Source organism: Acomys russatus, chromosome 31 (genome assembly GCF_903995435.1).
Source record: "Acomys russatus chromosome 31, mAcoRus1.1, whole genome shotgun sequence".
Classification (NCBI taxonomy): Eukaryota; Metazoa; Chordata; class Mammalia; order Rodentia; family Muridae; genus Acomys; species Acomys russatus.
The window spans coordinates 20,898,676-21,042,854 of record NC_067167.1 but is presented as its reverse complement, the minus strand read 5'-3'; the positions used below and the strand labels follow the sequence as shown (position 1 = coordinate 21,042,854).

At 38.9% G+C, this 144,179-nt stretch overlaps 1 pseudogene; it reads right to left on the bottom strand.

The window, feature by feature from the left end:
- Positions 1–10,905: 10,905 nt before the first annotated feature.
- On the bottom strand, positions 10,906–11,716 carry LOC127183599 (60S ribosomal protein L7a-like; annotated as a pseudogene).
- Positions 11,717–144,179: the final 132,463 nt, after the last annotated feature.

Below are 144,179 nucleotides of genomic sequence, written 5' to 3'. Positions count from 1 at the left end.
GGACAACATTGAAAAGTTTCAGGTGATTTATTTGATCTCAGCCCTGCACTAAATCTCTTGAGCTGGCAGCTGTAAAAGTGGGTTTGGCAGATTATATAGGAAGTTGACTGCCTCTACTCTGATGTATAGCTTTGTAGTGTGTCACTGTGGGAAAAGAAATCAGTGTTACTCCAAGGGATCATCTATGCTGGAACAGTATAAAGTGTGGCTTCACCGAAGCTTACACGAAGGAAGTCAAGCTCCTAAAGGTAGCTGCACTCTTGTGCCTTTAGTTCAGCGATTGTATGGCGCGAGAATCAGACCACGACTTGTACTACAAAGGCTGAAAACATCACACTGACCCGTAGGATAGCTTCATTCATGAGCATGCTGGTGTGATCCTCTGCCCTGTGCCATGATTTTTCTCTGTGAAATGACTGGCTGCAGAGAGCATGGGGTATAGTCAGGAAAGATTGGACCTGCAGTCTTTTTGCTAGGAACCCACTTAAAGATTCAAATCCTAAGTCATGTCCTAGTCACTTGAGATTTCTCCAGGGACCAGCACGTTGCTGTATGAATCAAGGATATAAACATAAGGAAAACATGTTATGTTTTTATTGATTTTTTAAAAACTTGTGCGCACCACTACAGCTCAGAGTATGGGCAGGGTGGGTAGAGCCAATCATAACGATATATCCCAAAAAATCTCTTTAGTCTCTATTCCTTACCTCAGTTTGACTTCTCACATCAACAGCTTTGGCAAGCACTCTGAGATGTATTCCCTTTCTTTTCAGGGATGTATTGCACAACTGGGTAGCATCCAGTGCGTTTCCAAGGTGGTTCCATGGATTGGCTTGATAAGGCTCAGTCCACTATGTCAAGATCTTAGGTAACTGGTCTTGGGTCCTGATTCTAGCTCCTGCCTGCTGCTAATGAGGACACCAAGTGTAAAGATAAGAACTAATGGAGATTGGGAATGGCTGTACCTTAGATGAAGCCTCTTTTCTCTTATATAGGGGAGAAAAAACAAACAACAGAAACATCATCTATATTGCTGTTAATGGACAAGTTAAGTGGATATGGCACAGCACTGGCCAGAGATCTTTCTTGTATTAACTGTGACCTTATATATCCTCGAATCTCATTGTGCCCCAAAAAAGTCCTTTTTGGAAGTGGAGTACTACAGGTTCCATAATAATTTACCCAAACTGGGTTGTTTATAGTAGAAATTTGTTCTCTTAAAGTTATAGAGACTGACATACGTCAACATGATGCAGGCAAACTTTGTTCCTTCTGCATCTGTTTCCTCCCTGTTAGCTTCTGTTGGTTGCTGGGGGTTGTTTGCACCCCTTGGTTTGTTACCTTCCAACCTCTGCCTTCATCCTCACTGGGTTTCCCTCTCGAGATCTCTGTGTTCTTGTGCCCACACGTGGCATAAGTCATCGAATTAAAGCCCATCCAATTCAGCTTTATTTTATCTTAACTTGATTGTACAAAGGCTTTATTTCCAAATTAGGTCCGATTCATAGGTACCAGGGATCAAGACTGCAGAGTATCATTTTGGAACAGCACAGTTCAGCCACAGCACGTTTATTTCCTATTGGTCTTATTCAATTAGTAGTAGATTTCCTCCAGAAACGCAGTTATAGGAAATAAATGTCTGTGTGCCGCCTGTGTTGTCAGCCTAGTAGTGTGAAGGTCCTCTAAAGCATATATGCATCAGGAGCCTGGCCTTTTCCTTAGTGCACAAGCAGAGGAAAGCACAAATAAGTATCTCAGAGATTTCTTTTTAGCCATTGAGATAGGATGGTGTTTTGAGCTATTAATCTACAGTGTCTTCAGTGCAGCTGTGGAGGTGTCTCCTCTTCCATCCAGCCACAATAGCGTATCGTTAGAGCTTGTGTCAGAGATTTCTTCCTCTGCTGTCTCCTTGTTACTCAATGAACATCTCCCCTCTCTTAGAGAAAGGGGTTTGCTGTTGCACTGACTTTATGCCATCTACAAGACACTCATGTATGGGTGAGTGAGGAGCAAGGAAGAATTGCATAGAACCAGGCGCCCTGTCATTTCTAAGATGAAATGTCTGCTAGGGCAGAGAAGGAAATTCAGAGAAAGAAAATAGAAATACAGGGGGTTGGAGGAGAGACCAAGATAGACTGAGGGGGAGAAACACAGACAGAGACAGAGAAACCAAGAGAAACTGAGACAAAGGGACAGAGACTGAGAGAGAGGTTTTAAAGGGATTGAGGGGAAGAAAAAGAAAGAGGGAGAGAAGGAGAGGGAGAGAGGGGGAGAGGGATAGCGAGAGGGAGAGAGAGAGAGAGAGAGAGAGAGAGAGAGAGAGAGAGAGAGAGAGAGAGAGAGAGAGAGAGAGAAACACAGGGATAGACAGAGACAGAGAGGAGTGAGAGGAGGAGTGAGAGGAGGAGGAGGTGGCAGTGGTGGTGCTGGTGGTGGTGGTGGAGGACGAGGAGGAGAGGAGGAGGAAGAGGAGGAGGAGGAGGAGGAGGAGGAGGAGGAGGAGGAGGAGGAGGAGGAGGAAATGTGACTTGAAATTGCTACTAATGCAGTAAAACATGTTCACTGATTAGGGAATCCAAGCAGAAAAGACTTTTGAGTCCAGATGGAGAGAGGTGAGGCTATTACATGTGCTGAAACACCGTCTGTACTTTTGAAAATACTGACGCCATATTCCAATATCCAAGGGAACCTGTGTGGATTTCTGCTTACTCTAATTGCTGCAGTACCTGCAATGTATTCACAGCCTCTCCATCTGCACAGCGTGGCTGATGCCTGCCACGCACCATTTGACAATCTGCAGCGCTACGCTCGCTCTTCCTCTGACCCCATTTTCCCCCCACTGCATCATTTAGCTCCAATACGTTCAGCCGCAGAGGCTTTCCAAATCATTCACTTAGTGACCGAGGGCAAAGCTACCCACCACCCACCAGAGAATGAGTCATCATATCACGAAGGCCGTGGGGGGGAAAAAGACATTTGTCAACAGATTCTCTGTGTTGTAGAAGATGAGTTCAAATGTAGGACACTACGCAGATTTAGTGGTGCGTGATAGATGAGTGAATTTTTGACAAGAAATGTCAGGCATCTTCAGAATCTTAAACAACAAGGAAAAGGGAAAGCTACGTGTTTGCTGTCAAATAGCCTCTGGGATCACTATTTAATCACCCCAGTTCTTTGCTCCGTGGTTGTTACTCTCAGAGCTCTAGCACCAGCTGGAGGCTTCTGACTCATCGAGAGGTACTCCGGAACAGCCTTGCAATCTCCAGCGTTTCTGTTTCTACTATCCAGACTGCCTTGGAAAGCTAGGATCCAGGCGAAGTTTATCTTCAGCATTTCCCGTCTGACTGGGGATTCATTTTCTCTTTGCCCTCCTAACTTTCAAGCTTTGTCAAATGAATTTGTAATTTGTGGAAGTTTTGCCGTATACACTTCTGTGCTTTTTATCTACGCAGAGGGACAAATATTTTACTTGTTGGTTTTGTGAACTCCCAGTTTCTTTAGTAGCTTCTGCATCGATGACTGTGGACGCCACTGGCCTTTGCAATTGCATTATTGAGTTATCTGAATAATGTAGTTAGGCCTCTGCACACTCGATTTTCCATATTTTTGCCATTTCAAATGAGGCAGGGGCCTATAATTCTTTCATTTCCCTTAGATAAATTCCAATTGTTGAGTTGTAAATTTCATGTGTTTTTAAAATGCTATAATAGACATTGTTTGATTTCCTTTAAAAAGTATAGTAATTTTCTTATGACACAGTGTCTGTTCGCACCATAGGGACAATTCCTGGATTCTCCTTTCTGTCTTTCTTTCATTGAACCCTAGCATGGTTGGCTAATATTCCACCCCCAACTGGATCTCCAGCACTAAAGATTAATATTTATGTAGATCTTATATAATCTGGGTGGGTGATACATAGTAAGATATTATTGTTTTAGACTGGATTTTTGTAACTCCTTATTCATATTTATTATTCTTTAGTTTTCTTTTATGAATCAGCCTTTCAGAGGCATTTTTTTTTTTGTGCCTTTGTTTTCTGCTATTATCCTTTTGAGCCATTTGTAAAAGGTTTTAGGAAATAGTAATATTCTCCTGTGATGCAGTATATGTAATTCGTATATTTTTTCTCAAAATAGTTTTTATGGTGGCCTAGAGAGGATGTTCTTGTATTTTTATGTAGCTGAATGTTTACCTTTAGGTTTTCTCAATTCACAAATAAATCTTTGCTTCTATTTCATTCTAGGTTCCCCACTCTCTCTTTCCTTCTTTTCCTTCTTCCCTCCTTTCCTGTCTCCTGTCTTTTTTTTCCTTTTTTATTTCTGTTTATTTCAATTTGTTTTATTTTTTTTGAGAAAGGGCTTCTCAGTCCTGGCTGTCTTGGAGCTCACTCTGTAGACTAGGCTGGCCTTGAACTCAAAGATCTGCTTGGCTCCTGTATCCCAAGCGCTGGGGTTAAAACCTTCACCGCCACTGCCCGGCCACAGTCTAGAATCTTTGCTTTCTCTTTTATTTGATTTGGCAAGGATACAAAGACTCTTCATTTGTATTACTCAGAGTGGTTAGTCATGCATCCTCTCTCAAATTCATTCTCACTAATATGAAAGACTGCATTTCCCAGGTTCTGTCCTCATCTGCCTTACAATCTATGCATTGCTTTGAGCGTGCTCTGTGTTTCTGTCTATTCTGGCACCATGGCCGTAACCCTTTGATCATTGTTGATTCATGAGACCTTTGGTTATCTGATTAAGTTATGCTGTTTCACTAGAGAAGGTGTGATCTCTGAAAACTCACTATTAAAAAGTTCTTCTCTGATAAAATATACTGTTAAAATATATAAAGAGCCACACACTGGACATAAGTGTTTATAAAATGAATATTTTATAAAAAGCATTATTTAAGTGTTCAAATGGCTGTTAAAATTCTGCAATAAGAAAACAACTCATTTTAAAATAAGAAAAGGATATTAAAGAGACACCTCCCCAAAGAAACTCTGTGTAAACATATGGACGGTAATTATATGTATAAAAACATGCTTAAAGCTGGGGATAATGGTACATGCATGTAATCCCAGTATGGTACATGCATGTAATACAGCATTTGAGAGGCTGAAGCAGGAACCTGTTGGTCTAAGGGTAGCATGTGCAGTCTAGGAGTACTAGAGAGGGTGAAACTTCATCAGAGCACACACTAAAACTACAACATAGAGCAAAAAAAAAAAAAAAACAAAAAACAAAAAACCCCTCTTCAGTCTACCCCTAGAGCTTTGTGTAAGACAAAGGAGCTAGTTTTGGCAAATCACCCAAGGAATGTTTGTTACATAGCATCATTGTAGTACAAACCGTTTGCATGATGCCTACAATACACCTGTAGAACCTGCAAACAGCACTCAATATCCTTTATCCATTTTATATTCTTAGAAATGTTATACATACAATGCACAGACTCCTCAAGTAACTTGTACCCTATACAAGTTTCAGTAGAGTATAGCTATTATAGTTAGAGGACAAACATTGAGAAGCTGTTATTTTTAATCATCTATTTGTTTATTTTATGTATGGGGGTGTTTTGCCTGCTTATATGTATGTCCAAGAATCATGCGTGTGTGTGCCTGTTGCCCAAGGAGGCAGGAAGAGGAAGTCAGATTCCTTAGCAGTGGAGTTAGCAGATGGTTGTGAGCCACCATGTGCATGCTTGGAACCAAAACCCTGGTCCTCTAGAAGAGCAGCCCATGCTCTTAATGTTGAGTCTTTTTTCAGCCCAACAAATCATTATTAATGGAAAGCTCACAGCTTACGTTTCTGTTTATGCTTTACATTACACTGTTTTCTGTGCATGGCGGGAATGAATGAAAGATGGGCTCTCTCACTGTCATATTATTATGTATACTCGGTGCACTATCCTGAAAATGTATCTCATGCCATAACCACCTGCCAGTCACTTGCCAGTTCACTATATGCATATTTAATTGTCCTTGGCCAATCAATAAATACACACATTGTTCTAAAATGTTACTGGTGATAGTAAATGCATCCTATCCTGAATCCTTGTTACTCTAACCGTGTCTTTGTTTTCTACCACTGCGCTTCTGCTTTTCTTCATGGATTTCTTTTGTGTTGAATCCCTGCTCAGTGCAGCAATGATTATGACGATGTAAACATCATTAACAACTTGCCAGTGTTGTAAATTGTGATTACGCTTTGTTTCTTGTATAGGTATTCTTTTTTTTTTTTGTTGTTGTTCTGTAGTTTTAATTACTTTCCACCTAGAAGTGAAAGACATAGCTAATTATAATCAAACACCTGTTTATTGGTTCACATTTTTTTAATCTGTATTTTTTGAGAGTTCCTTGTTCCTGGCTCTAATCTGAATTGAAGTGTTTTCCTTAGCTGTACATTTTTTTTTTGTCTTCACTATCTTACTTAGAACAGCTTGTTTCATCTTATTATTATTCACAAAAATTATTATATGAGATTATTCTATGAGTCCCTAATCTTTCCCTTTGTGGCAGATCTGGACTGTGTTCACTTGCATAAAGTAGAATTCTAGCCTCAGAGTGCCCCAGGACCCCTTGCTGGATCTTTGGTTAGCACTGGCTGCAGGAGACATTTGCTCCAGGTTTAGAGAATGGGAAGTGAAGCAGCCACATAGCCTGTGTACCATGCTCATGTTTTTGGTCAGATGGTGGTTCATCAACCCTGCAGTATGATGCCTGACTCTATCTCCTCTCAGATTCTTCATCAAGTTCTCAGTCAGGGCTTAGACATTGCTACAGGGCTCCTACTTTCTGCCTTCACCAAGTCTGGGCATGATCAGTAGAAAACAAACTGCAAGAAAACTTCTTGTGAGAGTTTATCTTGTGCGTTCCTGGCTACACTCTTGCCAGATGAAGATTCCAGCACATTCTCATTGGTTCTAGATGGTCCTTCTTCCTGTTCCTATCCAACTTTCCTTACCAATTCTTTTGATTAACTTCCAGTGACTTCAGACTTCTTACTAGTTGCACCAACAGATGTCCAAAGTTATTACTTGCGATATTTATTATGAATTTGTTATTCTTTACCACATGAACATTTCTGATTTTTTAGTCATATCCTAAACTATACAGTCATGCCGATCGACTACTCCTCAAGTGGCTTATAAAGAGATGACTCAAAGCAAGTGAACGTTTGTGAGCTTTTTTGGTATATGAAAATACATACTCACTATTTATCTTAATGTTGAATGGCAGCTAGACAGAATTTTAGAAGAATTTCTTCACAGAATTTGATGATGCCGCTGCATTACTGTCAGGGCCCTGGGATGCTGGTGGGACTCTGATGCCATTTTGATTTCATATTTGTTGTGGGTAATCTTTCTAGTTTATCAGCGTTTGGAAACTCTGTGGAGTTTTCTTGAATTTCTGAGCTTATCAGTGTGATGGTGGGATTGCATGTGCTCTGTCCTTACAGTAGTAGATACTCAGTGAGCTGTTCTGTGGGAACTCATGCTCTTCAGTTCTGTAAATGTTTCTTATATCATTGATTTATTTCTTTTCTTTTGTTTATTCTGTACCTTCAAATAGGAAGTCCCGGCTTTTAAATGGACAACAGTTCTCTGCTCTTTTGTTTTGCATCCTAATCGGTTTCTTCATGTACCTTTTTTTTTTTTTCTTCAGAGATTTCTCTGAAGTATTTGATGTACACAGGTAAATCTTTGATTTATGAGTGTTTTTCTTTATTCTTAGGCCTTCATTTTTTAAAATACAAATATGCATTATCTTCTATCATTTGTAATAAACACTGATTATTTAGATGTACATTAAAATTTTTGTTTTCCTAAAAGTCTGTCTCTCTCCTTTGCTTTTATTCTGCAAGTTTTTTTGTCTTTGTAATTCAGCACAGAGTTTCTTGACTGTCCATTTATATTTAAGAAGGCCATAATAAGACTGACGGGAGTGTTGACATATGTTGGGGTGTCCATCACTATATCATAGGATGGTCTCCCTTACCATCTGCAAGAGTCCACAAAACAAAACATGCAACTCCTAAGGTCTGTGTACTAATCTGGAGGTTGTGAGTATTAGGTGGGTGTTCTCATTTACCAGGGCTGCCCCGAAACAGCATAGGTTATGTTTAGCATCTTAAACCATGGGCATTCATTTTCATATTGTTCTGAAGCCTTGCAGAATTGCACCATTGCTATTGATACCATTTCCTGCTTTACAAATATCTGCTGCATTGTTGTTACCATGTGGTTTCTCCGCTGTATGAGGGTATTGTGGGCCAGGTTACTGAAGTCTCTTCCCCTTCTTAGTCTTATGAGCTCATGGAAGCTGACTTACCTCCCACAGGCCCCAGATACTAACCCAACGAGTGGCAGAGTTGCAGGATGGACCTGGGATTTAGAAGAAATACAGCCCAGTCCATAGATATGGGCACTCCAGTTGAACGTATGATCCTTAACTCCCACTCAAGTTCAACACAGTGTTTCATCCCTTTTCTCCACTCTGCTTGTTTACAGTTTCCGCTGAAGGATGTTATGTTGTTCTATAGCAACAGTGGAGTAGGTCCAGGGGTTCTGGGTAGGGCAAAAGGAGCCAAGGAATACCTTGAAATTCTGATCCCTCTGCCGTCTCCTGAGTCCTCAGATCACTTGCAGCGCTAAGGATCAAACCCAGGGTGACTAGTCATCATTCCTACACACCCTCCTTCTTGGGGTACACATTCTCCTAATGCGTCTTCAATCTCTGGATGATTCTTATCAGCTTCTTCTATCTGAGCTCTATATTTACTTAGATATCAAGGATTAGTTTACAATTCTCTGTACAGTTTTTACAACTAAATTTTTTTAAATGTGAGGCCCACAAAGGAGAACATTTGGAGTTTACTTTGAGGATCTTCTGGCTTCTCCACCCTTTGGTCTTACCCATTGTATCACTGCAGTTACATTAGGTTTAAATTCCAGTAGCAGCAGCCACCCAGTGGTTCACAATTTTCCCATGAAGTAAGTAAATTGTACTCTGTGAGCTCACAGGCCTTCTCCTTTCCCCGAACTTTAAATAAATTATGACACATTTATTTTGCAGCTGAATTAGGTGCCAGGAAAGATCAGAAAAATCTATCTTCCATTTCTCGGATCAGGGCTGATCATCCCACCAGTCTTTGTATAATGGCTCTCTCATTATTGATCAAGGGTCTAGGAAGTCTGGGGATTTTGCATTTTGAGAATGTAGGAATAATTTATGGTTAACAAGCAATACTGGGAAGACACTTATTCTGCATGTTTTGTTGCTAAATGCAGCTGTCAAAGCCAGATGCCAAGCGGTATAAATGTGAAGGATGCTGTCCTAACAGCAGTGTTTCCTGAAGTAAAACACAAAATAACTCAGTTGCACAGTGTTGTGTAGCCTAATGGCCCCGAGGCCTGTTTTCTTTTGGCATCTTACTGAAGAGCACCACTGGTTGTAAATTATGTATGTGAAAACTATAAAATCTTACGCATAAAAGACTGTGATTTCTTTCTGTTATGAGTGCGGAAGACAGATTCTTTTTATGCCCTCGGAGTCTCCCTCTCTCTCTCTCTCTCTCTCTCTCTCTCTCTCTCTCTCTCTCTCTCTCCAGTTTGCTAAGCATTTCATGAAGGAAGCAAGACTGCTACCTACCTGCCAAAAATTCAGTTTTATAAATTGGCATTCTTTGATGGGCTGCCCCCAATGACAGGAGGTGGTTTGAGTTTCTAGCCCCGTTTTTCTCTTTCACAAACAACAATGGTACTATTGCTCTAAAGAGAAATAAAAAACATGTTACTTTCATTCTAAATATAAGAATTTCCAGGGACTTCACTCAAATGTTTACTAAGGAGCGACATAATCTGGTGTGATAGAACGCACTTGTCAACAGAGTCCTACTGGAGGGTGAGGATAAAAATGCTAAATGATTAGATGGCACATACTGTTCAAACCTGGAACGATGACATCTCGTGGTATATCGGTTATGACCTATTTGTTTCTAAATGGAGAGACAGACTATTTGACTCTTGCGGGAGGGCAGAGGACACGCAGAGGATTCATGGTAAAAAGAAATACTTCAATATTGTAACAATTGCCATGGAGAAACTTCAACATTGTAACAATGACAACAGCCTGAGTCATACTACATTTGAATTTCTCTCATGGTGCATCCTTACTTGGGGATGGAAGGCACATTTTTTTTAACCTTCAGTCTTAGTTTCTTCGTCTGTTGTAAATGGTTGGACTATGGCTACTGTGTGCCATTTAGCCACTCCTGTTCAGATGTTCTAAGTATGTATTTTGCAGACAAATCTCTGGACCAGTCCTCTCTGAGATAGAGAACATCATCATTATTTTTTGATGATAATTTTGTAATTATACTTATGTACAGAAAACTTAGCAGTGTATGAAGGAGAGATAAGCCTGTTTTTGTTACGACCCCCAAGTGTGGGATTGGAATGGTCTTGTGAGAACAGGTGATGTTAATCCACTGAAGACAAACCACTTTGTGCAGGAACTTGATTGTTGGCCAGCTGAAAAGATCCTGTGAACAGACTCTGGGAGAAGATATATAAATGAGCCCAAAACTGGTGGTGGGGCTGTTGGAGACTTGGGATAGTTTTGGCTGTTCATCGCTCTACTTCAGGATGCTCCTAGAGAGAACCACTCGAGGGAAGGCTTTGGGGCTCCAGCTCCCAATGAGGTTCCGGGTTCTGGTTACTCCAGGTTCCAGCATAAGAAATCCTGCTGGCAACACCAGGAGAATCATTCCTTGGAGCTGATATCCTTACGGTTTTGTTATTCTTTAATCTTCTTTTCCTATTGTTTAGATTAGCTGGGTTATAAGGGACGTACACTCGGTTAATAAGTTCGTAATAACATATATTGGCTAAGAAAATTACCTTACAAGTGTACATTTAACCAAGTTTAGTGGTGAGTTCTTTAGCCTTTGCCTTTTCCAGTTTGGCAATACAAGCCACAGATTTAGGACCCAGGATGCTGCCTCCCCAGTGGCGATGGATCTCATCCTATCTGTTGTTGTAGTTGGTCCTAATAGCTTCCACTAGCTTAGCCACAGCACCCTTGTCTTCCTAGTTAACCTGTGTGAAGGCAACAGTGGTGCAAGTCTTCCTGTGGACCAGCCGCCCCAGCCTGGCCTTTTTCTTGATGATGCAGTAGGGGACCCCCATCTTTCTACACAGGACAGATAGGAAGACCAACCAGCTCAGTGGTGTCTATGTCATGGGCAATCACCACCAGCTGAGCCTTTTTGTTCTTGACCAAGGTGATTGATTGTATTGACCCCTGCTCGAAGGACAGGAGGTCTCTTAGTTGGTGCGTTCCCTTTCCTAGCAGCTTTCTTCTCAGCACGGGCCAGCAGCCTTTGCTTCTTCTCCGGCTTTGTCTCTGGCCTGTACTTGTGGGCAAGCTTAAGCAACTGGGTAGTTGTTTGCCGGTCCAGGGCCTGGGTGAGCTGGTTAATGGCAGGAGATGCTTGGAGCCGCTTATAGAGAATGGCCCTTTGCTCCTACAGCCTGATATAGCAGGGCCATTTAATGAAGCGAGTGAGATCTCTTTGGGGCTGGATATTCCTGCCTGATGCTGAAGTTCTTGGGCCTCTTCTCAGACAAAGGATTGATCGCCTTTTTGGCCTCCTGTTTCTTCATTGCGGCAGCGGGCAGGGGCCACCTTCTTCCTCTTGGCCTTCTTTCCCTTGGGCATCTTGTTGGGCTGGAGGAGAGAGAGAGAGAGAGAGAGAGAGAGAGAGAGAGAGAGAGAGAGAGAGAGAGAGAGAGAGAACATTATAAGAGGAGCTATAAACTACTGAAATGGACAATAAAAAGAGCTTGACACTCTGCTACTTACAGAAACTTGCTGCCTTTTTCAGTTAAAGAAATACTTTTTGCCAAAACTAGTAGCTGCTACTAAAGTTACCATGGGATGTTATTTTGCAGGCCATGTATAAACATGTATGACTTGCTTCTTGTCCCAACTAATTCAGTCTGAATTAAATTGGAATTTCCTACTAGTGCAGCTGATTTCAAGGGGCAAATTCCCTTTGAAATTCTATTTGTAAGTGAATTAGGAAAATATTTAGCTTTCTATCTCTGCAGTAAACAAAGACAACACTTAAGTGAGTTAAAAATATTTCACATGGTTTCACAGCTTGATATTTCTTTTCTGGAGAAAAGACTTACATCAACTATAAATTATCCTAAATGTCATTTGTACCTTAAAGTTTCTAAGATCAACTGCAGAGTATCTAAGTCAAATTCATATAATGTTTAGAGCAACCTTTACATGCACTAGAAAATTACTACTAGCACACTTATGCTGGCAATATGGAGATTTAGAGACATAGAGAGATAAAAATACAAAAATGTATATAATTATGAGAAAGTTTCCCCCAAATGGAAAGACCCAGATCTTTGCAAAAGATGTACTGTTTGGATTATATTATAATACCAAACTTTACAAATCCTCAATTAACCTGTCATTCCAAGAACAAAGTGATCTAGAATTAACTTTAGTTATTGAGACATGCTTTTAAAGGGTCCTGTCTGTGTTAGCCTTGATATCATTTGCTGGGCAATGTGTCCTTTAAAGATGAGAAGGCCTATTGCTAGATGTATGGCACCATCTGAATGGACCACATGTTCCCAGATATTACCCAGACACTGTTCTGACTGTGAGCATCTTTCTCAATGAGATGCTGTCAGAATTGCTGAGCCAAGTAAAGCACCTTCTCTCATCTATGCCTCATCTACACAATGGAAGGCCTGGGTGTAATAAGAAAGGAAAACTAAACTCCTGCCTGCCAGACACTGGTTTCCTTCTGCCTCTGAGCTCAAGAATGAGGCTGATACTTAAACCTCTAGTTTCTCTCCCTCTCAGACAGTTAGAGCCAGCAGATTCTGCTGGGGCTATGGTAGAACTTATCTTAGGGCTCCAGCTTGCTAATGGTGTGTCCCAGGGCTTCTTAGCTTCCTGCATATAAGCAAAAAAGGCTTTTCCAGTAACACTCATGTTTTTAAGTCACCTTCTTTAGTTTAAGATTAGTAAACTATATAAAACATTTAATACAAATAAATAGCCTCATTTAATACAAATAAGGAGCCAGTAAGTTTCTGCAAAGTAAAATTGATGACACTGTAGAAGTTAATATTAATTAGACCCTCATGTTGTCTAAGTGTTAGAATTTTACAGTCTCAGTTGCAGTCAGAACTTGCATTTGATTTAGGGACTCCGGTTGTCTCTGTATGTTGTACTATTTACTGATTTTAGTGTTTTAGCAAACACCAGAAATTTCATGACATTTAGGAATGCTCAAAGATGACATGACTAGGAAAGGAAGATTTGTTGTCTAGGAATATTATTCTCAAAAAGTAAAAAAAAAAAAAAAAAAAATGGCTTGGTGACATTGGTTATGTGCATTGGTTTGCTTAAGAAGGAAATCGCAGGAATTTGAAAGCACCTTGCCAATGTCAAAAGGCATATTCATCAGTTACACATTTCAAATTTAGCCTTCACCTCAGAGGCAAAATGGGTGTTGGTGGTACTTGGCTTGGGAGGGGTGTGGATGGAGCTGCTTGATGGAGTGGTTAGTTGTAAGAGAGTCTTCACAGGTTTTGTTGCATGTGAGAAAAAAATCATTAAACAAAAATGAAAACCAGTTTTAAAATCTTTTGCTTGTCTTCTGAGTCTATTAGTTGGTTGGCTGGTTGGCTGATTGGTTGGTTGGTTGGTTGGTTGGTTGGTTAGTTAGTTAGTTAATTTTTTATCTTTCCTGGATGCACATGCTTGCTGCAGCCAGTGTGGCACTTGCTCCTCAAATTCTCTTGCAGCTTGTTGAGCAAGTAGAAAACCATGTGTTGCTTTTATTTTCAAAGATTTTAGTGGTTGGCTTTATTTGCAAAAGTGAATCAAAGTTTAAATCAAGCGAGAGGTTACATATACCTTATGAACTGAGAAAATTGTTTTCAAACCTCCCGCATCATGAGAGGAATTCGAATGATGAGGTAAGAACCTCAGCTGGCACAGGCCCCGTTCTCCATGAAGCAAGTCCTCCTGTGTGTGTCTAAGCTATAAATTAGCAAGTGAACCCAGAAAGGGAATGATGGTGGTTGATTCCCCGGCAATTGGAACAAAAGGAAAAAGCCTAATCATAGATAAGCTGGGAAATCTTTCTTCCCCTTGTCAGCAGCATTGACAGCAACAATATTTTTTTTGTTGCTGATGTTAATTACAGGGAGCCGATAGTGGTCACAATGGAGGGCATTTTCTGTGCTGGACCTGATTGGAAACGAAATTATTTTCATACACTTGCCTTCCTGTTTTGATGCTTTGAAGGCCCAGTGTGTCTCAGATTGTTGATAATTGCTTCTTAATGAGAATTTGTTAAGGTGCACTCTCACGTTGTTCTTTGTAAGGAAATATTTGTCTTATCCTAAAGCCTGCCAGAATGCCAAATTCCTCCAATGAGTTTTTTTTTTTTCCAGCATCAGGACAACAGAGGAAATTTTCTTTTAAGTGTGTGACTTAAGAGAGACTAGCAAAAATATGGTCATGCTTTGTGTGAAGTTGGAGATGACTTCAGGGAAAATCACACTGTAAATAATCTGGTTTTCTATCCCATAAACCAGGACCACTTGTACCACTGACTCATATACTCTTCAACCATTTCATTCCCCATGACATATTAATAGTTTTCTTTTTTCAAATTTTCTTGCCTATGTGTTTGGTGTACACATGTGTAAACATGTTCATTTGTGTGTGTGTGTGTGTGTGTGTGTGTGTGTGTGTGTGTGTGTGTGTGTGTAGATCCAAGATTAGCACTTGGAATCATTCATCACTCTTCTACCTTGTTTATATCAGTGTGCACTGATATTGCTGGTCCTGCTAGAAGGCTTGCTCTGGGCATCTACTGTCTGTGCCTGCTGAAGCTGAAGTTACAGGCCACTGTCACACCTTCTCAGCACTTACAGGAGGGTTTGGAGACCCAAACTCCAGTCCTGATGCTTCTATGGCAAGTGCTTATATGGCACTGACTCATTTCTCAAGCCACTACTACCTTTGTTTCTCTAAACTGCATAGACTGCCCGGTCTATTAGCACTTCTAATAAGGTAGCTTTATAAGCACCACACAGATGACATAACTGTGGTTGGTGAGTCCCATTGTTTTTCAGTTTTTGATGCAATTAATATGCAAAGTTTCATGAGACATAAAAATATGGCTGCTGAGAACCTCTGTTAAGGGTTTTTCCACTGGTGGCTGAGAAGGTGTCTCAGTATTTAAGAGCACTTACAGCTTTTGCGGGGGACATTGGTTCAGTTTCTAGCACCCGCATTAAGTGTCTGACAATTGGTGATGATTCCAGTTCCAAGGGAGTTTATGCTTTCTGAACCTCTAAGGAATCTATTCCTACCTGCTGTACAGTACCCTGTGAAAGCACACATACACAGAAATAGTAAAACCTCTTTATCAAGAACGATTACTGTCACTTTTTACAAAGCCCTAATGTAAGGCATCACATAGGCCTTCAAAAAATTAAGGAGACAGAAATGGAAGCCCATCCTGGTAACAGGGATGCACATGTGTAAGGTTAGCAGTGGAGGGACGGTGTCAATACGACCACAAGTCCAGTGCTAGCTTGAGCTGCATAGTCAGATACTCTCTCAAAAAAACTAAATGAAAATAACAAAGAAAATTAAATTGTGTTCTTTGAACCTGAAACATTTTATTTTTCTTTAGAAGAGAGTTTTGATTAAAAGAAGCAAGTGCCTTTGAATATTAAACAAGCTTTACACATGTGCTTCTGAGATTCATTTTTATTATTTACCCAACCAAGAGCTCGTAAAGAGCCCACAATTGTCCTATGTTTGTGCAGTAGGGTCAAAGACATTCAACTGCCTGTGGTAGAGATACCAGTAGGAAAAAATTAATTGGAATCTAACTATCTTATGAAACAAGACATATCTCACATAACATCTTATTCAAAGTGCTTGAAGACTTAGGCTGCCCAATAAGCCAACATTGAGGAGTTTCTGATGAGTCTATTCAGAAAGCTCACTCATCACTCTTGCCTTCCTCCTTCATCTGATTTTATACATTATTCCCAACACATTCTAAATCTAACTCATGACGTAAATTCCAGCACCGTATGAGATTTTGAGTGTGTAATATTGTCCAGTGGGCACAATACTGTATACCAGATCTCTAGAACTTATTTAGCATATGCATATATCTATATATCTGTCTATATCTATATAAACTTTTATATCCACTCAACAGTGCCCTCCATTTATCCTTCATCCAGGTCTTAACAACAGCCATTATCATCTCTTTATGTGAGTGTGAATTAAATTAGTTTGTCTTGATACAGAGAGTCTCACCATGCTCAAGTAAATGACGGTTATAGATTCTTCATATAGTATAATTTGGATTTTTCTTGGATTGTTTTATCTCACTTAGCAGAGTGATATATCATTTCACACCTGCTTTTTTTTTTAAATTTCAAATGGAGTGATAATAAATGTTGGAAAGAGTGTAAAGAAATGGGAACTTCTGTGGAATTAAGACCTTAGGGAACATTATACCGAATGACTCCTTACTCTGCGGCGGACTTTGAAGGAAAGCCCCTCTTGTCAGCAGACGTCCAGCCTGTTTCATGGTCTCTATTCTTCTTCTAGTGTGATCATCCCTTATCACACACTCCATATAGCAGATAGCTTTGAAGCCCATTCCAGTGTGGAAGCTATTTCCATGAATAATTCTCTCTCCATGACTCCAAACATCTGGATTAATTTCTGGATGTATTACTTTTCTTCAAATCACAAAATCTATCATGTATAAGGAAGCATATTAATATTTCCTGTATTATCTCTGTGATAAACGGCTTTACTGTCTTCAAACTGTAGTAGTTATAGTTAACAATAATAGTCTGGTTCTTTAAGAAAATCAGTCGTTTATCTTAATTTAGAGGCACTTCTGTGGTGCTGGGAATAAGAGCAGTAAGGGAGAACTGGCAGAGCCTAGAAATAGCTACTGAGCTACATGAAGAAAATAAGATCTGAGGGGTTTGTTAGCAATGCAAGGTGAGAGACTGGTATGAAAAGCCTTCGGAAACCATAAGTGGCTAGGTAGAGTATGAGAGGAGGTAAATCAACACTTGCCATGCAGACATGTAAAAGCTAATTAACAATTTGTTTTTGTTTTTGGTTTTTCAAGACAGGGTTTCTCTGTGTAGCCTTGGCTGTCCTGGACTTGTCTTGTAGACCAGGATGGCCTCAAACTCACAGTGATCTGCCTGCCTCTGCTTCCCGAGTGCTGGGATTAAAGGCGTGTGCCACCACGCCGGGCTAACAATTTTATATCTGTGTCTGGAACCAAGATTTACAAACATTTGGTGAGATTCCTCTGAAAGAAACCGAATCATCAGGGGAGAGGCAGGGATACAACTTGAGGGAGCATGAACCAAGGAATGCGGCACACTGAGATCTTGAAAAATGGCAGAAACTCATCAGTGGCAGTTGGGATTCAGTGGTCATAGTCAGACCAAACTCATGCAGCCAACAGTTGGCTGCCCACAGGGCAAACAAGCTATATGATTTTGGTTTAGTACATTGCTTTCAAGAGAGGCCAAAATGGATTGGAATCTAAAGCAAAGGCTTCATGGTCCTAAGTCTGGAGAGAGGCCACCAGGCAGTGGAACTAGGGACCCATCCTTGGGACCCATCATGTGTTTACTGGGCATGTGCTGCTGTGGATGTGGGAGATCCCCCCTCATGTGATTATTTTTCTTTCATTGTCCTAATGAAAGATTATAAAAAGAGCAAGAAACGAAACAAAGGGCTTCTTATGACAACTTTCAAATACAATTTGGTTTTTAAAATAAGATTTCTGTTTCTCATTCTCATTTTGAGCATAAATTACATCCAATATGTCTTTAGCCCATTGCCATAAAAGTAAGTTTGGAGAGTTAAGAAAGAATTTCTTCAGTGGCTGGAGAATATGAGTTTAGAAAAACCAGAGACAAGTTACTCAAAATAGATAGTCTTGGGATTAAAAAGGAACTATTTTCCATCTTTTCAATGAACACCCATTGAAAACCTAAACATGTGCCATAGCGACTGGAAACATGGCGAAGGGCATTAAAGAGTTAGCTGCCTTAAGGAAAGGGTGGTGGGATGGAACGCTGTGCCTCTATTGTTGTTCCAGAAGACATCGGAACTGGTTGGTCTAAGTTTCCTGGATGAACACGGAGGATACAGGCACTCCTAACCACAACCCACAACAACAACAGCAACAACAACACAACACAACTTTATCGGCATAATTCAGCTTTCAAGATATTTTCAACATATCTCATTGTTATACAAAGTCTATACACACAGACATTCCCTAGTATACAGATGAGGAATTTAGGCCTCAATTGAAAAGTGACAGGCCCATGCTGCTGCAGAGGATAAGAGGATGAGCTGGTCTTTGCATCCAGGATAAAGGATTTCCAGTGGTGCTGTTTTTTTTTTTTTTTTTTTTTTTTTTTTTTGCCATTCAGTGAGTTCAAATCTCAGTGGTGTTCTGAGTAATTTTTTGTTGCATGTGTTTGTGTGTGTGTAGTATGCATGAGTGTGTGTGTGTGAGTGTGCATATGTGCATTTTCATGTGTATGGATGCATGGTGTATGCAGGTACACGTTCATGTATGTGTGCACATGGAGGTCAGAAGCAGAAGTTGAGTATTTTCTTGGATGCTCTCCAGCCCATCTATTGAGAGATTGTTTCTCATTTGAACTCAGAGCTCCCAGACTTGGCCAGTCTAGTTGGCTAGATTGCTCAGGGGTGCCCCTATCTCTGCCTTCTGAGTGCTAGGATGACAGGCGGGCCAAGATGGCTTTGGTGCTGCGTGTGTGAACTCTGCTCGTGCTGCTTGCATCAGCAGGAGCTTTATCCATTGATCTGCCTTTCCAGCTCCACGTTATGACTTTAAAGAACTCATCAAAGCAGGTGCAGTTTTGAGTCCCCTTCCTCTTCTCATCTAACCTCTCGTCCTTGCATTACTCCCCTGGCAGGAACGGACATATCCTAAAGACAGACGTGCATGCCCTTCCCTTCCTTATCAGACTACTGACTCACTGCTGAAACGGTAAGAAGTAAAATTTCTCTTTGAATCCCATGCTGGGCAAGGGGAAAGACTGCGGCTTGACACTCGCCAGAGGAGGAACTTGCCTCCAGGAAGAGATTTCACACCATTGTGACAACTTGACATATGCTTGTATCCTGGCCTTTGTTTCATCTTCTTTGTATAATGTGTAAAATGGTAATATTGCTGCAGAAAAGCCTGAGAGAAAGAAACAATCCTTTCCTGGTGATGGGAAAAGAACTCTCACCTAAATGTGGACAAGAGGCACTTTATTCTGGAGCCACATACAATCATGGCCCCAGAGCACACATTTATGTCACCCAAAATTCCATGTTCCAGTGTGATAACTGTTCATGATTTTTTTTTTTAACAGAACAAAGAGACTCACAAATTAATAAACTTCAAGTACACTGGTGGGCACCACAGGCAGGCAGGTTATAACAAAGTGTTAAACCCATGTTAGGTCTAGATGCTACCTGATAGCATTCATAGTATGGTAGGTATTGCAAGTCAGTGGTCTGTGGCATTCCAAAAGTTTTCATGTGACAGTCATAAGGATGTTCAGACACAGAGCTAGGCAGTGAATGCCTATTACAGAGGGTAAAGTTAGCCCAGGCTAGTTGTCTTTGGGCCTGCAACATTCTACCATCATGGAAGCTCTCCAGTCCTGTGGTTCTCAGCCTTCCTAAAGCTGCGACCCTTTAATATAATTCCTTATGCTATGCTGACCACCCCCCATGAGCCATAAAATTATTTTTGAGGCTACTTCATAACTGTAACTTTGTTACTGCTATGAGTCATACTGTAAATACTTTTGGAGATAGAAGTTGGCCAAAGGGGTCTTGATGCATAGGTTGAGAGCCACTGCTGTAAGCATTCAGGGGTGGTGCTTAGCTTTCTCCTGTTTGTGCAGACAAGGAGCCCAGTCCTCGGAATGAGGCTGCCCGCACTCACGGTAGGTCTTTCTGCCTCCATTAAACCAATATAGATGCTTCTTCACAGATGTACCCAAAGTTAACCCAATCCAGATAATCTGCCACAGGCAAGCCCAGAGGTGTAGGTTATTTAGACTCTGTCAGGTTGGCAATCACTGTTCAGCACCACAGCACTCAATGCGGTAGATGTAAATAGGGCTTTCCTCATGGTTTCAATGTTTCAACACATGTCAGAATGTGTGTGTGTGTGTGTGTGTGTGTGTGTGTGTGTTTTCTGTAACACTTGTATCTAAAATTGAAACTGTGCTTCCAAAGCAGACAAGACTGGATTGATAAACAGCAATTGTTATTATTCTCCCATGGAAACATATTCAGACATGTTAAGCTTCCTCCACATAAAAATGCTGTCTTCTGTTTTAAATTCAGATGCCCACTGCATGTCATATGATGCAATGTACATGAACGTCTGATACACGTTTGCTGATTCTACACTTTATGTGCCGCAGGTGAATTAACTAATTTTGCTTGTTATATTTCATATCGTAGCTATGAATTCATTTTGTTTTTACCATCCCTATAGGTTTGGAACCAGTATCTTAGTTAATTATTTTATATTAATTATGCTTTGTAAATTAGTAAACACAATCTCGATGTATTTCTTTTGGCTAATCCATTTAGTTGGCTTTGCTACTCAAACTAAAGACTGCACTCAGACCAGGAAAATCACCAGAATAAACACCAGAAGAAATGGTAACATCCTTTCATTCTGCTTCCAAATACTCAACCAGGACAGGAACATTCCCCTATTACCCATCATACAACAATAATATTTTTCTCTTTGCTCTCTTGCTTCTTAGATGTGGTTGTTTACCTATAGCAAGAAAAAAAGAAGGGGCGAAGAAATGGGGGTGGTGGTGACAAAAGAATCCATACCCAAGGTAGCTAATTGAACACAAAAGTCAGTTCACAATTTTCAAAATTCAATTTTAACCCTATATGTAATGAGAAGTTAAAAAAAAGAGTTATTTACTTCTTATGGCTGGATGCTTGTCTAATTTCTGTGGGGAATTGTATGAAAAATTGTGGACCTAGTGCCTGCCCTGAAGGAACTTCTAATCTAAATGTACATAGACTGTAACACAAACAAACAAACACACACAAAAAAGAAAGATACGTACAGGCAAACTCAATTTACACTTTCTGATTTTTATGGGCTCCAGGGAGAGTAGAAAATTCTATTGCATATTGTACTCATAACTTCTGATGAAAAAAAATCAATGCCTTTTTAAAAATATATTGCCAACCTAATGGGTTCTATGATTTGAAAAGCACAGGAAGAACAGCTAGGAAGTGAAAAACAAGCCAATCGGAAGCTGGGAGATTTGGGGTGAGAGTGCCAAAGGAAAAAAAAAGAGAGACACAAACACATCACAGGAGTACGCTTTTGAGAAGAGGGAAGAGCACAGCGATGGTTCCCCTGGCAACCTTTGCGTGGCGCCTGCGAGGCAGCACACAGCATCTCCTCCTGTTTTCATATTGCAATCAGGGGCTTGATTGTTTCCTTAATGTGATTATTTTGCATTTTCTTCTTCTTTGTCGCTTTCCCTAGTGCTTACTTTTCCAACTAGGCCTAAAATCTGGTGCTGGTTCTCAATTTGTCAGAAATGCAGATTCTTGGAAGCAAATGAGAAGAACCAAAGAGGCAAACGCTTAGAGGAATTTTGAGGATTTCAACTGTAGGAACTGTAAAGGAGGGTTGTAAAATAAAACTTTCCAAGGAAGCCCTGGGAGGAATTTCTGAACAATAACAAGGATGTTTTCCTAATCCTGTGGTTTAAAGACATAGTCTAAATTATAGGAAGTTTAATAATTGGCACGTGAACTATACTGCGAGCAGACAAAGCCCTATGTGCTTGTCCCTTGGGCTATCAGAAATGTTGACCAGTTAGTACGATGGACAGCTCATCTACTGGAACTAAGAGACAAGGCTACCCGCTGACCTCTTAGCCTCATCCATCTCCCTTCAGACTTCTGTATCTTTCCTGAGTGTGACCCTTTCTCTCCCTTTGAAAGTCAGGACTTAATTTCCTAACAGGCTCAATCCAGTTGAACTCCCATTCCTAGTTTGTTTTACTTTGCTTCATTTTCTTTTAACAATCCTCTTGATCTTCTTTTGCTAAGCCCTGCTAGAGAGGGAGTCAAGGGAGTTTGCCAATTGAGTTCTGTGCAATTAGGCCCTCCACGCTCTTCCAGGATCCTTTTATTTATCCTTAACAAACCTCCCAGAGCGCTTTCTTCACCACTTGTTCTAGTTCTTTCTCAATTTCCTCCAGCCTCCAACGAGACAATTGTCTTCCTTAGTCTAAACAAAACCCCTTTCTTCTTGCCTGATACATTCATCCTCACATTCTCTTCTCCTTTCCCAAAAAACGTCTCTATAGCCATTGAGCAGATAGTTTCAATGGTGGAAGGGGATATTCAAATTAGGATTATTCAAGAAGGAAGAGGTTAAAAGGTCAGAGGTAGGTAGTCACCTAAGGATTGGAAACTTACACCCAAATCGACAAGTGAAAAGTGTGGCCTCTTCTTGTTGAAAGAAAATCCTTAAAAGTGGATTACATTCAGAGAGCAATGAGCTTCATTTGATGGGTAACACAGGCCAATACGACTTTGAAAAGGTTAAAATTTGAACCTGATTTCTTGTCCTTTCCACTGACTGAAATGTCTGTTGATGAGATCCATAGATCAGTGGGCCAGCAGAGTACAGGTCTAGATGGACAAATAAAAATTATCTAGTATAGACTTCTATAGATATTTTTATTGTCTAGTACATAAAATATGGTATTCCATATTTTATAAAAGCTAAACAATTAGCCTTGTTCCCAACTTTTACAAAAATTCAGAGTGAAGAAATGAGGCCATGTTTGTGTGTGTGTGTGTGTGTGTGTGTGTGTGTGTGTGTGTGTGTGTGCGCGCATAACCTAAATTTTAGGGCACACCTATAGGCTTTAACAGTCTCACCAAGTTAGGCTTCACTCTTATGCTGATTAAAGCTGAGTGGCGCTCAGACGCAGGAAAAGATTTAATCAGTATATGCAAATAGAAACAAATAGCAGGGTCTAGTAACCCCAAGTTTATCATTAGGGCACTGAAATTAACTTGTAAATACAAAAAGAACTATGACAGGGCAACGGGTATGAAGAACGGAGTCGTTTTGGTCAAGGCAAGGCCTCATGTATCACTGTTTTAGCTCAGGTCTTGCAAGGGAGCCTAAGCAAAAGAGTCCAGTAACTTGTTAAATTGTGATGGTAACCACTGACAGGATCACCTAGGAGACAAGCCTCTGAGAATCCTCCTGAGAGATTATCTAGATTAAGTTAGCCTTTAGGCCTGCCTGTGAGGAAATATTTAAATTAGGTTCATTGATTTGGTAAGACTTGCCTTAATTATAGATGACACCATCCTATAGACTGAGGTCCTAGATTGAATAAAAGTAGAAAAATAGCTAGGTATTGGCCTTTATCTCTGTTTCCTAGATGCAGACGCAGCTGCCTCAAGCTCTTACCATTCACCATTTTCCCACCTTGATTGATCGACTTTACAATGTGATACAAAGTAATGCTTTCTCCCTTAAGTTGCTCTTGACAGCATTTTTTATCACAGCAAGGAAAAAAGTAACTGAATACGTCTGTAGTCATGGTCACCACCTCCCTCATCCCCTGGATGGGCAATCCAGGTCCTCCAAGATCATATAGCTCCATAAAGCTTCTCTACCATATTTGTTCAACTCTTGTGAGTGGTTTATCCTGTGTGGCTTCCTGGCTGCACACCATCTTCCTGGAATCCCAGTGACCTGCAGGCTTAGGGCAATGCCTTCTCTCTGTGCTTTCAGATGTGCAGGGGCATGAGATAAATTAAGTACACAAACATTTTTTAATTAATTAATTTTACATTCCAGTTGTAGCCCCCCCTCCCTCCTCTCCTCTGGGTCTCATCCTCCCATCCTCTTACTCCTCCCCCACCCTTTCCGTAGAAAAGGGAAGTCCCTCCCTGCCATGCCTAGCCACCCCTGCACATCAAGTCCCACCAGGACTAAGGTAACCCAGACCCAGAAAGACACACATGGTATGTACTCATTTATAAGTGGATATTAGCCATAAAATACAGGCTAACCATGATATAAACCACAGACACAAAGAAGCTAAGTAACAAAGGAGGGCCCAAGGAAGGATGCTTGAATCCTACCCAGAAGGGGAAATAGAATAGACATTGGATCAAGAGGGGGAACTGGGTGGCAGAGGGTGTGGGGAGAGGAACAAAAGTGTAGATCAGATGTGGGGAGAGTGGGGGTGGGAGACAAGAGGCCTGGAAGAGAGAAGGGAAACTGAGGAGGAGGCATCTCTGGGACAAACATTTTTTAAACATTATCAAGTCTATGCAGAATCAAGCAGGAGTTTGACCCTTAAGTAAAAGACACAGATACATAAATGAAGGTGGATGACAGTCTTTCTCTATGCTCATAGTCACATGGGCAGTGGGGGAGGGCATGTGAGAGTCAATGTGGTCTAGCCAAAGCAGCTTCCAAGTGCCTGCTGCATCGGTTATTAAACCCCACACAGAAGACATATATACAAATAGATCTACAAACAGAATTTCAGTTTTTAAAAAATGCTGCCAGATAGTTTCATATGGCAGATTGGCAGATGAGGAAGGTGACAGGTAACTATTGGATGGAAAAGAATCACAGGCTTTTTATGTGCTTGAGACTTGGAGGATTGAAGAGAATTTACATGTATGGAGATAGCAGGGAAGAGATTCTAATCAGGGAGGAGAAGGAGAGTGAGAGAGGGAGGGAGGGAGGGAGGGAGGGAGGGAGGGAGGGAGGGAGGGGGGAGGGAGGGAGGGAGGGAGGGAGAGGAGGGGAGGGAGGGAGGGAGAGAGGGGGGAGGGAGGGAGGGAGAGAACAAACAGCCTCAGTGCGTCCATATTCATCAAATAGCCCACTAAATTAAAATTAATTAAAAGTCTACCATTTCTGCAGTAATCTCAGTGGGAACACAGACTTATTTATGTGTCTCCAGATTCCACCACAATTACTGGCAATTAATAAGTGTTCAAGAGGCTGGAGCCGGTTCAGCAGTTAAAAAGGCTTTTTGCTCTTCCAGAGAGTGCGAATTCAGTTTCTAGCACCTGTGTCAGGTAGCTCCAGACTGCCTGCAACTACAGCACTAACAGAATTTATCATTCTTTTCTGGGATCTGTTGTGTCTCAATGTGTGTCTCACACACACACACACACACACACCCACCCACACACACACACCCACACACACACACACACACACACGAATCATGTATGCATGTAAATAAATACAAATCTTTCAAACAAAGAAAGTAAATACATGTTTATAATAACATCATAAAACATTGAAATTATCTTTGATTTTATATACTTACCATTCAGAAAGCTCTCAAGTAATGTTCTTATCAGCAATTTTATATTATCAATAAATATATTTAATTATTTTTCATCTGTCCTCTTTGTTTTTTGTTTGTTTGTTTGTTTGTTTTAAACATGAACTGTGCCTCAGGTAGCCGTATTTAGGTATGGATCTCAGGAACCACTCACTACTCACAGGCCACATGAAAATGTCAAACACAGAAGAGAAAACCCTCTGCATGTTAGGCCAGAATACACATTTTCTACATTGGGTTTTACATTTTTAAACAATTGAAAAATGATTTACTAGCATATTGAAGCTGGCAGTTAATATGCAAATCTGGACAAAGATTACCGACTAAATTATAAATGCAGGAACAGTTTAAGTTAATGACATATTTAGTGCTTATGATAATGTGAAATATAGAAGGGCAGCCACTGGCTCAGTAACGGCAAATGGTGGGCATTAAAGCAGATTGCCCCTGAAGACTTTTTCCCCTTTTCTTTAGCAATGAGGTCACCTGATGTCAAACTCATAATGTCCCAATTGACATAATTCAAAACAACCAGACTAATTCTATTTTGTTTTGTGAGTGTCCCATCAAGCAAGTCCATAGATACTTTAACAACTACCATAGTTGGAAAACTATGGAAATCTTGTCTGAATAAAAATAGTACTTTGTTTCTGTTTTGCTATTTAGTTTTCATAAAGTGAAAACACTTAAAATCTAGTCGGAATTTCTCTTATCTAACTCAAGCAGAACCTCCTGAAAAGGCAGTTCTCATCACCTCATCCAAGGGAGTTTCCTGCAAATTCCAAGAGAATGGAGATTATTCATCTCTCTGGCAGAGAACGGCAGAACCTTCTGCTCTTTCAACCTGGAACCCAGGCCATCTGATTTTGCTGCTTCTGACCTGGTGTGGTTAGTCAGTAAGTAGATAGCTTCGAGTGATTTGCATGCATGTGAAAAAAAAAAAAAGTTTGTCTTTTATTCACATTATCTCTTTAGTGGCATCCATTGGGTTGTAAGCATGCACTCATTTAGATCTAAGAGGGTACAGGATGACAAACTATTTCTGAACAGGTTTTATGATTTAGGGGGAATGGTGGGCAGTCTCTCTTCCCTGTGGGCACCAAAGCTTAAGAGCACGGATCCTCCGAATAATAACATAAAGATAAACATACTTGTTAGATGATTAGATCATTGCCTGGGGTGCATTTGAAGTAGTTATAAACCTTACATATATTTTTTTAAAGCTTTAGATTGCCAGGCTAAAACCTTTTTGCACCATGAATCTTGGTTAAGGATGTTGCCAGGGATAGCCACTGTGTCCTGTTCATTTTCCAATGTCTTTTGTTACTTTGTGATAAGAGAAGCATCATGGGATGGGAGAATCATGGGAGGAACACAGCACGTAGGGCTGTATTTGTCACTTTTCTGTTCTCCTAATGAAATAAAAACTAAGGTACAAAAATCAATTCAACGAAGAAAGGGTTTATTTTGGGTAGAGTCCAGGATTGTGAGGAGAACATCACAACCATCAGTGGATGCATGGCAGTAGGAATAAGAGGCTTGGGAACCACATTGTCATCCATACAAAGGGAGAAGAGAGAGAACAGGAAGTGGAGTAAATCCTCAAGGTCTGTCCTAGCATTGTGCTTCCTCCTACAAGGCTCTATCTCCTAAAACTCCCACAACCCTCCCAGACAGTACCACCAAGGACTGTGTCCAAATGCAAGAACCTATGATGGGCATCTCTCATTAACCCCCCCACCCCTGCTCCAAAGAGGCTTTTATTTGAGATGGCCCCATGAACTGGCCAGTTTCTGGACACTAAAGACCCTGCATGAGGTTTTCTTCCATTTTTATTTTGTGTCCTGGTTGCTTACTGTGGTAAGTATTGGGAGCATCTTTTGTTTTTCTACTCACAGATTCTTCTGGGCCTATCCTTACAAATATCCAGTCATCAGGAGAATTTGTAGTTGGCCAGGATGGATAAATGTCATTGTCAATTTGGCTGTATTTAGAAATACCTCGGGTATTAGTGAGAAACACACCCTTGATCATCACAGTGAGGACTTTCCCTGGAAAGGATGAACTGAAGCAGTAACATTTGCCCAGATCTGCACAGCACCATCCCATTGGCTGGGTCACTGCACTGGATCAAAGGGAAGAGAGGAAAGCCATCTGAACCACTGGAATTCATCCTTCTATTCCAGACTCATCTATAAATGAGCAAGAGGCTTCATATTACTGTCTCCATGCATTCCTCAACACAGTGGAGTGTACCTCTAAACTATAAGTCAAAATACACTTTTCCTCTGTCAAGTTGCTTCACAGCAAGTATTTGATGACAGAATTTACAAAAGTAATATAGCCAGGCTGAAATGCAAGAATCCTGGGCACCCTCTTTGCAGCTAGCATTCTATTGTACTTTATCGACTTCCAGGGCCTATATCTAAATTAAGTCTTTTTTTTTCTTTTTCTTTTATTTTATTAATTTATTTATATTACATCCCGATTGTTAGCCCTTCCCCTGTTTCCTCCCATTCTTCCCTCCCTCCCACTTCTCCCCTTCTCCACTCCCCTATGTCTGTGATTGAGGGAGACCTCCTCCCCCTATATATGCTCTTAGAATATCAAGTCTCTTCTTGGATCAAAGCACTAGTCCAAGGGATACGTACCATGAAAATCTTTACTTACCAAGAAAGTGGGTCAGAGGAGAGGACATCCTATTGAGACTTTAGGCAAGAGTAGCATGGAAGAATGGGGAAATAGTAGGACCCACAGGGTCCTGGAAACCTATAAGAAGAACTTTATGACAGGCAGATCTAGGTCCTGGAGTCCTCCTCAAACTAAGGCACCAGCCAAGGAGAATATAGGCAGTAAGCTTCGAACCCCTACCAAGACCTAGCCGACGAACAGGATATTCTCCACCGTTGAGTGGAGAGTGAGATCTGACTCTCACACGAACTCTGGTGCCCCTTTTCTGACCACGTCCCCTGGATGGGGAGGCCTGGTGGCACTCAGAGGAAGGATAGCAAGTTACTAAATTAAGTCTTACCAAATACCAAGAACCTTGCATCTTTCCTTTGCCTTTGCTGGCTGCCTGGCACACCATTCATCCTCGATTGCTTTCTCCTCATCTGTGTCTGAGAGTGGCAATGGATCATTGGGATGCATGCTCTGCATCTTTTTAGAAGATGTAGCTTGTGTCCATGGGGAAGCCATACAGAAGGATGCTGATTTGAACTTCACTTGATATGAGTGTAACCCCTGGAACTGGGAGAGAATCCATGTCTCTTTCTTTAGAAGGCACTTCTTATAATCTTTCCCCCTGGTCTCTTGTTTAAGACTCTCAGCTCTCCCCGCTTGATCTTACACTGTCATGGGAACTTCTTGGTAAGTTGGCCCTGTCCTCATTCTTTCCTTTTCAATGTCTGGGTTATGCTAAGCTCTGTCAGTGCTTGCAAATGTGGTCTCTTTCTTTTCTTGCTGGTTTGACTTTACTAAGGATAATTTAGAGCTTCAATTGAGACCTCCCAACCTGCTCTGATAACACTGTCTCTTCTGATTTCAGCCTGTTACTGGAAATTGTGGCTTTTGGGTCTCCCCTAGGTTTCAAGCCCATGAATGAGTTGGAAGGTGGGCGGGTGCAGTGCAGACCCAAAAAACTCAGAAGGCACAGAGATACTACCTAGGACCGAAGAGGCTGAGCATTGGCCAACCGTACCTGGGATTCTAAGACATCCAGTGCCTTTTACTGATCTCTCAGTTTTGTCACTCAAATTTAGTTGACAGTCCCTGCGGAAGTATACATAGGAACAAATGAAACCTTAAAAGTCTGTTTCATCTGTATTGGAGTGAAAAGTTTAGGCCCTATATTGAGCAAGTGACAATTTGTTCCATCTGCCTGAAATGTAATCTGGATAAAAATATGCAGAGAGAAAGAAAACACACACACACACACACACACACACACACACACACACACACACACACACACACTATGTATTCTTGCATTTATACTTGATGTAGTGGTAAAGTTCTGGAGAGAAAGTCATAGTAATTTGAAATTGAATCTATCCATATGTGCTCACATAGTGTGTGTGTGTGTGTGTGTGTGTGTGTGTTTGTGTGTGTGTGATATTCTCTGTCCTCTGAATGATTTTATCAAACTAATAAAGAAGCCCAACTCTAACTGACTTAAGGAGAAGCAAATGTTTATATAGATGATCTATTCTCAAAATTTCCAGAAACAGGGGCTGGAAGGATGGCTCAGTGGTTAAGAATTCTTGGTGCTCTATGGCAGGGATCAGAATCTGGATCCCATCACTCAAGTTGAGCTGTTCACAAACACCCGTAGCATCAGCTCTAAGAAAACCAATATGCTGTCTGATCGCCCATGCACATATATACCACAAATACAATAAAATTCATCTTTTAAATTTTTCAAAAATACAATTATGAACTCAGATACTTTCAAGTTCACATTATCTGCTTAGATATTTGGTAAGTTAGACTAGTTTATCGTGAGTGGTTTATAATAAAAGATATTGTGCCTTCTGAGGCATTAGAATTGAGCATGACATGAACATACATTTTTTATTTGGTTTGGATTTACAAGGCACATAAGCTTAGTTTATATCTACTAGAAAATAAATAATAAATAAAACAGTAAATAAAAATAAACAAATGAGTGCAACAGTTTGTCATGACTTCATATGTCAAGAACAGCAGTTAAACAGTCAACTGCAAGTTTAACTTCTTGCCTACTTGTTTTTGTGATTTTGTTGATACTTGTTTAATGTGTTACTGAGCAAAATAACACGTGACACTGTGTAGCTTTATTTAATGGCTTATGTCATTTTTACTGTTCAAGCACAGTTATTAGGAGCATGAGTTAAAACCTGGCTTGAATGTTTTATGATCATAACTTTCAAAAATAGTCATGCTTTAGTTTCGAGTTAGTCTCAGTTCTCTAGTGAGTCAGAGGCAGTTCCATGTGGTGCAGAAGGATCCAGGGTATAGTGCCAATGTAAAAGCTTTAAGACCCTTTAGACTGAGCCTTCTAATTCTAGGCCTCATGCAGGGAACAAACAGGGCTTGTATTTGTTTTGTGTTTTTTATTTAATTACTTTACATCCTGATCACAGCCCCTCCCTCTTCTCCTCCCAGTTCCACCCTCACACGCCCTTCACATCATTTCCCCGCCCCCCCTTCTCCTCAGAGAAGAGATATATCTATGGGAGGCCTCCTATGGGTACCAACCAGGCCTGGCACATCAAGTCTCAGCAGGACTCAGCACATCCTTAGCCACCAAGGCCAGATAAGGAAGCGCAGCTAGGGGAAAAGGATCCGAAGGCAGGCAACAGAGTCAAAGACTGCCCCCACTCCAATTGTTAGGGGACCCAGATGATAACCAAGCTTTACATCTGTGACATATGTGTAGGAGGTCTAGATCCAGCCCATGCATGTTCTTTGGTTGGATGTTCAGTCTCTGTAAACCCTAGTGGGCCCAGATTAATTTACTCTGTAGGTCTTTGTGGTATCCTGAACCCTCTGGCTTCCTCATTCCTTTCCCCTTCTCTTCCTCATGACTTTCTGAGTTCAGCTGCGAGTTTCTGTATGTTTCCATTAGCTCAGAAGACGGTTATGCTTGGGCCTGTCTGCAAGCATAGCAGAGTATTACTAATCATGTCAAGGGTTACTTGGCTCTCTCCCATAGAATGGGTCTCAAGTTGAGCCAGTCATTGGTCGGTCATTCCCTCAATCTCTGCTCCATCTTTATCCCTGCATATCTTGTAAGGCAGGACAAATTTTGGGTCAAAGATTTTGTGGGTGGGTTGGTGTCCCTCTTCCTCTACTGAAGTTCTGCCTGACACACACTGCCAGGAGTCTCAGGTAGCATCACTCTCAAAGACTCCCAGGGTCCTCCCCAGTCTTAGGACTCCTGTTCATCTTAAAGATGCCCCCTCCAATTTTTATTCTCTCTCCCAGCCACTCCACTTCTCTCATTATCCCCACACCCGATCCCCCTCCGCTCCCCTCCTCACCCCTTCCTCACCATCCAGTTTCCTCCTTCCATCTACTTCAGACATGTGTTATATTTCCCCTTCCGAGTGAGATTCAAATATCCTCACTTGGGCCCTTCTTCTTATTTAACTTCTTGGGGTCTGCAGATTGTAGCATACTATCCTGTACGTTATGGCTAATATCCTCTTATAAATGAGTACATACATTGTGTGTCTTTCTGGGTCTGGTTTACTCACTCAGGATGATCTTTTGTAGTTCCATCCATCTGCCTACGAATTTCATGATTTCCTTGTTTTGAAGAACCAGCCTGCCTCCATTTCAGGCTTAAAAACCATTTTATAGTAAATACAAAGTAGTTCATTCCTGTTTATGATTAAATCTGTTTCTCGAGGATTGGGTTATGTCTCACCTGTTACCCTACCTACAGATGGTTATGTACTGCATGGTCCAGAAATGGCAATTATGTCTTCCCCCCCAAAAGTTGTTTCTAAACATCTTACAATATTACCTTTGTTTCAGAAGGTCACACAACCACCTATGACTACCTTGTTATGATTACCTGTTTTTATGACTACCTTGTTACACAGCCCTTCCCACTTGCAACCATGTCTTTGTTTTAGGAGGCCATTAGGACTAACTTGCTGTGATGTTCTGCACCTGTAACTCTGCCTATTTTGCCTGTCAAATCCTCCATTTGGAAAGCCCCCTACCCTTGGCCAATAAAAACCTTGTCTTCCTTACATCAGTGCTGACCACTTGAAGCCTGCCTAGGAGGAGACACCTCCACGTACACATATAAAAAAGCATGCTTTAATTAATCTGGTCTTGATGATTTGCGTCAGTGGTATTTCTCCTCCAATCTTTGAGATTAACAAGTTGCTCCATTGTATATAAGATAAAAAATGCTGTCTCTTATCAGAATATTTTTGTGCTGTTTTGTCATGTATTTGTTTCTTAGGAAATTTTCTTTCAGTATTATTTAAGTATGTATAGTGATCCTCCCTCCACTAGCCTTTCTTCTCTTTCTTTGTCGCTTGATAAGATGCCCAGGCATTGCTTGCCAGTACTCTGTGATTTTATTAGTGTTCAAAATTTTGATTTTTTTTTTTTTTTTTGCAACATGGGAACTTTTTTTGCCTTCCCAGAATTAAATCCTGAACAAAATGCTGTTTTAGAACTTCCTGTGAGATTTCCAAGAGGACTCCTGGAAAATCTTGTGTTCTTTCTTTTCTCTTTATGAACAATAAGGATACTCAAATAATTAGGTTTATGCAAGAGCTTAAATTGAATGGAAAACATTGTTAAATAAGAAGAGACAAGTAACTTCCCAGCTGCATGGGAGCCTGTTACTGGGGTTTTATAAAGAGAGATGCGCCCTTGGAAATCAGTCTAAATTGTTGCATGTGTCCCATTTGGAGTGTCAATTATAATTCTGGTTATCTTTAAATACATGACATGGAAATAATTCAAATTCCTCATCAACTATGTGACTTCAATAAACTCTCATTCTAGCTATAGTTACAGTCATCTTAAATGTCGTGTTATTTACAAGTAGATATGTGTATACTTTCTTTGAGGCTCTGACAATCAGTTCAAAGCTAAGTGAATCATCTCCAATGAAAGAGACAATCTCAAAGATCTGCTCCTAAAAATACAGTTTTTACTTTGTGTGATCTAAAACTATGTAAACACAATCACACCACGCAACTCTATGCTGCTGTCTTTTTCTACAAACATTTTCCCCTAAATATTTACATTGCTTCGCGCTTCTTAAATTTATTTACTTCAATGCTGTTGGTAATGTTATCTTTTATTTTAAATATATTTTCAAACTATATTTTTTGAGATAGGGTTTCTCTGTGTAGCCTTGACTGTTTTAGACTCACTTTGTAGACCAGGCTGGCCTTGAACTCACAGAGATCCACCTGCCTCTGCCTCCCAAGTGCTGGGATTAAAGGAGTGCACCATCACACCCAGCTCAAATTATATCTTTAAAAAATCATCTTTATGTTGTTTTTGATCAACTAGAGTTCAGGTCACTTAGTTTTTTTTAATGATTTGCTTTCTTCAAGGAATGCATTAAGGAGATCGTTTGCCTGATATCATAAATCAGCTCTTCCATGCATGTCCTAAGAATTTACTCCTATGTTCTTCACAGGGCCATCTTTATTTACTAATTGAATTTTAGACATGAAGTGACATGATAGTAACGCCTCCTCAGGTATATTATTTACATTTCTTAATATCCTTCAGGTCACCTTGAGTTTTCCAGGCATGATTTATGTTATTACATAGGTTGTTCTATATTCTTCAAAAGTGATTTCTGAGCCTAGAGGCCCAATGACCTGAGTTTGACCCATGGAGCACAAGCTGTAGTGAACTGACTCTTCAGAAGTTGTTATCTGATTACCACATGTGTTCTGTGACACACTGACAGACACATGGATACAAAGAAAAATAAAGTAACATAAATGATTCATACAGTTTTTAAATAAAACTTTTGCAAATTGGTAAAATATATTTGTGGGCAGTCTTTTATGCTATTGAAATTATCTTTTGGAATATATTATAAGTATGAAACGTATACATATATGAAACACGCATACATATGTTTACAGTGTTTGAGATGTAATTAATATCAGTTAGTTTTGTATTTTCATATCAGCTAAACTCTGAACTGTATATTCATTTTTTTGGCAGAGAATAATAGCAATTTTAAAGAGTGACAGGTTCATTACATTCCATACACGGTTTGATTTTAATTTGATTTTGTTGCTTTATTGCACCGACTGTGATCAAACGCAATACTCAACTAACATGATAATAGAGGGCTACTTTTTTTCGAAACAAGTATCAAAGGAAAATATTTTTGGTTGTTCTGATTTTCAGGGATGGCAGTGGGGGAACACAGAATGCCATGAATCAGGTTAATAGCCAATTCTGTTTCTATTTTCCAAGAACACTTTTTCCCCTATGGTAACACTGATGATAGCAAACTTTATCAGCTATCGAGAGCATTGTTGTTGCTTCTGTAAAATTCACTAGGTGTGATGAATTATTTTAATTTATTTTCTAATGTTAACACTCTGTACTTTCCTGAGGTAAACTAGATATTATCCTTGCATCTGCTCTGGTACACATTGCTGGCATCAGTCCTGCAATATCGCATTGAGCACTTTTCTAATACTGTCAGTGTTGTATTTAATGTTTAATATCCTCATAAATAAAATAAAAATTTGCTCATCTCCAGAAATTCTCTTTAAAATAGGATTATGTGCCTCTTTTAAAAATTCATGTCTTTTTTGAGATTATAATATCGTCTCATCATTCTAACCCTTCCCTCTTTTCCCCTCTTCATGCCCTCCTATATACCTCTTCATGCCCTTGTTCAAATTCACGACCCCTTTTTATTAGTTATTATTGCATTTTTATAAGTGCATGTATATATACATATGCATAGATACATATATACACACTATAATATATATACTATATACTTATATATAAGTATACTATATATATGTAATATATATATAGTGTGTGTGTGTGTGTGTATATATATATATATTCCTGCTCAGTATAACGTTACTTGAATATATGTTTTCAGAGATTACCATTTGGTATTGAATAAACAATTGGTATGCTCTTCCCTGGGGAAGATTCTTTCTCTCACTCTCAGCATCTCCTGATTGCCTGTAGCATTTTTCATGGGGTTAAGGTGTTGCGAGCTTTCCTCCATCCACTTTGGCATGCCTATTGTTGTTAACCTTATTCAGCTCATGTTCAGGCTGTCCTGTGGGTGAGAGTTCAGGGCTATAGTGTCTGACATTACTATGAGACACAACCTCACTGTGGACTCTTTTATCCTCCGGGTCTTAGCAATTTTTCTGACCCTCCTGCAATGTCCCCTGAGCCTTAGGTGTGAGAGTTATTTCGCAGATTTATTCGTTAGAACTGGGAACCACAACTTTGCATTTTTGTTTGCTGAGTTTTTCTCGAATGGTCTCCTTTCTCTGCAAAGAGACCACATGTACCTGTGGGATAAAGACAAATATTTAGAACATAGGTAGGAATTATGCTGGTTTAGAAAAGTCATGGTTGCAGCTTCTGTTCCAAGATCCTAGTTCAGGCATGATCGCTTTCTTGATGAGAGAGTCTTTTTTTTTATTTTTTTTTTTATTAATTTATTCTTGTTACATCTCAATGTTTATCCCATCCCTTGTATCCTCCCATTCCTCCCCCCCCCCCATTTTCCCATTATTCCCCTCCCCTATGACTGTTCCTGAGGGGGATTACGTCCCCCTATATATTCTCATAGGGTATCAAGTCTCTTCTTGGCTACTTGCTGTTCTTCCTCTGAGTGCCACCAGGTCTCCCCCTCCAGGGGACATGATCAAATGTGAGGCACCAGAGTACGTGAGAAAGTCGTATCACACTCTCCACTCAACTGTGGAGAATATTCTGACCATTGGCTAGATCTGGGAAGGGGTTTAAAGTTTACCTCCTGTATTGTCCTTGGCTGGTGCCTTAGTTTGAACGGGACCCCTGGGCAAGATCAATTAGAGATCTGTTTGTTACCGCCTAATGTGTGAGTCCACCACTGTACCTGTAGTGTTATTGTGCCACACTGGTGGTTGTGGTTCATACGTTCCATAACAGGGTAGGACTGTTGGCTGCCTCCCCCTTCTTTGCAAGTGCTGACGAAGGTAACATTAAACAAACATATATCTTCTTTATGCTATAGTGGTATTGCTCTTGATGCTTTCCTATCAGTATATATGCATTACTGAAGCATTCTGGGTTTTGAAGGTTTTGTTGTTATTGTTGTCACTGCTACTTTTTTGGGTTTAGCATTATTTGTAGATGTACACTGAGCTCTGCCAGGGTAATGATGAATTTCTTCCTTTCCTTGTACCCCCTTCATTTTTAATGGTATATTGTTGATAAAAATCAGCTTTGGGTTGTTTATAATTTTATGATTAAAGGCTTTTTAATATTACAGTATAGGATGGAAATTGAATAAAGGGAGAACACAAATGTTTCTCTTGTATTTATAGAGCCTGCCATATTGAATTATACAAGTGGGGTGATCACATACTGTGTCTTCCTCAATGCCCTGAATGACAGAGTGATCAAATGACTGTTGAAGGCTGCAGAGCGATCTCTTCCAGTGAAGACAGCACTTCATACTCCAGAGGACAATTCACACCCAGGGCCAACCTTCTCGTGTGTGGTGTTGTATAAAATATACGCCATAGAAAAATAAGAGACAGAAATAAGAGCAGCCTTATGTTCATAACTTTCACATTTGGCTCACAGAACACAGCAGAAACCCTAGAGATAAACCTGAACAGAGACCAGAAGCAAAGCTTTGTCAAGAGCACCAAAAGGCTGCAGAAAGGAAGGGATAGTTTATTTAGTAAATAGTGTGAGGGAAATTAAATGTCCACATGCAAAAAAATGCATCTCTATTTTACACTTGAACAGAAACTAGCTCTAAGGAGATATGTTCCTTGATTGTCAGGCCTGGAACTATAAATCTCGTAGAAGAGAGCCCAGGGGGAAATGCACTTCAATGGTCCTAGTAATGATATTTTTAGATATTTCAATGATGACAGAGGCTACAAAGACGGCATTGCACCATACTAAAATTGTTCTACACAGCAAAAGAAAAAATTAACAAAATGAAACAGCAACTGGTATATTGAGTGGAACCGTTTGAAAATCATTTCTCTGCTGAAAGATTATACTTCATTCTACCACTCAGTAGTAAGCAAGCAAACTGCAAATAAAAACAGTCAAAGAGCTTGAATAGATATTTCTTCAAATGGGTGACAGGCATGTGAAAAGGTGCTTGTTATTGTTGGAGTCAGAGGCATTCTCCCCAAAAGCTCAGGGCTTGAAGGCCCTATCCCAGGTGGTTGGTGCCACTGAGAAGTGACAAGATCACGAGGGCTCTATTACATCATTTGGTCAACTGTTATGACCTCACAGGTGAGTGTTAGGAAACAAGGGCAAATCAGAAGGGGAAAACCACTGGAAATGTGACTTTAGAGCAGTGGTTCTCAACCACTGGGTCGAGACCCCTGGGGATTATATATCAGATATACATATTCTGATTCACAACAGTAACAGAATTATAGTTATGAAGCAAGAATACATGCATATATATGTATATATACATGTATATGTACATATATATATACACACATTTGTATACACTGAGTATTTTTATTAATAACAGCTGATTTGTATATAAAAAGTAATTTTTCAACACTGTGGCTGATAGAAAAATATGCACATACCTATATGACCTCATTTAATTCTGTGCATATAATGAAACAATTCTGGGGGGAAACCCCACAAAAACCTTGACATTAGTTGATGCCCCCAAACCTCTCTATGTTCCTGAGTAGAGAGCAATACAAATTATGGATGACTGGCATTAGTACAGTGATGGCAAAGCACCTTTGACACTGATGTTACAGCCTGACATCTAGTCAGCAAACACAGATGTTGAGATCTGTGTCTAGAGTGAGATAAACCTGAAAGATGTGGGAATCTGACATGGCATGTCTCTAGAGAGCAATGAAGTATGAAAAAGTAATTTTTTTTTTTTTTTTACAAACAAGACAGCAAGTTTCCTCTGCAGGTAAATGTTCTTGTCACAGAAGCCTTATGACCAGAGTTGTATTCCTAGAACTCTCAGGGGAGCTCTGACTTCACGTAGTTGCCCTCCAATCATGACACTTGTGACTGTATCACATGCACACACATATGAACACAACATATATATGTAAAAATAATCATAAATATAATTTATTTATAACTGGGCAAAGAACTATCAAGAGATGCTCTGGGGGAGTTGCTGGGTGGCTTCTACATCCTCACCACCAACGCTATGTAGCAAGGTCAATTCTCCCTACAACAGTAAGTCCTTTTTTTATTCTCTGATCTCTTATTGCATGAGTTCCCCCAAAATAGAGCAGGGGCAAACAGAGGAAGGGGATGCAGGCTATCCTGATCAGACCCGATAGGCTGTGGTCAGACAGTGGGGGAGGGGAGGCGCACCCTCCCACAACCTGTCAGAGATCTACATGAGGGGAATAGGGCAGAAAAGGGAGAGCGGGGAGGACCAGGAAGATTGATGGAGGGGATAACAATTGGGATGTAATGTGAATAAGTTATAATAAAAACTTTAAAAAAAGAAGTTACCCACAATCCTTAGCTCAAACTCTCTGTCTATCCTGTCATCACATAATTTGATCTTCACTAAAGTTGTCACATTTCTTTTCTTCCTTCGCTTCCCTCCTAATATCCCTTATTCTCTGTTGCAGAATCTCTTGCCTCTTTTCTTTGATTTTATATCAGGCTCATGTGTATAATGTAAGATGTTTAGGATATTTCAAGATTCCTACTCCTAATCTCCTTCTTACACACACACACACACACACACACACACACACCACAATCAGTAATATTTTACAGTCTCTGCTCTGAGGATAGGATGTGGAGGATATAAGGATACCCATCATGGTATAAACATGTAGAGAACAAACTTTAGAGAAATTACTAAGATACATAGAGACACTGATGTATAACATACATAGTTCATTTTGATTTTGGAGTGTGTGCGTGTGCATGTGTGTGTGCATGTGCACATGTGCTTGCTTGCTGGTAGAAGCCAAAGGTAATACCTGGGTGTCTTCCTTAGTCACTGTCCACCTTATTTTTTTGAGGCAGGATATCTCACTGGACTCCAAAATTATTAGTTGGCTGATGGCCCAGTAATATCCATGGATCTACCTGTTTCTGGGATTCCCTTCTCTGCAGCACTGCAATTTCAGCACATCTTCTGTGTCCAACTTTATACACAGCTGCTAGGCATCTGCGCTTAAGTCTCCATGCTTGAGTGGCAAACACTTTATTGACCAAGTTCTTTTCCCAACTATGATTTACTTACTTATTTATTTATTTTGGAGCTAGGTACAACACACATGTGATCACAACTTAAAAATCATACTTTTAAAAATATATAAATTCATACTTACCAGGAAAGTGGGACAGAGGGGAGGACAACCTATTGGGACTCTAGATGAGAGAAGCATGGGAGAATGGGGAAATAGAAGGATCCAGAGGGTCCTAGAAACCTACAAGAAGAACATTATGATGGGTGGTTCTGGGCCCAGGGGTCTTGCTCAAACTATGGCACCAGCCAAGGACAATATGTGCAGTAAACTTCAAACCCCTACCCAGATCTAGCCAATGGACAAGACATTCTCCACAGTTGAGTAGAAAGTGGGGTCTGACTTTCACATGAACTCTGATGCCCCATACTTGACCATGTTCCCTGGATGGAGAGGCCTGTTGGCACTCAGAGGAAGGATAGCAGGCTACCAAGAAGAGACTTGATACCCTATGAGCATACACAGGGGGAGGTGGTCCCTCTCAGTCACAGTCATAGGGGAGGGGAGTAAGGGGAAAATGGGAGGGAGGGAGTAATGGAAGAATACAAGGGATGGAATAACAATTGAGATGTAATATGAATAAATTAATAAAATATATTTTAAAAAACATAAATATAGGGCTTAAAAATCTTTTTCCATCTGACATAGCAATCAGTGAGGTTAGCCTTGAAATCTAGTGCCTTCGTTATCGTGCTTGATGACTAGACAGAACTCCAGTCTCAAAGTTCCCCATCATTTGAGTGGCAAGCTATTTTCTCTCCTAATTTTACCCCATGTGCTTGTTAATATTTATAACAGAAAATTATAGTTTCAGTCTCTCTGTGTTTTAAAAAAAATCTGGCATGGTGCACATTGAAAGGCTGTGAACATGCAATCTAAGCACTTTAATACTTACATATTTTCTCATCTCTCTTTTTCCTTTGAGACAGGACCTCAGTTGCCTAGGATAGCCTTAAGCTTATGCTAGAGTCCAGTCAGGCACTGAACTTGCTTCCCTTGTCTCCAAGCTTAGCTTTTTTTTTTCCCCTTTATTTTCTGATTGTCTTGAAAAACAAAGTGAAGGATAGTATTCTAGCATTTTTGAGCCATAAACAAATTACCTCCAGATCAGTGGTTCTCAACCTGTGGGTCATAACCCCTTTGTGGAGTGGGTGGGGGTGGTGGTCAAATGATCCTTTCATAGGAGTCACCATCTAAGACCATCATAAAACACAGATATAAACTGTCAGAAAAGAAACGGGGTATGAGGATGGTACTATTCAGTGTGACCATATCTGAGTAACAGAAGATTAGAGATTGCAGACCAAGCAAGTGACCTGGCTGCTGACTGCAGAACAGCAGCATCTATGATTTCCAGATAAGAGAAGGCACCTTGGGGGGTGGGGACATCTCCAGGTCTCCAACAGATGTCTCCTAGTTCCAAGAGTCACACCCAATCCTGTGGTCATGGCACCTGGCTCTTTCCAACTTCTGCCTCCTCTGGGCATGGCTCCCAGGTTCCAAAGATGCACAGCTCCAGTGTCTGGAACCCAGATTCTTTCTGCCTCCCAGAGGACAACTCCAGAATACCAGGGACAGGGTCCCAGACTCTGGTCCACAGCTTTACTGGTTCCCATGCAGAGACTGGCTGGACAACAGGAGCATACAGGGTTCCCATTGCAAGATGGCAGTGTCCAGTCAAGTCTGAGTACCAGTGTTTCCCATGCAAGCAAGTCCTGGAGCTGCTGATTCCAAAGTTCCAGGGTCCTTTTGTGTTCGCCAAGAAAGAGGAGGGATGCTGGCTCCAGACATTCATTGCTGCCCCCTGAGACTTACCAGCTACCCCTGCCATCTTGGGGATGACTCCCAGGCTCTGGATATGTGCAGATACAGACCGAGGTTCACAGATTTACTGATGGTATTGAGGAAACCTGCAGGACCTCATAGGATCACACTGTAATTCTTTGTCTTTAGGTCCAACTGGGACATAACCAGCAAAGCAGAGCTGTAGGCTATGGGAGGAGATTTAACCTCCAGGCCATGAACTAGGAAGGACTCTCCCACATACCCTAGAACCCCACCAGTTTCCAGGAACAACTAGCCAATGCCATGGACAACCAGAAGGTAAAGGCCAGTTTAAGAACACAATCAACAAAAACCAGGACACTATGTCTCCACCAGAGCCCCTAGCAAACACTGGGTATCCTAGTGCAACTGAAACACAGGAAAATTACTTTAAATCTATGCTTATGAAGGTGTTAGAGGGATTTAAAGAGGAAACAAATAAATAGTTCAAAGAAATATAGAAAAATACAATCAAACAAATACAGGCCCTTAAAGAGGAAATGAGTAAATCTCTCAAAGAAATACAGGAAAATAGAATCAAACAAGTAGAGTCCTTCAAAGACATACGAGAAAATACATTCAAACAGATGAAGAAAATGAAAAACATTCAAGACCTAAAAATGAATATAAAATCAATAAAGAAAACAAAAACTGAGTAAATCCTAGAGACAGAAAACTTAGAAAAGAGAACAGAATCACAGAGGTAAGCATCATCAACAGACTACAAGAGATGGAGGAAAGAATCTCAGACATAGAAGATACAATTGAAGAAATTTGTCAAAAAAAATATTAGATTAAAGAAATACCTGACACAAAACATCCAAGAAATCTAGGACACCATGAAAAGATAAAAGCCAAGAATAATAGGAATAGAAGAAAGAGAAGATTTCCAGCCCCCATGAACCAGAAAATATTTTCAAGAAAATCATAGAAGAAAATTTCTTCAACCTATAAAAAGATGCCATTAAATATAAAAAAGGGTTACAGAACACCACATGGATTAGACCAGAAAAGAAATTCCTCCAGCCATATAATAGTCAAAGCACTATACCTAGAGAATAACAAGAAAGTATTAAAAGCAGCAAGGGGAAAAGGCCAAGTGAAAAGCAGACCTATAAGCATTATACATGATTACTCTATAGAGACTCTAAAAGCCAGAGGATCTTGAAGTCCTTAAGAGACCACAGATTCCACCCAAGACTTCTATATCCAGCAAAACTTTCAATGATCATAGAGGGGAAAAAGATATTCCATGACAAATACCAAATGTAAGTAATATCTATGCACAAATCCACCCCTACAGAAGATACTAGAAAGAAAACTCCAACCCAGTGAGGTCAACTAAATCCAAGAAAAAAAAATATAAATATAAATAACTTTACAACAGAAAAAATAAAAAGTAAAAAATAAAAAGAAGACACGCACACAAACACACAACCACCACCAAGATCACAATGAAAGGAACTAACAATCATTGGTCATTAAAATCTGCCAATATCAATGGATTCAATTCTCCAGTAAAAAGACACAGGCTAACAAAATGTATGTGTAAACAAGGCCCAAAATTCTGCTACACACAAGAAGCATATCTCCGCAACAAAAACAGATTTTACCACATAGTAAAGGGCTAGCAAAGGGTTCCCTAAGCAAATGGACCCAAGACACAAACTGGGGTAGCCATGCTTAATATCTAATAAAATAGACTTTCAACAAAAATTATTTAAGAGAGATGGGAAAGGACACTTCATTCTCATCAAAGGACAATCCACCAAGAGGACATCTCAATCCTGAGCATCTAGTCCCCAAATACAAGGGCACCCATATTTGTTAAAGAAGCATTATTAAAGCTTAAATGACACATTGATCCTCATACATTAATAGTGGGGCACTTGAACACCTCATTCTCACCCACGAACAGATCATTGATGCTGAAGTCAAGTAGAGGAATAATTAAACTAACCAATATCATGGATCAAATGAACCTAATAGATGTCAACAGAACATTTCACCTAAACACAAAAGTATGTATTTTCTTCTCAGCACCTCACAGAACCTTCTCCAAAATCAACCATATAGTCGGTCACATGCAAACCTTAAATGGTAAGAGAAATTGGATTAACTCATTGTCCTTTGTCACATCACAATGATGAAAGCTAGACCTCAACAACAACAGAAATAGCAAAAAGCCTACACATCCATGGCAACTGAACAATTCCCTGCTCAATGATCACTGTGTCAGGGAAGAAATATAGAATTTAAAGACTTCCTAAAATTCAATAAAAATAAAGGCATAATATACACAAATTTATGGAACACCATGAAAGCAGTGCTAAGAGGAAAGTTCATAGCACTAAGTGTCTTCATCAAGAAATTGGAGAGATCCCATACTAGCAACTTAACAGCTCAACTGAAATCTCTAGAAAAAAAAGAACCAAACATACCCAAGAGGAGTAGATGGGAAGAAATAATCAAACTCAGGGTTGAAATTGATAAATGTAAAACAGAAACTCTTCAAACTATTCCACAAAATAGAAACAGAAAGAACATTACCAAACTCATTCTATGAAGCTACAATAACCCTGATACTTAAATCACACAAAAACCCAACACCAGAAGAAAAGGTTAGGAAGAGGCTGAACTCATTGGCACAGAAAACAACTTTCTGAACAGTGACAGCTCAGCCTGTAATACCAACAATTAATAAATTGGACATCTTGCAACTGAAAAGCTTCTGTAAGGTAAAAGACATTGTCAATAGAACAAAACAGAATCTACAGATTGGGAAAAGATCTTCAATAATATTATATCTGACAAAGGTCTAATATCAAAAACATATAAGCACTCATATAACTAAATAACAACAAACACAATTATCCAATTAAAATGGGGTACAGAGCTAAACAGAGAATTCACAACAAAGAAATCTTGGATAATCAAGAAACAAAGAAATGCTCAATGTCCTTAGTCATCAGGGAAATGCAAATCAAAACAACTCTGAGACTCAATCTTACACCTGTCAGAATGGTTAGGATCAAAGACTCAAGTGACAGCAAATACTGGAAGGATGTGACAGAAGGGGAATACTCCTCTATTGCTGGTGGGCATGCAATCTTGTACAACTACTTTGAAAATTAATCTGGTGCTTTTTCAGAAAATTAGGAACAGCTCTACCTCAAGACCCAGCTATACCACTCCCAGGCATATACTCAAAAGATGCTCCACCATACAAGAAGACTTGCTCAACTAGGTTCATAGCAGCCTTATTTGTAATAGCCAGAATCTAGAAACAACCTAGACATCCCTCAACTGAAGAATGGATAAATAAACTGTGGGACATTTATACAATGGAATATGACTCAGCTATTAAAAGCAAGGACATCATGAAATTTGCAGGCAAGTGGATTGTATTAGGAAAGATCATGAGTGAGGTAACCCAGGCCCAGAAAGACACACATGATACGCACTCACTCACAAGCAGATATTAGCCATGTAGTACAGGTAAATATACTACAATCCATAGACCCAAAGAAGGTAATTAACAGGGAGGACTCAAGGAAAGAAGCTTAAATCTTATGCAGAAGAAAAAAAATAGTATAGACAGCTGTAGTGGTTGAAGAGAGGGAAGAAGTTAGGAGGGGGAGTGCAGAGAGAAAAAAGGGTGAAGATCAGACCTGGTGAGAGCAGGGGTAGAATGAGAGAAAGCACGCAGAGAAAAGAGAAACTGTGGCAGGGGCATCTCTTTGACAAGCTGGAAACCTAAGTCATGTTAGGCTTCTGGAAAGATATGAGGGGAGCTATAAATAAGACTCCTAGTAGCAGGGGCCATGGAGAATGAAGAGGACACCCTCTAACTAGACAAGACTCCTAGTGGAGGGAGGGGAACACCAACTCACCCACAAAAACTTTGACCCAAAATTTACCTTGCCTATGAGATATGCAGGGATAAAGATAGAGCAGCTATAGCAGATAATGAGGGACTGTCTAACCAATACCTGGCCCAAACCAAGACCCATCCATTGGAAGAGGAAGAGAGCCAACCCCCAACACTATTAATGATACTCTGCTATGCTTGCGGACAGGAGCCTAACAGAGTTGTCTCTTGAGAGGTTACACCCAGCATCAGTTCAAAACAGGTGCAGAGACTCAGAGCCAAACATTAGGAAAAGTGTAGGGAGTCTTGTGGAAAAGTGGGGGAAAGAAGAAAAAGACCTGGAGGTGACAGGAATTCCACTAGAAGACCAACAGAGCTAGGCCCCCTATACAGATGTAGCCAATCAGTAGCTCAGGCTTTATGTGAGTGCTCTGGCAAGGGGATTGGGGCCTGTCCCTGACATGGATTCTGTTGCTTGCTTTTTCATCACTTTCCACTGGTGGGATTGCCATGGCAGGCCACAGGGCAAAGGACATACTCATTCCTGATGGCAATTGATGAGCTAGGGGTGGGTGGGCTCCCCTTTTCCAAGCAGAGGGGAGGGAGGAGATAGGAGGGGAGGAGGAATGAGGTTTGGAAATGGAGGAGATGTTAGGAGGAGGCTATGGCCAGGATGTAAAGTGAATAAATAAAAACATTTTTTTAAAACCTGGATATTTATATTTAGAATCATAACAGTAGCAAAGTTACAGTCATGAAAGAACAAAGATCATCTTATGGTTGAGGCTCACCACAATGTGAAGAGCTGTATTAAATGGCAGCTGCAGTGGGAAGGCTGAGAACCACTGCTCTAGACAGTTATGTGTATCAACCAGCTCAGTTTTTAAAACACTAATTCATATGTGTCTGGGAAGACATCTCTAGATGTTAGTTAAGATCATAATCAGCTGGTTTCGAGAAGAAGTCCCTTAGAGAACACAAGTGGTCCTGATGCAGTCAGATGAAAGGTCCTCCATGCACAGCGGAGGCTTCTCTGGAGAAGAGATGTGACCAGCAAACTCAGCTGCAGTACGTGCACGGAGGGCCAGGCTGGCCTGTAGACTTTTGGCTTGCCTCGCCTGCCTTCAGAATTATTTTCTTCACAGAACACCCTTTTACATCTCTCTCTCATTGGCTCTGTTTTTCTGGTTGTACTCCTTTAATAATGCCACTTGATTAAAAAAAAAAAAAAGAATCAGCATATTTGAGGTATTGCTTAGTGGTATATATTGAGATTAATTTCCCACATATACAACACTGACAGAGTATGGCCATCATCATCCCACCAAAGCTAGACTTCTTGACAGGGTCTTAAGAATTGTAAACTTACTTCTCTAATCAAAGCTGATGTTAGGATTATATTTGTATCGACTATGAGTTCCTGTTTTAAATCCAGAGACAACAGTTTTACTTTATCCATAGCTCCTGTGATTGAAGGAGTTGCTATGGTCAGTGCAGGGCCTTATCTACGCACTTACCCATCCATCCTGCAAACAGGTCTTATTGTCTATGCTTCAAATCCATGAAACTGCAAGAGACAGTAAGAGCTTCTGCTCCATCAGTGCCTGTAGCAGCCGGAAGACAGAAACAGACAGCTGTTTAGCGAGTAACCCGCACCCCCATCCCAGGCGCTAGCTGGAATCAGTGTTTCTTGCTAAATACAGGCTTTCCTTTTAAAAAAAATCATATTTGAACACTAAAAAAGCCTCCCACCTTAAAATTTATTGTTCTCTTTTGATGGTAGGGGATTCAGAAGATGATAAAAGCAGCTTTCCCCTTTCCACGTCAACTAAGGAGAAATGCTCTCTGTCTTGGCCAAGTAAAGTCAAAGGAAGATGGAAACACTTTGAGTGGGTCAGGAAATTTCTGGAATGCCAGGCTGTGGCCACTAACAGCAAGTTAAGGATTGTATGGCCCTGTAATGCTGAAATGCAGTAAATTTTGATTATACCACAAGTACAATGTGGGTGATGACCATAAATCTTGAGAGGAATGTGAGCCACAGAACACACATGGTCCATTCATTGACTTTGAACTTTGCTTCTGATTGAACGGAAAGGCTTTAGCGTCAAGAACCCTGTCCTTGGGTGAGTGGTCCCTTGGTCTCTGCCTGCTTCGTGTCTCACCACAGCCATTCTATCAACTACCTTTGTTCTTCTCCTCACTTGTACAGGAGCTCACAACTTCATTTTCTCAATAACAGTACAACACTCTCAGAATAACTATGTGCCTGCAATGATTTTTATCTTATGAACTATTTTATTTGCGTTAGGACTTCCATGTTTGACCAAGTTAAACATTCATAATTTCTGTATGAAAAGCAATAGATATTCAGAGAAATCAACTTCTTGAAGGCTCCAGGAAAAGTGGGACTTGATTTTGAAAAGATTTCTACATGAGATTTTCAAATAGATTTTTTCCCATCATTATTTTTTCTTTAATTTTTACTGAGTGACTCAGAATTAGACTATTTTCAACATACATAATTACCATGTTATCTGTGGCAATTTGCAATAAAAAAAAATCAGCAGAAATGTTCATATTCCCAAAATGGTATCACTGAGTGAGTGGCTTTTCATACTGTATTTCTTAAAAAGTTGATGTTCATAAAAAAAAATTCTTCCAGTCTTTTGAAACTTCATTTGGAGCGCTCGTGTCCTTGGGAGTCAGCATTTCCATGGTTAATGGTTGCAAGCTACACAGGCATCCTTCTCAGCCTAAGTGCAAGAGGTTGAAATTTGAGCACAGTTTCTAAGCCCATGAACTGAACTATTTGCTACCTTAATCAGCTGTGCTGGAACAAAATAGAAGAAGAGGCCAGATTCACCTACCAGTTAACACCTTTCCACTTAAAAAAAGAAACAAACAAACAAACAAAAAAACAAAATGGAGAAATCTAAATAGCCTTTTGTTTAAAGCAGCGGCTGACAGACTTGGTGAGGTACCTGGTTTTGGTGCAGGAAAGGCTTTCAATACATCAAACACATTTATTAAAATCTTATTAGTTTAAAAAAAAAAAAAAAGAAGTGGACTCTCTCAGTTCCAGTACTGATCTCTAATCCCTGTCTTGAAGAAGCAGCCTTTGCTCCTCTGTAGAAGGATTCGAGACCTAACTTTCAAGGGTTTCTTTATATGAACTCTTTGGATAGATAGAGGAAACAGAAATCAACAAGTTCAAATTGGAACACAAATGCTCTACTTTTGGTGATGGCCTCGGAGTAGTTTCTGTCAAACTGACAATCCTGAGTGAGGGCAATGGGCTCAAGGCAAGAGCAGAGTTTTAAATGCAATCATAAAAATGGCCATCGCTCCATGAGCAGGTTGAGATCCCTTTTAGACGTCATCCCTTTTGGAGCTTGTAGTCTGAACAGAAGCGGATTGCTAACAAGAAAGTATAAAGATGCCAAGAAAGGTTAGTAAAAACTTCAATTGTCAAAGTCATTTATGCTTACGATAGAAAAAAAAATGTTGCTTGTTCTTCCTGTTAATAACCACTGTCAATCATTACTGTTGCATCTTGTCACTCATTTTCTCTGAATCCATAACACAGACTCCATATTCTTTTTGCCTGAATGATTGTGTAAATAGGTAATATATTATGAGTGTACTTTTCAGATGACAGTATTTCTGTAACATCTTTGCAAGTAAGTAGGCATCGTTTCTCAGTTTTTAACAACTCTACATTGTAACACCCATTCCTCATCATTCATGAGCATCTTACCCAACAGCATTAGCAACAACTTCCATTTGTGTGTGAAGTAACCACAAGAGATCTAGAATACATTTGAGAAGAAAAAAAAAAAAATTACTCCAGCCGAAAGAAGCCTAAGATAGTCTGTGATAAAAAAAAAAAAAAATGAAATTGAGACACATTGGTATATTTTACACTTGAAGGCAGGGAATTTGAAAGAAGCCTTAGAAAGGAGGTATTATTTGAGACAACTTTTGAAGAATGAGCAAAATGTTGCTATAAAAAAATGAGGGAAATAAACCTTGCCATGAGCAAAGGCCCCAAGGATAAATAATGATGACAGCTTTGACATAGCACATACCACTTGATATGTGGTCCTTGATGAAGGGCTGGGACTGCGGCACATCAGCGAGCAAAGATATAGAAGACAAAGTTAGAGAAATAGATCTTCGATGGCCCAATTAAATGTATAGTCTGCATGTAGACGGTTAAAGAAGTCAATTCTGGTTTTAACAGTTTCCATTTTTTAAAATTGGGACTAGTGACTTTCGGTGGCCCTTGCCTGTCTCCCATGCTTAGGAGGTAACCTGTGTGTACTTACATTGTAGCAGTGTGGTTGACTGTGCCTGGAACCTAGTGGTGTACATTCCATCAGGCTTTCTGCGACAGAGACTTAACGATTCCCGAAAGGGTCAGTACTGCCAGGACTATGAAATGCAAATGAGGAACAAACTTATTAAATTTCGTACACCACCCATAAAACAAGCAAAAAGTTTAATATGAAACTATTTACGTAATTATGTAAAATGAATCCAGCAATTCATATAATTTGATGTGATATTTCATTTTACTTATTAATCATATATGATTCATATTTCTCCCCCAATATGTGGTTAATATTTCATCACATGATTAAATATTAACTATATTATTGAGAGTGAGGAAACATTTCAGGACTGATGAAATCTCACTTTAACTCGCTGAGAGTTTGCTTCAGTTTTGCTCTGCTCACTGATGCAGCTGATAGAGAGCTTGTTCAAGGAATGTGGGTGCAAACGGAACATGTCCGTTTAGTCATGATATCCATTTTACAGTCATACTGCTAATCTTCCAGGGCAGTTAGCACTTCTCTCCTCATCTGTAGTGAGGATTCTGAAATTTTTTTTTTCTTAAGCACAAACATATTATGGGAATATGTTTCTGTTTTAATATCAGGTATGTTGGATATGATGCTGCCTTACATCAGGTGACTATGTTTGCCTTGCACTCTACCAGGGATGTGGTTTTGCCAGCTGCATGGAATTCTGGGAACTTTTCAAAAGATGCACATAAATGTTAGGGCCCTGAGAAGCAGTGTGGCTCTTGTTGCGCAGTTGGTGGTTGGATGTTATTAGTTGCAGTTTGACAAGTAGTCACGCGCAAAGAAACAAGATAAGTAAATTAGATATCCTGATGGCAAAGACGAAACTCTACACAAGGAACTTGTTCCCTAATGAGCTGGAAGTAGTCTGACAACAAGTTTGGCCCCTTGCCTCGCTGTCCCCTTTTCTCTCCCATCTAGTGTTAGGGAATTAAAAGATGGAAAAAAATAAGAAACCTACAATGTGGCAAACGCCATCTACAAAAGTCTATGTTGGAGTTCGAGAAGCAAATATTCATCTTTAGAAATATCAGCTATTTATTCTTTTTACTAGGTGTTATATTTTATTAGACTCACAAATAGCTTCTAAATCTAATAATATTGTGAGCTTAGAAGCCATTTCAACATATGAGAAAGTCTTCCCAATTAAAAAAAATTACAAATAAGAATTTTTTCAGTGGTAAAATTATACACATATATTTCCAAATATCACATTTAAATATCACCTTCTATATAACATGGGTTTTTTCAAACATGTACTGCATTTTCTCCCTTTGAAAACTCATAATCTTTGCTTTGGGGTATAGATTTTATGTATTTACTTTAAAAAATATCCATGGGTAGAATACTTCCAGAAGGGGAGTCATACTTGAAAATTAGTCCTCTTATAAAAGATAGTACCCACTTCTTTAAATATCATTCTATATTTTAAAAATCCTGAGCTATGAAATAGCCAATAAAATTTTATATTGCATGGGAAAATACTAACAATATTCTTGGTCTGATCACATAGTGTTTTAAGAGATTTTATGTTCTAGGTCATTTTAAAGAAACAATGAGTGCCTACTGCATGCATTTTCATATTCTCCAGTGGTAAAATACTTGAAGGGCTGCAGGTGTGTGTGGATGTACCACTGACGCTATATGGGTAGATGTTTCAATATCACTGCCTTTTCTATCTGGAAGTCAGCGAACCTGATCATGGACCACCCTGGGATGTTGTTTAAAATGCTTGCTATTTCTAAATGTTTTCAGATAAACCTAAATGAATAGGCGTTTGAATAATTTCTTTTGGAATTCCAATGAATCCCTTTGTACCCTTTTTGGAGACTTTTGCGTTAGAAAACTGAAGGTCACATAAGATTTTGGCCATGGCAAGGTATGTGATTAGCATGGTGTTTTTAGGAGTTAACGTGTGAGTGGTGGCCTGCTCTCAAGGCCAGTTATAATATGGCTATTATGGAAGACTGAGTAAGGTTAGGAGAATAAGATAACAACAATGTAAAGAGATTAAGTGATAAAACCAAGAGAGGTGTCTGTTTTAATTTGTCAAGCTTCATGCATATTGACTCCACAATTATTAAACAGTGGGAGTTAAATTAATGAGAGGAACTGGAAAGGGTTTGGGAGGAGGGAGAGGGAGAGAAAGAAGAGTAAGAGAGAGAAAAGGGGAGAGAGAGAGAGAGAGAGAGAGAGAGAGAGAGAGAGAGAGAGAGAGAGAGAGAGAGAGGAGAGACATGATTAAGACACATACACAAAGAAACAGCTCAAAGGGAAATAACACATAAAACAACAGGGAAAGTAAAACAAAGACCAGGGTTTTGCTGTGTAGAGTATATAAACAGCTAGTCCTGCTAATGTTATAGAGTTTTTTTCTTGATTCCTATGATACCAAAGATCTTTTCAATTTTCCTCTGGATTTCAAATCAGAGTCGTTGAAATGATCTTTCCTAGGAAAACATCTCAGTCACAGAATGGTTACCAGTTCATGACAGGGTCTCTCCACTAGTCATTGCACAACGCTATAATCGATAGTGTAAATTATTACTGTGGAAGAGTGTGGAGGGATTTTTCACTCAAACAGAAAAATGTTTTACAAGAAAAAAAGAGTACTCGGTTTTTCACAATTGTATTCTTCATATCTGAAAAGCTGAATAGTAACTTCAACTTTCACCCTGATCATGGATATTGTAAATTTGTTCCCCATAGTTGGTGATGTACACGGTTATTTATTCACAGCTCAGTCAATGATAGTTCTTGACTCATGGCCCCTTATAGGGTTTCCTACTACTCAACCGGGATATAATACAATTTTTAAAAATGTTGTCGACCCAATTTTGAGGCTTTGGGCAGAGGGCAGCCAATTCTTCTTTTGGAATAGCTCATCCACACTATGGTTTAAATTTCTGTTCTTATTAAAAACCATCAAATCAATGCCTGTAATTTCCCAAGATCAGGAAGCAGTGAATCCAGGCATTAATAGTTAATTTCAGGTTTCATTTGACTGAGTTAAAGGGAGAGCTGCTGAACATAATTTCTGGGTATTCTACGAGGGCCTCTCCAGAAGAAGTTGTAGCGCTTAAATTGGCAGGCCTAGAACAGCTGTGTTTGCCAGTGTGGGCGGCATCATCCAATTTGCTTCTCTCTAAAGCTGTTGTCAAAGGAGGAAATGGCATTTCTTCTGTAACCCTGGAATAGGAAGTTCCCTTGCCCTTGGATGCTAGAACACCAGGTAGCCGGGCTTTTAGACAGGGGAATTAAACCACTAGGACCCTCCCCCGCTTGAATTCCAGGTCTTTGTCATCAACCCTACAGTTACCTCATCAGCTTACCATGTTCTTAGGCTTTCTAACCGGGCATGAATGATGTGCCCATGGGTACAAGATAGAAACTGGTGAGGGTTCTTGGTCTCTATGGGTACATAACCGATTCTCATATTTGAACATCTTAAATCTCCGTTTGTATATATGACCCATTGGTTCTTTTTCTCTGGAAACCATAAAACATAGGGCTGCTCCAGTTTTGTAGAACCCATTAAAAGTATGAACATTTTACACCAATTCAACCTGCCTCCTCTTTACTTCCTGCACAACACACAATGAAGGTGTTTGCATTCCATTTCCCTTTCTTTTACTTTGCCTTCCTGGCAACACTAGTCCTTGTCTTCAGTTTTCCTCTCTTCCCTTGCGTTTGGGTTAACACTGGCCCTCCACTAACAGGAATTGTTTCTTTTAGTGATATTCTGGGATGCTTTTAAAGAACTGTGGTCATAGCTATCCTAACTCTTTCCAGTTTGTATTACTGGGTTGCAGAACATTGAAAAAGGTGAATTGAAAAGGCTTTAGGTATTACAGCATAGCAAAAACTACAAATCCCTCTACTGATGACATTGGACATTAATCTGGGTGAAACTACAGGAAAATTCAACTTATTAAATTATTTTCTTTTTTTTTACTGAATTTGTAAAATTTAATTAATTTATTCAGATTACATCTCAATTATTATCTCCTCACCTGTATCCTCCCGTTTGTTCCTCCCTCTCTCTTTCACCCTATTCTTCTTCCCTAGGTCTGTGACGGAAGGGGACCTCCTCTGCCACCATATGGCCACAGCCTATCAAGTCTCATCCTTGTAGTCTGTTTATCCTTTCTGTGAGTGCTACCAGGCCTCCCCACCAAGGGAGAGTGGTCAAATATGGGGCACCAGAGTTGATGTCAGAGTCAGTCCCTGCTCTCCACACAATTGTGGGAAATGTCTGGTCCATTGGCTAGATCTAAATAGGGGTTCAATGTTTAATTCATGTATTGTCCCTGGTTGGTACACTAGTTTGAACAGACCCCCCTGGGTCCAGAGCAGCCCATCATGATGTGCTTCTTGTAGGTTTCTAGGACCCTCTAGATCTTTGTGTGTGTGTGTGTGTGTGTGTGTGTGTGTGTGTGTGTGTATTTAAGACAGGGCCTATCTGTGTAGCCTTGGCTAGCCTGGACTTGCTTTGTGTAGACCAGGTTGGCCCCAAACTCACAGCCTGCCTCTGCCTCTGCCTCTGCCTCCTGACCAGTTCTTTCTAAAACCTGTAAAACAAACAAACAAACAAACAAAAAACCTGTCTTTTGTTCAGCATAGTTGAGCCCTAATACACACCTTTAACTCAAGAACTTTCTGTTTCTTGTAAACAGATAATTAAAGTGTGCCATACCTAGCACACACTTTTAATCCAAGAGCTTTCTGTACACAGAATTTAATAAAGTTAACCCTAGGACAAGAGGCAGAGCAAGAAACCAGCTGACAGAGATTAAAGAGTAGGAGGGATTTTGAGCTGAGAAGTATTTAAGACAGCCTGTAGAAGTGGAATGAGCTCTTGAGGTTTTAGCTTGTTAGCTCTTCAGAAACTTGGCCTTTGACTTTTTGAGCTTCGAGCTAGCAAGCCTTTGGCCTTGGGGTTTTTGGCCTGTTCCTGCTGGGCTGTCAGCTGAGCTAGTGAGTCTTTGGGGGCCTTTTCCTTCTTGGACACCAGCTAAGTAGGAAGGTCAGCTGGGAGCTTTCTGTGCCTCACTGAACTAGCAGGTTTTCACCCCAGCATCTGGCTCCTGAGTCTTTATTGGTAAATTTGGGGGGAATATTTGGGGTTTTCCTTTAAAACAACATCTCTCCTAGTCCTCAGACAGGGCGAGCCCTTCTCCGCTACCAACTGACCCCAGCCTGTCAAGTCATCAGGACTGCCTGCATCCTCTTCTTCTGTGGCATGATAAGGCACCATGTACAATTATCTTTTATTCTCCTGGCTCAGTTGTTGTCTGGGAGGCATACTGCCTCTTTCTGCTAACCTAGGCTTAGTTCTGGAAGCTCCTTGACTCCATAAAATCTAACCTAGGCCTAGAATATTTTCAGCCTCTGAGACTTACTGTTGAATAAGATCACCCTTTCTTGTTCTTTCTGAGCTCTGGGCTGGCTGGTTTAATTCAGCTATTTTGCCTCAAACTCTTCTCCCAGTTGATCTATTTAATCTGGCGTCTCTCTAGGTTTGGAATTGCTCTGCTTGGAGTCAAAGTAACTCAGCAATGTGATCTAGTCTTCTGGATTCTTCTCATTTTCTGTCTTATTCTGCCTTCATCTGCATTCTCTCTCTGAAACCCATCTCTCTATTACTGTCCTGATAAATCTGCCTCTTCTCTCCATAAAACTTCCTTTCCTCTCTTTTCTCCTGAGAGTTGGGCATATCCTATTCTCTCAAATCTTCTCTGATTCCTCAGTCACCTTTTCTCCCACTCAATTAGACATTACATTCAAACTTGGGTGCTTTCTTCTACAAACTAAGTTTACCTTCCTTTAAGATAAAAGGCATGTACCACCATGCCTGGACCTAAGCTTTCCTTTACCTGATGCCGGCTCTATACCAAGCTAGCCTTGAACTTAGATCTGTTTACTTCTGTCTCCCGGATTAAAGGTGTGTTTGTATTGCAGCTAGATCACACACACCTAGAATATCTTCGGATGTCATCTCTTGCCAGCCAGATCACATAGACCTAGAAGGTCTTTGGATGTGATCTCTTGTCAGAAAAGCCATGTTCTGAATCAACATTCCTCAATAGCAGCCTGCCATAGTGAAGTGATCAAAGTGCAGGCAACAGAGTTCATGCAGGGACAGGTCCTATTCCCCTTAATAGGGAACCCATATGGAGACTGAGTTTCCTATCAGCTACATCTGAGGAGGGGGCATGGTCCTTTCCATGAATTGTCCTTGTTTGTTGCATCATTCTCTATTGACCCCCTTGGGTCCAGATTTGTTGGTCTTCTGGTGGATCTCCCATCCCTTTCAGGTCCTTCTATCCCTCCAACTCTTCCACAGGATTCCTTGCACTCTGCCCAAAATTTAGCTGTGAGACTCAGCTTTTGCTTTGATCCCCTGCTGGTCGAGTTTTTCAGAGGTCATCTACGGTAGGCGCCTGTCCTGTTTCCTCTTTTTAACCACTCTTGGGCAGATACCCACAAGATGCTCTACCATACAGTAAGGGCATTTACTCAACTATGTTCATAGCAGCATTATTTGTAATCACCAGAAATTGAAAACAACCAAGATGTCTCTCAACTGAAGAATGGATAAAGAAACTGTGGTATATCTACATAACGGAATACTATTCAGCTGCCAAAAACAAGGACACCATGAAATTTGCAGACAAATGGATGGAACTGGAAAAGATCATCCTGAGTGAAGTAACCCAGACTCAGAAGGACAGGCACAGTGTATACTCACTTATAAATATATATTAGCCATATAATACAGAATAACTGTACTACAATCCCCAGACCTAAAGAAACTAAGTAACAGGGAGGACCCTAGGGAGGATGCTTAATTCTTGTTCAGAAGGGCAAAGAGATTTAGTTGCTTTAAAAGTGTGTAATCCATTTGAGAACTAGTGACATAGGACCTTGATCATTATAGTCAAGATGGTTTTTAAGAGTGGTATCCATAAATCAAAGAAATTTACCTTTTTTTTTTATCCCACCCCTACTTTTCAGTGTAGTGGAGGCTGTGGATGATGTAGACATGTTTGTTCACTTTTCAGTGGCCATATAGCTATTCTCTCAGCAGCTTCACTTGTCAGATGCTTACGTCACTTCTTAGCTGACGCCCTCTCTGGTAACTGGTCTTACTCAGAGAAACAGTGTCATCTAAAGTTGTGCCTGTGTATGTGGACAGTTTGCCTGCTATGACTGTTCAGTTACAGGATCAGGTGTTACAGCAACAAATTTCTCCTTATGAAACATCTCTGAGGCATTTTCCTTGCTCCAGAACTCCCAGTAAGATAGATCAAAGTTTCAGTGTCAGTGTCAGTGGCAAGTCTTCCCTCCTTGGCAGTCCTGTTTGCCTGACACCCTCCCAGGCATGGTTTATCAGTCCTCCCAAGTGAACTCTTATGCTTGGGTGTCTACATCAGAGACCGAGTGTCTTTGCTCCCCAGGAAAACAAGTTTAAGACACTCAAGATCTGAAGAGAAGCACATTTAATTGCAAATGTGAAATTAACAATGAAAAATTGCTTGCTTGGAAGCACTGACTAATTTTACCTTTTTTTGGAATATTGTATTTTACAAAGTTTATAAATAAACAATAGACATTATAGCACATACTTTATATGTATTTTCCCAATTCTGTTGGTATTTAATGGAAAACATATTTACAACAATCAAAAATATCCTCAAGAGAAGAATAATTTTTGCTGTTACTGCAGAGACAAGGTCCTGCTATGTAAACTGGCCTTGAACATGAGTCTCCTGTTTCAGTCTCCTGAATACTGGAATTACAAGCCTTTGCTACCATACCTATTTTAAGAAAAACATTTCAGTTCCCCTTTACAGTAAAATAGCATATAAAAAAGTATCTATATCTTGCATTTAAAACACAAAATGCAGGATGTTAACCTACATGAATTTTTAAAATAAATAATGAAATTTATGTATTTTAAGCAAATCAAGTACAATGTTTACAAAGAGTTTATCAAGAATGCTGAATAGAAAAAAACATAGAAATATATTTAGCTCTTCACAAAGTCATATATTACTGTATGGTTATTTTTCACAGTAAAATTTAATACTGTGCTAGCTTCCTTATGGCTATTTTAATTATCACAAGCACATATTATTTCCTAGTGGCTATCACACTTGCATGCGAGCACGCACGCGCGCGTGCGCGCGCGCGCGCACACACACACACACACACACACACACACAGAGAGAGAGAGAGAGAGAGAGAGAGAGAGAGAGAGAGAGAGAGAGAGATTCTTTTATTTGCAAAGTTTCTCTTTTCTGCTAAAGTGTTCGATATTTATGTGATTCTGATCAAACGAACTTATAGGAAAAAAATTCCTCCTCATCCTGAACAATTTAGAAAGTGATAATTTTGGGTACTTTGAGGCCCAATAGTCACCTGTTTTCCTTTTACTTATCTTTCCTCTTAATAAGAGAATCATAGCATTTTTGAGATATGAACAAGAAAACGTGATGAAGAGGAGTTGGGGAGTGCTTGTTTTTGTTTCTGTGTTTTTCTAATAGAAGATGATTAATCAGATAAAATACTTTCCAGAGTTTCTGTTATAAAATAAGTAGATAATGACAAACACAATGACTTCAGTTTTTTTTTTAATTTTACCTTAATTTGAGAAGTAAAATGGTTCAGGTTAATTACTCTGTGCCTGGAATGCTGTTTGCTTAATTTGAAGTAGCCTTGGTAATCGTTTGGTCTTTTTGTTTTAAGATTTATTTATTATTATGTATACATTTCTCTGGATGCACGTACACCTGCAGGCCAGAAGAGGACATCAGATCACATTACAGATGCTTGTGAGCCACCATGTGGTTTCTGGGAATTGAACTAAGGCCCTCTGGTGAAGCAGTCAGTGCCCTTAACCTCTGAGTCATCTTTCCAGCTCAATGTTTTGGTCTTTTGGTAGAGAATAGAGCATTGTGGGTTTAAGGCTATCTTAAGATTAGATGTCCTCATGATTAGAACATTGTATGTAAAAATTAAATAAGCAAAGGAAGCTACTGAGTCAGTGATGTCAGCCACTGGGCAGAAAAGTATGGCAAATAATCTTATTTCTACCTTATACCTACACTTTAATTTAGGGCGTTTGATACAGGTGAAATTTTGATTTTTTTTTAAAATTTGGGGGTGGGGGGAAGCAGCCAGATGTCTGACTTTTGAAATAGAGGTAGGATAAATTATCAACCATTATAATCAAGTTTGTTCTAAGACTTCCATTATGATCTCTGCTTTCTCAGGATGAGGTATCTTCACTAAAGTCTTCTGCTACTTTGGAAGATGACTTCTAGATGGACAATTTCCCCCTTGACTTTTATCTATAATTTCAATCTTGTGAGATTATATTCAGAAGATGCATATAGCATGTTCGTTAAGATTTATGCTTCTAGATTTGATCTCAGTTTACGCTTCAATCCTGTCACCACAACCTTGGGCAAGTGTGTTAAGTTAGCTGTATCCACATTTTAAAAATCCATTTTATTTCAGTTTCTTATATCCCTTTCTTCCTTCTCCACCCCAATCCCTTCCAAGACCTAAATACCAGGTAGGTGAGAAAGAAGATTATTGGGGAAAAGGGGCAGAGGTCTCTTTGGCTACTTCCTGCTGTTTAGGGGTTCTTGGGTTTTTGGGAAAATACCAACCTCCACTGTCATGATATTCACCAGCAATAGTTTTGTCTTCCTCTTCTGACCATCTCTTCTTCCAAGCATTCCCTCAGCTTTCCTTCCCTTTTCTTTCTGGGATCTTATATTTATACCTTGTCAGAGTCTTCACAAGATATTTTTCAGCTGGCAAACCCACTCCTCTGCACAAGGCAGTTTCCTGTAGATGATCAGGTGCCCTCTTAAAAGGCTGTTAGCAGCTGTGGACAAACTGAAGTAGCCCCCATATCCCACACCTGGGATTATAACAAAAACATGTTTATATAACACATAACTGAGTTTTTAAAGAACCCAAAACTTCTACAACAGTTAGCTAAAATTGAGTTTCTACTAAACCCCCCACCATCCCCAGCCCAAATGGAATACTTATTGCATATTACTCACAGTGCTGTTGGGAAGAAGGAATGAGGGTTATGTAAAAAACATGCTTGCTCACTGTTAAATATGGTGATTTGAATATGAAATGTCCCCACCCATAGGCTCTTGTGTTTGAATACTTTGTCTCCAACTGGTCAAACTGTTTGAGAAGAATATGGTACCTTCCAGGAGGTGGGGTCTGACTGGAGGATATACCATTGGGGTGGGGTTTGAGGTTCTGAAGCCTGGTTTCATTTGTTGTTTTTTCTCTACTTCCTAAATGTGGATACAACATGATCATCTAGTTTCTTGCTCATGTCTCTATGATTCCCAACTTGTTGTTGCTATGCATTGGTTACTATGATGGATCTTAACCCCCTGAAATTGCAATGCAAGATAAAGCCATTTTCCCTTAAGGAATTTATGGTTAGGAAAAAATTTAAACCACAGCAATAGAAAATAAATTAAGATGCCGACCATGGGTTACTTAATCTGCCTTGCATTCAGTGGAGGAGTGTCATTTGGCAATGAGCTCAGCATCCTTCTTACGTCTTCACTGAGAAAATCAGGTGAGTAAAGAGAGATCAAGAGAGAACCCATGTTGATTACAAAGGACAGACTGGAAGGAATGTATGCAGTGAAGTAAACTCTGTTGTCAGACTCAAACAACAGACAAACAAAACCAGACTTATTCTCACAGCTTCAGCTGCGCTTCTATAGTCACATGGTCTCGTCAAAGCCGCTGTATGTTGTCCCACGAGATCCATACCCCAGAGAAAGAGGATACCTTAGCTCTTCTCAATTTATAACTCAAAATGAATTTTGTTTCCTAAGGATAGAGTGACAATAAGAAAAAAAATCACAAAATCCCTTTGTAAGAAGGAAACACCACATGTTCAAAGAAGCAATGCTGGAAAAGGTTAGTAAATAAATATTTATATGAACAGGCAGTGATTTTTTTCTTTAAGTAATCCAGAACATAAAAAATATGTAGGAATTATTTGTTCTCCCATCTTTTTATACTGAATTGAGTATTAATTTTACTGCATATCTGGAGAAATTATATATGTATGTAATAAACACACACACACATATTTTTTCCATACAGAGAGTGAAAAAACAGAAAAATTAAACTGTGAAATAAGGCACCTCTCAACATACTGAGAGAATAGGTGATATAGGATTATAAAATACTTGCAATATTTTGACTGGAGTAATGATTTATAGGAACAAAAATGAGAGAGTGTGGCTAAATTATCATGTGTCCTTAATTTCCAGTGCTTGATTTTGATAGAGAAATTATAATATGATTTGAACTACAGAAGAGAAATGTACTATGTATTCATTTGCAAAATATAAATTATAGTCATGAGTGTGATATAGCTAGGTGCTGCAAATCCACTTGATTCCCAGCATATAAATGAGGAGATGAAGTGTATGTTTATTAGTGTGTGACATTCATGGATGTGCCTTTCTAGTGCGTCTCCATTTCCCATAAATCATGTTAATGTTTCTGTATTTCTCACAGTCTGTCCTCCCAGATAAGGAATATATAAGAAATAGCAATGGTATTTTAAGATGTTCTAACATTTTACTTCTGCAGAAATAATAGTCTTTAAGAGACAAAGATGCACATGAAAACAAAAAGGCTATTTACAAAACCATTTGGTGAACACCATAGCTGTCTGTGCAAGACATGAACAATGCCAGTGAATGTGCCAAAGTGGCTGGGGGAACTCTCACAAGGTCCCGCCCCTAGCTGAACAGCTCGATTTAGTTAATGGCTGTTGAGGGAAGAAGAATGGGTTTCCTCCAAGGACAAATGCCCTCACAGGTTAGCCAATCCCACGAGTTATTTTAAACATATGTGAATGTGTACAACATTAAATAGATTTGGGTGTATCTCCTATGCAGTGTGTGTGTGTGTGTGTGTGTGTGTGTGTGTGTGTGTGTGTGTAGGTGTGTGTGTATGTGTGTGTATGTGTGTGTGTATGTGTGTGTGTATGTGTGTGTGTATGTGTGTGTATGTGTGTGTATGTGTGTGTGTATGTATGTGTGTGTAGGTGTGTGTGTATGTGTGTGTATGTGTGTGTATGTGTGTGTGTATGTGTGTGTAGGTGTGTGTGTATGTGTGTGTGTATGTGTGTGTAGGTGTGTGTGTATGTGTGTGTGTATGTGTGTGTATGTGTGTGTGTAGGTGTGTGTGTAGGTGTGTGTGTATGTGTGTGTGTGTGTGTGTGTATGTGTGTGTATGTGTGTGTATGTGTGTGTGTATGTGTGTGTGTATGTGTGTGTATGTGTGTGTATGTGTGTGTGTATGTGTGTGTGTGTGTATGTGTGTGTGTGTGTGTATGTGTGTGTATGTGTGTGATGAATTTGGGAGAGAGGGGTAGAAATGTTGTAAATACAGTACCTCATGTATGAAATTCCCAAAAACTGCAGTCCTCGTGTCTGGGAGCAGTCACCCAACACAATCTCAAGGAGGAGGGAGGGAAAAGAAAGGATGAGAAACATCAAGTTGGGTTTAAGAAGATGTGTGGAAGATCTGAGCAGAGTTGAGGAAAGAGATGAATATAATCAAAATACATTGTACAAATTATCAAGGAATTTATAAAAACTTCTTCTTGTTGTTATTATTATTATTATTATTACTATTATTATTTTGAGACAGGGTTCATCTATTTAGGCTTGGCTGTCCTAGATTCACTTTTGTAAACCATGTTGGCCTCGAACTTATAGAGACCCACCTGTCTCTGCTTTCCTGAGTGCTGGGATGACAGACATATGGCACCACGCCTGGAAAATATATTATTTTTTAAACAATGAATCTTTAAACATAAAATGTTAAAATAACAAACAAATATAACCTCTATAAAAGATCAGCTGATGATGAATTAATGATTTCCTTAGATGTTTATTCAATTTAATTTAGTAGAGACAGAGGAAGAAAGAGGTCACATGTTAATGATTAACTTTGAGAATTATGTAAAAAGCACTATGGTTTATGTTACAAATATTTCTAAAACTTTGATGAACAATATCTATGACACAATTATACTGATTTCTTTTTGATTAATCTGAATTAACTATATACATTAATGGACTATATCATTATATTCTATACATACACAAAGTATGTACAAATCGAATCTAATGTCTATTTATTCTCCCTTCCCCTCATCTGAACCCTTTGTAAAGACTATTCTATATCAACTTCCTTTTTGCCTTTTTCCCTATGGAAGTGGAAATGCAGTTCATATATTTCTGTGCTGACTTATAGTGAGAGTTCTGGTTTCTTTACAAAGCCAGTTATATTATGTAGGTATATGTTTGTTTTAATCCCAGGTGTGAGATATGGGTTGCTTCAGTTGGTCCACAGCCCTTAACTATGATTCTCTTGCGTTCTAGCAGGGGTGTGATTTGTGCCAGCTGCAGATAGTTTAATTCTGAGAACTCTTTTTTTTTTTTTTCCCTTTTATTTTTTTTTTATTTTTTATTAATTTATTCTTGTTACATCTCAATGTTTATCCCATCCCTTGTATCCTCCCATTCCTCCCCCCCCCCCCATTTTCCCATTATTCCCCTCCCCTATGACTGTTCCTGAGGGGGATTACGTCCCCCTATATATTCAATTCTGAGAACTCTTGAGAGGACATTCCTAACAACCCCGAGAGGGCCTGTGGCATCTCTCCCTGCTGCTGCATTTGTAGTTGCTGGTTTGCTGTACTGCTTGGCTACTGGGTATTCTGACTATGAAGATTGGACTTTCCCCAAGGAACTATGTCACTAAACAGCAGGAAATAGTCTAAAGAAACGCACACTACACCTTTCTCCTCTAACCTGTGTTTTTTTTCTACCTAGTGTTGGGGGTGGGGATGGGGTTGGAAGGGAGGTAGAGGTACAAGAGCTCAAATAAAATAGCATATTTCTCCATGATCCCTTCCCTCTCCTTCCTTCCTTCCTTCCTTCCTTCCTTCCTTCCTTCCTTCCTTTTTTCCTCTTTATTTGATTTTCCCTTTATTTAAAATAAATTCTTTTCTCATATGATGTATCTTCATTATATTTCCCCCTCCCTCTATTACTCCCTTCTGATCTACACCCTCTTTCTGTCTCTAGAAAAGAACAGACTTCCGGGAACTATCAACTCAATATGACAAAATAAGAAAATAATAAAGTAAAGCAAAAACATCACATCAATCCAAAAGAAGAAAAATAGCCCCAAGAGCAGGCACAAGAATACACGACCCACTCATTCCCACACCCAGGAGTACCATCTGCTAAACTGAAAGATATAATCTACACACAGAGGTGCAGACCCCTTTGGACCCAGAGCTTGTTAATTCAATCTCTGTGACTTTCTATGAGCCTTGCTCAGTTGATTCAGTGGGCCCTGTGCTCCTGGTGTCCTTCAGCCTCTCTGGTTCTTAAATCCTCTCTGCTTGAACTCCTTCTCCCTGAGCTCTGAGTGGGGAAAGATTTGATGGCGATATCCCCTTTAGACCCTCACCCCCCTTCTCCATAATGTCCATCTGTGGGTCTCTGAATCTGTTCCCATCTGCTGCTGAAAGAAATTTCTCTTATGATGACATAATAATGCACTGATTTTGACTCATTAAAGTTGCATACCCATTAGACATCAATGCCCATGTATGAAGACGTATACTTTTGAAGAGAAGTGCTTCAAACTGTTTTCTTTTGGCACTTTGAAAGCTTATCTGTGTCCTAATGCTTCTTACAAATCAGGCTTGGTACATTTCTATTTTTGTTCATAAGTTTTCAAGATAGCTTTCTGCTCTGGCTCTCATGCATTCAGGTCATTTGGAAGAGAGGGAAGTTCTAGGGGGAAAAACCCCCTAACCAAAAACTCATGACGTGTAACTGTGAAAAGCAACAGTCCTCCCAGCAAAAAGAAGGCTTCAGAGGGAGTCTGTGCAGCACACATGTGCTAACACACAGTGCCTGGATGATTTAAGTCCTTCAATATCCTTGTTTTCTACACACATGAAGGAAAATGTTCCTTTTACATCTCACATCCGACCAGTACAAAGGTATTGTTGACAAGCCAGTAAATGGGGCGGGGGCTCCAATTATTTTCCAAAGACACGCTATGTACATTTGAGAGACTGGTCTGACCCACTCCCCACCAATTGTTTTTGCAAGCTCTCCTTGAAGAAAAGGGCTGCTGTTAGAGCCAAGACTTACCAACTCCTTTGCAAGCAGGAGAAAGCTTTGGTTGCAAACTGTGATTATTTCATGATGTGCTCGCTAATGTCTCAGTGTCATATGATGATGATTTCATAATGTTATATCATTATTTCCAGTTCCAGTGTGTTTATTGTCTGACTTGGAGTTCCAGGACAAGCCATAACTCTAATGGCTTTTGCAATAACAACATAGTGTGCAAAATAGTCTATATTGGAAAAGATTACATATTTGGAAGTCAGCTTTGTGTTTTTTCCTTTCTGAAATTTTTTCATTTTCTCCTGTTTCCTCTCTTTGTTATTTCCCCATTATGTTTATTTTTCAGAGGTTAAGTTCATAGGTTAAAGGCAGCTTGTCTCTGGATGGGATCACGATCGCTTCACCAAATGGAGAAACTTACTAATATAAGACTTTTAAGACCCAGGAGTTTAATTGTTTTTTCCCTATGAAAGCTTCTTTGCATTGGTCATTATCTTCATATGACTTTCTTCCCACACTTGGAAGTGGTTTGGTAAGTTTGGCACAGTTCACGCCTTTCAGCTAGTGTGAACAGGCATGGCTATAGATGGCTGCTTTCTAAAAACCTAATAACATTTGAAAAATTTTAAACAAGTTTACCTGGACAGATATGTTTCTAGAATCCAGAGATCATGAGAGTGAATTATTAAATCACTTTTAAAACAAATGCGGTAGAATACTGTATTTGTGTGTATGTGTGTGTGTGTGTTTGTATGTGTGTATGTGTCTCATTGAGGTTTAGGTATCCTGTAGAAGCATTAAAAGGGGGAAGTGTCTTACGGAGGCTATGCTTCTTTCTGGAGGAGAAAGCACCAAGGCTGCATTCAATTGCTCCTGGCTCCTCACATCATAATCCAGCAGGAGGCAGCTGAGCTTCTGGAACCACAGGCCACACCTACTTCAGTTTGCTGGGATCTACGTACCAAAGCCTCCATAATCTACCAAAACAGAATCATAGACTGGAAACCACAGACTCAGAAACACAGCCTGTTGTAGACGTTTCTGTTGCAAGTCAGAAAAGATTTAGCTTTGTTTTATATCTGATGCTGCTTTTGAGTCTTTATACCCGAAGAGAAAAGGTGCCAAGTTCCAGGGGAATTCAAGCTCAGCCGTTGTAAGTTGGTGTTGGTGATTTACTTCAAAGGATGACTAACATTTTGCACTGGGGCAATAGTTTGTAGCATTGAGAGTTGATTATCTCAACTGCAACAAAGCATCCCTGATTGAGAAGCACTCTGCAATTTATCATGATACTGGAGTTTTCTACATTGCTGGGTCCTTGGGCTTAAAGCACTGATAATTTCTGATAAAGCACAAAAAGTCAGGGAAAGGATATGTATCAAATAATTACCTGCCACTAACACCATGTTCTTTTATTCATTTATCAAATTTGCTAGACAGACAGATCCTCTTAGAAACTGTAAAGAAAATTGGCAATGTTCCTTGAAGAGAAAAGAAGTTCTTAGGACTGAGCATTCACGTATTGACCTCTGCACTGTAACATACTTGGTGGTCAACTTCCAAAAGCCAGCCAGCTCTGTGTGTGTAAGCAGGAGCATGTACACTTCCATGTGTACAACAGCAGTTCCCTGCTTTCTTCAAAACTGCAGTTCAGTGTGGGGTTTCGGATCCAGGCTCCGGGAGTAGAGGGTCAGGCTCAAATCCCAGCTCTGCTGTTTACTAGCTTTGAGTCATTGGGTAAATCACTTAAACTCTTTAGGTTGCAGATTCCTTATTGGTAAAGTAGGCATAGTAATTGTGGCTTCCTCATACAGTTGCTGAGAGAATGAAATGAGTTAATCCTTGTAAAACACATAGCACAGTTCACTAAGCCATTTAACAGGAGTCGCTGTTATTACCATCACCATACTGCACGGAAGCATGCAAATTAGAAAGTAGGTCAGAGAGATTAATATTATGTTCACTTCATATAAGCCTAATGTGGAGTCAGCTATAAAACGCAATTACTTTGTAAGTAGTAAACAGGATGCCAGTGTTCAGTGGAGGCAAAGTCTAGTGTAAAATGCTGTCATTGCCCTGAGTACAACAGGGTTTTGTGTAGGAATTTTCTGAATGAGTTCTTTTTTCTTTTTCTTTTTTCTGCTTCTGAAACTCTCATGATTTTTTTTTTTTTTTTACTGCAGGGTATAATATGCATATATGTCTCTTGGGAAAATGGCACAAAGCAAGAAGAATATGAGCCTGCTTTCCATGTAGGCTTATCTTTGTTATTGAGTGTATAAGATTTTCTTTTTTTAGGGGTGGGAGTAATTGTTTTTGCATTTACCAATTTGATGGTGCCCTTGTAAACAAGAGGTTAACCTTTAACCTATACTGCTACTAGTCCCTCATCTTGCACATCTACCAACATTTGCTTTACAGTCTTCCAAAATAATAACAATTTAAAACAAGGAGACTGTTCACAGACACCAAATTATCTGTTTGATGGAGCCAAGTTACACCAGCTGTACTGGCTAAGTTCTTACATCTGGGCTTTGAGGCGGGTAACAGAAAAAAAAAAATCTCCATGAACAACAGTATTTTAAGAATTTTGGCAACACATGGAACAGGGGAATTAAAAGGAATTCTATGCTGAAAACAGAACTGGTGGAAGCAATTCTGTGTGCTTGCCACAGTTCAGCCAGCAGTCCGATAGATGGGTCTTTAGGCTGGCCCTTAGATACAATCAGGCTTGCCTAGAGTTCTGTCCAAAGCCACCGTGTCACCATAATCAAGGCCACTGTACTTGCTGGCAGAGGCCCAGGAGCTGGGAATGGCAATGTGTTCTATAAAAACATGAAGCATAAAATGGAGTACCAGATTACTAGTTTGTTGCCTAAAGGTAACAGTCCTCAGCAGTGAGCTGAAAAGAATGTATCTGTTGGGAAGCTATAGTTGCTTCCTCCCTTCCTCCTCCTTTTTTTGTTCTTGTTTTTCTTGCTCTCCTCATCCCCCTCCTCCTCTTCCTTCTTCTGTCCTGGATAATTTGGCATCATTGATTGCTTTCTTTCATTACTTCTCTCCGAGTTTGGTGTATTCCCACATGCTGCATTCCTTTTATGAAAATAGAGAAAGGGTAATAAGCTAAAAAGAGCTTTGTAAAAAATGCTATCTTCAGGAACAGACTAAGAATTATAGGACTGAAGATTAACCACTGCGTACTGAAGAAAAGGAAGACTGTGAACAGTACGGGGTGGGGGACTTCAGTATAGAGGGCGACAGAAAGAATAAAGAAGAGTGACTATTTCTAAATGACTGTGCTGAAATTCCATTTTGATGAGGTGATGGGTCCCTGTTTCTCGAAGCGTTCAGCAGGCCCTTGTCTTATGATCAAGAACTTTATAAGCTAGAAGACATCAAATGACAGAAAACAGACACGTTGAGACGACACACTAGATCATTGTTTGATATCTTAAGATGGAAAACATGGTACAATGTCAGCTGGGTGTTGGGGTACAAATCAGACAGAGTGGTAGCCATTTGGATTCTTAGAATTTGGAGCAGATTTGTGGGAGAAAAGAACAAGGTCTTTCTGGCTTCAAAGGTAAACTGTGAGGAAAGGCCTGGGAGAAGAGGTGAACTGCTTTCCTGCTGACAGGGTTGTTGGGGCCTGATCCAGCAGAGCCTGCGGACAGGCACATGAAGACAGACGGAGCACGTGATACCCTTGTTCAAACCTCTCTAGTTTGTAACCATGCCTGAGTTCCCCAAATCACAACTTTGAGGCTATATTATTTATGAATAAATGCCTAGGCCATAAGCTTTGGCTTGTTCTTGAATAGCTCATAACTTATTTTTATTTATTCTCGTCTATGTGTGCCACATGGCGTGTTACTTCTCTTTGGTTTCATGTGTCTGTCTTCCTCAGAGTCCTGGGGGAGATCTCTCCTTGTACTCTATCCCAGAGTTCATCTCTCCCTGCCAGAGCTCCCACTTCCTATTTCCTGCCTCAGCTAACGGGACAACAGATATTTTTTTTATTGACAGGTTGTGCTTCCATACAGTACACAGAGATTTTTCTCTACTCAAGTCAACTCTATGGTACCAGGGAGAAAGAAAGAGCATTGGATGGTTTACAAGTCTTAGAAAATATAATCAGATCAAGTGACTGGCAAAACCATAGATGATAGAATCCACGGCTGGTGCCAGGTGGCACAACTTAAGTGAAAGAGAGCTAGGACAACGATGGCGATGCACAGACATTAGCATGTGGTCCCTAGACTGGCAGTCCACGAAAAGAGGCACAGCTAAATTCCTAGACTCCAGTGACCTGAAAAGCCACCTGGACTGGTGAAACAAGAGTAAGGAGGGAAGAAAAGAAGAGAAATGGCACCTTCTATACCACCATGTTGTTCTCATTAAATGCTATATACCGCCACTGTTTTGTTTGCTCTCTCTGGTTGCGAGAACTCTTCCTCTGCTCCGAAGTCTTATTCCCAGCAGCCATCACACTCAGAGGGGTCTTCTTTGGATTCAGGTCTATGTCACAATATTATAATGCCTTCTAAATCAAGCAATTATTCTCTTTTCTCACAAAAAGAAATGGGCCTTGTAAGTAGCTCTACCATTCTCTTCTCCATATACATTTCTTAAGTCTGTCAAAATTAGCTTTGCTCTTTGAACTCGCTTACTTACTAAAAGAACACACTAGTGTCTATTCTATTATTCATTTCTGTATCATGAGCCTGCTTAACCTTAACAGCATTGCATACCAATTATTCTATTAGTTATTTATACTTCGATGGTTTGACTTGGTCTCCCCACATGGCTGTGTGATGGTGATAAATGCTGAACTCTTTCCTCTGGTTCTCACTTGGGCTTGGAAGACCTGAGATTCCGTGACTATGTCTCTTCAAGAGCTTTCCATGTGCTATCTCCATCAGGGTAGGTAAAGGTGAGCCACAACTGTCACGGTCCTAGGTGTGTGTTGAGAGAAAGTGCGAGGTGGAAACCACATGTCCTTTTATGATTTAATGTTGGGAGTCAAACAGTGACACTTCCTCTCCCATATTCATTCCTTGCTGGAAGCAAATATCTAGTGTCAACCTGTATTTAAAGCAGAGTGAAAGTCAACTCTACCTTTGAGCAAAGAGGGCCTAAGAATTTGTGACCAGTTTTGAAGTCTTTCACAGTCTCCATCAGCCTACTCTTCTCATGAAGTTTTGATATAATGAGGAGGTATATATTACTTTATTAAAACACATTTCTCAAAATGCTAACAGTGACATCTTCCCAAATCCAACAGTGCATAATAGTTATATTTACTTTACAGCAATCAGCATTTGTCATAGTTAATATTTTTGATACATTTCAATCCAGCTGATTCTTTTTTTAGGATTCTGCCTTCTTGGTTGTCAATTTGCTGACAACCTCTACTTTCTTTCTCTACTTTGTTGCCTCTGTTTTCTCCCCCAACTGTAAAAGATGTTTCAGAGCGCAGTTCTGGATCCTCTGCTCATCTCAGCTTCTACTTGAATGATCTTATTCTAGATTACTTATTTTAATTTCACTTATAAGCAAATGACTCCTGAATTTATCTTTTTAATGCTGCTTGATCTTTTACCAAATTGCCTAGTGACATAAAGGCCTACCTACTTAACAGAAAAACACAGCAGGTATAAAAAGAACTCTTTATTCCTCCAAGCACTCAAGCCCGCCTTTGTCATATTTCACATCTGAGTGAATACAGAGTATCATTTATTCTTATGCAATGTGCCTACAGGTCAGTTTCAATAATCGCTATAACTTGGAAGTATCTCCCAAAGTTTATGTATTGAAGGCTTGATCTCCAACCTGTGACAGTATTAGGAAGTAGTGTGCCTTTAGGAAGTGGGGCCTGGTGGAGGGAAGTTTGGTCATCTGAGGCATGCCCTTAAGGGGGATACTGGGACCTCAGCTCCTCCTCTCTCCTTAGTGCCTAGAAGTCATCCAGTTTTCCTAAAACATGCCCTTACCATGATGCATTGTGCATCCGCAAGCACATGGCGTCAACACACCATGAACTGGAATCTTTGAAACTTGAGGCAAAATGGCCTTCCCTCCTTGGGTAATTTGAAACCAAGACTAAAACTGACTTAATATAACACATCTTTCTCTTAGTTACTCTCTGAAGTCCGATAAACAACCCTGCTAGTATTTCCATCAAGATAAGCAGTAACCAGTTCACTGTCTTTGTATATCCATAGCTGCAGTGATTATCTGTTTACATACAGTATATAGCTTCTGGATTGTAGGAGGTACTCAATGAGACTGGCAGAGTAAAATGTGAAATAAAAAGGGTGGCAATTCTTACTAGTCATTGTGTTAAAGAGTGGTTGAGTAGAATGAATGGCACAGATAATAGGGGGACTGGGAAGAACACCAACACCCTTGGGACACTAAGTCTCATAAATGACCCCCGAAGAGAATGACCTCCATCTTAAAGAGCAGAAAGGAAACATTCTACTACAAAATTGGCCTTTTCAAAAGTTTCAGGAAGTTTGATGTTAATAGCTCAAGATATTTTTTCTTGTCCTACCCTGTCTGACAATTTCTAAATGAAAAGAACATTGTTCTATGTTTTTTCACATTTAAGATTTCTTTCTCTCTGTTAAGGTAAAACTTATTTTCCTTCCTCCTTGGGTGTTTTGGAAGAACATTACTTTTACTTACTTGCCAGAGAAAATACATTTTCCTCCCTAAAAGTAAGTGTGGTTTTTAACTTTAAAATATCTTTTCAGAAAATTTCCCTGGAAGCACAGTACACTGATATTGAAAAAAAGAAAATATCTTTATGTATCTTGACACTTTCATAGGAAATAATAAAACTCCCCCATTTCTCAGAAGAATATGACTCAGTGTCCAATAGGCAAAATTTTATTTTGACGGAAATTGTTCATCTAGGTTATGCCCACTTCCTCCACAATACTGCAATCAATCTTCAAGCTGAACCAAGAAGGACTTTTTTTGTTTTCTTATTTTTACTTTATTATTTTTATTTCTATTTTTTCTGAGTTATCTCAAGTTATTTCAGCTAAGATTATCAGGTTGAACCTTTCCAGAGCACTTTAAAGGTGTTAAAACAAGCTGGACCTCAGGGTTTAACTTAGGTAGAGATCTTAGTTTAATTTATCTCCATCAATGGACCTCATCAAAATGAGTTAAAACACAAATAGAAGAAAAACAATAGGGAATGAAAACAAAAAGCAACTGAAAGGGACAAGGTTCTGAGTATCCCTGGCAACTATCTGGCTAGAAACACTCCTTCCTCGGGAGCATCAGTCAGATCACAGGATGCTCAATTTTCCCAGTGGGAATAGATCCTTGACTTCTTAACTGCAGATGCCAAATGATCCAAGGAGACTAGGTACTTCATAAGACAAACTACCTCACTTAAGCCTCCCTCAAAACTTAGTATTTTATTCCCTTTCTCCCTTCCATAGATGGCATTAAACAAGTCATAATAAGTGTTTACTATTCATACGACCTTCTGCCGCTAAAGAATTAGAGGTGTGTTATACTCTTAGTAACAATAGCTGTGGCAACTTATGTACACACATAGACACACACACAACTATTAGTAGGAAAAGGACCATTTGAGAAGAAGGCATCAGCAGGAGTAGGAGAGGACATAAGAGGGTAATGGGTAGTGGCGAATATAAACACAATACATTGTATAAAAGTATAAAATGGTCAAAAATAAAGACAAATGTGTAAACAAAATATACTCTACTCTTACCCAAAGAAAGAAAGAAAGAAAGAAAGAAGGAAAGAAAGAAAGAAAGACAGAAAGAAAGAAAGAAAGAAAATAATTGCTGGAGATTAGAAATGTAAGCTAGCTTAAAGTAGAGATTCAATTCTTCTATGCTTGCCTCCCAAGGTGACAGACACAGATCTAGGACTCTCATCCTCCATCTTGCCCATCCTCCCCATCTGCTACCTCCCTCTCACTCCTCAGTGGCTTTTCTCTCATAAATCTTCAGAGGCACAGGGTAAAAATATATTGCTAATGGGCTTGGGCAAGCCTTCTAAATACAGAATGTGCTAAGTTCAGGCCAGGCAACCAATTATAGTAGCTTCAACTGGAGAGAAATCCCCAGAGCAAGTGTTAAACTTGGTCACCCACACAACTTCCTCTCTTGGCTGAAGGTCAGAGAAAATGAATTCTGGATCCAGCATAATGTCTTATTCAGGAAATAATAACTGCCATAGCCCAAATGCTTGGGATCTCATCTTTGAAAACTGATTTCATGGTCATTTCCCAACTATTATTGGTTTTGATAGGGTGTGGACTTGGCTTGTAAAAAAAACCCACCCATTCCTCCCTATAATTTATGAAGTATCACCTTTTTAATTATAACATATATCCTACAAATTAGTAGCCTTTTGAAGAAAATTTTTCTCAATGTTGAATCCCCTCTCACAAATATTTAATGCATCTAGAGTAAAGAAATTTACCACTCATAGGGTACACTTCTACCATTAGTCATATCTACATGGTGACTATTTTTGAAAAGAAAAATATGTAGAATACGATTTGAATAAGTGTTTTTATTCTTTTCTTGGTCTGTTTTGTGTGCTTTTGTCCCCTTCTGGTATCTTCTTGAGTGCATGAAATTAATGTTTATCTAAAGAGCTTTTGACTCTTTGCATTGATGCTTCTGAAGTAGCACATATAGTTTGTAATCTACTGAATGGTTCTAAAAATAAAAGTCCATGGAATATGAATGTATATATTCATTGAAAATCAATGAACCCAGAAGATAAGAAGATAGGTGTGCTTAAAATGTGGAAATCTAACATGCATGGATTCGAAAGCAAAATACTTTGGGAAATACAATATTAAATGTAGTTTTGAGGACTTGTTTACCCTGTCTTGGCAGAGTTTGACCATCAACTCTGTCTGCATCCAAGCTTGCCCTTTTTCTGGGTAGAATTCTGTCTGTGGTAGAAACATGGTAGACATTAGGACATTTTGCCCAGTGGATTGCTTGCTACATTTGAAGTTATCTCTATAAAGAGGTTCTTTGATGCTCATCATCCTCTTTGAGGTAGGCTGGGTGTTGCCAGGAGTTAATCTGTCTCATTGTCTGTGAATCTTTAAAATAATAAAAACATTTTAAATGCCCTATTCTACATGTCTCTGATGTTTTTGAAGACCTTATCTAACTATCCTACCTTATCTTTCTATAAAATCATATCTATTGGTTGCACCTAAGATGTATATTCTTGTGATAAAAATAGACTTGTAATTGGTATGACCATGATTTGATCAACTAACAATTAACTTGTATAATTTATTTATCCTAAACTGCTTGCAATAGTACTTTCAAAGTATTGGAAGTAAACCTTGCATTATAATTTAATTATATGGGTATAATACCTCATATTAGAGTAGAAATATATATATATATATATATATATATATCGTGTGTGTGAAGAATAATCTTACATTTGAATTCTATACCACTGTTACTAGAATTAAACTTATTTTGCATCTATAAACAAAATTCTATACTAGTGAATTAAAAATAACATTGTGAGTGACAATTGAAGCATTATGGAAGGAAATAATGACTGTAATTATGCCTCTTGTGTTTCAATAAATTAAATTGGTCGTTTGAGTTTATTTGCAAAAAAATACAGTTTTCGTATTAACTTCAAACATCTTTGGGAAGACAGAAAGAATTAATGTTCATTGTTGCATCTACTTTTCACAAAAATTCTAGAAAACAGATTTTATTTTCTGGCAGTTGGCTTTAAATCATAATTTCCTTAGATATTTACGTTTCCTTTCCCCTAAAGGTTGGTCAAACCTGCATTACCACTTTCACTCTTTAATACTATCACATTTTGAAATTATGTGTTTACATATTATATTTTTTCATGTGTATGTATGTCTTGTGTGTGCATGTGTGCATGCCTGCTCATATGTGTGTAGGCATGTCGTACTGCTTTCAGTGAGAGTCTGGGCCTTGTATGGTACTCTCTCAGGAAGCTTTGGCCCATTTGAGCGCCGAACCTGAAGTGCGCGCTCTTCCACCAGAAGGTCATGGCTTTGTCAGTTTCTGGGCAGAAAAGAGTGAAGTGAGTGGTCAAAGGAACACTGGTGTCTAGGCAGAGAAAGGTGGAATATGGAACTGAGATCTATGCTAGGAGCTCTCCAGTTCAGCCAGAGGTGTGGGGAGGGTGTGTCTATGGGGAGATTGCTCTGCAATAAGTGTTACTGCTCTTTTAACTGGGCTGACAGCACCAAGCCAGGTGGCAGCTGGGAGCTCAGGGTTCCATAACCTGAACCAGCTGGCAGCAGGGTTTCAGTCAGACTCAGGCTAGTCAGTGGCTGGACTGAGAGTTGAGGTTCAGAGCTTTGAAACTGAGAGGCAGTGCAGGAGCCCGGTTTGGTTCAGGTGGACTGAATGGCTACTTCAAGAACAGCCAGCCACTCACCTCCACAGATAGGCACTGTGGTGCATAGAGTGCCACAAGAAAGATGACAACAGCAATCTGTGTTGACACACTGGCGAATGGCAAAAGCTCGTGGTGGCCGGCCGCATGTGGCTGCCTGATTGGTAGTCAATGCTGGGAATCCAACAATGGGGATCCAACAGTGGGGATCCAACAATGGGGATCCAACAATGGGGATCCAACAGTGGGGATCCAACAGTGGGGATCCAACAATGGGGATCCAACAGTGGGGATCCAACAGTGGGAATCCAACAATGGGGATCCAACAGTGGGGATCCAACAGTGGGGATCCAACAATGGGGATCCAACAGTGGTGAATTCTTTGGAATAAATGATGAAATGATGAGTCTCAGACAATCATGGTGGAAGAGGGGGAGAGAGAGAGAGAGAGAGAGAGAGAGAGAGAGAGAGAGAGAGAGAGAGAGAGAGAGAGAGAGAGAGATTATTTCATGAGTCAGGGACGTTATAAATCTTGGGTAGTGGGAGGGGCTTTGTGGGGTGAATGTGTTTGACTCTCTGTGGCCATGACTACCAGGAATGCTTCATTTACATACAGCAGCACAGTCCTATCATAAGAAGGGGAACACAGTACTTAATTATCTTATGTGCAGTGGTGGTGGGGGAGGGGGAGGGGTTTAAATGGGTTCTGCAGATTCAAACTCTGTCCTTACACTTTGCAACAAATGCATTACTCACTGAAAAGTCTACCCAGTCATGATGATATATTTTCACAACTCAGTGACTGCATCCTGGCATCCTACAGCATGTGACAGAAACTATATACATTTTAACGACATCCAATCTATGAGACGCTATTTATGTAACACAGAGGCCCCTCATGAAATTTAGGATTTTGTTTTGTTTAATTTATAATCTTTACATCTTGTGTAAACAATTGGGAGATGCTCAGTGGTTAAGAACACTGGTTGCTCTTTCAAAGGTCCTGAGTTCAATTCCAGCAACCACATGGTGTCTCACAACCATCTACAATATGATCTGATGCCCTCTTCTGACATGCAGGTGTACATGTGCAATCATACATTAAATAAATCTTTAAAAAAAGAATTACAAGAGGAATAAAATAAAAGAAATAGTAAATAAGTTATTAAATAAATATTAAAATAAAAGAATAAAATAAAAATAAAAATAAAATAAATAAAAGAAAGATCTTTGTCTTTCTTCAAAATGACAAATTGAATGTGTAACATACAGTAGTGGCTCATTATATTCTTAGTAATTGGAAATAGATTCTGCTCAAATTATTAGAAACTTAAAAAACAGAAGCTAGAGAAATTTCTACTCCCAAGCATTGTTAGGAATAGAAATTTATTGCTAATCTAGTTCATGAATGGTAATTTTAAGACCCCAATCTCATGGGAGCCCGGGATAACTTCACTAGTTGTGTTCCAAGCCTGGACGTGATTGGTGGTCTACATGAGCTGTACTGTCTGTAATTAATGTCCATCAAATTTTAAAAGTAGTTACTTTCCTCTTCAAGTTAATGTAATTTAAGCAAATTCTGAGATATAGAGTCAGCTATGGTGTACTCATTGGAAGATCCATAATTCAGGTCATGGCTAATATAAAGAACTGAAAATTATCATTTATTCTATTTTTTTCCTTATCTGATGTGTCCTCTATTCAGCTAGACACGTAACCATGGGGCTTGTCTATTACTAGACTGGCAAATAGGAGAGCAGAGGAGAAGAGTTGATGCCTAGGCGAGAGATACAAGTAGGAAAATAAGGGGCAGACTTACCCATGCAGAAATAGAATTGATGTTTTCATTCCACTCTCTTGAGGGAAAGAAAATATTCCCCTAATAGTTCAGTTCAGTTATTTCCTAGATTTAGTTTTCCCAGGATGGATAGCTTTTAAATAGTAAGACAGGAGTGTGATGCCTGAAATTCTTCACTAAATCCTTTTGCTCTATGCTTAGAAATAAAAAATTAGCACTTAACTAGCTTACCTATAAAGTTCGTATCTTTTTAATTTTCTACTTGAGCATGTATATCTATATAGATATAGATATATAGATGTAGATATAGATGATAGGGAGATTTAGAAAGATTGCTATAGTTATGTGGCGTACTTACCACGGCACATGTGCGGGTGTTGGAGGACAGTGCTGTTGTGCTTCCTTCTCCCTTCATGTGTGTCTCAGGTTCAGACCCTGAGGTTTGCATTGCTGGGGAAAATTTCTTTATGTACTGAGCCTTATCACCAGATCTAATTTATTATTTTTTCCTGTAGAAGAATTTAGATGGATAGTAATATATAATGTTATTGCTTATATATATGATAATGCAGATGTTAGAACACCCTTTATTGTTAATATATAAATTATTGTTAATGTGTATTACCATATTACAAGAAAGTGACTTCCTGAGTGACCTGCACAATATAAAGTTGCAGAGGGAGGGATTTCCATCCATAAGTGTGGGAATAGATGTCAGTAATTCCAGTCAGGCTTCTGAATCCAGATGACCTAGTTCATTTTATTTCAGGGCAATGAGCAGATGGTGAGTGTTCTCAGTCTATCTGGCATTAGCGTGCACTCTGTCACCATAAGACTTAACGGTGGCAGATGGCAGTTATGTTAGCCAACATTTAGTCCTCTGTGTTCTTCCTTTAGGACTGAGGAAGGCCCAGCCATGGCTCACAGCTGAGTCACACACAGCACAGCTACCTCTCAGTAAGCCTGAGCAGAGAATGCCAAACCACCACCGGAAGACCTCAGTCCTGTGGCTTTCCGGGGAAGCAGGTACAGCTGGGTCCTCTTCAAAGGCTTGCTCAGATGTCATCACCTCAGTGTGAAATCCTTTCAAAAGTCCAGTGACATCCCATGGCCTGGCTGAGCAGGTTTGTGGCATGGGTGGAGCTTTCTCACCCTCTTGTGGAAAACTGCCTGGACATCTAAGGACAGCCTTTATTGGCCTCTGTGGACTTCTCTGGCTAGAAATGCGATGGACCATCCTTAGCAGACTGTTTTTCAACAGCATGAATCACTGGATGGTATTGGTTACTGAATGAGAACATTAAGAAAGTACTGTCTCTCTCTCTCTCTCTCTCTCTCTCTCTCTCTCTCTGTGTGTGTGTGTGTGTGTGTGTGTGTGTGTGTGTGTGTTTAAAGGATACTCTCTGCTTTCTGCAGTCTAGATGGGGTTTTGTCAGATATTGCCCTTGGGTTTCTGCATAGTTGTTAGTGACATCCTAATTACAGCATACCTGGGATAAAATGACAGCAGCACTTATTGTTTTTAAAATAACTCTAAATTACTACATCAATCAACTTAGACTGTGAAGACACAATCTTGGAAGATGTTTGAAGTCTGACAGAATCTTTAATATAATGTCCATTTATTTTGGAATTGTGCTAGGTAAGTCCTATTTACAATGCATATAGGAAACAATGCATTCAAAGAGTATGACCGAGAGATTATCAAATCATTTGCCCCTGGTTTATGGGCCCATGCATAAGATTTTAAATTCTTAATTGTTTAAACACCTTCTAGTTCTGATAGTTCTCAATGCTGAGCAGATCAGATATACAAAGCCTAATCGAGACGAAAACAACTGATAATTTAGATCACACATGTTCAACACTGCAGATTTCCTATCAACAGATCTGTGATTAATATATATCTCACATCTCTGGGTTAGGAATTGGAGATAAAGGGCAATGCTGCAGGCCTATTATTCATTGCCACTCTAAATATGTGTAAGCATAAAGCCTTTTAATCCTGATCATAGAGATTACTCGCCAGCTTGCATATGATGTCGATCCAATAAGCTGCGATCTGTTTCTGGACTCAGGTCCTGCATTACTGAAGAGCTGTGTGCAAGCGTTTCAAGAGCTCGCATGGCTCTCAGCACTGGTTGTGCTGCTCTGGGTACCGGATAATCGGTGTGCTAGCTTTCAGGAAGTGAAAAACAGCTGCAGCAAACGTGCTGGCAACCTATCAAGATGGCCTAGGACATAGCAATGCCGTCTTTGAGCTAAAAATTGGGGCTGTATTAGATACACGTGTAGGAATGCGTAGTCCTTTCCTAGAGTTTCTGATTGTTAAATGTATTGTTTAAAACGAGGTGCACTTAGAGAAGTGTTAGGGGAAAAGTAACCTGATGGGCTTTTTCTTGATTTTACTGGCACATCCATAGATGCATCCTAGTTGCGTATATGTGTGTATGCATACATACATGCATACAGATTCAAATATACGTACATACATACATACATACATTTGATTTGCTAATATCTCAAATACTTCCTTAAGCAGTATTTTTATCTCTACAATGCTTTGCATTTTATGAGAAATGCAACTTTGATTTCTTAAATGTGAGTGCAGACTAACACTCTACAGTGTGGTTTTTGAGTAGGTCTATAAATGGAATGGATTCAGACTCCTGTAGAATTACATTTTGATTTCTCTTCTTTACATCTTCAGAATTATTTATACAGTTGTCTGAATACTCTGATTTGATTTGCCTTAGGGGCCTTTCCAAATTTATTTATGTTAATCTCACAAGAATAATGACAAATGCATTTTTCTTCCGGCTTTGAAGGTGAATTGGGAGCTTTTTAAATATTTTAAAAGGTAAAAAAAGGGTTTTAGAGAAGTTATGAACTGAATTCACTCTAATGTGATAAAACTTGGAGAACTTGGCACTTAATAAGGCCATGAAAGCAGAATAGAGCTGCCACTGTATCCTAGCAGTCAACTAGGGGAGCTGTTCTGGGTGTCCCTGTAATAAAATACTAAGATGAAGCATCTATAGGATTCTAGTAAATAAAAGCTGACAGCGGAGGCTAAGACTTAATTACCTACTCAAGTGGCTATTTTTAAAGTAGTTATAAAACCAAGACAAAATGTCATGCCAAGAAACATACATTCCAAGTCTTGAAGTGTTGTCTTTTTATTCAAGAAACTATATGACAAAGTACAAGTTAATGTCTATGCACGTATTTGTTTTAAAGATATTTTCTTATTTCTTAAAATTAATAATTATGTTATCCCCTAATCTCTCATGTGCTTGATATCTCTCAAACTTATGGCCTCCTTTTTTGTTATTGTTACCTATATACATGCATGCATACATGTACACATACATGCATATTACATATTATCTATCTACATATATTTTACAACTCATCTATTCATTATTTTAATTCTCATAATAAAATTAGGACAAAGAGAGACTTCCCTTAACTGTTAATTAGTTTCTTTTACATTTTTAAATAGAACTTAATTACAATTAAAATTTAAAAACATAAAAATGTACTTATATTTTTCAATTTGTTAACTTTTGACAACTTCATATCGCATTCAGTGTACTATGATATTCTCTTCTTGGTACTTGCTCTTACCCCCCTCAGCTCTATTTCTGAAGCCCACATTCTTCTTTCCAATGAGTTTCCCTGAAACCCTCACATTCCTTAATTCCTCCCTTTCCTTCTCCCTCCCTTTCCTTTCCCTCCCCTCCCCTCCTTTCCCTCCCCTCCCCTCCTCTCCCTCCTTTCCCCTCCTTTTCACTTCCCTCCCTTCCCCTCCCCTCCCCTCCCTTCCCCTTCCTTTGTGCAAGCCTGTTCAGGTTATACCAGCCAGTGTTCATTTTCTATCTCATCAGCAGTGTCATCCCTAGAAGACAGTGTTTCAACTTACAGCCACCATCCCCAGCTCCCACAGACCTCCCAGTCTGTCCTCCCTGCCTTCAACCATCTTTATTTGAACTCATAGGGGTGACACCAATGTCCAGTTAAGGCCTTAAACCTTTTTGTGGCTTCTTGTCAGCACTCCCATTCTGAGCATGACCCATTGCCAGAAGGTGCTTCTTTGAATGGAGTCTGAAAACTTCACTACTCTGTGAATATAGGTTAAATATTTAGAAAGGAATATCACTATAGGTGCAGTTAGCAAAACATCACATTGAAATTTCCCAGCAGAGTCTGTGATTTCCCAAATAATAGCCTTTCATTAGACCTGCAGTAAGAGGTATACAGTTCTTCTTGGGCAGCAGACCTGAAAATGCAATAGAAAAGCAGTCAATAACCCCTGTAACATTCATGCTATCCTTGTGCTCCTGGGCATGTCTCGTTAGCCTCCTTAGTACTGAGGTTTGCAGCATTTTCAGCTGGGTGTGATTACTCATGACTCTTCTTCCGCAGTAGCCTACGCACAACCATGGAGTACTGTGAAAACTAGTCATCAGAGAGGAAATTTCCAGCATGAGTTCTCTGTGTCGTATGTGGTATGTCCATCAATATGGACTTACTATCAAGTTCCACTGGGCATCCAAGAGCATGGGCAATAGTCTGTGCTGTGTTGGGAACTTCTGGGGACTCTTTAACCAACAATTAATAGGAGGCATCCTACACTTGGAACTGGGATTTTGAATTGAAAACCTACAACTTTTGAAATTAATGTTATCTACCCATATGAAGTACCTCCATTAAAGCTCAATGCCTGATTTCTAGTTATACAGAGCCATAGTAATAAACACATCAAGGTACAGGCAAATAACAAATACATATGTCAATGGAATAAACTTACATATAAGTCATCATAATTATAGTCATTGTTTAGAGTGATGGCCCCCATCCTCCCCAAAATACACTGGACACATTACAGCATATTTAGCAAATGGTACCAGGAAAACTGGATATCTGTACATGGAAGAAATGAAACCCATCCTTCACACTTCACAAAAGTCAAGTCCAAAGGCATCAAGGAGTCTCAGTGCAACATTTGAAGTTAAGCTGCTAGAGGAAAAAGGACAGCATGAACTACAGGATGCAGGCTGGGTAAGGACTTCTTTTCTTTTCTTTCCTCTACTGTTCTTTCTTTTTATGGGGGATGGGTGGGCTTTATTATGTCACCAGTTTGACCTTGAACTCAAAGGTGTTCCTGCATCAGTGTCCAAAGATCTGTGTTCACAGATGTGAGCCACTTTGCTTGGCCTCTTTATTTACTTTTATATAATATTTAGAATATATCTAATAAAATTCAACCATGCTTTTATGACATGAAAGAAATTATTACTTTGTGAATACTGGAAGGTGACATACAGAAAGGAGAATCTGATAGAGTTCCAAATCTTTTTTTTTAATATTTGTTTTTAGGATTTTTTTTTTGAGACAGGGTTTTCTCTGTGTAGCCTTGGCTGTTCTAGACTCAGTCTGTAGACCAGGCTGACCCCTCTGCCTCCCAGAGTGTTGGGACTATAGAAGTGCATCACCACATCTGGCTAGAATTCCAACTCTTAAAAAAGGGCTAACAAAAGGTAAAACTGATGAACTTCATAGCTTCTCCTAGTTTCTATCCAGGACAATAGGAGGTGACAAGATAAATAATACTGACTTTTTATAGATAATATTTCAAACACTCTCTTAATCATTGCTGCTGTATTGTTTCCTTGGAGTCTTTTTACAGTACCCTGAGATAGAGAATATTAACATTTCCTTATTGTAAATGTCATACCAATGATGTACGCAAGCTAAGGATGTTTCCTATGATCATGTGGATGACCGTAGTGCTATTTTACTTTTAAATTTAATTTAAACAAAACATAATTACATCATTCTCCCCTCCTCCTACCTACCTCCTCTCATGTACCACCTCTCCCTTTTTGCTCCTCCTCAAATCCATGGTCTCTTTTTCATTAATTGCTACTGTTCACAGCTCTCAAGTATGGCAAAGAGAATATAGAAGGGTATGCCATTGTGTCATGTGTTTCAAAATGCCAAGATATTAGAACTGAAGTGTGGTAAGATTGGTTCTGGAGCTGACTATTAGTACTCAGAAATTACAGTCCAGTTGTTAAACTTTTGAGACCTTACTCCATTGATGGTGAAAGTATTTACACCAAAGAAAATGGCAGCTGCTCCAACCAAGTCTTGGCTTCTACAGAGCTGGTGCTTAGCACAGCAATATGTCCTAGAACATTGGAGCTAGACACAATGTTCGTGAAAGCCATGCAGTTAGACATCTAGGAACATGGATTAAAATCAATTTTAAAGATACAAGGTAAAAGTGAGATGCCGACTACTTTGTGGAAACATAATTAGACTTCGAATTGTTTTCAACTTACAACTTATAGTGTAGTGGTTCTCAGCCTGTGGGGTACGACCCCTTTGGTGGGCCACTGACTCTTTCCCAAGGGTTTTCTAAGACCATAGGAAAACACAGATATTTATGTTACTATTCACAACAGCACAAGATTAGAGCTAAGAAGTAGCAGTAAAAATAATTTTATGGTTGTAGGTCACTATAATGTAAAGAATTGTATTAATGGGTCCCAGCACAAGAGAGGTTAAGAAGCACTGTCATAGGGGCTTCTAGTCCAAACTCTCTAACTTACATTCCATAACAACCTTGAATGTACCCTGTGGTCTCCTGTAAAAACAGCCATGTTTGTATTATCTCCCTTCTAGCCACAGCCATGGTGTCTAGATCTCAAAGCACACTTTGAAAAAAAGTGGACAGCCTTCATAACTTTTCCCAGCTCCTAACCAGAGGGAATAATGGCAGGCAAAGAGATAAATAATATAACATTCTTACACACAATACAATACTTCAAATGCTGAGATATAAATATATATATATATGTGTGTGTGTGTGTGTGTGTGTGTGTGTGTGTGCGCGCGCGTGCATGCGTCATAGCCTGGAGAGAATACATCCCTAACAGGAAGAAGTCTTAGGACCTTACCAAGTGAAGCTCATTGCTCCTCTAGTCATTCATGTCAGTTGTCTGTTTTCCTAGTGTCTGCTTCTACTAATTTGGTGTACTCTCGTCCCTTGCATATCAGCGTGTCACCCCCTGCAATATTTACTCCCCTCCAAGCCAAGAAATACGGACTCTTTGAGCAAATATGATCAATGTTTTAAGAACCAGTTGAAAGACTCATGAACAAATGCAGCACATTCCCTGGAATGGCCTCTGGGATTTTAGTGATGAGCCCAGTTTCTCTGCTTGCTGTCTGACATCTTTCAACAACACAGCTGATGACCACACCAGGCAGCTGCTGCTTTTTTTCTGAGTAGAGTACTTTCATTTTTATAGCTATTCTTTGTACCTTCAACTCGTTACATATATTTGTGCTATGTGCCATCTCTCTTCTGCCTCTCATCCCTTGGCTTTAATGGGTTATAAGCCAAGAGCTTACTATGGCTCCCTGTATAGTTGGGGGGGAGCATATGTGAGAAGATGAGGATGAGGAAGATGGGCAGGCCAGATCCTTTGTTTAAAAGTTATTGTTGAGGAAAGTGGCTTTCCCTTCCTGTTCACTCTCACCTTCACGTCCCATTACTCCTGCTCTAACGTAGCCTTGATCTAATCACAGCCTTAAATAAAGGTTTTTTTTTTTTTTTTTTTTTTTTTTTAAAGGCTTTTTGAGGATTACTAAAGCTAGCAGTACATTCCTTGCCTTTTTGGGAACATCTGGCTAGGGAGAACAGATTAATCAAAATGAGGTCTCTGGTGTTTTCATTTTTATGGTCTCTGTCCTATTTTATCACTTATAAGTCAGTTGATAAAAGAGTCATGTACTGCCATGTATGAATATTTATTCATTATTTATGTGCAACCCTGTGTCCTTGTGTATTATATGCATTTAAAGGACACATAAATTGGATTTTATAACAATGAAATCATTTTCCGGTCTGTCAGGGACCACCAAGCATGCTTCTTGTGTACATAGTCTTATGCACAGACACAATGGCCTCTCTGAGGAGAGGGCTGAAGTGCAGCCAGTGGGGAGCTGTCCTGTCCTCATCTTTTAGTCAGTCATGCACTGGAGTGTTTTCTAGGATGGTCACACACAGGCCTGAGGCAATCTTCCTGCTCCTTCCACAGCACAACTGCAGGGAACCTCGAGATACCTCTTGGGGGTAGTGACCTAGTCTTTTCTGAAACCCATAGACCTATGGTTCTTTCCATAGTATGATGTTTTTCTCCTTGTATGAGAGTCTACATCATCAAGGAAACATATTAAAAAGATAGGACTTGCATATAACTCTCACTGTTGCTAGAAAGTCTGTCAATCCCTGTGTATAAAGTCTGTTTACATAGGAGAAGTCGAAGGCTCAAATATGCTCACAGGTCATCTAACCATAGTACCTTGTCCCAGAATTCTTATCCTTTGAGGAAAGAGAAACATTTGGGTTTTCCCACATCAATGCAGTGTGTTTACTGTGCAATCCTAAATCCCCAACTTTATAATCTCTGACTTAACCACGATGCCCAGAGTAAAGTCAAAAGCTCCAATGCCCAAAGCCTTATTATCTTCCCCGACTCCCAAGGGCAGTTTCTTTCAACAGCTGTTCCCCCCCCCCTCCCACATTGGAATAACAGGATTTGTGAAAAGGTCAAAAAGACAATGCTAAGTAGCACATATGTTGGCTCCCAGGACCACATTTCTAGAAGTTGGAAACGCAAAACACTTTTGATGCAATAAATACCAAGATGCCTTCCAAGCATGGTTTCCCTGTGATCACAAGTTATGGTACCTGCTTCTTCTGCCGCACTCTTTCCAATTAGATAGTAAGGTTACTTGTCAGACATCATTTAGAAACCTAGTAAAAAACCTGGTATAGTGTTGGGGAGGTAGCTCAGTAGGTAGACCACTTACCTCACATACCTAAGGCCCTTGATTCTATCCCCGGTGCCGCATTGAAGAGACAGGTTTGCACATGCCCTTAACACTAATTAATCCTCAGGAGATGGAGGCAGAAGATTCAGAAGTTCAAGGTCTTTCTCAGCCATATAGTGAGATCAAGGCCAGTTTATAATATATGCTGGCTTGTCTCAGACGGAAAACAGACAATCCACAAGTAGAACAGAACAAAACAAAATAAGCTAAGCTCACCTTGCATGTTTGCGCAGGACCACAGCTGCATATACATGTGTTCATGGGGAGGTCAGAATTCAACTTCAAGTGTTGTTCCTCACTACAGTCTGAGCTGGATGGTTGATAGCCCCCAGGGATGTCCCGGTCTGTCTCTCCAGTGCTAGGATTATAAGTGTGACCACATGCCAGGCTTTTTACATGAGTTCTGGAGGCCCAAACTCAGATCCTTATGTTTGGGTGGCAAGCACTTAGTTGACTGTGTTCTCTTATGTGCTGATGCCACCTTAAGTTGTTATTGTTTGTTTGTTTTTGTTTTTTTCTTTTTCTTTCTTTCTTTCTTTCTTTCTTTCTTTCTTTCTTTCTTTTCTTCTTTTCTTTTTTCTTTTTCTTTCTTTCTTTCTTTCTTTCTTTCTTTCTTTCTTTCTTTCTTTCTTTCTTTCTTTTCCACCTTGTCCCATTGGTCCCTGAGAACTTTGGTGTAGTTATGTGGCTTTTGAGTAAAAAAATCAGTGTTCTACAATTCTGAATGCTACATAACCTCCTTGTCATTCAAAATCTAGTTTATATTTCTTTTTTTCTTGCACTCTTCATAAACTAAGTTTCACCCAGAAATCATCCTTTTCCTAAAATAGGAAATATCCTGCCTTTGGACAGGGTCTTTACCGACCCCCATCATGACTAATCCTCAGTACCCCTGCTGTTTCAGTCTTAATTACCTAATAGCAACTGGGCATGCATGTGCTGTGAAAAACGACAGCTGGCTGAGGTGTCACATTTGGACAAATACTGCCAACGACTCAGTATTAACCTGGAGTGACACAACAAATGGTGCTCCACAGAGGTTACCTCTTGGGGTGGGTAATATTTTAGGAGTCATATGCTTAGAATGGCACTGGTGGCTCTGGAAGTCATGGTGGGAGGAAACCTGGTCGCTGGTTTGCTAGCTCCTCTTTGCAGTCTCACCATAGCTTGGGTAAGGTGTGGGTAATGTTCAAAGGAAAACCTAGAAATTCCAGAAATGGTGGCTCTTCCAAAGCATGTTAAATAATCATTGTAAGGCAGGCGAGGCCCTTTTGGCCTTTACTCCTACCCCAGACTAACTACTTCACCATGTCTTTGCTTCTATGGCAATAAGACACATGGACCGATGTTATCCTTCCTGATCACCATTGCTTGTAACTCAGGCTAGGTCTTTATCACTTCCATGGCTGTATTTTTCTATGATAACAATAACAACATCAACATATCTCCATTTGGGGGATGTCACAGATTTAACAGAAAATACATAAGGAACCAGATCACGAGCATCTAGCAACATTTTTTAAAAAGCGATTATGATAACAGGTTCTCCACTTTAGGATTCAGGAAGAGCTTCTCTGTAGCTTGCTTCATCTAAGAGCCCCATCCCTGCTCATGCATCTCAGTTAGGAGTTCAAGAGAGACAGACCTGCCAAATCCATCCTGAGTCTGTTAACTCGCAGATCCCCAGAGTCTAAGGCAGCAGGCTGTCTATGGTCAGGTAGGATTGCTTGTACTTTTCAGATTAGCTTGTGTCCGGCATCCCCTGTGTCGCTGGGCTTACTCTCACTGTATCAGAACAGCTCTTGGCTCCCCTGGGCCCTTTCCAACTTTCTCAAAACTTGAAGGAGAATGTCCATCAAAGGTTCTCCCTTCCAACCCCTAGAAGTCCTTCTTGGTCATAAAAGAAATGATCCACTTTGTTCCTTTGGCTTTGTCACTACCTATTTGGTTAGTTCGCTTTGTTCATTAACTAGTCACAAAGGCTCAGGTCTGTAGTTTCTTCTGTTCTGAAGTCACAAAAACCATGGGCTGGGTCCTCCCCCATTAATTATTAATTCAGAAAATGCCTTACAGCTGGATCTCATGCAAATATTTTCTCAACTGAGGCTCCTTAGTCTCTCGTGACTCTAGCTTATGTCAGCTTGGCACACAAAACCACCCAGTACAGCTCCCCTGGTTCCCTTCTCTCCAGAGAGCAGAACCCCATCACAGCTTGTTAACAAAAGTCCTTTCTTTGGCAGGCTTTATGATTTATTTGATTTGTGATTGAGTGAAATCTCAGTTCATAACCTAATATTATGGAACAAATACAATGAAAGATTCCCATTTTAAATATTTTTATGGCCTTTTAGTGTTCTTTCTTGATTATATCTGTGTTTTCAGATTTATATTCATCTCATTGCTCACTTCATCTTCCTTTTCCTTTACGTCTGTCTTAGTTTCTAATAGAAGATAGTTGTGTAGGATAGTGTGATCTTTAAAATATCACAAGGACAAACATCACTAGTATCGAGACATACTCAATTATTTTGACTTTTGTTGTAGGATGGTACTTTTTAACCCTCAGGCACCGGGAGGTGGGAATTTGTCTCTGGGCTCTGGGCATGCAGGAACTTTCCAAGCACTGTTCACTTGGTGACAATGAAATGCTGCTGTGGTTCCCCCAAGCTGACTGGTCTCTTATGGTAACATTGAGCCTTACTTGAGCGAGGCACAGGATCCCACTAATTCCCTTTACTCGCCTGTACGTGACAAGCGCTGTCCTGTTGACTTTAACAGGACGTGTAATGTAAGAGCTATGCCTTTGTTCTCTTAACCCATACTTCAGGATTCTCCGTGTTGGTAAGATATAGTTTATGCCATGTAGATTAGTAAGATTACTGCATCCAGAACAACCTTCTGAAACAGCAGGCATCATATTCAGCAGAGGGAGCATAAAACTTCAGACTGCAAGGAAATGATAAATCCATCTACAAGCCTATAAAAAGACAGAAGAGATGAGGTTTTGTTTTAGGCCAGATAAACATTCTGATTTATTAAACTTGGACGATTTCAGAGACTTAATTTGTTTTTAGTGTCTAAAGATGCAAATTGCTTTTCTGTTTGCAAATTGGATTTCTTTCCATAATGCTGTTTTCTGCAAAATTGTTGTTTTATTTCTACTTCATTTTCTAAGACATTTATATCTAAGGAGACAATTGAGTTCTTGCAACTGCCAAAACAACCCAGTTTCATGATTCCCACCCCATCTAGGGGCTCAACTGAGTGGCACAGTGCAAAGTGCTCCCAGGCTGTGTTTCCATTCATTGGAAACCTGCCTGAGCTTTTCTTCTCAACCCTGCCTAGATTACTGGGCTCATTCTTCACTTTGTAATTTTGTTGTTGTTATTGTTGTTGTTGATTTTTTTGGTTTTGTTTGTTTGTTTTCCATATCTGGTCTCCATCCTCGGCTGGGACCAGAAGTTTCCACTCAACTTTTTTCCTTCCTCCTCATCTAAGACTTGAATGTTACTACTCCTTTATTCTTTAGCCAAATCTATTTTCCCATGCCCCATCATCCACTCAGTCTCAGCTCCTGGAACTGTAAGCTTGACTGAGATCAGGCTTACCACATTCATGGGGGGGAAAGAGGTCAGCAACAGGAGGTCAATCAGAAAAGTATGATGCCAATATGGGTAGCAATGAAAGATATTTTTGCATGATTTGGGAAGACCAATCTCATTGTTTTATACTTTTCTAAACTCTTAATCATTTCTGTTCTCATCAGTTAGCAGTTTACTACCTAAGGGCATTATAAGTCCTTGAAATGAAACTTGTGTTGGTTTTATTAAAAAAAAAAAAAAAAAAAAAAGACATGAGAAGATGAAGAAGGACAGCGATGCGCTTCGTGAAGAACAGTTTTCTTATTCTTCAACTAGGTCAGGAGACAGCTGGAAAGCAAACCTCCAATGTTACCCAAAGGCTAATAGCTTTATTTGTTTCGGCAGCTGCATTCTGAGAATGACTATTTATTGGGAGGGCAATTCATTGTTTTGTAAGTTTTTAAGTTTGCATACAACGTTGTGGGTTGCACTGTGACACCTGTTTGTTATTCTCTGCACACACCCCTGATGATGTCTCTGGCCCACCTGTTCATCCCCTCCTCCCCCTGCTTCTGCCCTCACATCACCCACACTCACTGCTTCTCTTTTTTTGTTTTGTTTTGTTTTGTTTTGTTTTGTTTTTTTATTAATTTATTCTTGTTACATCTCAATGTTTATCCCATCCCTTGTATCCTCCCATTCCTCCCCCCCCCCATTTTCCCATTATTCCCCTCCCCTATGACTGTTCCTGAGGGGGATTACGTCCCCCTATATATTCTCATAGGGTATCAAGTCTCTTCTTGGCTACTTGCTGTCCTTCCTCTGAGTGCCACCAGGTCTCCCCCTCCAGGGGACATGGTCAAATGTGAGGCACCAGAGTACGTGAGAAAGTCGTATCACACTCTCCACTCAACTGTGGAGAATATTCTGACCATTGGCTAGATCTGGGAAGGGGTTTAAAGTTTACCTCCTGTATTGTCCTTGGCTGGTGCCTTAGTTTGAGCGGGACCCCTGGGCCCAAATCTGCCTATCATATTGTTCTACTTGTAGATTTCTAGGACCCTCTGGATCCTTTTATTTTGCTGTTCTCCCATGCGTCTCTCATTTAGAGTCCCAATAGGATGCCTTCCCCTCTGTCCCAGTTTCCTGGTAAGTGAAGGCTTTCGTGGGACATGCCCCTTGGGCTAGTATGCAGATATAAGTGAGTATATACCATTTGATTCTTTCTGCTTCTGGGTTAACTCACTCATTATGATCATTTCTAGCTCAATCCATTTATCCACAAATTTCGGGAATTCCTTGTTTTTAATAGCTGAGTAGTATTCCATAGTGTATATGTACCACAGTTTCTTTATCCACTCTTCTACTGAGGGACACTTAGGCTGTTTCCATGTTCTGGCTATTATGAATAAGGCTGCTATGAACATGGTTGAGCAAATTTTCTTGTTGTGTGCTGGAGCATCTTCTGGGTATATTCCAAGGAGTGGAATAGCTGGGTCTTGAGGAAGCCCTATTCCCGTTTTTCTGAGATAGCACTGCTTCTCTTACCTGTTGGCCTTCTTTAGGGCATTTTCTTTTCCTCTTAAGGTTCTTTTTCTATTTTGGTAACATTTTATAACACCGACTGTTTAAAACTCTCCATTTATTTTTAATATAAAAAGAGATACTTCATAAAAACATGTTTCAATATTTGTTTCGGATCCATTTCAACCAATGCTTTTGGACCAAACTAATTCATTTCTCTCCCATTTTCAAAGCTCACATAACTGAGCTATCCAATATAAAAATGGGAAGAAAACAATAAAGTTAAAAAGCAATGTTTATTTGTCATACTTCAAGCGTCCTTTTGAAAGAGAAATAAAGAATTGCTGTCTCTCATTCATTATTCTTTACAAAGCCTTGAGTTTTTATGATTTCCTTTCTATTGGTCATGGAAAATCCACGGTGGCTTTTAGCAGAGTGTCCTGAGCACTTAAAAAAAAAAAATCTTAATTGGTTTCTAACAGAACTCATATTTTTATGTGAAATAACTTCAATTAGAAAATTATTACTATGCTAAGTACGTGAGAGTTAGTGTGAGTAAGTCTAAAATGCATCATGCCCCTACATCACGCCCCAGTCTTCTACCCTTAACTCTGTTCTCCTCTCCTTCTCCATTCTCCCACTTTTACACTACTTGACTGCAATGTTTTATTAGTCTTACGGAAGGGATATTACCTTATTGGTATTCATCTGGAACCGTAATAAGCTTATTAACATAGCTCTAAAATTTGAGACTATATTGTCAATAAAATATATTGTTTGGTGTCCAAATCAAAGACATTAAATAGGGCTTCCTCAAGACCAAGCTATTCCACTCCTTGGAATATACTCAGAAGATGCTCCACCACACACAAGGACATGTGCTCAACCATGTTCATAGCTGCCTTATTCATAATAGCCAGAATCTGGAAACAGCCTAAATGTCCCTCAGTAGAAGAATGGATAAAGAAATTGTGGTACGTTTACATTATGGAATACTATTCAGCTTTTAAAAACAAGGAAATCCCAAAATTTGTGGACAAATGGATGGAACTAGAAATGATCATACTGAGTGAGTTAATTCAATTTAATTCTGAATGGAACAGAACAATCCAAGGCTCTCTTCAAGCAGTACTGTGCATGGTTTCACATGCCCTGTCTTTTTTTTTATATGTACTGGTGTTACAAAGTGTAACTTTATTTGTGGTCCAGTTACTCATATGCATTCTTTTAATAATCACTGTTGCATTTCAGGAACTCCCAAAACACAAAAGCTGAACTTGTGTTCTTAAAGTGGTTGACAAATCCCAGTGAGATTATATGGATTTATCTGTACCACTGTGAACACGTTTTCTCACTTTGTTTCTTTTCTATCCTCAGCATGCAGTGCATTTATTCAAATATGGTAAACACTTAACAGCTATTTGAGAATTTTAAAAGATATACAGATTGGAGATATGATTCAATAGTAAAACACACAAATAAACAAACAACAACAAGAAAAACCACCACCTGTTGACGTTGCAGAAGACCCGAATTTCTTGTACCTGCATGGTTTTTCACAACCACCAATAACTCTTCTGACCTCTGTGGGCAACAGTCATGTATATGATATGTATACATCCATGTAGGCAAAACGTACTTGCTCATAAAATAAACAATTGTTTTTAATCTAGGAGAAGAGAATCGATACCTGAATTGGTTCTTATGTAACTACCAAGACTTACTTAGCTTTGTTATGTTGTTATTGTTCAAACAGGGCCTGGATTGATTAGCTGAGTATCAATGTAAGTTTTCTCTGGATCAACATATTTTGTTATGCTGCTCTGTATTAGGAAAAAAGGTTTTGGTTTTCATGGTCCACTCAGTTAATTCTACATTCATTTCTGCTTTCAGGCACTGTATGGGTCTGGCTGCATCTTTGTGGGTGGGTGTTCTCATGAATCATTGCTCTGGAATACAGAAAGCAAGCTTCCTGTTTAGATACGGTTATAGCCCTCTTTCTAATCCTCATTCAAGAAAGTCTACAATGATGTGCAAATATGTTGCTGTCCCTTATAATTACATTTTTGCTAACATATATGCTTGCACTGACATTAAAACCATGCTTGGTTCATGTCAGAAGATGGAATGTTAAGTTATATAATAGGTCCCATGGGATGTTTGAGCCCTACAATAGAGTGTTGCTCTTGTGTTTCTATTTAGTTGATTGCTACGCCCTGTTACTTTCAGTTGTAAATATTCCTCGTGTGTTGTCTAAATCAGAGTTAGCAATAATCAGAGTAAAACAGCATCTAAAAATGCAGGCTGAAAAATAACTTTTTTTTTGCATATGCCAAGACTTATTTAAGAATATACTTACATCAATCACATGTTGGTAAATTTTATGCTTTGGGATATTGTGCTTTATGATAATACTTAATAATGTCGGTGAAAATTCATAATAGCTATTCATTTTATCACAGCCTTTAAAAATAATGTTTATATTTCACTCGACAGCTCTTTTTATTCCACCCCTGTTTCTCATTTTTACAACATTACTAGGGAATAATTGAATACTAAAATACTGCATGTATTTAGTGTATACAATACAATTTGAATACTTAGATCATTTGGCTGCTTCCATGAAATGACACCATTGTCAAAGCAGTAGAAGTGGCCATCACATTGTGCCTAGGGAGATGGCTTGGTTGGGAAGACATTTGATTCAAAAGTGTGAGGAGTATGTTCCAATCTCCAGCAAACATATAATAATGGGTGTGGGATGCTGGGGAGGTAATGGCATCAGGCTCTGGCCAGCCAGTCTAGTTCGTTGGCAAGCTCTGTCTCACATCATAATGTGGAACACATTTAGTGAGGACATCTTACATTGACCTCTGGCGTCTACACACATACATGACCACCCACGAAGGCACCCATGCATTTACACACAACACACACACATAAAATAAAGAAATAAAGTTCCCTAATTTCTAAGAACCTTGAAATTCTTATGCTCCTCGTTTCTTATCCTTGCATTACCTATTTGCATGTGGTTAGAGCATGAATCATGTAATCTACTGTGCTGAACCAAATTTTATGTGTACTCTATGGCTGCTTCACTAGGGAAACTATACTGAAGAGCTAAACTTAGGATGTTCTGATCTTGAGTAGCTGAAATTGAACAACTCATGTTTCTCCCCCCAGCTCCTGGTAACCACCTTCGTAAGTTTTGCTTTGGTGAGTCTGATTCCTGTAAATAGCTCAAGTGAGTGTAACTGCATAGTGTTAAATCTTATGTCATTGGTTTGTTTGAATAAGGAACTCCAAATTTATCCTTATTATAGTCTCCAAGATTTCCTTCCTTTATGGCTCAATAATCCTGATTATGTGTGTACAACCCACACTGCCTTTGTCCACTCATAGAATAATAGGAATTTATGTTATTTAATTCCTTTTTATTTATGTTATTTAATTCCTTTTTATTGTGAATAATATAACGAACCTTGAAAGACAAGTGGTCTATGAATCGCTGATCCCAATTATTTTGGGATATATATACACACACAAAACAATAGCATTTCTTTTTACAAAAGTGGAAAATACAATCCTAAGATTTATAGGGTATTATAAAAGACCTGAATCTTGAGAAAGAAGAACAAAGCTACGGCATCACATTTCATCATTTAAAAATATATTATAAAACAATAGTAACTGAAACAGCATGCAACACTGATAAAAACACACTCATACAGACAAAAGAACACAGTAGAAATCCCAAACACAAGGACAACTTTATAGATGCAACTGAACTTCACAATCTGCATGGTTTGGTCTTGACCCTTGTGTTAGGCCATCAAGAGACAGGCACACAAATACATGTGCAGAAAAGCATGGGTCAGATGTGCTGTGCATGATCATATGGAGTGGCTCTAACTGCCATGACCAGGAACCTCACCATGTTCATTTGAACCAGCACAGAGGATGGAGTTAGCTAGTCAGTAGGAGGTCTTGGTAGGGGATCAGTCTCAAGATATAAGTATCTGAGAGGAGAAGAAGGAAATTATAGTTGCTAGGTTAGCTCACAGTGATCAGTTGCTTACAAATGCTCACACGTACAGACGCTGTGAACACTAGCATTCAGAACAGAAGAAAACTTGGCCACTCGTTGAGGCCTACCCTGAAGAAAGGCTTTGACAGCTTCCCATGCTCCAAAAACACTGATTTCTTAGCATGGCTGTGAAAATGTCAACCCAGGATCTCAACTGCTCCCTACCTATGTGCTGAAGGATTCCTTGGCTCCCCATACCTCACTTTAACAAACATACCAACAATACATATGAAAAAAGGGCACACTCTTCAACAAACATGTTAAGGAAAGCTAGAAATTCATATGAAAAGAAATTGTTTCTATATCTTTTATGCTAGACTCTAAAATTTACTCATAGTAATTATGATGGATCAAATACTTAAATATAAGATCTGACAGCTAAATCTTCTAGATTAAAGTTTAAGTTAACCTTGACATTGCTTTGCAAGTATGTCTTAGACATTTCCTTTAAGCCCTAGCAATCAAAGCCAAAAATAGGTTGGACTACATCAAATTAAAAAACTGCTATACAGAAAAGGAAACAATCAAAATATTAAAAAGGCAATCGATGGAATATTTGTAATTTGAAGATATTTGTAAATAACACATTTGATAAGAGGAAAATACCTAATGTATATATAGAAAAATCTTTGTAAGTGACCAAAATTAATCAGCTTAAGTGAAAAAAAGTAAACAAACAAACAAACAAACAAAAAATGACAAGTGGGCATTTTTTTTCTCTGCATAAAACACACAAATAGCAGGTATGTGAACAATTGCTCCACCTTTGTCACTCATCAGGGAGATGCAAGTCAGGAACACAATGTGATTTCACTCACTACCTACTGTCAGAGCAATTACAGTAGTGCAAAAGGTAACAGTTCTCAGGGTATGAAGAGATTGGAAACTTGTACCTTCAGCTGAAGTGATACGGCTGCTTTGAAAAGCCAGTGTAGGTTCCTATGACTCTGTTTTATTACACATATATGGAAGCATGTAAATAAAACAACCATTGTTAATTCTTTAAAAATATACTTAAAATATACTTTAAAATACACTTATGTTCTCTAGTGAGAAAAAACAAAAACAATTGCAATCTTATATTGCTTTACCTGCTGATTGATGGCTCTCCTGAAATTAAAGGGGTAAAGAGTTTTTCTATCAGTTATTTTTGGGTAGTGCAGCTATCTGACCCCCCCTCCAGCCCCCCGCCCACCCCGCCCATTGGACAATCATGTTCATTAGGCATCTAAGTGATCTACTGGGTCTTACATTAAACAAATTATTAATTTTTTTTTTATGTGGAGCTTACAAGACCAAACACCATCATTGCTTCTTTAGGTTTTGGTGGCACTGTTCTTGCATTTTATGGAATGAGTGTCAATGGATTACTAGCCAGGCACCTAATGGGAGATGCTGACTGCTTACATGAAACAATGCTTATGACACATGTTTGAGTGAGAAGGAAGGAACACAGGACAACATGCATCTGATGGTTGTTATTATCTCTCTCCTTCATGTATGAAAGGAGTGGAACTGAGTCATGTCTTACTATGCCAAGCAGTACTGGGTGATGCTTTTATTAATGTTTCTTTTCTATCACCATAGCAATATTGGCTCTCCCACTTACTCTCCGTGGGCCTCTTAGCAAATAAGTAACCCACGTTTTAGTTTCTTGGATTATAAAGTATAAACTTAAAATGTTTATTTTTAGTAAGATACCTGTGTCCTTTTTCATAGTTTATACTTAGTACGGACTATGTGTGAAACAAAATAGGCTCATTTGTGTTTTCCAATCTAAAACATGAAGGAAAACCCTCGTAACTCATATGTATTGGAATCAAGTAAAACGTTCCATACCATTCAGATTCAAAATCCTATCAGGGAAGCAAGGTCTGTGAGTGGGTGTAATGGTGGGTAAGGCGAGGGCAGTGTGGAAGCTCTGTCCCTGGTCCTTGTAGACAGCTAGACAGCATCATCGAAAGTCTACTTTCCAAGATGTCTACTGTTCTATTCTTATTCATAGTCTACTTTAAAAAATGTATCTTATTTTCTTTATTTCGGCAAAAAAGTACTGTGTTTTTATTATTTTTTCCATTTTTTACAGCTTATTTATTTTCTTACGTGTGTGTGTCTGTGTATGTGCTTGTGTATGTGTGTGTGTATGTGTGTACACATGTATAATAAGATATACATGGCATACATGTGGAGTCCAGAGTGGCTCTTTTCTTCTACCATGTGGCTCTGGGGATCTAGGCATCCTTCCTTATCCTTACTGTCTAATATTTCGCCTTAGCCACCTCTCTAGTGTGATACATTTTATTCTTTACTACATACTAAAAGGTAAGAAATCACATCAACAGTTTTTATTTGTTTTATGATTTATGTTTTGAGAGGCCCTGGGACTAACAGTTTCAAATCTTTTCACTGTGTTTATAAAATGGTATGTCTGTTGAAGGACTGGAGAGGTCCCTGACAGTACCATTGTATAAGAATGGTTAGCAGGTGAATTTTATAGAGTAATTATTAGCTAGACAGGAGTAAGATTTCCTTCTAGAGTCAACTAGGTTCTAATGCAACTGAGAAAGGAATTTGCTCCTAAGTCCACACCCTCTATAATGATAACTTATTTTTAATTTTTAATTTTCAACTTTTATTATTTCAATCATGCTTGTGTATGGGAGTAGAGTTTAGACAAGATATTCTCAGAACAAGGATTGAAATCAGAAATGGGGTGCACAAAATCAGCAGTTGAATCTTTACACAGTGCACAATAACACTATGCCTACAGAAGTCTAGTAAGGGTCTCTGAAAAAAGGTCAATTTCATGTTTAAACTCTTTTAGAGAGATTCTTAAACAACTTTACAGTAACAGTAATTCTAAATCTGGAAGCCTGAGACCTAAGTTTGGCTTAAGTGAAAGATTTGTTTACCCAAGGCTTCATACCAGATGTGAATATAGGTATCACAGGAGAGATCCTTTGATACTTATTTGTGTAACTATTGGCTTCAATTCCACACATGTGGATTTAATTGTTGTGCCTTGCATGCACTGCTCTTTCGAACTGCCAATATCTGGAATATTTCCCTCAGTTTATAGCACCACTTCCTACACTGAAAAGTTCAAACATGGACATGGCCTATTGGGACTCTTGGAAAGACCAGAATGAAAGGCAAAAAAATGAAAGAATGAATAATGAGGAAACACGTTTAAGGTCAAGCTGAGTCTCAAGTATAAATGGACAACTGCAGACATAGATTTAACTAGATAGTTAGGACTCACTGGAGTTGTCTGACTTTGTCTCAGTAGAATCAAAGTAGACATAAAAGTGGCCTTCTTAATGTAGAACACACAAAAATATGCTTCTTTTACTAATCACTAAGACCCTGAAGTTGACTTCTATAACAAAATACAGAATAGGAGGAGAAATGCATGCCTGTTTATTCAATACAGTCTTTATGGAACTAAATAGCATCTACAAGAAAGTGAGGCATAGTAGACATGTTTTTTTATGCTTAGACTTCTCGTGGAGGGAATGCTAATAACCAGGAATGGTTGAGGAGCTGACGGTGACAAACCAGGCATCTTAACAAGGCTCATTTTCAGATTGTTGTTGGTAGAACATCTGACATTTCTGTGATGAAGATGTTCTTCTCATTTTTTTAAAAAATAGGGAAGAAGGTTCATCTTGAATGGGGAGGGGGGTGTTAGCTTATGACTTGCTTTTAGCGGGGTGATGAGGGACAGGGTGTGGGAAGCTGAAGCTATCGCCCTCGCTAAGATGGCGCCTGGCAACCTGCCAGGCAAAATGACTTGCAATTCTGCTCCTGGTAAACAAGTCCTTATTTGGGTTGTGGGCCGTGCTTTGCTCTGACGTAAGCATCCCGCCTCGTCGGGAACCAATTGGAGCTACCGACGTAAGGGCTGCTGATTGGATGAGGCATAGTATATTAGCGGGAATCCGGGGTTAGGAGAAAAGAAGAAGCTTGCTGAAAAGATTCCTGAATAAGCCGCCTGGAGAAGAACGCTCGGGTCGTGTCCTTATTTTCCGCTGGTCGGAAGGGTCGCGACAAGTGGTGGCCCGTACAGGGACGTCTTTTGTCATTTACGAGCGTTCAGAACTCCTGGTGGTCAGGGCAGTCGACTGGTAAGTTCCCTGGTAAGTAAGGGACGAATAAAGTTTTCGGATACAGAGACTATAAGGTTCCAGGTAGGACTATAAAGACTCGGTAGGAGCAATAAGGCTCCCGGTAGAGGACGAAGTGAAACAGAAAGTAAAATGGTTGAAACAAGTACTAAGGTTTTCTCCCCTGGCAAGAATAGTGCCTTTAAGCCCACACCTGTGTGCGTTTGGCCTCCCTTCCTTTTTATGGTTTATGGTGGTGGTCATTCGGGAGCCCGGATCCAGTGTTCCCCCAATGCCTGCTTTTGTGCCTTGTGTTGGGATGCTACCCAGTACTCCTCTGCTGTAGTTACCTGTATGCCTAGATTTATTCCCTGGCCTGTGGAGGCACCCTCAGCTGTGACATTATTTAGAGTCAAGAGAGATTTTGGTATCACTGCAGCTATTGTTGCCGCTATAGCTGTTTCTGCCGCAGTGGCCACCGCTGCTGCTGCTCGGGTCGTGTCCTTATTTTCCGCTGGTCGGAAGGGTCGCGACAACAGGGGATTGTGTCCATCCTGTTTCTGCTTTCTTAGCTGGGGCTTGTGTGTTCCAAGCCCTATCATGAGAAACACTCCGAAAGAGAACTTCTCGTTGTTACCTCTTCCATGAAATTAGGACTGAAAACGGTTTCAATGCATTTCTTTTTACTATGGAAAAATCTCTTCCCATAGAACCATCAGCAGCATAAAGGGCAGAGATGAGAGTTGGTACCCAACATTGGGTTTTAAAGAGGAGCCACTGCTCCAGCTACAGATGGTCCGCTTGGTGCTAATTGCCTATCTACATTTAAACCATTATTCGAAAATATACCAGGTCATTTTTTTTTTTTCTGCAAATAGTATAAACATTCAACTTGACAAGCTTGTTTGCTTCTTCTCCTGGACCAGGGCTTCTCAGGCTCCGTCCTGACATAGTACTGAGTATTGCCCAATGTAGTTGTCCAACATCACCTTGGCCTTTGCCCATTATCTATCCACCCCGATTTTGGTATAAATTTGACAACTAGAAATGCCAATAAACACTACCAAATGTCTCCTGGACAGCGGCTTCTTCCCTATTGAGAAAGAGAAATGAAGTTAAACTATGAAAAAGAACTTAAGAAGGGAGAAAGAGCAAGGGGATGCAGAAGGGTGGAGAGGAGGAGGAAGGAGAGGGACAGGAGGGAGGGAAGGTGGAAGAGAGAGAGAAAAAGCAAGAAAACACCTTTTTAGCTTCATTTGCTCTTTCTGTGCATTGTAAGAAAACACATTTAGTGATATTAGGGATTTAAAACTGTATCAGACAAAAGTGCAGCATTTCAGTGTAAATGAGAAGAAACCACACTCTTTCAATAAGTCTCCGTAGGACAGATAAAAATTGAGAAGTGTATCTTTAGAAATTTATGTGCTTTTGAATGAATGGGAAAAAAATCAGCACCCTTATCATTCTGTCTGGTACTTATATGACTTCTGTGCAGTTGGAGACTCTATACTAGGCAACTATAAATTTGACTATGAGCTAAATGTATTCAGTACCTATCTACTTCTACTTGATACTCTGGAAGGAATAGGACTGATACAAAAATAACCTGATTACTCCAGTACAATAGAAACCAAATGAGTCAACCCGTTTCTTTTGTTTTTCAATGTAGCAGCTCCAATTAATGTTGCAATTTGTACACTCCTCTGCTTGCCAGCTTTACTTTAAAAAGCCCTTTTCTAAGTTTCTATGATGTCAGTCCTCCCACTTAGAACCACTGTTCTTCGCATTATTTCATCCGGCTCAATCAAGAACAGGTCAGTGGCACTTTGCTAAACTGTGGGGCGGGGGGAGGGGGGGAGGGAGTAGCGCTGACAACACCCCTGTGAGGCATTCTGTGAGCTATGCCAGTCCAGAGTGTGGCAGCCACTGAAGGCTCAGGCTTCCGGTTCTTCCAGAGGGTGAATCTCATGTTGGGTCACAGCCTGCTGGAAAAATCAAATCAGGGTTCACCTGAAAGAGGGAGTGGGGATTTAAAGTAGGATAACAAATCAAATCAGGACATTTCTGATCAAGATTCACTTTATTGCCAACTAGCAGGAACATATATAGGGCAAGGTCAATAGGATCTATTTTTATCTCACTCACCCTAGGCCCCAGGCAAGAATGCAATAGCCTAAATCGCTCCCTGTAGATCTTCCTAGTTCTCTGAGTAGTTCCTTGTAAGAACTTCCTAGATCCTCTGGGTGATTCCAAGTTGAGACTTCTCTACTTCTTTCAAAGGTAAATAGTCCAAGGATAGCCTAGAACACAAGACCTCGTGGTGAGGTAAAGGTCAGCAACTCGAAGGTCATAGCATACAGCCTAAGCACAGGATTTCTGACATGGCAGAATTTGTCATGGGTCCCCACAATCTCGTAGATCCTATGTCCAACTCTAGGGAAGGCACACCGAAAAGGTTGCTTTTTTTGTTATTGTTTTGTTTTGTTTTTTTGAGACAGGGTCTCTCTGTGTTAACCTTGGCTCACCTGGACTCACTTGGTAGACCAGGCTGGCCTAGAACTCACAGTGATCCTCCTGCCTCTGCCTCCCATGGGCTGGGATTAAAGGCATGCACCACCATGCCCAGCTGCCTTTTTAATAGAGGGTTTGTTGATATAGTAACTGTTTTAACAGAAGAAAGTTTCATTTATGTCCATCTGCTTCTAATAATGAATTTTTCAAAGCTCTTGCCCTCCCTCTGACGTGCTGAAGTAAGAAACAATGGCTGGATATTCTCAGGGTGTCAGGGCATCTAGGTGTAACCTGGATGTGAGACAGGAGGAATTCAATTTTGACCTATGAGCAATAGCTGGTCCATTGGAGACAATAGAATTACTTACCAGGGCCACAGAGTATTTGTACATTTTGTTACTAGTGCTGTGCCATAAATTTTACTTTGCGGTTTTAGGCACTGTTTGGAAAGTGCTATAATATAGAGTTTTGCTTCATTGATTTTTTTTGGTGTGTGTGTGTGTGTGTGTGTGTGTGTGTGTGTGTGTGTGTGCGTGTGTGTATGTGTGTGTGAGCACAGATATTCTTGATCAATACAATATAAATAATGTGCTTATGGATTATTTGTTATGCTTCAATGCACACTGCCATTCTTAAAGCCCAAGCGGAAAAAAGCGTTTGTGGCTTATGGGCTAAAATGCACCCTATCATTAACAGAGGCAGGCTCAGCAGCAACAGCATCGATCCATGTGCCCACAGACAAAGAGGAAACAGTGACAATCTAGTGTAAGCCAGGAATTGGCTTTACATAACACGCGCATGGTCATACACACACACACACACACACACACACACACACACACACACACACACTTCCACTATATAAAAAATCCACTCATGACACTATCAGCAGGAACACAGGCATGTCATTGGCCATGTTGCAATATATGAAGGGAATTGATGCAGTCATATATAGTAACAAAATAAACTAGTAAATGCATCAAATAATAAAACTATAACCCGAGAAGAGACTCTATGAACCATAAGAAACAAAACACAAAACAGCCAACCCAAACTTATTTTATTTACAAGCAAAACAAAATTAGAAATGTAAGTATACCATATCACAGAAGGACAAAAGGTAGTGCCTGCATTTAACTTAATCTTCAAAAGAATGATTTTGCTATCCATCTATATGGGGGGAGGGGCAGGAAATGGCTAAACCAAGAGGAAAGGATGATGTTTCTCACAGCTCCCCAGATGCTTAAACATGTTCCCAAGCTATAATTACGCAATCAGTATAGAATTGTGAGCAGTGCATCTGATTATCAATGAATTCTTTGATATAATTTAGGGCATGAGAAAGAGAAACATTAATCACTGAAACAAGAGAGCTGGAATGATTGCTTAAGTGTTTAGGGGGAAAACTCAATTAAGACTGGTCTTAAGAAATAAGATTATTAACCACTGTGCAAAGATGATGCAAAGATTCTGATATCCCAGACGAAGTAGAAGTGGGACAAAAATTACTCTGCTAAGAGACAGGACTAGAGGCATGGGTGTACAAAGGAAAAATGATATTCCCATTCTGCTTACTGTCCGTACCAAAGCCTTTCTGCTTCCTTCCCTCAGGCTTTTCTGACACTCCTGTAATTATTATCACAATGTTCTCACCCCTTTAACACAAGCCCGTTGAAAGATAGTCCTGTTTTTTCCCCTAAACAAAATGGCCTTAGAACTTTAATTGTATTTCTGAACATCTATCCCGAGGAAACAATTGAAAAGAAAAGGGGGGGGGGGTGGCATTTAAAGTTATAACGCCCTGCGTTCTTCACCTCAGTCAACTCCTGTAACTTGCTTCTTTGAAAAGTTTACCTAAGCCTTTTGGATAGTGTGATGGCGGTTGGTGGTTTGTCAAGTTGACTGCATCTGGAATGAACTAAAACCCAAGTGTCTGGGAACACCTGTGAGTAAAAACATTTGTTTTTTCTTAATGAAATCATTTGCAGTGGGAAGACTCAGTGTTAACCCAGATCTACTGAGGGAAGAAGATCCACCTTTCATCCGGACCACACCATCTGGCAGCAGCTTTATACCAAGCATGGCAAAGGGAAGCCTGTTGGCCCTCCTCTCACAGGTGAGCTCATTCTTTCAGTGGCCTTACAGTCTACTTCTTTGGGATTCCTGTGTATAGTGAAGACCACATGAGACAAATAGCCTAGTGGCTACTGAATTCTTGGATGTTTTATTGGTAGACAGCCATTGTTGGACTAGTTAGACCATACCATGTACACTCTATTAAATCCCCTTGGAAAATATAAACATATATACATATGTACACACACATATATATATATATATATATATATATATATATATATATATATATATATATATATATAAACCTATGTACACACACACACACACACACACACACACACACACATATATATATTTATATATATATTCAATTAGCTATGTTCCACCAGAGAACTTGGACAGAGATTGATCATGCTGAAACAGTACTTTGCTAGTGATAGATTCTGGTGCTAGAAGCTCTGCAAGGCCATATACTCTCTTCACTTTCTCCTTGCACAGACTTTGGTTAGATTTCCTCATCTTCTAAGAACTTCACCTGACTAAAATGCAGTGAGCACTGTGTAGGTTACAGTCTGACTTTAACACCCCAACCCTGCATCCGACCTGAACCAACCAAATTCAGTTGGGTTTGGGAGTTAAGGAATTTGGTGGCGAATCAGAGGCAGACACATGTGGCTCTGGGCCCCGACTCTTCAAAGTCAAGTTCCTGTGGTGTTTAGATCGGGATTGGAGGAGGGCTGGGAGACAACTGATTCTATTATGTAAATGATCTGTGTCCCAGTTGTGAAGTATCCCAGCTCTTGCCCTTCTGGATTTGATCGGATTCTATTTGCTCTTATACCTTCTGCTATTTTCTCTGATACTACAAGGCCAGTCTGTCTCTTTGCTGTTATTTTTTTTTATTTCTTTCCTTACGTCAGAGCTCATATAGTAAGTGTGAAAGTTGCATAGGAAAAACTCTGTCACCTTGTATTAGTGGGGGTTCCCTAAGGAAAGAGATATACAGTAAACTAAAGCACTGGCCTCACACTTAGATAGTCTGGGCACTTTCCAGCTATGTAGTCAGTATCCTGGCAACTGAGCAGAGCAGATGGAGCAGTCATTGCCCAAAAGCCAGTAGCCTTAAGACTCGTGAAAAGGTAATGCTTGGTTTTGAGACCCAAAGCTGGAAAGATTAATATTTCAGCTCAAAGACACTGGGCCAAGAAGAAATTCTGCTGGTTTTTTTTTTTTTTTTTTTTTTTTTTTTTTTTTTTTTTTTTTGTGGAAGGGTCCATTTCCTTGGTCTATTTTGTCTTCAGCATATTGCCTGAGGCCCACTTATAGTAGGGACGACAATCTACTTGGATTTGTTGGCAACTTTCAAAGATACCCCTCAGAAAACTCCTAGGAAAATATTTGACTGAATATATCTGGGTATGCTCTGGTCAAATCACATTGACTCAGAAAATTAACCACTGCAGGTCTTAGGAAAGCCTTGAGGAATCACATTTGCTCTAATCCCTTGGCTTCTCACCAGGAGCAAACATGAAGTCATTGGAAAATTAGTTCTTTAGTTCTTGGCATGAATGTCAATTGTATGATATCAGGAGGTTTCCAGCTTGCACGGTTATTTTTATAGTTTAAAAAAAGCATATAATTACATAGCATTAGGAGAATAGTTTTTAAAGTATGGTTTACATGGCTGGGATGATCTATAGTTAAGATAGATATTTCCAAATAATTTTATAAAATTGAAAGTGATTTTTATTACAGTAAGTTAAGAAAACAGGGTAAAAGTTTACCTTGCATAAAATGTAATTTGAATTTTGCATAGCAGTATATGAAAAAACAAATCAGATGACTATTTTTTCTTCATCCGTTACCATTCATGTTCCTGGGACTCTACTACATCTATTTGGTTATGATCTATAACACTTATACCCAAGGTAAACTATGTCCTTGTTGACAAAAATCTTAATGGAAAAAATAGCTGAGAGGGACAAATGTTAACAATTCTTAAAGAAAATTAAAAAATAAGAGCATGTCAAGACAGGAAGGTAAGAGAAGTGACTGAGGAAGTCAGATGCATATTGGTAATTTGGAGGACAATGAGGAAGGAGTTTCCAAATACATAGAAATAGCACCACAACCCCCTGGTTAAAATTTAGTTCCTTTTCAAATATACCTTAAGAAAATTCTTTGTTACATATTACACATATCATAGCCTCTTCTTCTTGGGACAAACACAGAAGCAATCACTGTGGTTAAAAAAAAAAAAAAAAACTACAATCTTGGTATGTGGCTCAGTTCAATATTAGAGACGATTCTTTCCTCTCATTGTCATGAGTTATTCTAAATCATTTTGGCCCTTAGCCATTGCCTCTGAAATGTCAGAGGGCAGACCTAACCATGTTCCTGGAAGGACTTAAGCTACTAGTAGCCATACTATTCCTTTATTTGTGTGGAATTTGTTTTAAGAACCAACGGATGCCTGGAACTACAAATAATTCCAAACCCTACATATACTGGGATTTAGATGGGTAAATAATATATATATATATATATATTTATAACAAATTCTCATTTTCTCATTGAGGGACACTTACTCCAACTTCTCTCTGTCATATTTAAGTTGTCAGCATCTCTACTCATATTTTGGAGCCATTATTAATCAAAATAAGCATTAGTTGAATAGAGGTACTGTGACAGAACAACTGTCAATGTGATGGTCAAAAGAGCTATTAAAAGTCCCTCTTCAGCAACCATTTACCACATATATGAACCTGAGGAGAGAGGCTTTTTGCATCCTGTGTCTTTCTGGGCTCCCTGAGTTGTGTACGTTTCCTGGGGTCACTGAGCTACTTAGAGTTCCAAGTTTCAGTCCTTCCTCCAGCAAAGTATATTACAATGCAAAGGAAATAACTACCTAAGAGGATCACATATAGTCATGAATTATGCACTTCTAACATTTGGCCCGTGTTCTCTGGTACTAGACGTTCTCATTTTATTGTGATTGAGCCATTTTGATTTTACAGTAATTATTACTAGGCTTTCTCGATTTTTAGTGACTTGGGAGATGGCTCAGAAACATGCTTATGATGGGATTCTAAATGCAGGGTCATTTAGAAACCTGAGGTCAAGGGATTCCTTCTCTAGGAATAATTTCCTCAAGGTGTAAAATTTCATACTATAAATAGAATGACCTTGCACTACAGTCATGATTACTGTACTGTACCACCAGTCTCACTTTATTACTTGAAACTTTCTCTGTGTTCCCCTTTCCCAGTGCATAATCATATAGTAAATTGCTATACATTGAACCAAAACTGACGAATATTCATGGAGTGCCATGTGTTCTGAGCAGTGTAAACCAGTGAAAAATTTAGGTCCACCAAAATGAAACCAGACCATACTAAGTAAATAAACAAACAAACTTTTCAGTGGAGCATAGATAGCCTGTCTGGGGATGCACACCCAAAGAAAATGGTTTCTCTCTTCCCTGCAGCTCTCAGCGCCAATAAGCTGCTCAGCTGTTAGGGTGGGGGAGGGTGTCATGAACTCCTCTTCCATCCATGCAAAGACTTGGATAGTTTTTATGTTCTGCAGGACTTGTCATCCAGGCAGTATCTGTGAGCTTATGTGTACAATGCCCAGACGTGCCCAACAAATGCTGCTCCACTGCAAACATTACTGTTCACAGCTCTACAATCCCTCTTTCTCTGTGCCTAGTAGATCTGCCCATGAACATACTGGTACCAGCATGTGGCCTCAGCAGTTTATGTTCTGGTCCGTTTTTTAATTAAAGCATATTAATTTAGAATGGAAAAAGGAGAAGGAATGAAGGGAAATAGGGAAGTAATTGGAGGAGTATTTGGGGGGATGAATTCGATCAAAACACAATATGTTAATGTATAAAAGTTTCAAACAATGATTAAAAGTACTTTTCATAGTAGTTAGAGAGAAATTCCAGATTATCTACAAAATCAAAAATTGAGTTGCTGACAGAATTCCCAGTAAAAACAATAGAATTTGTTTAATTCAAAGTCCTGCAACAAAATAAATATCAATTTAATTTTTAATTTATTCAGATTCAAGGAGAAGGAGGAGGAAATACATGCATTCTCAGATCAATGATGGACTACACTTTATCTTCAATATAAAATATGATCATTAATAGGATGTATGAAAATGATATTTCAGTTCAAGTGGAAGCAATCTAGGAAAAAGTTATTTTAAAAAGATGGTAGGAACACAATAGTAAATGTTGAGCAAATGGGAAATTTTGTTTATTTTAGGGAACATATATCTAAGATATGGCACTAAAAACAAGATAACATAAATTGTTTGGTAATATAAAACCAAAGATGTGGTCATCAGAATTTAAGCAGAATGCTATGAGGTTGTACATAAGGTCTGTACTGTTCTTGGTCTTTGTGGGTCACATAAACAAAGGTTTTTAAAAAGTGACAGGTAATGCAATGCATTTATTTAGCATATTGCTTCAATATTTTATATTAGGGAGAGAATGATTTTTCCATCTTAAGCATCCAGAAAGCATAAAAATTTCAGTACAGAGTCAAAAATTGTTTTTTATATCTTCCAATCATAAATCACACAGGAAACATTTCCAATGCTTGAACTTCAAATTGAAAGCAAAGATTTTACAAGCAGGATTGTCCTCCCAATCATCGTTAGACTAAGAATGAATAAAACATTAGTACACAAGAAAACAGATTTAGCATGATGCTCATAGTATACTTATGGAAGACATATATTTGAGGCAGGGTTTTACACACCACAAGGCATCCTTCAACATGTTACTCAACTAACGATGACCTTGAAGTCCTGACATGCCTTTCTCTCCTCCTGAGACCTAGGATTCCTGTCACAAATCCCCTATCAGATTTATTTATATTTTGGTGTTCTTTACAAGATAATTTGTATGCTAACTTTTTGAATAATTGCTATAAAGGCACAATTAGCATACTATTAAATCTGCCAACTTGAAGTATATAGTTCAATGAATTTTAGTGTATTTATAGACATAGCTAATGATCACAGCACTCTAAGCTGAGAACATTTAAATTCCAGGAAAATGAATCTTCACACCCATTTTTAGTGATGCTCTGATCTCTCTCACTCCTAAATATAAGCAGCTATACACCAGTCTTCAAGGCTTTAAGTTACTTTTTCTGGCTGATTCCTATGTATACCATTCACCAAATGGAACCTTCCAAATGAATTACAAATGACCATCCTGATACTTTTACCATCATAGAATTGGCTTATCTTTGTTTATTATTATTGACTTGGTTGCATTATCTATATCCTTGTTACTGATCTCTTCCATGTGACACATGTCTACCTTCTATAACTCTTTGACGGTTAATTACAATTTCTTTTCTTTTTTAATTTTTATTTACATAATTTATTCAGATTACATCTAATTTGTTATTCCCTCACTTGTATCTTCCCCTTGCCTGTCCCTCCCTCTTTCATCCTATCCTCTTCCCCTAGGTCTGTGACAGAAGGGGACATTGTCCCCCACTATGAGATCACAACCTATCAGGTCTCTTCCTTATAGCCTGCTTACTCTTCCTCTGAGTGTCACCAGGTCTCTCCACCAAGGAGAAGTGGTCAAATAAGGGGCACCAGAGTTCATGCCCGAGTCAGTCCCTGCTCTCCACACAATTGTGGAGAATGCGCTGTCCATTGGCAAGATCTGGATGGGGTTCTAGGTTTACTGCATGCATTGTCCTTGGTTGGTACACAGAGAACTCCTGTAGCTGACAAACACCTTCAGCAAAGTGGTTGGATACAAAATTAACTCAAAAAGTTAGACGCCTTCCTGTATACAAATGACATATGTGCTGAGAAGGGAATTAGGGAAACTACACTCTTCGTGATAGCCAAAAGCAATATAAAGTATTTAGGAATAACTCTAACCAAGCAAGTAAAAGACTTTGATGGTTGATATTCTGGGCCAGGATATAGCTTAGTATAATGCCTGCCTAGCATTCATAAAACCTAAGTTCAAACCTAGTATTTCATAGAGCAGATGCCATGGCACAAGCCTATAATCTCAGTGCTTTGGAGGTGGAGACAGCGGTATCAATAGTTCACGGCCAGATTAAGATGTCTGAGTCTTTCCAAAGAATACCACCACCAACAATAATGACGGCAATATTGATAATGATGACAAAAATGATAATGACAATGATAGCATGAATCCCAAGCTTCTAGAAGCAGCTATCTGTATGTGTTCATGGAGATCTACCATGGAGATATATCAACAAGCTTAAGTACTCCATTAAAAAAATTGTTTGCTTGCTGGCTTGCTTTTTGTTGCATATTCAATCACACACACTTAGGGATTTTACTGTACTGCTGTCAAGGAATTCTCAGAGCTGTGTACTATTATCTTTTCTATGGGGACAGACTGGCAAAACACTCCAACTAACCAAACAGAGCTTGCATAGAGAGCAATGGTACTTCTTTCTGCTCTCAACTATTTCAATGCTTTGCTCCATGGCCTACTTCCATTATTATTATTATTATTATTATTATTATTATTATTATTATTATTATTATATTCAATATCTTTCGTCATATTATCGGCAAATCTATGACATTCAGTAACTAGAATTAATGTTGTTTTGTTTCATTTTCTTGCACCAGTCTTTTTGAGGACTGGCCATTACCTATAATGGGTAAACAAAATTTGTGACTATAAACAGGTATAGAACCAGGGCAAATAAAAATTCAAGATGATTCCTTTATAGTCTAAGTAAGAAGAAAATCTCACCACCAATATAAGAATTATAATTTAATTGATGGGGAAGGTGGCCCAGTCAATAAAGTGCTTGCCTTGAGAGAATAAAGACCTGGGTTTGATCTCTAGAACCAACATTTAAAAGGCTGGCCATGGCAGACTACACCTGCAATGTCAGTGTTTGGGAAGCAGCATCAGATCCTTTGCTAGTTGGTCAACCCAAATCACTTTAAAAGTTACAGACCAGTGAGAGATTCTGTCTCAGAAAGAACAAGGTGGTGGGGCCTGAAGAATGGCCTAGCAAGTAGAGATAATTTATACCAATCCTGAAACATGAATTTAATCCCCAGGACCCATGCAACCCTTGAGGTGGAAGGAAAATCAATCCCTGCAGGTTTTCCACTTCCACATATGTGCATGCATGCTTATATACAGACACAGAAACACAGACACACAGATAAACACACACACACACATACACACACACACACACACACACACTTTTTCTTTTAAAGGTGTCATTTTCTTTCTTTTTAATTTTAATTTTATTAATTTATTTAGATTGCATCTCAATTGTTATCCCCTCACTTGTATCTTCCCATTCCTCCCTCTCTCCCTCCCTCTTTTGCCCTATTCCCCTCCCCTAGGTTTGTGACAGAAGGGGACCTCCTCCCCCATGATATGGTCACAGCCTATCAAGTCTCATCCTGGTGGCTTGCTTACCCTTTCTCTGAGTGCCACCAGTCCTCCCAACCAAGGGGAAGTGGTCAAGTATGGGGCACCAGAATTCATGTCAGAGTCAGTCCCTGCTCTCCACAGAATTGTGGAGAATGTCCTGTCCATTGGCTAGATCTGAATAAGGGTGCAATGTTGCTCGGAGCTTTTTCTACATGCTCTAGTGGCTTGGATGGTCCCCCAATGACATTGTCAAATGGCTCCTTCCTGTACATGACCTTGATCTTATATTCTTAATGTTCTTTTCTATAGAGTTGGTTTCCTTACATCCTGACACTTCCATTTTAGAAAATGGACCCCTGACTAATAGCTGGGAGTTAGGAGGAACCCAGGCCTCCTTCTACCATGGTCATGCATTAGCTAGACAAGAGAGCAGCAGGTAGTGGAGCCCTCATTTTTGAGGTTTTCACATAAGGATGAAATTTTTATACCATTGTTATGACTGCATTCAGGTTAGTAGGTCTTCATGAGCTAATTAATATATTTGTATTTTCTCTTCCGCCCTGCTTTCTGTTTCTGTTTGTCTCTGTCCTGTGTCTCTCTGTTCCTCTCTACCCCCCACCCCCCCTCTCTCTGTCACTCGATATATATAATCTCCACATGTATCCCTGTAGCTCAGGCTGCCCTTGAACTCACAGTATTCCTACTTCCACTCCCTGCATTACGATATTACCTAGCTCTCTCTCTACTTTCTATATGACCTGAGGGTAATAGGATAATATCTACAGCCTTTAGACTACTGTTTTGCTTTCACTTTTAAATAATTGTCTTGGATTTGTTAGGTCTGTTGATGTTGCTGTACAGTCAGTGGTGCTTTTGAGTTTTTAGTTACTTCTTTTCCTGCGCAGTGATCTATTTTTCTTGTATTGAGTATGATATTAAATCAACCTAAAGTACAACTTTAATTACTTCCTGAAATTATTAGTATCTTCTCTATTTTAAAGCATTTAGAGCTTTTTAAAAATAAATCATATGGTGATTTATTTATTTCTTTTTGCATACTATTTTCCTGAAAGCCTATGTATTTTCTCTTCCCATTATGATTTATCACATATGGACTCATGAGCTGTAGATGCAAAAATTACAGTTTCTTTAAATATTGCCTTCCTTCAAAAGTATCAAAGGTATCACTAGAGCAGGTAGAATTGCTTATATTTCTAAAAATAGACATTACTTTTATTATTTTCCCCAATCATCTGCTATCTACTCTCTCTGTCGCATTGTACAAAACTCTTAACTGGCATTTTGGACAGAAATCCCAGGTCTAACAACCCCAACAAGTTAAGTTTGGCCACTTGTCATACAGTGCCAATTGACAACATGAGCGATGGTGAAGGGCAGAGAAAGGATGTTTAGCTACCACATTGGGAGACAGAACAACTAAAAGGTCCCAGTCACCATCAGGATACTGATATGAGCTTTAGGTTTAAGTAGAAGTACAACTGGGCCATGGAGACCGTGTACCCATAGTCCTAGGAAACAGTGTAGCCTTCTCGATTGTTGTTTCCTGTTTATTTCCACAAAGTGATCTGAAAAAAAATTCTTATCCCTGACACGCTTTCACTGCCTGAAGAGATCAATATAGTTATTACAAGATGACTAATTCTCCCCCTGGATGAAGCCTCTCCAACACAGATGTCTTAGTTACCACCCTACTGCTGTGAAGAGACACCATGATCAAGGCAGCTTATAAAATTAGGCATTTAATTGGAAGCTTGCTTACAGTTTCAGAGGGTTAGCCCGTGCTCATCAGGGCAGAAGGCTGCAAGCTTACATTCTGATCCATAGGCAGCAGGCACAGAGAGAAAGAGAGAGAGAGAGAGACAGAGACAGAGACAGAGACAGAGACAGAGACACAGAGACACAGACACAGAGACAGAGACACAGAGACAGAGACAGAGACAGAGACAGAGACAGAGACAGAGACAGAGAGAGCCTGGCATGGACTTTTGAAACCTCAAAGCCCACCACCAGTGACACATTCTTCAACAGTGGCACACTTTCTAACCATCTTTAAAAATCCACCAACTAAGAAATAAAGACTCAAATACACAAGCCTATGGGGGGAGGGGAATTTTCTTTTAAACTACCACAACATCAAAGTGTTCTGGTCTTGGAATGGTCCATTCTAGAAGGCTGAATTCTTTGTTCCTGGATCCAAGGTGGTCCATCTCTTCTTTATTTTGTTTTTTTGTTTTTTGTTATGTGTGCATGAGTGCTTGTGTGTGTGTGTGTGTACATGCATGCACAGGTCAGAAGAGGGCATCAGATTTCCTGGAGCTGGGCTTACCAGAGTGTGAGACTCTTGAAAGGGCTGCTAGAAACCAAACCCGTCTGGAAGAGCAGAACATTCCCTTAAGCTTTAAGCCATGTCTCAAGGTCAAATACCAGGTAACTGAAGGTCGAGGACAATGGTTTCTCTCTATGATATCAATCTTGAAGGAACCTGAGATTGCTTAGGTAGATCAACTTGCCTGAGCAACTAATTTTTCTATGTAGAGTCAAATTGCAATAAAGGATCCAAGGATGAGAGATGCCCAAGCTTCTCTCCTGAATTTAATGACCTTGTCAGCTCAGAGGAAAGTCAATCTGTTTAGTAAAGCAAATTTGTAAGTGTCTGTCATAAAACTCATAACAGCCCTGCACCTCAGTTTCTCATCCATGAGTGGGTCTTATATCCATATCAAAATCCATAGAGGCAAATATCCAATATATGAACAACCCATGAGATCTACAAAGCAATATGTAGGTTTAAAATTCAAATTAATGTCAGTAATTCTGCCAATCCTGATCAATAATTTATAGGTTGCTTAGAGTAAAAGTTAAAGTAAAAGTTGGGCTTCGTTGCATTAAAAAAAACTGTAATTTTAATTTAAGTTATTTTGTGATTGACTGTTTTTGTTCTTAAGTATTTTTTCCCTTTTTTCTTTCTCTTTTTGAGATGGGTTCTCATATAGCTTAAGTACTTCATACTAGAAAAATGTACATGCTTTCTAGAGGCAATGACTGCTGGCAAAGTGAGAACACATTTAATGATAATTGCCATTTTTACTCAGGAGATTTCAGAGTAGGAATGGATCTCAATGCTTGCCAGAATCTCCGGCTAAAGTTACATTATTGTTAATCTCAAGTCCTATAGAGAAACAAATGTCGGAACAACTGGGGGGCATTAATTTTTTTAATACATCCTCAGAAAATAGGATCACCCTTCCTTTTCAGTAGGTTTTTGTAGATTTCTTCATTCCAGTCATCTTTTTGCAGCACAAAGGAAAAATTGTTCTCTTATCTTGTGTTTTATTAACAAGGAAAAAACGTCTCTTGTACTGAAAACATTATCTTCCTGAAAAACAGAATGATTAATTTGACACAGTGCCAAATAATTTCTGAGCACGTAGATAAGATGAAATGGCCTTTGCTTTTCTCATGATCTTCTCTGGTACTTAAGCCAAGATTTCTCCTAATCCACTCTCAAACTTGTGTCTCTGCCCTACATTCCAGAAGTCTTTGGAAGCCTTCATGTCACGTAGCATCTGAGTAATGCAGTTTTATCTATAGTATGCAAAGGCTCTCAGCACAAATATATTTTTCTCCTTTGAAAACGATGTCTTTCAAACCCTAGTGCACATCCTATGGCGTACCCTGCTCTGACCCCATTCTTGCAGATAACTGAAACTGACCATCTATTGCTCTTCAAAGGCAAAATGACCCTGTTAGACTGAATGCTAAGTTAAAAATATCTTTTAAAAAACTTTCTTAAAGGCTCATTTCCTTTTCTATCTCCTCCACAACGTCTTTAATGTGCTGATTTGGGTAATAACACTCAGCAGTCAGGGAATACAGAAGCAGCTACCTTGATTACTCTCAGCATACTTATGCATGAACTTAGTCTTGGGGCATGATGGAAAACACTTCAAGGTCATGTTCTTGATGTCCTTCTGAGTTATTCTCAAGAGCAAAGTGTGGTACTTACTCTCTTAGGAGAATAGGAATGGAGTTCTTATATTATGTTTTCACACAGCCTAAAAGCTACTAACTATACATATGAAGATTTGTGATGGGGTATGGGACAATATCAACTTTCTGAGCAGGACCTTCTAACAGCTGTTTAATTACTGCTCTATATTAATTGTACCTTCAGGAAAACAAAGAAAACAGAAAATAGTCATGTTTAATGGCATGGCTCTGTGGCACAGCACAGAGAAATATACCAGTCAAATGTTTGGACACTACAAATATCCTAGCAATTAATTGGATGTAAAATGACATCCATCTATATAGTTAGTGCAACCGGAAGGACTCATTTTCTTCTGCCCATTATTTCTAATGTTGCAAAAGGATACATTTGGCAAAACACATTTCTAAAGTACCAAATCAGCATCACAGACATATACAGGGGGACCAGACAAAGACATAATTGCAAACAATTTGTTTTTAAGATGAGATTTTATTTTATTGTTTAGCTTTGATGGTAACTGTTTCTTCATATATTAAAGATAATATATGTCTAGAGTGGATCAAGCCGGGAGAGGGATACAGATGTTTATCAAATCAGCAAAAAGTGAAAATCGGAAGTGAGTCAAATGGTATATACTCACTTATATCTACACACTAGCCCAAGGGGCATGTCCCATAGAAGTCTTCACTTTCCAAGAAACTGGGACAGAGGGGAGGACATCCTATTGGGACTTTAGGAGAGAGAAGCATGGGAGAATGGCAAAATAGAAGGATCCAGAGGGTCCTAGAAACCTACAAGAAGAACACTATGATGGGCAGATCTGGGCCCAGGAGTCCTGTTCAAACTCTGGCACTAGCTAAGAACAATACGTGCAGTAAACTTTGAACCCCTACCCAGATCTGGCCAATGGACAGGACATTCTCCACAGTTGAGTGGAGAGTGGGGTCTGACTTTCACAGGAACTCTGGTGCCCCATATTTGACCACATCCCCTGGATGGGGAGACCTGGTGACACTAGAGGAAGGATAGCAGGCTACCGAGAAGAGACTTGATACCCTATGAGCATATACAGGGGGAGGAAGTCCCCCTCAGTCACAGTCATAGGGGAGGGGAGTAAGGGGAAAATGGGAGGGAGGGAGGAATGGGAGGATACAAGGAATGGGATAACCATTGAGATGTAATATGAATAAATCAATAAAATTAAAAAAATAAGTTAAAAAAAAGAAAATGGGAAGTGGTATATATGTTTGTCCATCAGAAGAAATGAAGAAATTGAAAGGTCCAGGTAATCTCCGATGTTTACAGCTATTCAGACTCACAAAGTCCAATAATGATGTAGGAACAGTGGACATGAACATCAGGACCTACCTGGGGCATCAACGGAGACAAGACTTTCATTATGTCTCTCAACATTGGTGCTGTTTATATTCTGGTGTGGACAATTGTCCCTGTCCCTAAATGTCTGAGCATTCTGGGACCTTGCCACTATTTTTACCCACTAAGTGCTAGTAATGCTCCTTCTGACTGTGAGAATGAAAAATGTCTCTAGACAGTGCCAAATACTTTTTGAGGGCAAATTATCATTCATTGAGAACTGCTTCTTTAATCACTCTAGCTCTAGAAAAAAGAAAGAAAAAAAAAGAAAGAAAGAAAACAAGAAAATAAAAAAGAAAAACAACACTGGAAAAACTTTCTTAAAAACAACTTTCTAGTGGGTCTATTCAGTTCTGACATTCTCCGACCATTCCATTTGATATATTAAATCAATCAGTAACTACTACCAGAGGAAATTTTAGTATTTATGTTGCTTTAGGGTCCTGAGGGGAAAGATTTTTCATTGCTCTGTATTGTTTTCTGGCTACTTCTATCTCTTCCATAGACTCCTTGATTTGAGGACAAGATGACAGGATGCTGTCTGGCATGTGTACTTGAACCTTCTGTTTCTCCTTGATGTGTAGGCTTCTAAAATTCCAAAGTCTAGAAATTACAGAGTGCCTCTGATACTTTCCTCTGCATGGCTTTCAGGTGTTTTAAGTCGATGCTATCTAGTGTTTCACTGGGTAATGTATCAGACAGTGATGGAGTCCACTTTGTTGGCGAATCACAACATGTTCAGCATCGCATGTTTATTCTATCCTTATGTTTTCTCACAATGCCTGCACTTGTAGCAATATTGCAAATCTCATATTTTATAATTAATGTTTTCATGACTAACAAAAATCCAGGGTTTTATTTATTATTTGAAATCTTTCTGAGCTATTTCTCCCTAGAGTCCTAGGAGAGCCAAATTCTGACACACGCTTCACGTTCAAGTGCCCATCACTCTGAGCAAGTGTGGCCTCTACCACCCAACACTTCCTAGTAATGGGATTATCAGTATCAGCAGAAATATGTTCTCTTTTTTATGCTTTTACCATCTGACCTTCAGAAAATAAAGCTCGATTTTAAAACTCAAAAATACTTCTCACAGCATTCATGGTGGGCCTCTGTTTTGTACATTTTTTTTCCTTTAGAGCGAGCAGACATCCCCAGGAGCAGTGCTGGGATATTTTCAGTTCTAATCTCACAATCCCCCTGCAAGTCTTAGCTTCCTTTTCAAGCTCAGATCATTCTGTTCCATCTTATAAACTGTACCAGGTTAGGTATCACTTGCTTACTTACTTACAGAGTCCATTGTTTTTATACAAATCAAGATCTATTGCTTAAAATATTAACAGAGTATTCTAAGAATATTCCATAGAATATTCCAAAGCAATTAGAATACTTGATCATATTATGATGCCTGGAAGTTAGCCCACATGAATATAGAAAGGATATCTATAGACAAGTGAATTTTACCTCCCCATTATGTCTAATCTAGGATTGTATCTGTCACAATTGCTGATATCATCTCATGTATTTAAGCTAGTAAGCTGACTTAACGTTTGTATTTAGTATTGCTCTTTGTACGCAGCCTTACAAGTGTGGCTACCGATGTCCAATTAAACCAAGAGTTTATGCTCATTCCAGTGAAAAATTTTGTTTTTCTTCCATTGATACATTTTGAAATTTGCCTGTGGTAGAGTACATGAGTGAAAGATATAAGTATTGAACTAGTCTCCATTCTGTAGGATATGGTGTCATCTGATACTTGTCTGCATTGTACTCTCGTTTTGCATAATTTTGTGATAGCTGAGGAGCTACAAATGGAGAGCACTGTTCTGATCTGCATGTTACATGCTGGGGCAAAATGAGGGCTGACTAGAAATGAAGAAGATATACTGTCCGCTAAGGAGTAAAGCATTATTAGGGAAATATAGTTCTTTATAGTCTATGAAGCGAAAGCATCTCAGTGAAGACTCAATTTTAATTTATGTTAAGCATAGACTGTTTTCTCATTCTTTGCTTCTGACTCAGAAACATTATTTATAATCATTGAGTTATAGTGATTTTCTGCCGTATTGCTTACTCTATCGATAAAAATTAATTAAATTAATAATATGAATTATATAAAGTGTATCAGTGATATAATACAAATGGCAGGAAAAATTATTAGCAGTGAAATTGTTATAAAAATACATAGTAGGAAGAACACAGAGTCTTAAATATACCTAAATAATCCTCACCACTTGTAACCACAATATGAAATCACAAATCATTCTTTTGACTTTTAACTTTTCAGTGGCACATGTAAGACATGTATTGACATCTTTTATTGTTCACTTGGTTTAGACCTTTATAAGGCATGTACAGCAGTGCTGCTTGAGCTCATCTTTTTATTTGATAGCACCAATGCTACTTGTGACCATTTATTTTCACTCATGTGGAATGTATACTCAATGACAATAAAAGGCACTGTTTATTTATACTTTCTCTTGTTTTATGTGCTTGGTTAATACTGGTTTTTTTTTTCTTATATATTAAGATGAAGACTGTGAGGCAGCTCTGAATATCATCACACACTGCTTCTAACATAAATATATTATCCGTTTATCACAAAGTTCAAGATGTCGGCCCCAGTTAATGAATAGTCCTATCTTTACCCAGTGTTCTGGTGTTCTTTATTTTCCCATGTCAATGTGCGGGTGGTGGTTTTTTTCTGAGATACGTTTTTTTTACAGTATTTCTGCCACACTGTTTTGAATACTGCAGCTTTATAGTAAATTTAATTTAGGAAGGCTTGCCTTATATTCTTTGAAGTAATTTGGATGTTCTCAATTCTTTTGTTCTTATATGTAATATTTAGATATCATTATTCATGCTCTACTTACCCTATGAGAATATATAGGGGGAGGTAATCCCCCTCAGGAACAGTCATAGGGGAGGGGAATAATGGGAAAATGGGAGGGAGGGAAGAATGGGAGGATACAAGGGATGGGATAACCATTGAGATGTAACAAGTATAAATTAATAAAAAAAAAAATAAAAAATCAATAAAAATACCTACTAAATCTTTTGAAACACAAATTTTCACTTTAAAATGAATAGCAAATTTGGAAAGAAGTAACCTTTTTAGTTATTTTCCTACTTTAAAAGCTTATCTTTCCATTTATGTATTTATTTATTTAACAAATTTACAGCCTGATTTAAGCCCCTTTCCTCCTCTCCTCCCATACTGAGGTCCCTGATTCAAATACTGACTCGTCCAGAAATACACACATGTGAAGTAATACTCAAATATCCATGTTGCACAGTCCATGTTGATATATAATTATAATACTGCCACAGTTAATGTCAGTTGTCAATTTGACATATTTGGGATAATTTGCCTCCATCAGATGGACTTGTGGCCAGTGCCTGTGAGGAGCTTTTTTAATTGCTAATTGATATAGGAAGGCCTAGCCAACAAGAATGATACTTTCTCTAAGTAGTTGGACCTTGGATATATAAGAAAGTTAATTGAATGTCTTAGGGTTTTATTGCTGTGATCAAACACCAGATCTGCCATTGTGTGATGCCTCTTAGAGGACAGCTCTGCTAGTTTCTTGTCTACAAGCATGGAAGGGTATCATTAATACTGTCAGGGGTTGAATCTCTCCCACGTGGTGGGGCTTGGGTTGGGCCAGGCATTAATTAGACATTTCCTCAATCTCTGCTCTATCTTTATCCCTACAAGTCTTATAGGCAGGGTAAGCTTTGGATTGAAGTTTTTGTGGGTGGATTGGTGACCCCCTCTTTCTACTAGAAGTCTATTTAGGGTGAGTCTTCAGTCTTCACCATCTCTGCTACTAGGAGTCTCAGCTAGAGTCCCCACAATATTCTCCCAGAGGCCTATCCTGACTTAGGCCTCCAGCTTGTCACAGAGATGCCCCCACCCACAGTTTCTCTTTTCTCTGCAGGCCATTTTTTTCTTTCAGCTCCCACTCTTATCAAGTCTGTTCTCCACCCTCATATCTCTCTGTGCTCCCTCTCCTACTGTGTCCCCTCTCTTCAACCACTACCTCTGACTATTCTGTTTCCCCTTTTTAGTGAGATTTAAGCATCCTTGAAGGCACAACATATCCAACTTATGGGGTTTTTGAGACCAGGTTTCTCTGTGTAGCCTGGGTGTCCTGGAACTCACTTGGTAGATCATACTGGTTTCAAAATCCAAAATTCACCTGCCTCTGCCTCTCAAGTGCTGGGATTAAAGGCGTGTGCCACCATTGCCCAGCTATAAGTCTTCTTTGTTAAATGTGTGTGGAAAACATGGTAAAATTCAAATGCAAGTGGCCTACTCACCTTATATTCCCCTTATTTACTGTTTTATGGTGTTTCTTTCATTATGTAGTTCTTTTATAAATCACTTTTAAAGTATATAGTATCATTTGGAAATGGTGATAGCTTTATTGACTTTACTTGAGTTTTTAGTCTTTATTAATTAAAAATATTATCGTGCTGACATGATCCAAGTAAAGGTGAACAGCATGAAAGGAATGCTTATTATTCTGCTTTTCTCCCTGACTTAAAGAATGTGATTCCAATGACTCTTCATCTGACATGGCATTACTTATGGCTTTTATAGACTGAATTTATTAAATTTCCCCTTATACTTACCTTAGCAAAGATTTTAAACCCGAATGATAAATTTTGCTCAGTTACTTTACTGTATTTGTTGCCACAAATGTTTCTATTTCCTTATTATATCATATATATATATATATATATATATATATATATATATAATAGTGACTAAATTCAAAAATTTAAAATATAAAATTATTACTTAAATTATCTCAGATTAAAAACAAGAAGAAAACTTTCTAAGTACAAAAACCAACAAAGAAAACCAAGTATTTATTTTTCTTTTAGTAGTTAGTAAGGTCTGAATTATATTAAAATGACTTAATAAATATTTTTTTTCTGAGACAGGTTTCTCTGTGTACCCTTAGATATCCTGGACTCACTTTGTAGAACAAGGTGGCCTCAAACTCACAGAGATCTGCCTGCCTCTGTCTCCCCAAGTGCTAGGATTACAAGCATGGGCCACTGTGCTTTGCTGCCTTAATAAATATTAAGAGGCCACTGAGGAAATGAGGGAGTGTTCGTAAGAGTATATGGTACAGTTGTGTCATAAGTGATATGTGTAAGCCAGAACTTACATATCCATGAGACAAAATAGGAAACTATTCCAAAAGAACTTAGGGAAATGATTTGAAAATTGTGAGACTGACCAAGGAAAGAAACAAATAAGAATGTATAAGAACTCAAGCAGCATCAATAAGAACTAATTTCACTAATTAAAAACTAAATAGAGAAAAGAAAAATGATCAGGAGTGATTTGAAGATCTTAATAGAAGTTATATTTACGTGATTTCCCTAAATTTCACATTCTATGATGAGAACATACTACTATTACAAGTAGAAATATAAATATTTTATTACATTTAAAATGTCATCATGAGGAAGGAAAATAGAGGAAATAAATATGAAAATGATGCATCAGGTTACTGAGATGATCTACTTGTATTATAGAGAAATTAATAATGCAAATAGAACAAAAGGTTATTAGTTAAACAGAAGAGAAAACCACATGCAAAATTACATTAGTGTATTTGTACCTGTACAGAATAAATTACTATGATGGAAATTAAATACATATATCTTACCCCTTAATCAGAAAACAATCAAAACTAGATTCCCAGGTGAAGGTTGAGAAATACCCTTTTAGTTCATTTTCTCATATAAAATTAAATCCCTATCATTATTGCAAGAGGAAAAAAATTAATAGTATGGTGAACTGAGCCCAGGAAGAGTCAATATCAGATTTAATTACTGGAATTATTGTAATTGAAGATAAAAACTCAAATAATAAAACATATTTGAGTTATCTTCAATTGTGAAGATTACCATGGTGGTAAATTTCCCACAGTACATTTTTTAGTGCAAAGGATTTTCCTAAGTTGTAACTATGAAGTGAATAGGAAAAGTAAATATTTCAATCTCTTCTTAATGTTTTGATTATGTTTTCTTTGCATTAGATAGGCCATCTTTCTCTTATAGTGGTAGTAATGATTGATTGGTTTCAGAAAATCAGCCTAAGTTCCATGGCTATAAAATGCAAAGGGAACATGCTTCTTGAAGAAAAGACCTTCAAAGTGTGGTCCTGGTACCCAGGATCATCCTCAAGGCAAGGAGAAAACTTTCTTTTCTGCAAATACTAAGACAGTATTTTTCTATTTCAATCTCAAGTCGAAGAGAGTGAGGTTCTAGAAAAACTTCATTGTCTTTTCTGAGTGCACCTCACTCCAGAAACCTCCGTATTCTGTCATCTAGAAAATTACCAAGCCCTGTCGCACGTGCGTGTGTGTGTGTGTGTGTGTGTGTGTGTATGTGTGTGTGTGTGTGTGTGTGTGTGTGTGTGTGTGTGAGAGAGAGAGAGAGAGAGAGAGAGAGAGAGAGAGAGAGAGAGAGAGAGAGAGAGATATGAAGAGTTCATAATACAGGTATAGTTGATTAAATTATAGGTCATTAATGATAAGCACAACTTTAAGTGACTTTTGTTTCCCAGGTTAAAGGCTAGAGCTAAAAAAGAAAATTACCAACTCTTTAATCATGTCTGAGACAAGTCGATATGATGAAAGTTTCTGGGACCCCGACCTTAAGAATTTAGTAACATGCATTCTTATCACTTCTGGGACCATGGGGAATTTAATAGTTCTCTGCTAAGAAATTGTGTAGAGGAATATTAATCCAACAATATGGCTGCACTGATCACATCCAAAAACCCTGTAGGTCTGTGTGATCTGGAAAGAATGTAAATATGCCTCACACCTTTAATCCCTCTGTCTAGAACACAGACATGCCCTAGTATAAACCCTTAGTTCCAAACAGTGACATCAAATTGAGGGAGAGATAAAGTGATGAATCAGAGAAGATTTGACAGAATAGGATAAGCCTAACACTCAGGAGACCAGCACAGGAAAGAGAGACCATTTAAAAGAACACAGGAAGAGGCAGTTGAGTTGAGGCAATCAGTTTGTTGAGAGGCTGTTGTGGTTAATTTAGAAGTAAGGATTAATAATTGTTTATTATTAGGCTAATTATTATTATGGCAATATTTTTTAATTTGCTAGCAACCAGTGAGAACACAGACACTTGATGTGTTTTAAAATGAGCCTTTACCTGGGGCAAGGCAGATATTACCTCTTAAGCTATCCTCCAATAACTCCCAGTGTCTATCCCATTCCACCTACTTCTAACAATTTCTATTTGGGCTACCTCTCATCCATAATCTCAAAATATTTGCTATTATTTTGCATTTCTTTTCTTGTGGAACTTAAGAGTCCCTTCTCTGGACCATGTAGCTCTATTCTATCTCATGGCAATTCTCCTCCATTTCCAAGATTCTCTCTGTCTCCCAAATCTCAGGAACCTTAGCCATTTGCCTGCCCAGGTGTGTTGGCTTTTTATTCATCAAATATGAATAAGTTGTTAGCCAAGGTTACATAGCAATCTTGAGGCACAAAGACAGCAAGCAGTAATTAGCATAAAAACACAACAGACAAACCTCCAACAAGAGGCAGTGCAGTGGAATTGAATTTCTGGCAGTTGAGTTGGTGGCAGTTCAGTTCATGGAGGTAGTTTTACCTCCATGGGATAGTTTTACAAAGACACATCGCAAAGAGGACAAGCTAGACAAAGATGAAGACAGAGAAAATAAGAGAATGAGAATGAGCCAGAAGATTAAAACATATTGCCAAAGTTAGTATCAGACCAAGCAGAGCAATTCAGTCAGAAGCCAAGAGAAGCTGCCAGTTTGAATCAGTCAGCTTGGAGAGGAGTTTTGATCCAGAACAGCTTAGTTGAATCAGACAGAGTTCAGAAAGAGCTAGAAACGATGAGCATATCCTGCAGTAAATTTCTGACATGACAATTACATCTGCTAAATAAAAGTTAACATTTACAAAATTGGAATAAAGTTTAAGTATAGTTTTCACATTACCACAGTATTATGTGCTATATAAATATAAGATTCGTACTCTCCCAATATATTGCTGGGGCACTTATCAAACTTTTGGGAATGAATGCTTACGAAAATACAAAGCTTTGAACCATAACTAAAACATGCCTCAATCTTTATAAAACATATAGATGTGTGGAAGTCAACGCATATTTGCAATAAGGGGAGCAAAATATCTTTTTCTGAAGCACTGTTTGTGGCTACAAAATTGTTAGGAAAATCAAAATATTCATAAGCAGTACTACTGCACCATAAGATATGTGGAATCCTTCCAAAAATGCAATGAAAATAGAGTTTAGCCTAGAGGAATTTATATAGAAACATCTTCAATATATAGGTAAAACTATAAAGTTGCATTTCACAAATTCAAGTTGTTTATTGGACACTGTGCACATGTCTATTAAAAAGAATTTATATGTGTATATGTATATGTATGTATGAATGTATGTATGTATGTGTCTTTGTGGGTGTCTGTGGAGGCCAAATGAAGATGTTACCAGCCACTTATATTGGGAACTGGACTCAGATCCTTTGGAAAAGCAGTAAGAATTCTTAACCACAGAGCTACTTCTTTGGCCCCCAAGTAATTCTATATGAGCAAATTCTACTGTGTGGATGAATAGGTGGGAAGTATGCACACATAAGATCTTAGTATGTGTTTATGTATCTACTTCTGGAAGAATACATAAGAACCGATTGGTAATAGATATTTAGAGCACATCTGATGTAAGGTTGACTCTTGGAGGCTGGTGCTTTTAGTTTGTTTTGCCTCTAGCACCAAATACAGAACTTGCTAAATAGTTAAAATTATGAATGTTTGTCACTTTGTCAATATTTTTAAAAAATAATACTTCCAGTACTCAGAATATAAAGTTATTTTTAATAGATTATTTTCAGGAAGACTTATTTATTTTAAACACAAAGAATTTCTTGAAGTTCATGAAAACATTATTTTTGATGGCTTAATCAATGATAAAGTTAAATTCCAATCACGATTCAACAGTCAGTGTGAGTTCAATTATTAAGGGGCCATGTTTGCAGCAACATTATATCAAGTCTGAGCTATAATCATGGAAGCATGAAAAGTCAGAGGAAGAGAAGCCCCAGGAAAAATGTCCCCTCAGGGAGTCATTAATAGTTCCTGCTTCTGACAGGACATATGCCTGGGGACCTAAGTGACAAGCAGGAGGGAAAACAGAAGATGAGAAAATAAGCAAAAATCTCACATGAATTGTACTAGCAATATTTTCTTTAAAGAATACTAGTTTGTTTTATTGAGAACTCACACCGGGCTTTGTGCAGAAAATATATTATAAAATGACAGACTGATTTTATATAATATATCACTATAGTATAGTATGCCATAACATTAAATGGCATTATTCACAGTGTTTGCTTTCTATCAGTATCATGAAATACCCAGGGTGAAAAAGTGAAAAGAAAGCAGGTTTTTATGTAGGGTTTCCATTCATTTCTGATTTTTTGGGCAAAGTTGGACATAAATGCTCTATCCTTATGGTGTTTCTTTTGTTTCTCATGGACCTTGTTAAGTAACAGACAATAAGAGCAGATGGAGATTGTTAACATCTATGTTGGTGGTTCTCAACCTAGGGCTTGTAGACACTTTGGGGCAAAAACAATTCTTTCACAGGGGTCACCTAAGACCATCAGAAAACATAGATATTTACATTATGATCCACAACAGTAGCAAAATTACAGTTATGAAGCAGCAACAAAATAATTTTATGGTTGGAGGACACCAGAACATGAAGAATGATTTTAAATGGTTGTAGGTATAGGAATTTAAGAACCAGTAATCTAGATAAGGCTTATTTCAGAAAATACATGGCAAATTGGCACTATTCAAAAAACAGAACATGCTTTCCTACATATAGCCTAAGTTAGCTGCTCCTAAGAACATGGGTCATATAGACAAACCATATTAATGATGTCGTTGCCCTACGTCGTGTAATTTATACAGCCATTCTTCCATGGGAAGCTATGTAGACACAGAAGAATCACTGGTCAAGCTGACACCACTAGATTCTCTCTGCCAGGAAGTGTCAGTAAATCTCACGTCCCATGTTTCTGTCTAGTTATTTTCTTTAGTCTTTTGACATCTTTCTATTTTGTGCAACCAGAGCAACGTGGTTGGCTGGGTCTATTGTATTCAGGCCCCTGTTGGGGAAGACTCCCAGGGTAGCAGGAGTGTGTGTTAGAGGAGGCTAGTAACCTGATAGTTGAGGGGAATCAGAGAAAGGAAAGATCTAGAAATACCCTTCAAGACAACCATCCCCCGGGGACTTGATTCATCTAACTATATGTACTCCATCTCCTAACTGCCCATTGAACTTACAAGTGAATAGTGGAGGAATCCACTGAAGAGATTAGTACTATTAGTACAATAGGTGCCCCACTTGGGAACAAGCTTTCAATATGAGAACTGGGGGACATTGTATGTTCCAACTATAACCCATGTCATAGTCTATCATCTGTGTCATATCATATTGCTGTATATATAATGTCAAATAATAGTATATTTCAGTTTTGTTCAAATCATTTCTCCTCATCAGGCCTGTCAGAGAGATGCGATTCCCATTTGGGAGGACATGAGGGTATCTCTGAGAGGTTGAGGAGATGTCTTAGCTTTTGCTTTCGTGGCTGCTAAATGGATGAGCTGGGTCTCGGATTTCCAGGTTGATAAATTTCTTCTGCCACAGTCTTTCTGCTTCTACAGCTTGCAGTACGACGCACTGATTTCACTATCATATTTACAAGACTTGCTCTACAATTTCAAATCTCACATCTCATATTTGACTACATTTTAAATATTACATTTCTAATGTCATTGCTTGTTTCAGGCTTTTGGATAATCATTAACATCATCTCTTGAGTACTTTGTTTGTCTAGGGAATCATACTGGAGTCTGCAGATGTTAACTAAAATAAAATTAGCTTACCTTTTAAAAGCTAATTGATTCTGATATCATAAAATAGGGAAGCAGTAGCAACTTTTGGACAAAGGCATAGAAGACAATACAAAAGTTCAAAGAAATGATGATTTTACTAACTATCGTAATCCTGGAACCTCTGCTAATTTACCTTAACCTCCCTCACTAAAATTGCTTTATAGTGCTCATAATTTATAAAGCAACACATGCCTGACTCATAGAGACATTAATAAAAGGGGAATGCTATTATTGATAGTTTTTCTTCTTCCTCTGTCCACTCTGCCTTTTCTTCTGCCCCTTCTTTCCTAAAGTCATACTGAATAGGATGGAAGGCCTCAGTGAGGAAATACATCATGTGTAAGAAAGCTCTTTTGTTGTTGTCTTGTATTGTGCTTTAAAAAAAAAAAAAAAGATAGATTACAAACAAATATGCAGTAGTAGAACTCTAGAAATGTTAAAACACTTAAGAGAATAATTCCATTCGTATAAAGTTCTATGCACCAATTCCATTTCATTTTGGTTATTAGGTAATAGTAAACGAGAAGTTAAAAAAAAGGAAACAAAATAAAAACAGTAAGGAAAATGAATACTTTATTATTGTTTCTGTTGCTGAGAAGGGCATTTGAAAGAGTTAGTTCTGTGAAATTATCTGCTTATACACTTGCTTTCTAACCCTCAAAAAAAAAAAAAATTAAACTCACAAAGGCACAGGATGTTGAAAGGGAGGTGAAATGACAGGATGTTATAAGGAGGAAGTTGCTTCAGAAGCAGGGCGTTTAAAGAAGGATGGAACATTCCAGTCTGCAAGGAACCTCCTTAGTCTCAGGAAGTAAATGACTCAATGGCTTCAGGAAGTACCTGAAACTGACCAGGCTCATTAAGTCCTTCCTTCCCTAAGCATATATAAACAGAAGAGACTGCACTTCTCAGAGGCACTCTCTGACAATTAAGCTGCTTGGAAGAAGCAGAAACTAATGAGTTTCCTGAAAGAGGCTCGAAATCAACTGTGCTACCTAGAAAGAATATTCTTCAACCTGCTGAGCTGTCTGTACACTGCAAACTGCACTCCAGGTCTGCAGTATTCATGAGCTTCCGCCATGCTTGGCCGGCTTTGGTGATGCAACTGTCTTAGAATCATAACTGCTCCTACAAGTAACCTCTCACCCACACTGCTGTAAGTAAACCAAATAAAACTCATTGATTCAGCAAATTAGACTTCAGTTGACTTAATTTGATCTGACATCTAGCCCCCATATAGTGTCAAGGGATGTTTGTTCCTATCTTTCCTGGAAATAGTTTTACATAACAACAGAAGGCACAGAGGCTTAGAAAGAGCAATGACAGTAGAGCATGTGAGGTAAGAAACTTAGAAAGGAAGAGGATGGAGTCTTTATGCCTTGCTGGTTTTATATGTTTACCGGAGTTACAGTGTAGGAAGAATAGAGCAAGCAAGGGGACAGGATTTCAGGAAATTATTTGTCAACAACCCAGGAAATACACATACAAACACACACACACACACACACACACACACGGAGGCAGGGAAGTGAGTGAGTGAGTGAGACAGAGACATATAGAGAGAGACCCATTCTGAAGAACCCATGTCCACATCTAGCTAAACTATGTCCTAACGGGGAGTTGATATCAAACAAACAAACAAACAAAGAAACAAACAAACCCAATTAGGATGCATGGGTAAAATGTGCATCAGGCATTGAGTGGGTCTCCCTGCCCATTCCTGCTTTCCTATATCGACCTAAGTAACATTTCTAAAATGCTTCACGGGTCTCTTAGACAAAGCTGTCATTCAATTTAGTCGCATGCAGAATTAGCAGAAGCTGGAAGTCTCCTTATTGTGGCTTTTCTTAGGATTTTGAAAGTATGTCATAACTTCCATACAGAAAACTGCATGAACATGTTTACTAGGGAGTAATTAACAAAGAAGCTAACCTGAAGCTATTCCAATGCCATGGAAGACTGAAGACAGCTCTCCTCCTCACTGTATGTCTCCCTCAACATGCTTGATTTCTGGCTATATTCTAGTTTTCCCTTAGGTATGTTTATAACTTTATACATAGTTACATCTCTGACTTTTATGTTGTTTGTGATGGTTGTTTTTATTACCCCTTTGTCTCTATGCTAGATAGTATTGAACTGAGGGAAGGCTGCACACTCACACAGCTCCATTGTGCAGTTGATGTTCTTCAGGGAAGGATCCAGCTTGGAGGTATTCCAAATAATTATGATGCATTTCTGTGCACATTAATTGTTGGACCTCTGCACTTTTTTTTTTCTCTGTATTAAAAAGAAGTGATGGAGTCTTTTCAAAGTCACCTCAGAATCCCCTCCATTTTACGTCTTTTACAAAAACAGTCTAGAATATGTGTGGAACTATTGTAATACCCAACCCTTGTTTTAATTTGCATAACTTTTATGACTAAAGAGACAGGGCACATTTTTTTTCATAATTTTTTCATCACTGAACAGCATTTTTTCTAAGTTGCCATTTCTAGGATCTCAATAATGTTCCTTTCTTAGATTTTTTTTTTTTTTTTGTAGTTTTCTAATTCATTATAGCATTGTCTCCAAGGCTGGAGGACCATTACAGGAGAGGGAGCAATTGGAAGGGAGTAAGGGTAATGTTGGGAAATAGAGATACTAAATGATGCCTCTTCTGGGCATGACACAACATCAGCAAACCTCACCTCAAAAGTGTCACAGCCAGCAAAGAGATGAGCCAAGCAAGATGAAGAATGAAACTTGAGTCAGGACCATCTTTGCAGTCACTGGGTCAAAACTTCCAAAGCCTGATCCCATGGTTTATTCTTTTTACATATTTAAGCAGAGTAAAACTTTGGGGAGAGGTTTCCACATGACAATTGGCTTAAGGCATAGCTACATCAAAACTCCTTGGAAAGATAGCAAGGCACCTGTGACCTTTATAATAAGAATGAATTCTATTGGCTGATAAACAGAGCTCAGGAAAAAGGCCTAGAGGAAAGATCTATGAAAAGCTTAAGGATAAATTCTGTTGGTAGAATATGCAAAGTACATAGGGCTGTTTTCTTTCTTTTTTAGTAATTTATTTTTATTTTACATGGATTATTATTTTTTAACTGCGTGTATATCTGTGTGAGAGTGTCAATACCCTGGAACTGGAGTTCCAGACAATTTTGAGCTGCCATGTGGGTTCTGGGAATTGAACCCGGGTCCTTTGGAAAAGCAACCAGTGTTCTTAGCTGCTGAGCCATCTCTGCAGCCATAGGACCACTTTCATAGTGATGAGTTCTATTCACTGAAAGAAAAAGCCCAGGATTTGGATCTAAATAATTCTTAGTATATTGGGGGGTCACAGGGAGGGGGGGGGGGGGAAGGATTGAAGTGGAGGCTGGCTCCTAATATAACAGAAAAATAATTTGACAGCTATAATGAAATTAACTCTGTCAACAAAGCAGTTTGGAAGAGTGCCCTAGGGAGCAGGAAAACAACAGTTGTGTTTTAGTTAGCTAACAGAGCATTATCTTAAGCTTTGCATAGATTCTTTATCCATGGAAACTAGTAAATAGTAGGTAAATATTTGTTTGAACACCTTAGTATATGATAAATTGCTGCACAGAAATAGTAAACAGATACAAGGTTTTGTGGGGAGTTGAGGAAGGCCCAAGTGCATGTGCAAAGAATAGATGATGTTGACAGGGACACTGCCCTGTCAAAGTCCCAGTGCTTCCACCACTGAGAAGGGCAAAGTGTTTCCCTGGTGTGGCTCAGATCCATGGCTCAGCCTTTTCCTGTTCTATGTAGGAATGCTAATAGTGTGCAGACCTAGCAAGCACAGCTTCTCCTCCTAAATAGCTGCAACACAGACTGCTGGCCTACAGAGAGTGATTCCTCTACCTTTACTTTACATGATAAAAACACTGATGTTTGTGATTGTTGAACATAATTGTCACCATTTTAATAGAATAAGCACCATCTGTCTGATCCCACGTTTTCTGTCCCTGTTTCTGGGGGTCTGTCCTTTCTTCATCTCTCTGTCTCTCTAGTTAGGCCATGTCCAAAACCACCTTGTGATGACAAGGCAGTTCTCCTGAAATTATTATCAAGAGACTAGTTAGGACTAAGATGATATGGGATAATGACTAAGATTTTGGATTCCTTTGCAAAGGCCCTCCCCAATGGCTACCAAGGCCTATATTCCCTGGCGTGTACCATTCTCCACTGCTGTATGAATGTTTTCAGCACACCATTAGCAGCTTTGGCCTTCCCAAGACTGTCTCATCTATGCCCTGGCATGGCAGCTGGTTTTATTAGGCTGAATGGCAAGAAGAGAGAAAGGTATGGGGAAGGAAGAAGTGAGAGAGACTGAATAGCTTAATGTGGAAGCTCTAGTCCTTTCATGAATTTATCATGGGTAGATAGGTCACAATGATATTCACCAGAAGACCATTCTACACTAAAATAAAAGCAAACTGCTTTCAAGGTCAGGCATATCAAGGAATTTGTAACTATGTATTTGAAACCACCAAAGTCAAAACCTTTTGGCTCTTTGGATTTCATGTTAGCCTTGGGAAAAAGTTATTTCAGTCCTATTATTTATTAAAAAATTTTTAAAGATTACTAATAATAAGAACCAGGGAAGTGACTTTCTGAATATTCATATGACATAGCAACTTTAAAGAAATATTTTCCTCATAGTAACTTGACCCAAGTAAGTTCTCATAAAATAATGTTCCCATCTCTAGTGACTCACTTGGCAAGAGAGACAAATTCACCTGCCAACAAGAATGTACAGGGAGGAAAACATCAAGTGATAAGACAGCATTGAAATAAGAGTGGTTCCATAATTTTTATAGCTATAGGCGTGAAAATCTCATTCTTTAAAAAAAATCCCAAAGCCACAAATGCTCATAAATTAATGACTAAACTCTGTAGATCCATCCATTTTTCACTGAAGAAAAAAATTTACTGTCATCATAATATATTACAAGTGTATTCACTGGGGAAAATAAAACGTATTGCCCAAATGAGGAAATTGCTGGTTTAGTTTCTCCAAGTCATACTTTCACATTAGGAAATTAAATGTACACTGTCCCTCAGAGTTCAAGGTATATGACACTATAAAAATTAATGCATTTTCTCACTGCTGACATTTATGACACTGGAATATAAAACAATTTGATTTTGATGCTAATTATAAGAACTGAGGATTACTTATTATTTTCATGCCAATTTCTTTACTTCTCATTCAATCCTTCCCTGAATAAACCATCTATTCATAAATTACATAATTATTTCTCTATGCACAGGAATGAGTGAAGTCAGAATAGTTATCAGATGTATACAGGTCTCTCCTTAAGAATTATATTCATGGTGTGATCTGAGGAAACACCTTTGTCCATCTATAGGAGGCAAAGAAAGGAGTTCAGGGAATTGGCCTTTGCAATGAGGCTGAGATGCAGCAAAATACTTTATAATCGGTGTAAGAGAAACATTCATGAGTACAGAGAAAGATACATGAAGTTATGGACAAAGGAGAGTGAAACAAACTTCAGAAGAATTTGGCTGAAACTAAAGGACCTTTTCTGAGTTGTAGAGTAAGTTCAAGTTCAGTCTGAGCAAATTAATGAGCCATGGTCTGGAACTGTAAGATGAAAAGAAGTCTGAGGCCATAGCTCCAAGGTGGAGTGTAAAGTTTTTGTACAGTCTCTACAATCACAGGGAGGGAGGGGTGCAGGGAGGGAGGGAGGGGTGGACAGATGGATGGACAAACAGAATGAGGGTGACAGCAAGGGGTTGGATGATTTAGAAAATCTTAAAAGCTGTGTTATTTCACAGGAAGACACTGTTTTATGCAAAGTTCATGGTAGGCATCACTTAGAAGGTGATGTTGAATCCGAAACTTGGATGTAGTGGGTTCTTGAAGGAGAGAGAAGAGAAAGTACAAACAGTGATACAGGAGGGCGCCTGACTAAAGAGAAGCTGGAAGGTGGCTACAGTGAAGTAGGGGTGAAGGAGTCACAAAAGGGGGATCAGACAGACTGGCGTATGTCCAAGGCCCTCGTGAGACACGACAATGAGTCTAGCTCTTAATTTAAGTGAGAATGGAAATTTAGACATCAATACAGACAGATAATGACATGTGACCCAAGAACATACAATGCCCTCCCATCCCCCAGCTCTCTACTCAATTACTCTGATGCAAGTAGCAGAGTTATCTACCTATGAACTTTAGAAATTACTCGATGTGGGAAGGCTACTGACTTTTTTGCGTTAATTTTGTCTAAATTTCCATTCTCACTTAAAATAAGAACAAATCTTAATACAATAAGGGATACATATATAAGCCTATAAAAACATGGTGCTAAATGAAAAGGGCTGATTTTTCATCAAAACAATCATGTCTTGATTTTCCACCTCTTTTCAATATAGAGCTCACAGCCTTAGCTAAAGCAATAATACAAGAGAAGACTATGAACAGGACACAAATAGGGAAGGAAGGAATAATTAATTTTTGTTTGTAGATAATATGGTTCTATACATAAAACACCCAAAAGAATCCACCAGACAATCCCCAGAAATGACAAATCCTTTCAGCAAAATGTCAAGATAGAAAATTAATATACAAAACCTAGTAGCTTTCCTATACACCAATGACAAGAATCCTGATAAAGAAATCAGGGAAACAATCTTATTCATAATAGCCACAAATGAAATAAAACTCCTTGTACTAAATGTAAACAAGGCAGTGAAAGTCCCGGATAATAAAAAATTTAAAACACTAATCAAAGAAGTAGAAACTAGAAGACTCAAAGTTTCCCATGCTCTACACCAGTAATGCAAGGTGTCCAAACCATACTCATGGTGAATATGTGTAGGGAACTTTGGGTATATGTGCATAAAAATGTTCATAGTACCCCAACTTGTGGCTCAGTTGGCTGTATGTACAACTCTGGAGTTGGAGTCATCTAAAATAATATAGGAACAAAATGTATCTAATAAACTTCCTTTCCTCAGATCCTTACCACTAATTTTATACACAAGATAGCATTTTCTCCATACATAATTGCTGTCTCCCAGAATTCTCTCAAACATTGGGGTTTTGTTTATAGAGTTCTCTGATTTTTTTCTTTCTTCCAGTATCTCCAAAATGGGTGCAAAATAAGTGAGTGCTCATTGTGACTATAACTGTTAGCAAGGTGTCTTCTAAGGAAACAGTATTAAGAAGTAGCTTAGTGGTAGATTACATGTTTATTATATGTTTGGTCTTGAATTCTATTCTCAGTAGAGAAAGAAGGGAAGGGAGGGGGGAAAAGAATAAAAGATGGTGAGGGGGAAGAAAAGTAGGTACTATTTAATTATTCCAGAAATCAATGCAACAGCAGAATTAAGTATGAGTGATAATAAAGACTCAGGAGCAAGAGAGAATGTGTATATATATATATATATGGAAGGAGGGAGGGAGGGAGAGAGAGAGAGAGAGAGAGAGAGAGAGAGAGAGAGAGAGAGAGAGAGAGAGAGAGAAGAGAAAAAAGGGAGGGGGAGAGAGAGATGTTTTATGCCATACTAGCTACAGAGAAAAGTAGAAATCCCAGTCCTTAGAGTTAGCAGACTGGTAAGCTATCTCCCTTAGCAAACTGGACCTGGACCTGCTTTTGTTGTATCTTTTGCAAAGGCTCATTTGATTACAAGAAACTGAAGATAGCTGTTTCAAGCAAAGGATAACTTTAATGTGCTAGATAAAAGTCCCGTACATCTTGCAGCTCCAATGCCTCTTTCACAGCAAGTACTTGTTGACTCAGCACTCGGCATGTTCCCTACTGCAGTGCTAGGCAAGATGAAAACTATCCCAGCTCTCCTTCTTCTGCTGACTCATAGAGTTCCATTAGAAAGGTTACACATGAGGTGCTTAAGTGTAGGGAGGGGGAATGAACACGAACTGTACACTCACATTATGCTATTCTCTACTTTGAGAAGAGGCCTAAGTAAAAGCTCCTGGCCTAAGTGTGCTAAATTTGATTATAAATCTGTAACCCACAAATTTATCAACATCATTAGTATCTTAAAATATAATACCTCGTTAAGAGTTTCATAAAAACATTTTAAGTCATACTTACCACACCCCCCCAGTCCTTCCAATACCCATCCGCTCTTCCATCATATCCAACTTCCTTTGTTTGCTCTTCTCTAATTCATCAAGATTAATTAGTGATGCCCATATATTCTTGAGTGCGTGGTCTTCCACAGGAGCATGGTAGACTCACCAGGCACTCTGTGCTTACAGAAAACTCTCCCCCTCTCCCAGTACCTAACAGTTGCCAATAACTTCACAGCAAATGATAAGATTTAATGGCCAATTTCACCTCCATGCTGGAATTTAGTCTGGCATGAGATTTCATAGATTCTGCGCATGCTGTTCTAACTGTACTTTGAGAATTAATCACCAATAGGGATGCAGCTTCCTATCTCCATGTTCTATGACTCAAGTATATGCTGTCTAGAGCAATTGGGTACTACTCTCAAGTTTTTTTTTGGGGGGGGGGAGTAGTCAATAGCATTGCCAATAGCCTATAAATTGTGAGAGTCTATTGAAATCTCATTGGCCAACACAATCAAAAGGTAATGTGCTCTTGGCACTGGGCATTTTCTTAGTCTCTGGGATCTAGGAGGTGCTTTAAAAAAAAATAGCCTGTTATAGGGTAACTCTATTTTAAAAACTATTTTTTACTTACGTGTTTATATGTATATGTTTGTATGTATACGGAATTTTCTATAATAAATGTTTGTATATGACTCTTTTGAAAGGTATTTATTGTCATTTATATCTCTCCATATTCCCTGCTCTACCCTGGCCTCCACTACACAATTTAATCATTTATCGTTTAAAAATTTAATCATTCTTCGTCCTAAGAAGCCATGGGGAGGAGCTTTAAAGGGAGCGAAGAATGCACTCATTAATATCCTTGACATCACACGGCACTCTTTAACCTAGAGGAAACAACACCCATAGAAAAATGCATCATTTTGATAATCTCAGACAGAAAAATTTAGCCCTAGGAACAGAGAAAATTGGACTAGTGTGCTCAGATATGTTTCTACAAATAACAGCTTCAGAGTGCATCACTAAAGATAAATAGACACTGTACGTGCATTGGGATTGAATTACGGAGCTGTCACAAAAAAAAAAAAAAAAAAAATCAACATGTGGAGAATTGGCTCGGTCCATTTGATCAGGACAGCCCAAACAGCAAACACTACTAAACAAACTTCAAAAGAGAAGTGATTCACTTTCACAACAACTGAAAACAGTTTCCACTTATACACTAATAGATGTTCCCATCGATAAACAACAATATGACTACATCCCCAACTTCAGAATCATTACTACAGAAAGGGCAGGAACAAAACTGCAAGTGGCAGAATATATTTCAAGCTGTTGCTTGATTTAATAGATGCTTTTGTTATACCAGAATTCTGCCCAAAAAAATAGGCAAGCTTGGATGCAGGCAGAGTCGACAGGCAAGCTCTGCCAAGACAGGGTAAGTAAGTCCTCAATAGTTTCTGCCTCACAAATATGTCAGGCATATTGGGGCAGAAGGCTGAAGATAATGCTCCAACGTTATAGAGAGTGTTGGGTGACTGTTCTGGCATCAAACTGTCCCTCTCGTTGTCTCATTGTGGAAGCTGCTTACCTGCACTTTCTGTCTATTCAGATAATTAATTTTATTCCTTCTCAAGTCTCTGATGGGGTTGAAAACCAGACAGCTTAGTTTTATAATTAAGCTTAGTTGTTTAGGGGTTAAGATGTTTTTAGGTCTAGATAGATGTTTTAAGTTGATAGATATGAGATATGATAGATAATGATTTACATTCAGAATTTTAGACACACCAAGATAGGAAAGACATTTTCTTCAAGGCTGCCAAATAGCCAAAATACTATGAATGTAATATTTATATAATTCCTCATTGTTTCATGGTTCTTCTTGCTGCACGTAGTTTATTGTATATATGTGTAATAATATAAATGTATATGTAAAAAAAATTATTACTAATTGTAAAATAACACTTTCTTATTGTTGTACAGTTTTCCTAATCTCATCTTTTCACTGATTTTTAAAAAATAATACTAAGTTCAATGGCAAGGAAAAGAAAAATGTCATTCAAGATAGGTGAAAAAAGTATATATAAATTCAGTTTGCTAAATTTTTGTAGGCACAGACTCAACTCTAAATTCAAGTGCTAAGTTCTATGAAACAAATTATCTGCACATTTCTCTCAGATTCCTTCACAAGTGTTTCCATATACCAGTTTTGTAATAACTTTCTCCCCTACCAGGTCTAGTAAATTTAATTTTTAAAAAGTAAATAGTAAATTAATTTCTTTTAAAATTACTATTTTACTTCATTCTATGTGTATTGGTGTTTTGTCTGCCTATGTGCCATTTATATGCTTGGTGCCCACAGAGGCCAGAAGTGGAAGTCAGATGCCCTGGGATTGGAATTACGGATAGTTGTGAACCACTTAAAAAAAACGCCTTACAGATGGATCTTATAGAAGCACTTTCTCAATTGAGTCTCCCTCCTTTTAAGTAACTCTAGCTGGTGTCAAGTTGTCAAAAGCCTGCCTAGCCTATCAGCCACAATTGCTTGTATTAAAGAGAGGTTCATGAAAATACTAAAAAGTAATTGTGTTGCTAAATATAAGAGTAAGAAATCAATAACGATGACATTTAAATTGTCATTATTTAGCAGGGAGTGTCTGCTCCAAATAAAACCATCACTGTGAGATGTAAAGTGAATAGTTATGATGAATTGTTTCTTTGTCTCACACAAAATGAGAAAAGAGGTGAAGGAAAGAGGGGACGGCAGGAAGGGGTTCGTCTTGCGTAAGATGGTTATGATCCAATGGTTGTAAGTAGATAAAACTAATCGTTAGGAAGTTCCTTAAATGGATGAAGAGCAATTTCAATAATTCCATAGCTGGAAGGCAAATTTGATCCAAACCTCAGGATTTTTTTTAAAGCCTTCAACTTTTCCTACTTGTAATTTGTTCTCATCTTTGAATAGCAGCCCAGAATTAATTACAAAATTACATGCTAAACATAGTGGGGGCACAAGAATGTAGTAATGAAGAGGCGTTCTGGGCTGAAGTTCCGGCTTCATTTGATTCTCAGGACTGAAAAGAAAAATAACACAAGAAACACGCAAACAAAAATTACTCAGACTCAACTTCAATTAACTGAAAGAATAGTATTAAGATTAAAACTTACTGCTGTGTGAAACCTCCATCAACTGTTCTCCTCACTGTACAAAGAGAGCTCCCGCTCCGTCGGTGATGATTGATATTTGTCGCAGAGTCATTACCGCAAATGACTTAGCTATTTTTAAACAGAACCAAAACAGAAAATAACCAGTTTAGGGAAAGTTGGTGTGTGTGTGTGTTGGGGGGGGGGGGGTGGTGGTGGTGGCGGGCTTCTTAGCAGAGAGTTCTTTTGAGGTTCCCTTTTCCAGCATATTAAGTTCGGTGACCACAAAATAACACAGGGGCCACATCAGAATTGCTTAACCGAGAATTCCAAGTCAAAGTTAGCTATTTTAGAGAATTTGTTTCATGAGATTTATTTTAGAAGCACGTTTTGCCAATTCCCCACATCTCCAAGTTCCCACACAGAGCGCTGGTCTTAAAGGGATGGCAGCGAACGTCAACAGTCTCACATGGTGTTTGCAAGATTTCTACCACTTGATTATAATAAAGAAGACCTGGAGAAAAAATGAAAGAAAGAAGGTAAAATAGCTCAGGCTGGTATGCCCTCAACTGCTGTGAATTGCAGAAAAGTCCTATCAGTTTGAATCATGAGGGGAAGTAGAAATTTTATGGGCTGCATGTAGAGTGTATTTTACATATGCATCATGTATGTATGTACGTATGTATGTATGTACGTACATATGTATGTATGTATGTATGTGTGTATGTATGTGTGTGGGTATGTAGAGTATGTTGCTCTAAAATATTTCTTCTCTCATTTAACGTGGCCTCCTTCTGGTCTACAACACTGCAACAAAAATCTTAAAAGACTTCAAGATTCCCCAGTATTGTTTTTTATGGATTTTATCCACTTTGCTTTCTCTTTTCATTTGCCTCATCACCAGAGTATAACATTTCTAAAAACCTTTCTATATAGTTGCTATTTTTAATTAAGATATTATTACATCATTTCCCCTTCTCTTCCTCCATGAAGCCTCTCCCACATACTTCACAGCTCTCTCCAATTCAAGGCCTCATTTTTTTTTTTAGTTAGTTAGTTAATTTGTGTGTGTGTGTGTGTGCGCGCGCGCACGCGCGCGCGCGTGCGCATGTCCGCGCATGTGTGTGCTTGTATGTGTATTCCTTGCCTTGCAAATATGATCTTCTTTATATAATGTTACTCGTATATATGTGATTTCAGGGTTGACCACTTGGTATTGGATAAACAATTAGGGGGTTCTTTCCCCAGGAAGACTATTTCTCCTACCTTTAGCATTCCTTAGTTGCCTGTAATTATTAGGGGCCCACGAGATTTCCCTTTTCTACATTAGCATTTGTTATTCTTGTTCATTTTTTTGCTTAGGAATTCTTGTTGTTGAGACTTCATGGGTAGAATTTAGCTGAAAGTTCAAGGAGAAGTAATATCATAGCAAACTTCCTATTCCTCTTGCTCTTTCAATATTTTTTCTGATCTTCTGCTATGTTCCAAAGCCTTCAGCACCGGAGTTGTGCAGTAGAGATAGCCTTTGGACCTGGGTACCTTACAGTTGTGTGTTATCTACATGTTAATTGTGGGTTTTTTTTTTTTTTGAGAGATGAAAGATGCCCATTCATCTGCGGGTATTAGGGTTAAATATTTAGTGGGGGTTGTAGGTTTTTCTCCAAGATCCATAACATCACTAGCCCCAAGTTAGTTGGCTAGGTTTCCAGAACCAAGCAAGATTTCCCTCTTGTCAAGCAGAACTTGTTAGTTAGATTGTAAATATGTGTGCCACTGTCAGACCCTTAGGGCCATCATGCCATGTTCATTATTGCTGTAGCTCATAGACTTCATAGCTAGATAGGACTATTGACTGTTTCTGTCCATTAGAGGGTTCCATGGCAGCTTCTGATACCATGAAATCTAGTCCTCAGAGAAGAGGCTTTCAGTCCATTTACAGCTTGGATCCTTTGGGTCATGTGTACAAAGTGCATGGTATCTTCAGTAATGGGGACTTACCTTCAACCACTGGGAGACAACCAAGGACAATGACAATACCCAGTAATGATTCCAGAGCCTTTTAGATAATCCTGATGAACAATTATTAAGCAGGTTACTCATGTCTGAGGTTGGGGGTTTTGTTAGTGTATGGCTTTCATGGGGAGCATTGCCAGCCCATATGGGAAAATTTTACTTAAACTATGCATACATGTATACTCATATAAAAATTACATGTAATTTTAAATAAATAACATGAATTCCTTATGATTTCTTCGATACCTTTGCTGTTTTACCTTCACCCTCCTTCTGCCTGAATTTTCCTCACTCCATAATTAAAACCTCCCACCTGATTTTCCTATAGCTAATACTAAATTGGAGCCAACAGCACATGTCAAAGGCTCCCTGCCTTGCAATAATAGTGTGATTCTTCAAAGGAATGGTAGAACTCAGCATCAGCAATATTAGTGAAAAATGAATCATTATAGAATATGAGCAACAAACCTTTGTAAAATACTTTAGTCAATAAATAGAAAGAAACTAAAAAGAATTAGACATATGACAATGTTGAACACATTTGTTCTAAGGCGAAGACTGAAATAGATTAAAAGTCACAATAAATGCATTATATTTCTTTTTTTATTACTCTTTTTCCACCTTTACAATAGAAGCTATGTTTATAACTATGAAATATAAATGCCATTTGAAATGAATATATACCTATTTCATGTAAAAGGATTCATGCATAACATTAGCTACATTATACCACTATTTTTCTTACCATTCAAAAATACATAGATGAATTTAATTTCCTCTAATAATCTTCCAATTAATAATAATACAACAACAATAATAATTTTAACACATTTTAGTTTATGTGAGATTATATATCCGTATATACTCTAGAAGGTATCAATGCATCTAATATTCTTTTTAATATATGAAGATCTATATGAAGATCACACAGATGTTTAAAATATGAAAACCTGTTTTAAACAAATAGACATAAATAATAGAAGCATATACGATAATCTAGTCCATCTCTATAGAGAATCTCTCTGAAGAGAATCTTGTGAAGTCAGGCTCACTGCAGTAGATAAGCCTTGTTCTATGACCAGTGTAGTCTGGTTCCTTTTCACATCTGAAGTTCAAACATCAGTCAGGGTTATTGCACGAATTGATGTGCCATTAAGGATGTACCTTTCAGTCATTGATATGATTCAATATTTGGGCTTATCCACAAAATTTCTGTACTCTATAAATAAACTCAATCCAACTACTAGACAAAATTAGGCAGAAAGATGGTAAGGTGATTTTTCTCTTTAGGAAAATTCAAGAGATTCACAAGAGGCCAGAATCCAGAAATTGTTTTCCCACAGTTATATTAGTTTCCATTCGCCTTTGTAAAGCTGCGTATACTCTACATGGTATTTTTAAGTGTGTATATTTATTGATAATAAAACATCATTACAGATGTCACATATTCCATCCTTTTTAAAAAAAATAGACAAATGATAACATTAATAGTCACGAAAAAAATTAAGTATGTACAATGCAGGACAGGGAAATCCCCTATTTATAATAATAATCTACTTTCTTAATAATTTTCAGAAAGACTAACATTTTATGTTTTACTCAGTTATTATAATTTCTATTATATTAACTTTAATAAATCCACATGGGGGTGGGGATTTAGTTCAGGGGTAGAGCCCTGGGTTCAATCCTCAATTCCAGGGGGGAAAAAAAAAACCAAACCAAACAAAAAGTGGACAGTGAAATGTATCTGAAAATTTTTGAACAAGACACGATATATAATATATTTTATAGACATTTGTGTGCCATCCTGCTAGCTTAGTAATGCTAGGAGCTGTTGTGGTAATCTCTCCCTGCTTATAAACTTCCATTAAGCATCTGGCTAGGTCCTGGCAGTTTATTTTCACTTCAGCTCCTGAATACCATGTCAGAGCTGTGGAAGAAAGGGCAAGCAACCAAGGCCTAAGCTTCATTGGTCTTTGTTTCATGAATGTGAAAATAGGGGCTGAAGTAAACTTGAGTCTTACATGAAGAATTAATTTGAATCCAGGGGGTGTGTCTGGACCACAGTCCATCATTTTGAGGAAAACAAAGACAGGGAGGATGGGGGTAGAATGAAGTAGGCACACAGAGAACTAGAGATGAGGGTTGTGGTTTCCATGAAAGACAGAGGCATGGCTGCCTGTGGTCTAGTTTTAGCTCTTGATTCCAGACTTCATCAATGACACTTACTATATTTTCAGTCGATGAGTCCCATGGGTACCACTGATCCCTTACAAAATATCCCCCTTTGTTTTTTTAAGCTAATTTGAGGTTGTGGTTAATAATTACAGAAGCCCAAACAACAAAAGGCAGCAAAACAGCTCTAACCAGCTCTTAAGAATCGCCAATAAATGTCAGGGAATATTTAAAAAATTATCTTCCCAATGTCCTCATGTGACAGGTAATGATCTACTCAAGCTGGCATTTGGAAAAACCAGGACGTGAGCCAACTGGCAGCTGTCAATAACAAGGAACACTTAATTAACTACAGAATGTATACAAACCTCCTCAAAGGGTGGTATTACACCGTCGACATCAAACTGACCAGGATCTTCATAAAATAAAAATAAAGATGAAACAATAATAAAATCAGATTTCAGCCCCCCCGCCCCCAGAATGGGCACAGAATCATTGTAACTGGAAAATGGAGACTTGGTCACTCACTCACAAGCAATTGAAACATATATTTTGAAAACCACTACCTAATTACTTAAGTAGAAAGACAAAATGAAAACTGCTGTGAGGATAATGGCATTAGCATTAGTGCATTAGTGCATTTGTTCTCCCTCTTTTCCCTCTCTCCCTCTCTTTCTCTGTGTGTGTGCTACGTGTTGTGTGTATTGTACATGTGTGCTACGTATACAATTTTGTGCTTACATGTTTCCTGTATATGTATTGTTTCTTGTGTCTATATGTGTATGCTGTATATGTTACACACATGAATACTTCTTGGTGTGTGTGATATATTGTATGTTGTGGTTTTGCATACGTATGCACATTCAGTGTGTAAGAGAGGAAACAATAGCGTGTGGATGGTATTTGTCTTGCTGTCTTCCATCCACCAGCACTGTTGATCTTGCCAATACAGTATAATTATCTTGGGTTCAAAATCTAGGCAAGAAGTACATTCTTCAATAGGAGGGCTTTATATTGCTCTGGGAGCCAACATTGGCCATGTAAAATTTTATTCCTGATTAGAAACATAAATGTTTCATTTTGATACCTTAATCTTACAAAAC